The sequence below is a fragment of the Dipodomys spectabilis genome, unplaced genomic scaffold (assembly GCF_019054845.1).
Source record: "Dipodomys spectabilis isolate Male_0828 unplaced genomic scaffold, ASM1905484v1 ptg000207l, whole genome shotgun sequence".
Taxonomy (NCBI): Eukaryota; Metazoa; Chordata; class Mammalia; order Rodentia; family Heteromyidae; genus Dipodomys; species Dipodomys spectabilis.
The window spans coordinates 11,254,095-11,373,824 of NW_024870884.1; the positions used below are offsets into that span (position 1 = coordinate 11,254,095).

The 119,730-nt window shown below is 46.3% G+C and overlaps 2 protein-coding genes across 4 annotated transcripts in view; both read right to left on the reverse strand.

Moving 5' to 3' along the window:
- Positions 1-2,573, reverse strand: part of Npffr1 (neuropeptide FF receptor 1) — a 13,147-nt gene extending 10,574 nt beyond the window's left edge. Inside the window, exons 1-2 of the mRNA XM_042696302.1 lie at positions 2,562-2,573; positions 2,116-2,263 (exon numbers count right to left, since the gene is read on the reverse strand). Coding sequence (XP_042552236.1) covers positions 2,116-2,263; positions 2,562-2,573 — 160 coding nt within the window. The remainder of the gene's footprint in view (positions 1-2,115; positions 2,264-2,561) is intronic.
- A 29,451-nt stretch (positions 2,574-32,024) lies between these two features.
- Positions 32,025-103,508, reverse strand: Lrrc20 (leucine rich repeat containing 20). 3 transcript variants are annotated; one of them, XM_042696404.1, is made up of 5 exons: positions 103,433-103,508; positions 98,088-98,232; positions 65,102-65,251; positions 52,521-52,688; positions 32,025-32,882 (listed from the first exon to the last, which is right to left on the reverse strand). In XM_042696404.1, the coding sequence occupies exons 2-5, from the start codon at positions 98,167-98,169 to the stop codon at positions 32,728-32,730; spliced, it is 555 nt and encodes a 184-aa protein (XP_042552338.1). In that variant the 5' UTR covers positions 98,170-98,232; positions 103,433-103,508; the 3' UTR covers positions 32,025-32,727. The 3 variants fall into 3 exon arrangements, with proteins under 3 accessions (XP_042552338.1, XP_042552340.1, XP_042552339.1); XM_042696406.1 differs by lacking the exon at positions 98,088-98,232 and having other exon boundaries at positions 103,433-103,492; XM_042696405.1 differs by lacking the exons at positions 98,088-98,232; positions 103,433-103,508 and adding an exon at positions 76,216-76,267.
- Between the last annotated feature and the right edge of the window lie 16,222 nt (positions 103,509-119,730).

The following is a 119,730-nucleotide window of genomic DNA, read 5'->3' on the forward strand; positions in this document are numbered from 1 at the left end:
GCTGTCTCACAAACTCCCCTCCTGACTTCCTCTGGGACTGGATGTGGCCCATTCCAGGGGACGGTGGATTCTCTGGGGAGCCTTTTCTTCTGTTTCACTCAGGGCTTAGCCACTGACTGGGAGAACCACTAGAGGCTTAGGACCTGGGGGCTGAAGACACTCAGAGAGCTGGGAGGAAGAGAGGGACCAATGAGTTGGCACCATCGGGGCTTCTAGGACCAGCAGGAGCCACAACAGATGCCCTGGCATCTTTGGTAATAGGGCATCGGTAGTCATCTGGCTATTTCCTGCTGGACAGGGGCACCGTGGGGCTGTATGCCCGTTGTCTAGTATGCCAGAGGGGTAGTTGGCAGGCGAGTGTACGGGTGGAGAAGAAGCTGATTAACTGTTCCTCTGGTCATTTCTTGGATGTGGCTCTGGATGAATCTTTTTCCTCTAGCTAGATGGAGGGCCCTTGTAAGGGCCACCAATTCAGCCTCTTGAGATATTGTTCCCTCAGGGAAGCGCTGGGCCTCTACCATCTCCCCTTGGCTGGAGACAATATCATAGGAGGCCTGTCTTTTTCCCTGTGAATCCATGCCCTTACTTTTAAGGTGATTAATAATGAGCAACAGACTCTGGACAGTTTTACCAAGATGGGAAATTGAGATTGAGCAGGGAAAGAGGAGAGGTCTTTCTGATGGATAAGAACAGGCTGATTGATGGTGCGTTGCCACCACAGGGTAGGAGGTGTCCCATACAATGGGATCCACCAAATCAGGGGAAAGGAAAAGGGAGGAGGAGGAGGAGGGGGAGGGGGAGGGGGAGGGGGAGGGGGAGGGGGAGGGGGGGAGGAGGAGGAGGAGGAGGAGGAGGAGGAAGAAGATGACATGGGCTCATTGGGGGAAGAAACTAATAACAGAGGGGCTGCCAGGGCCAAATTAGGGGGTATCCAGGTCAAAGTGGCATGTAACTTAACAAGTAGGTCTCACCCCATACGGGGAGTAGGACAGGAAGGCATAACCAGGAAGGAATGGAAAAATGGCCTGTCATGGATTAGGTGCTAGGAGGTAAGTTGGTGCAGGAGTGAAGCTAGAGATGATGGGGTAGGAGCCAACTCACCTCACCCTTCAGTGCACCAATCCTGACTGTATATCATAGCCAAGTTAATTTCATACCAGCTTTACCCATAAGCTCCATTTTTAATACTCATACTATTTGCTACATACACTTTCTGAGGTTTATCTTCTTTCCTTTGGAACAAACATTTTCAAACGCTTTCTTATAGGAAACCATTTTTTTTTTCAATTCCTTTCCCAAGACTTTCTTTACTATCCTCTTTACAATTCCTTGATCTTCTTTGTGGCTAGACTTTATTTTATTTTATTTTTTGGTCTGGTTGTGGGGCCTGAACTCTGGGCCTGAGCACTGTCCCTCAGCTCTTCAGCTCAAAGCTAGTGCCCTACCACTTGAGCCACAGTGCCACTTCCGGTTTTTTTCTTTTTGCTTATGTGGTGCTGAGGAATCGAACCCAGGGCCTCAGGCATGCAAGGCAAGCGCTCTACCACAGAGCCAACTACCCAGCCCCGTGGCTAGACTTTAAAACTTCACATTTTCCCTTGGACTTGTGGAACTGGGTTGTCTCAGAATTGCCTCAAGGCACCGCTTGGGTGGAGAAGTTCGCTAGATTTTAAAGCTAAGGGTGGGGCTAGGTCTCATTCCTCTTAGAACCTCCATTGTATATCATGCATGTAAGAGGGCCCGTTGCTAGTGGCTGGGAGGGAAGTCCATCAGCTCCCATAACCAAGACCTGGGAAGGAATTAAGGGGCCCGAGTAGGAAGGGAAGACCAAATAGGTAACCCCTGTATCGTCCAAAAAGGAAACGGCCTTACCCACTACCTGGATCCGTTATCCTAGGCTCCAGGGTGATTGGGGTTGGCGAAGCAGGGCTTCCTCAGTCTTCAGCAGCCAGACCTGAAGGCGGCAAGTCAGGGGAGGGAAGAACTGTACCTCCATGGCTAGGCCCAGAGGGGCATTCGGTCTTCCAGTGTCCCCTTTGATTGCACAGCAGACATGGTTTCTGGGGAGGACGGGTCTTGGGGCATTTCCTTGCTCAGTGCTCCTCCTGGCCACACTTGAAGCAGGGTCCAGGTAGTTGGCACTTTTCTCCAGAGTGTCATAGAAGGCCTTAGGGCAGCAACCAAAGCTTGGGTTGGTAGGCCACCTTTTGGCAAGAGTGGGCTTCACTATCAGCCTTTTCCTATTCCTCACGGGCATGGCAAACTTTAAAGGCCATATTCACCAGGTCACGGATAGGGGTTTGAGGGCCATCCTCTAACTTTTTAAGTTTTTCTTTATGTCTGTGGTAGAGAAATAAAATCAGAGGCCAAAAAGCTTGCCCCAGCCGGAGAGGTGGGGTCCAAATGGGTGTACTTAGTCAGGGCCTTAGTAAGTCTAGCTAGGAAGGCAGCAGGGTTCTCATCCCGAAGTTGAGTAATTTCCCACAGTTTGCCAAAGTTAATAACCTAATGGGAGGCTGCCTGTAATCCAGCCAAAAGCCACTGAATCATCTTATCTCTACACAAGCGGCCATCGTGACTCTCAGCTGTGTCTATCTGGTATTGGCAATGAGGGTCCTGTCTGGGGACTGCCTCAGTTTCCACAGGCATGGTTGTATCTGTAAGGAGGATCTCATCCCCAGGAGCCTGGGCAGCCTGATAGACTTGCTCACGTTCCTCCGTAGTGAGGGTGGAGGAGAGTACAACATGGAGGTCATGCCAGGTGAGACCTTAGACCCTCAGCTCAGTGGGGTCAGACAGCGCGTAGGGCGGTGGACGTGCCACAGGTGGGAAGGCTAACTGAGAGTGGAGAGGGTCAGGAGAGGAAGGGGGGAGCTTTTGGAGGGATCCTACTGCATGAGCAAGATTTGAGATATGGGGTGGGAGGGATAGAAGGAGGGATGGGAGTATAAGTAGAAGAATCCCTGGACGTAAGCAATTTCAGCCCACTTTTAATGTCAGCTCACAGAAATTGAGGAGATCAGTTAGTATATTGAAATTGAAAGTCCCATTTTTCAGGCCAGCACTACTGGTTATTGAGCTGGTATATAGGCCATTCCCAGTTACAGAGGAAGATTAAGATCAGGTCTTAGGCCTAGAGATTTGAGATTAAGCCAATAAGCAACCTAGAGGAGTATATGGGTCTGATTTGGAATTTTGGTTTCCCATGGTGCCCAGGCAGCCTGGGGTAAAACTAAGGCTGAAGAAGGCATCCCTGTCTTAGCCAAAGAGTTACCAAATAAAAACGGAGGTGACAGAGAAGACCAGGTGTCCCTTGATTGTTCTCAGCACCTAGACCAAAGACCAGAGGGAGACTCAGACACGAGCTCGTGATTTTATGGAAACGGAACAGAAGGGGCCGAGTTCCAGAGAGCAAGCCAGGACACCCTGGGAGGGTAGGTGGGGACTCACCCAATCCAAATGTGGTTGGATGTGCAGAAGGCTGAGGTCCTGGTCTGATGGGGAGGCGGGTGAGAGAGAGAGAGGGGTAGAGGTAGAGGCCTCGGCTGGGTTTATACAGATAACCAATAATATCCCAAGCCACTAGGTGGTCATCCATGGGATATGCACCTCTTAGGGAGGCAAAGGCCACAAGGTCTTTTCAGGTGGCTGTTTACCCCAAAGTAAGCTGGGTGGGCTCTGTGCTCCGATGGAGGAGGCCTCCGGAAAGGAGGGAGGAGAAAGGCCAAGAAGGGGCAATGCCCGTTGGTCGCCCTACCGCCTTCCTGGGTTCTGCACCAGATGTAAGGTTTTAGGTGAGGAAAGGACATGCAGGAGAAGGTAAAGGTGAAGGAAGAAAGGTTTATTGGGGTACGCTCCCGGGCTAACTCCCTGGTCTGGATCAGAGAGGTTGCACAGAGTCGGGTTGTAGCAGGGTTTATATGGCTGGGGATAGCAGGAACTTTCAGCATGTAACTTGTTTTGCGAGTTTGAGCAGTTTTGGGCTGGTACCCGCGAAGAATGATTGGGACAGGTGGCGAATAAGGAGGTGGCTTTTCTTGGTTGCCTCTGCCCTCCAGCGGCCTGTCACTCACAAGTTCAAAGCCTGCCTGAGCTACATAGCTTGGATTATTTCAAAAATTACAAGAAGAAGAAAGAGGAGGAAGAGGAGGAGGGGGAGGGGAGGGGGGAGATACCAGGCTTTACCATATGGTAGCTGTGTCTAACCTTAGAGTTCTTCTGGTCTCCAGAAAGCAAATTTCCTGGTTGTTTCACAAGTTATTAAATTGTTTTAAGTGAAGATCCAATTGAGATTTCTCTCTTTATCATTTGTTTCTATGTGACAACACTTAGTAGCATGCCACCGTGACATGGCAGGTGGATGGCTCTTCTGCGAGTTTCCCTTGGGATCTCTCTTAGGGCTGCAGCCACGTCCCTGCTGTGACTGGCGATTAGTATTGGCTGGTAGCTGGGGTGTCACAGTTCTCCACATCTTCTCCTCCCCCAGGAAGCTAGATGGGACTTCTTCAGGTAAGTTGCTCTTCAGGTTCCAAGAAAGCTAATAAGCTTCCTTCTGCCACATTTTTATTAACCAAACTCTGTCTCCAGGACAGCCCAGATTCAAGTCAGTGGAGAAATGGCTTTCATCTCTTGATAGGAAGAACAGCAACATGATCTGGCCATGGATGTGTGGCTTATTGAAGGTCTTCATTGAGCCAGGTACTTGTGGCTCACATCTGTAATCCTAGCTACTAAGGAGGCTGAGGTCTGAGGAACTTGGTTCACAGCGAGTCCAGGCAGGAAACTCTATGAGTCTTTTATCTCCAATTAACCACCAAGAAGCTGGATGCAGAGCTGTGACTAAAGTGGTAGAGCATTAGCCTTGAATAAAAGAAGGCCAGGCTCTGAGCCCTAGTACCAGTACAGACACACACACACACACACACACACATACACACACAGACCTTTATTATAATTAATATAATCTGCCACCTCGTCCATATTGCATTTGGTTGATGTGGTTTTTTTGTTTTTTTTTTTTCCGGTCAGTCATGGGGTCTGAACTCTGGGCCTAGGTGCTGTCCCTCAGCTCTTCAGCTCAAGGCTAGCGCTCTACCACTTGAGCCACAGTGCCACTTCCTTGATGTGGTTCTTGAGTCTTTTAGTTTACAGGTCCCCCTCTGTCTTTCCGCCCCCTCCCACCTACTATTTATTTATCATGAACACTGCATTATTTGTCTGGAGAGTTTCCTGCAGACTGGATTTTTTTTTTTTTTTTTTTGCCAGTCATCATGGGATTTGAACTTTGGGCCTGAGTACTGTCCCTGAGTTCTTCAGCTCAAGGCAAGTGTTCTACCACTTGAGCCACAGCACCACTTCCAGTTTTCTAGTTTTTAATTGGAGAGAGGAGTCTCATGAACTTTCCTTCCCTGGGCCAGTTTTGATCCTCAGATCTCAGCCTCCTGAGTAGCTAGGATTATGGGCGTGAGTCACCTGGGGTTGGCCAGACTAGATTTTACTGGTTGCTCACGATGGTCTTGGGGTCTTGTGTTTCCTGTAATTAGCTGACCAATGGAAAGGCTTCATCACTAGATTGTGTCTGGGGCCCTGGTTCTCAGGGGCCTCAGGTAGTGCTGTCTGATTCTCCACCATCAAGTTCCCCAGCAACTTTTCACTTAATATTTTCAGCAGCCACTGATAAGCATTGCTTACACCCCTAATTGCAATTTACATATAATCCACAATCTATCATGGCCTCCAGCACTCTATGTGGTCTGATCTCTGTTGACATGTCCTGGTCTCATACAGTGTCTCTCTTCCTATCTCTTTCTTTTTGCTGTTGTTAGGGCTTGAAGTTAGGGCCTTGCTCTCTCACTTGGCTTTTCCACTCCAGGCCAGCACTCAACCATTTGGGCCACAGCTTCACTTCTGGCTTTTATTTGGTGGTTAATTGGAGATAAAAGTCTATTAGACTTTCCTGCCCTGGCTGATTTGATTCATGATTCTTAGATTTCAGCCTGAATAGCTAGGATTTCAGAAGTGAGCCATTGACACTTGGCATAACTTTCCCGTGCCCATGATGCTCTGTCCACATTCTCTTGGCTTCAACACACTCTGCTTTTCCTAACCCCAGGGCTCTTCTTTTGGCTGTGAGTTTAAACGTTGCCTTCTCAGAAAAGGCCAACTTGACTACTCTAAATAAGTGTCCCATAATTGTCTGTCCAAGTGTCCTGTGGACATTCTTCAATCCGTCAATATTTTGTTTTCAGGATGACTATTCCCCCCTACCCCCAACCCCCACCCCGTGCTTAAGAGTTAGCTCCTGGAGAGCAGGGATCTCCCTTGTCATCTTGTCATTGCCTGCCTCAATGAATTATGATTCAATACACAGTCAATGAATTAATATTTGTAGGAAGCAGGAAAGGAAGGAAGGATGGATTCTGATGCCAGGTGACACCAGGGTCCTGCACAAAGCATCTGTGTTCTCCAGGCCCTTCTAGAAAGAACCCCCAGGAAAGCCATCACTTATCACAAAGTCTGGTGGGAGGGCTCCCGGGGCAGCTTGCTTTGCTGATCCTCAAAATCAACACTGAATGAATCCCCACAATTGGGGGAACTGTGGCTGTGGAGAGATAGGGAAATTGCCAGAACCTTTTAGGCTGCATGCCAGCCCATCTGCTTCCCCTGATGGCTTCCCTTGGCCCTCAAGCAGCTCATTCTCCTTGGCCTGTGTCTCTGATGTCTCACTGAGCCTGGACAGTCATCTCTTGACTTAACTCAGTATCCCACAATGCACACTGGTCATTTATTATTTATTTTTGAGACAAAAGCCTAGGTTGGCCTAAGCTAGCTTGGAACTCACAATTCTCCTGCTTATGCCTACTAAAAGCTGGGATTACAGAGGTGCATCACAAGGAAAAACAACTCCTTCCTGTTCTTGGAAGCTTCCCGCTGGCACTCAACCCCACTTGACGGCCATGTCAGCAACCAGAGACTTCATTAACACCTTGGACTCGTTCTTTCTGGGACCTGCCCAGTACCCTTGTGGTTATAGCCTGTGAAATTTGTTCTTACGCAGAACTCAACTAATCCATTTTCCTTACTGAAGGAGCTCTGGAAGTCTTAGGATAGCTGTCTCCAGGGCTCTCTGATGAGCTCAGAGACTGTGCTGTGGATCACTGAGAGCCGGGGCTAGAGAGAAGTTGGGATTCAGCAGTTCTCAAGATGTGGTTCCCCAACCTGCAGCATCAGCATTACATAGAACTTGTTAGAAATGCTCAGGCTTTGGAAAATGGAAACTGTGGAGGTTGAGACCTGGTTATCTCTTTGGGATCTTAAAGCATTGGCTGAGATTGTAACTCAGTGCCAAAGTACTTGTCTAGTATGTGCAAGACCAAGTGTTTGGCCCCCCAGAATTGGAATCCACTCCCTCTTTTTAAAGAACCCTCCAGAAGATTCTGTTGTACTCTCCAATGTGAGAGCCTCATGGCTGAAGGACTTGGAACTTTCTGGTAGGGAAAGCACACACCAGGAAGTCCCAGCCCTCCTTCCTGGTTCCTGGCCTCTTGTGATATAATAGGTATATGGAAATTGCTTTTGTTGAAAGGCCCTCAATCCTCCTTTGGGCCTACAGAAGTCCAAAGGGAAACTAAAAGCAGGTGCAAAGCTTGGCATTTCTGTCTCCATTTTTGTTTTGGTTTTATGTTTTGGTGCTTGTCCTAGGGCTTGAACTCAGAGCCTGTGCGCTGTTGCTGAGCATTTTTGCTCAAGGCTAGCACTCTATTACTTAAGCTATAGCTCCACTTCCAGCTTTTTGGTGGGTAATTGGAGATAAGACTCTCACTGACTTTGCTGCTTAGGCTAACTGTGAACTGAGAGCCTCAGATCTCAGATGCCCAAGTAGCTAGGATTACAGGTGTGAGCCATTGGCTCCTGGCTCTGTCTCTGTTTCGTATATGACTTTGCTCTGAACCCTCCTCTCTGCAGTTATATTGCAGTCATTTGGAGATACAGGAAGGACAGGACTGGCCACAGACTGACCAGTAGCATCTTGTGAGAGGAGTAAGAACTGCTGCCCCCAGGCAAAGCCTTGTTTATTATGACCAGGTGCTCTCTGACCATCCAGATGATAAGGAGACCACACTGTGACCAGGACTGTTTGTCTTACTTTGTACTGGTATTTGGGGCTTGAACTCAGAGCCTGGGCGCTGTCCCTCAGCTTTTTCACTCAAGGCTGGCTCTCTACCACTTGAGCCATAGCTCTACATCTGGCTTTTTGGTGGTTAATTGGAGATAAAAGTCTCATGGACTTTCCAGTCCAAGATAGCTTTGAACCACCATCCTCAGATCTCAGCCTCCTGAGTAGCACTAGAATTACAGGCATAAGCCACCAATGCCTTAATCCCCTATCTATATCCTGGATGCTTCCTTTCCCTCTTCTTGTGGTGTGTCCATACCATATAGTTAACCTCCTTTCTCTACCTTTCACTCTCTCTATTTGGCATATTGGGGTGAGGGTCCATAATGGACTTGTGGAACCTGGCGAGTTGAACCTCTGGCCTAGAGCTTCAAGCTACATGGGTTTCCATGGCTCATCTTTAAAGACAGAGAGACAGACAGACCAATATTTCCTGGCTCTGACCTGGAAAGGTCGTGTCACCTGTCTAGAAACCAGATTCTTTGTTGTTAGGGAATCATGCATGAGAAGAGTTTGGATGACATAGTACATAGGGGCTCAAAGCATTGAAGGTCTCTTCTGAGTGTATTAGGTGATGCAGTAAGTATAAGCATAACACTTGCATAACTCTTAGTTTGGGCCTTCCTGCTGGCTTGAGAGATGTGTGACAAGAAAGCAACTGACACAGTACCAGTTAGGGTATGCCTTGAATGCACCCACTCCCACTAATAACTGTACCAATGCTGCCACCTGCTGGTTTGTTCTGGAGATCTTTGGTCAATCATTCCACAGGATGCACTGGAAAACACCACAGCATAAAACAGAGCAGGACAAATGGCTAAATAACCACAAAAAACAAAAATTTCAAGTTCGTGGGTAATATGACAAATGATATTTCAGAAGAACCTTTTCTTTTTGGGGGGGAGGGTCCGGTCGTGGGGCCTGAACTCTGGGCCTGGGCGCTGTCCCTCAGCTCTTCAGCTCAAGGCTAGCCCTCTACCACTTGAGCCACAGCGCCACTTCCAGCTTTTTTCTTTTTGCTTATGTGGTGCTGAGGAATTGAACCCAGGGCCTCATGCATGCAAGGCAAGTACTCTACCACTGAGCCACCTTCCCAGCCCCAGAAGAACCTTTTCATCAGTCAGATTGGTAAAGAGAAAGAGTGCTGAGGAGGGCCGGATTGTGGCTGGGCACTGCAGCAGGAACACCGATCAGTGAGCTCTGCAGCAGGCAACCAGCCAGAAAACACCTAACTAGGGACCTCCTAGATCCACCATCACACTTCAGAGGTTTATCCTAATAAATAGTATGGGGCCCATGGCCTATGGAAAACATAGGCTATAGGTCACAATGATTATAAAACAATATACACATGCATTATCATAATAAAACGTGGGTTCATATTAACCGTCCACAAGAGTGGTGTTTTCCTAATTGATTTTCTTAAGAATTTTCAATTAGCATAATCAGTTATCCCAGGAAGGATTCATTGTGACATTTACACATGTGTACAATGTATCCTGATCCACCCTACTCCCTCTCTCTCTCTCCTTTACCCACCTCCCCTTCTAAAACAATGTCTACAGGTTTCACTGTCCTAATTCCATATACACAACTAATCTATGTTAACCATATCCACCTTCATTTACCAGCTCTGTTTGCCTTCCTCCCTTCCCCAATACTCTCCCCCAACAGGATTTGTTTTGTTTGTTTTTTTATGAAGCGGCAGTATCAGCAAGCTCAGCCTGCTGGCTCAGCTGACGCTCTACCATTTGAGCTAGATCTCCAGCCTTGCTTTTTGCTAATGTTGGAAGTAGAATCTCATGGACTTTTCTGCTCATTCTGGCTTCTAATGTTGTCCTTCAGATCTCAGCTTCTTTAGTTTCTAGGGTTCCAGACATGAATCATCAGTGTCCAGTTTGATATCTGTGTCTATATATCTGTATCTATATCGATATCTATATCTATGGTGCTGTCCCTTAGCTTTTTTTATTTTTTTATTTATTTTATTTTATTTTTTTGGGTCCAGTCGTGGGGCCTGAACTCTGGGCCTGGGCGCTGTCCCTCAGCTCTTCAGATCAAGGCTAGCACTCTACCACTTGAGCCACAGCGCCACTTCTGGCTTTTTTCTTATGTGGTGCTGAGGAATCGAACCCAGGGCCTCGAGCATGCAAGGCAAGTGCTCTACCACTGAGCCACCTTCCCAGCCCCCCCTTAGCTTTTTTTAGTTCAAGGCTGTTGTTCTACCTCTTGAGCCACAACTTCATTTCAGGCTTTTTTTTCTGCCTAATTGGAGATAGTAGTCTTATGGACTTTCCCTCACGGGCTGGCTTTGAACTATGATCCTCAGATATCAACCTCCTGAGTACCTAGGAATACAGGAGTGATCCATCAACATTTGGTATTTGTTGGCTTTTAAAAAGATTTAAAAAAATTAGAGCAGCTGGGCACCATTGGATTATGCCTGTAATCCCATCAACTCAGAAGGCACCAGAGTTAAACTGTATGAACCTACAGCAACACACCATTACCTTCAAGTTCATACATGCATTGGTGTGCATGCTCACAAGAGTGTCTGTTGTATATCTTATGGGTTTGAACAGAACAGTTTCTGCTCTAAAAATCCTCTGTGCACTGTCTTCATGTCTCACTCTCCTGGCAACAGGAATCTTTTTACAATTTCCATAGCTGTGGGCTTTTTTTGCAGGATGTCATAACCTGAAATCGTATAGCCTTTGCTGATGATCTCCTTTCACTCAGTAATAAGCATTGAAGGTTCCTCATTTCTTTTCACTGCTTGATGGCTCATTACTTTTAAAATACGAAATAATATTCCATTGTCTGGGTGTTCTGTGGCTTTTTCATTCTCACATCTACTGGCTTCCAAGTTTTGGCAATTATGTTCAGAGAGCTCCTTTAAATGGTATGTCAGATTTTTTTTAAAAACATGAATTGTATGATAAGGGTATGTGGAAGGTTTTTCTTGTTGCTTTGTGTTTTGGGGCTTTAACTCAAGGCCTTGTGCGCGCTCTCTCTCTCTCTCTCTCTCTCTGTCTCTCTAGGTCACAGACTGGGACTCAAACTCAATACTACCACCTTCAGCCACTGGCTAGCACTCTACCAACTGAGCCATGGCCTCCAACCCTAAAGGGCCTCCAACCCTAAAAAGGCTTGCTTGGCTTTTTCCACTCAAAGCTGTGTCACTTGAGCCAAATCTCCACTTCTGACTTCATTGAAGGTAAGAGTCTCAGTCTCATGGATTTGTCTTACCTCGTAGGCTTAGAAACTCAATCCTCAGTTCTCAGTCTCTTGAGTAGCTAGGATTTACCGGCATGAGCCGCTGGTGTCTAGCTATGTGTAGACTTTTATAAAAAACTACTACAGAATTGCCTTCCAAAGTGACAGTGCCGTTTTGTATTCCCACCATCAAGGAAGGAGATCATTCTTATGGTATGTAGTAGCACCTCCTGGTCATTGTAATGTGTAATTCCCTGATGACATTCCCTGATGGACACTTTTCCTAGGCTTACTTGCATCTGTATATCTTCTTTCGTGAGCTATCTGATCTGATTCTTTGTCTATTTTTAATCATGCAATTCATTTTTTCTTCATTGTGTTTTAAGTATATTTTAGAGAAGTTGTTTGCATATTTTCAATAAGTAGTACTTTATCAGATTTGAATTTATTTTAGAATTATTTCTTTCATTTTTCAGTTTCTTCTCATTCTCCCTACAGTAGCTAGGGACACTTTCTTTCAGCTTTTTCATTCATGGCCAGTGTTCTACATTTGAGACACAATTCTACTTCTAGCTTTTAGTGTTAATTGGAGAAATGAATCTCATGGACTTTCCTGCCTGAGCTGGCTTCAAACCTTGATCCTTAGATCTCAGCCTCCTGAGTAGCTAGAATTATAGGAATGAGCCACCAACAACTGGCTCAATAATTTCTTTCATGGGTCATACTGTTGGCATCATCTTTAAAAGGGCTTGGCCAAGATCTAGATTTTCTCCTATCTTATCTTCTTGGAGTTTTTTTTGTTTGTTTGTTTGAGACAGGGTCTCCCTATGTTTATAGCCTAGGTTGGCCTTTAATAGAACTTCTTGTGCCTAAGCCTTCCAAGTGCTGCGATCATAGGCATGTACCACCATGACTGGCTCCTAAAATGATCTTTTCTGGACAGAGTAGGTGGTACTGTGGTTTGAACTTACTCTTGCTAGGCAGGTATTCTATTGCTGAGCCATGCCTTCAGCTTTCTCAAATAATTTTTCTTTTCTTTTCTAACTTGCATTTAACTTCTCAAATTAGATACATGAGATAAAATACTGACTCTGTCAGAAGCTGTCAAATCCTGGCTGATATCCAAATCACCTAGATTTTAACAATGCACACTCTGCTCCTCCTGTTCCCCAAATGAATCAGAATCTCCAAAGGGTGGTTTGGGGGCACTAGTGTTCTTTTAAAAAGCTCCTCTGATAAGTTCCATATGGAACTGGATTTGAGAACCACCAAATTGTGTAGTCTCTGCCCTTAAGGGCCAAGATTTAATGGGGCTTAATGTTTGGGGCTTGCCAAACTCTTTGAGACTGATGAATTTTAATGCATTTCACAGGCTTTCTCTTGATACAGCATGAAATAGTCCCTGTCTGGAGGGAAGCTGTGGTTTTTGAGAGCAAAGGCTCTTTTTCCCAATGCGTGACCCATACTCTTATGGAACAGGTGAGCACTGAGGACATGGCTCACTTTGTATCCTGTGCCCAGCATAGCAACATTTTTCCTTGGAGACCTAGCCTTCTTCCCTGCATGCATGTTTCAAAAACTGTCCATGCAGAGTTTGCACCCATCCCTGGCCAAAGAACAGCCGATAAGATCTATTAGCTTTGGATTTGACTCTGAGTCCTAGTAATCCCTCCGTTCTTCCCTTCTACTAGACGACTACCATCCCTTTCTAGTAGATTCCCATTGTTGGTCAGTTAGCCAGACCACATTTCTGGTGCTTGTAACCCCAGTGTCCTGGCCAATACAATGGGATTCAAATAAAGCATCCCGAACCTCCCAGAGTCTGCAGACTCTTATATTCAGAATATCAGTAAGTATAGGCATGAACCACCAGCACCTGGCAGAATGGTCGATTTGAGGTGATATTGCCTCCCCAACGCACTTCCAGCTTTGTAAAGTTGATACCGTGAGTACTGTGTGTATCATCTAATCCTTGACCAAATGGCAAGAAGCAAGGCCAAAGCTATTTGGGTAATCTGAGAATAGACAAAAACACCTCACCCCTCAGGAATCCATTCTTCCATGCAATTTATTTCCCAACCACACATCACTAGCCAGAGTCTCAGCCTCTCTGAGTTGCTTATGTTTGTGTGTGTGTGTGTGTGTGTGTGTGTGTGTGTGTGTGTGTGTGTGTGTGTGTGTGGAGAGGCTTGGACAGATTTGTTCATTGGATGAGGAAATGACTCATGACAACAAGCAGTGCTATATCTTTTGGTCATTTCCATTTCAAAAGGAGTCAGACCTTCAATCAGAAAATGCAAAGCTCTTGACCAAATTTGAGTTCCTAATGAGAGCAGCAAAAGGCTTTGGAGAAGGGGAGACTGAGTGGGATTCTTTTTATGTTTATATTTTTAGAAGACTTCATGGAAATTAGCCATGTTATCTGTGCCTGGGTTTGTAAACTCAGCTTTGCGCTGTTGCTAAGCACTCAATGATTGAGCCTAAGAACTGATCCTGTCTCTCCTCAACTCACCGCTGTCCACTGGATATGGCTCCAGTGAGAACTGCATCAGTCTGTTCTCAGTTTCCCCAGCAGCAGCTGACATCACTCCCGTTTCCCACTCAGCCAGACCACAAGGTGACAAAGTCACCGGGAAAAACCTGTTTGGCTGGACCCCACAAGGCTATACCCTGGAATATCCCTAGAATCTGGGCTACTTGTGCAGAAAGAGCCAATGGAACGTCCAGAGCTAGTTCAAGGCAAGCTGTATATGAAGGGGTGGGCTTCACTCTGTGTGTGTGTGTGTGTGTGTGTGCGTGTGCGTGAGTCTCTGTGTGTATATATTTGTTCAAATCCTGGGGACTTGAACTCAGGGCCTGGGCCCTGTGCATTAGCTTTTTCATTCAAGGTTGGTGCTCTATCATTTGAACCACAGTTCTACTTCTGGATTTTTTTTTTGGTGGTTAATTGGAAATAAGAATCTTGTGGACGGGCTGGGAAGGTGGCTCAATGGTAGAATGCTTGCCTTGCATGCATGAGGCCCTGGGTTCGATTCCTCAGCACCACATAAGCAGAAAAAGCTGGAAATGGCTCTGTGGCTTAAGTGATAGAGCACTAGCCTTGAGCTGAAGAGCTGCGGGACAGCACCTAGGCCCAGAGTTCAGGCCCCACGACCGGACCCCCTACCCCCCCCCCAAAAAAAAAGAATCTTGTGGCCATTCCTGTCTGAGTTGGCTTTAAACTGTGATCTTCATATCTCAGCCTCCTACACAGCTGGAGATTACAGGTGTGAGCCACTGGCATCTGGCTGGATTTCAGTTTTATCATCTAAGTGGGGACGATGCTGTCTCCTTGTAACCTGGCTGGGCAGCTCGAGGGCAGTGAACTGCTTTGTGGAAAAGAATAAGGCACATGGTCCCTGACAGCTGCATTTTCAAGGGATACAAAAAAGCAGATGATGGAGTGGGCCCTTGTAGCTTGCTCCTGTCTCTGTTTCTCTCTCCATGAAATCCTTCCCTTGCATGGGCCCTTCTTCACAAGAATGCTCACCTCCAACCAATGTGGGCATCCATCCTCTAGCTCAAGTTCTCAGGCTGGGTAGACAGTTGTGGAGGTTGCCAGGGGGCCCCCAGAAAGCCAGCTGGGCCTGGGCTTGGGGAATGGATCAGATCTGCTGACTAATCCCATAGCCTATACCACACTATGGCTGGTGGAGAAGGTAAATAGGAGGGGGAAAGGGATCACTGCCCAGCTAGCTGTAGCAACTTAGCTGGAATTCAACAGGCTGCCTGTCTCTTCCTAGGGGTTAGGAGAAGACTTTGGGCCCTCAGATACCTTCCAGATTATATTTTTGGTCCCGTCATCCAAGAACTCTCTTTCTGACCCAAGTCATTAGTCAAATCTGTCAGGCCTGTGGGTTCAAGGAAGCTGGGAGCTGAGTTGTTCCTGATGAGGGACTGAATTATCTTACTGCAACATGTCCCCTGTAGTCTTAGGTCTTCTTCTCACAGACATAGAACCAGAGCAAGCCCCGGCCCCAGCATCACCCTCCTGTCCCTTGTCTCTGTCCCATGCTGCCATCCCAGGACACAGGCCCAGCTACTGGTCAGTCTCCCCAGTAAGCTTTTCTAAGAACATAAGCCATCAATCTTCCATTGCAAATTGATGCCATTGATTTTCTGGAACTTCAGGGTTCTAGCTTTCATGTGCATTTACATCTCATCGTCTTAGTTCCAATTAAACTTTCCAGTTGGTAGAGATAACACCCTGTGGGGGTTTTGGCTCCTGGTCACAGATTTGATAAGCATGTGTGCTATTTTCCCTGTTAGGAACTCTGAGATTGCTATCAAGGCTTTAATAACTCCCCCCATTCTGCATTGTTTACCCTCCGATATTCTTGCCAGGGATTTCTATCAATTGTCAGAGGTTTCATGAGATTTTTTTTTTTTTTGCAATATCCTGCTGAACTGATGTAAGTCATCATTTCACCTCTCAAAAACCAGACTGAAAGAAGAAATTTTGCAAGTTCAGCACGACTCAATGAGCATTATATGATTGTCTTTCTTTTGGAATTTTTTTTTGTTTGCTTGTTTGTTTTGAAGTGCTAGGGATTGAACCCACAACTTGAGGCATGTCTGGTAAAGTGTTCTACCACTGAGCTACATCCCCAGCCCTGAACATCCCTTGTTGTTGCTGTTACGTTTGTGTGTTATAAAGCATTTCTGAGCAGAGGGGGCAGGGGGAGAGAAAGAGAAAGAGAGAGAACAAGAGCATGTGTGTGTGTGTGTGTGTGAGAGAGAGAGAGAGAGAGAGAGAAAGAAAGAGAGAGGGAGAGAACATCACTGAAATTTCACACTCAGCTATAACTCAGGTGAATGATGTGTTTGGAAGGTTTTGCACCACATTTTCTTGGCTCAAATATTTCAGCAGAGGTACATGCCTTTTGTACTGCCCACAGACCCATCCTACCTACTCCTAGAGGGGGCTCTGCTTTGCTTTCTTTGAAGCCACAACTAGTCGCAATCCAAACTGTAGGAGCAGAGTCACCTTCAACCAGCAGTGAGGGGCAAACAGCAGGCAGTGCCCCATCCTCTGTGGGGCAAATCACCCATGTACTCTGCAATTTTCTCAGAGGATTTCTAGTGGGTTGCAACCTTCAAATGCCCATAACTAAAACTAGCTCATTAATGCACCTGTTTTCTGTCTTCTTTTGTTTTTAATAGGTATGTGTGTGTGTGTGTGTCTGTATCTGTGTCTGTGTGTTAGTGCTAGGGTTTGAATTTAGGGCTTAGACACTGTCCCTTAGGTTTTTCACTCAAGGTTGGCATACTACCACTTGAGCCGTACCTCCAGTCTAGCCTTTTCCAGCATTGGAGATGGAATCTTATAGGCCTTTTCTGACTGGATGGAAGTCATGATACTCCAGATTTCAGCCTCCTGAGTAGCTAAGATTATAGGCATAAGCCACTGGTGCCTAGTTAAACCCATTTTTGTTTTAATTATTTGCATAATATGTTCATAGTACAAACTCACATAACAATCTGTTCACAATAGGCAGTAATCACACTGCCATGTCAACAAATAAAATTCTAAGCAGAGTCTTTAGTGTAGGTCACCACAGGCATGCCTCATCTTTCATTTAATGTATTTAATTTATAGACATTTAGATGGTCTCTGGTTCTGCATAGCCACCAGCCTGCTCATGCACACATCCTATTAGGTGTCAGGACAGCCCTCTTTGGAAGAATTGTGGATTGTGTCATTGCTTTGTTGTCTCCCAAGTGTTCACTTTGTGTTCCCTAATTTCCTCTGGAATTTTAGTAGAGGTCAATATCAACCTTTGCAGTTTAGAGGCTTTTAGAAAAATATCACCTATTTTCTCTTTTTTAAAGAAAAATTAAGATATTTGCCCATTTTCGGGCTTTTGGGTACTTTTTTTTTTTACATTCTCTGTAATTTCTGACAGTGTTTACATGCACTGGTGCCTCCGGCTCCCTGAATTGTCACTTGTCTGGTTTTTGAGAGGTGAGCTCTTTACAGGTGGCTCAATGCTTTTTTCTCATCACACCCGGGTAGTGATTTCCTCTTTATGCTCTTTAGCTCATAATTTGAAATGAAATTGCCTGTACCCTGCTCTGCCTGCCCCAAAGCCCTAAGTCCTGAACAGATTTTTGTTTTTGGTCTTTACTTAGTCTTTGAAAGCTCTTTGCTCTGCCTTTGCCAATCCCCCCCAGCTTTTGCTCACTCCATGCTTCATTAATGTTATTCTTACAAATCCCACCAATCTTTCAGCTTCATGTGGGGCCATATATGCCTTGCATCTCTAGTATATGTGTTCTTCAAACACTTGCTTTCTGGAAAACTCCAAGTGCAATCCTTCAAGGTTTTCCATACCCTTCGTTAGTTCTCTACATCAAGGTTTGCAATCATTGGAATTTCAGTTTTATGAGTCTTTGTAGTAGCCTTCTCTTACTAGCATGGATTTGTACAATATCTTGTCTTCTTTTAGGCTCACTGTTACCCTGTAAATGTAAGTTCTGTCGATCAACAGATGGGTGACAGAAAGATTTAGGCACCATCTCAGAGACATCCAAGAAGCCAACAGATTAACACTCACTCCTCTAGTTTCTTAGCTTAAATATAGTTTCCATTGTCTGCTTGAGAGAAGGATCTGACTCTTCCCACACCCTCCACATACTTGGTAAAATAGGAGCAAGCAAGCAAGCAAGCATTGCCTTACACCATTGTCTCTTCCTGTCCCAAGGCTAAGAAATCTCCCTCTCTGTTTCCAGAGACAGAATTCCTGTCTGCGTGGAAGCATCTTCTCCTGTCTCCTCTGTGAGGTCTCCATCTCCTCCTCTTCCCCACCCTGTGTGCAGGCTAAGTTGGCCACAGTGTCTCTACAGCCAGTAGCTAAGCTGTCCCCACTTGAGTCCAGACCAGCCTCTGCTCAGACAGAGATGTGTTCAGACATAGAGATACCCCCTCCATCTGTCAGTGTGTCTCTCTCACACAAGACACAGAGGCACCCCAGATTTGTCTCTTTTTCCCTCTCTTAGTGTCTCTGTCACACGCATGCATACATGCACTCACACATACATGCATACACACACACTGTGTGTGTATGTGTGTGTGTGTGTGTGTGTGTGTGTGTGTGTGATCCAGCTCCTGGTTCTAGACAACCACGGTGTCTAGTCCTATTGCCCCTTTCCTCTCCTTCGACCCCCTGCTCTTGAGTCAGTCCCCCACCCCCAGCCCTGGGGTCACTCACCCTCCATATCTCCCACTTCTGCTTGTCCTGGTACAGTCTCCGGTGGAGGGAGGCAGCAGACACCTTTGGTGGGCAGGGGCACAGGGGCGTCTCCAGGCCTCGCTCGGTCAGCCCTGCGCCCCTGCCTGTGCTGTCTGCGGGGTTAGGGACCGGGCGGAGGCGGGCAAGGGGCGCTTGCAGGTCCCAGGCCCCGCGGGCTCCAGCCGGCTCCCCAGGGGTCCAGGCTGAAGCTCCCGTACAGCTCAGCGGTCCTCCGGACTCTGCCGCCCGCCCGCAGCCCCACGCCTGCGGGGCTGGAGGGAAGAGGGAGGGGGCTTGCGCGGCGCTGTCGCCATAGCACCGGATACACCTGTGCCGGCCGAGGGAGGGCGCCCTGGCTCGCGTCCCCCCCAACCCTCCCCCCAGAACTCCGTGCCCACCCAGCAGCCCCGCGAAGTCCCGGCCACGACACACCCATCGCCCACAGCAGCCCTGACAGACGCGCCCTGCCAGGGCACCCACATCCCAGCCTCTGTCCCAACTCTCCGCTCTTTATTCCACCCCAGCCTGAACCCTACCCCCCACCCCCCACCAGCCACCCTGATGTCCAGGGCGCTGATCCTCCTGGAAGGAGATGAGAAGTAGGACTTCACAGGAGGACCACCAGGAAGGAGCTTGGAGGGAGCTCCTGTGCTTTCCCAGAAGAGGGGACAAGATGTCCAGTAGATGACCCACCGGCTTTGGAATTAGCCAGCCCATGCACTCCGCAGTTTACCCTCACTGCGCCGGACTCCGTTTCTGCAGTAGTGACTTTGAGGAGCATAAAATGAGGATGGCAAAGTATCTTCCCTGCACATGCTCGATGCTTACTAATAGGATTGGGGCCACTAATAGGATTGGGAACCTCCGTACCCTCTCGCCAATTCCAGCCCCAATCAGACAACCAATAGACAGCACTGAAGATTGGGGGTGGGGGTGGGGGCTTGAACTCAGAGCCTGGGGCTGTCCCTTAGCTTATTTGCTCAAGACTGGTGCTCTAACATTTGATCCACACCTCCATTCCTAGCTTGTGTGGTATATAGTTAATTGGAGATAAGCATCTCACAGGCTTTAATGCCCAAGCTGGTTTTGAATTTTGCTCCTCACATCGGAACCTCCTGAGTAGCTAGGATTACAGGTATGAGCCACCAGAGCCCTGCAAGCACTGCAGATTTTCATCATCTGAAAGAAGATCCCAGGTTCTAGACAGAAGAAAGGGAATATTCTGTTCCTTCCTTTCTTTGGAGTGCTAGAGTTTGTTCCCTTCTGAAACTTCTTATATCTCTGTGGACTAGCGGTCTTCAATCCTGGCTCATACATTAAAATCATTTGAGGTGGGGAATTGGTGTTTCAAATACAATAAGCATTGCTTACACTGGAGCAGGTCAATTTCATCTCACTTGATCCAATGGGATCTGTACCCATGGCTGGTGGAGGCACCTGACCTTCCTGGTTGGTTTTCTCTTCTTCCTTTTTATTTTTTAAACTCCTTTCAAAATTCTACCTTGTGTGGACCAAGTAGAGACTTATTGCTGCAATCTTTCACCATTCCCCCCTCCCCTTGGGGTCCTGGCTTCATAGAACTCACGGTCAGCTGTGGGAGATAAAAGAGTGAATGAGTGCTGGCCTTGCCATCTCCCCTATCCCAGCTACACTTCCTAAATCTTGAACATGACATCACCCCCCCAACTTACAGCCCCCTTTGGGCTGCCAGGTGTCTACTCGTTTAAACCTGCATGCTTCTAGGTTCCTTAAAAACTGCTCATGGCCACGTGTTGCCCACTTCTCCAATCCCATTGCATCCAATCCCACTGCATCTCACTCCAGAACTGGACATGCTCCTCACTGACAATCTGGTACTCCTCTTGGCCTCTGCTATGCCTTAGTGTGAGCTCTACACTCTGACTGGTGACCATCTATCCCTTTTACTGCCTATCAGCCTGTGTCCCGTGCCACACTCAGCTCTCTGCTCCCTGTGTCTAGAACAACTTACCTAAAAGCTGTGTGTGAGTGTGTGTGTGTGTGTGTGTGTGTGAGTGAGAGAGAGAGAGAGAGAGAGAGAGAACACAGCACATGTACATGTGTGTGCCTGTTCTGGGGCTGGAACTCAGGGCCTGAATGCTGTCCCTATAGCTTCTTTAGCTCAAGGCTAACACTCTACCACTTGAGCCACAGCTCTACTTCTGGGTTTTTTTGTTTTGTAGTTCAGTGAAGATAATGGTCTCATCACTTGCCTGCCCAGGTTGGCTTTGAACCACAATACTCAGGTCTCAGCCTCCTGAGTAGTTAGGATTACAAGCATGAGTCATCAGTTCAGCTACCAAGGACATTTTAATACCCTCTCTACCTGTACTCATGTCTCATCCTTACCAATAAATCAGTAAGTTTGGGGTGGGATTCAGATCAGTAGTGTGTGAAGATCCTGGGGGCTTCCAATGTACAACAGAGTTGAAAACCACTCAGCCTCATTCTAGTAGCAGTTATCTTCCTGTGCCTGCCATTCTAGTTGGTGTGTGATCTTCTTCCTTTGGAGTAATGCTTTTGGGTAGTAATGCCTTTGGCTTAACAGTAGAAATGCATTTAAGCTCTGCTGACAAATTGAAGATCAAAGATTCCTGCCTTCTCAGAACTTTCCAGCACTCACTGCCTGCCTTTGATATCCTCACAGATATCAAAGTGTGTGTGTGTGTGTGTGTGTGTGTGTGTGTGTGTGTGTGTGTGTGTGTATGTGTGTATACCATTACTGGGGCATGAACTCAGGCCTGGGCACTGTCCCTTAGCTTTTTCACTCAAGCTAATGCTCTATCACCTGAGTCACAGCTTCACTTTTTGGTGGTAGTTAATTGGAGATCAGTCTTTCAGATTTTCCTGCCCTGGCTGGTTTCAGATCTTGATCCTCAGATCTTTGCCCCCTGAGTAGCTAGGATTTGAGATGTGACCCGCTGGCACCCTGCCAATATGTCAATTTTGAAAAAAGCACCCTCTAGAACAGAGCCTGTCTTCTCAGCCACCACAGTGACTACCTCACACAGCAGCCTCGCTGGATGCCACTGGTGTCAATGGAACACTCAAGGCCTGGGCTGGCTTCACACATGAACTCTTCTCTAAGTGCATTTGGAAGCAGGTTCTGAGATACCCAGGAGAAGGGTTGTCATGAAGCCAAAGCGTGCCCCAAGGAGAAGCTCCCCTGTGGTAGGGATGTCAGGTATTGCCCTGGCTGGAAATGCACATGGGCCTTCGGGGAAAGAAAGTCATTGGGGTAGCTGCCATTTTGAAAAGGCTCAGAATCCCCAGGGAAAGGGGTCTCAGGGTGGTGGAAATGTGGCCCGTTGCTGGCATATGATGAGCATATTTGATGGGCATATTTTGATGGGGATGGGGGGGGTGGGAGTGGTGACTATCCTTCCCAAAAGCCAGGAACCACTCCTCTTCTCCGAAGCCAGGCTCTGAGGAGCCCTTCAAAATGTTTTTTTTTTTTTTTTTTAAATGCTTATTAGTAGCCAGGTGCTGGTGGCTCATTCCTATAATCCTAGCTACTCAGGAGGATGAGGTCTGAGGATCATGGTTCGAAGCCAGCCTAGAAAGTAAAATCCATGAGACTCTTATCTCTAATTAAGCACCAAAAAATCCAGAAGCGGAGCTGTGGCTCAAGTGGTAGAGTGATAACCTTGTGCAAAAGAGCTCAGGGACAGCACCCAGGCCCTGAGTTCAAGCCCCTGACTCCAAAAAATGAAATCTTATTAGTGAGTTCTCCCCAAGGAAGCAACTATGCATCATTAACTGCATTTATAAGTGACAAGACGGGTTCTGATGGCTGACTCACTCCAACTTCACATGGAGGGGAAGAGGCCAAGAGCACCAAGTTGGTGCTGCAGGTCTCAGCAGGCTGCAGGAAGGACCTGGCACCTGCTAGGAGCCAGAAACCTGGGCATTCATCTGGGCTCTGCTACTAACTTCCTGCCTACTCTTGGGCCAGCCATTCTGCTTGCTTTCTGGAACATTCCTCCAGGAACGTGGTGTCCCCATCTCTGAAGTGGGATTTCTTTGAACTGGAATAACTTTCTCACTCGGACAGTTTACCTTCTCCCCACAGTCTAACTGTGTGGAGTCTGAGGAAGGACCATCGGACAAGCTGAGAAGACTTGTTCTCAGGCCTGGGTTTGTGCTCAGTCCAGTGAAGTTATCTGTTAGCTGTGGATTTCTTGGCAGGAGAAAAGATATTCCCACCACTGCTTATTTATTGCTTGTTAAAGCATAGATTTTGGAATCTAGATTTCTTTTTTGAAGGGGTTAGTGATTGAATCCAAGGCCTCATAAATACTAGGTACATTCTCTACTACTGAGCTTCCTCAAGATTCTACCTTGTTTTCTTTTTAAAAATTAAATTATGGCTGGGAAGGTGGCTCAGTGGTAGAATGCTTGCCTTGCATGCATGAGGCCCTGGGATCAATTCCTCAGCACCACATAAGCAGAAAAAGCCTGAAGTGGTGCTATGGCTCAAGTGGTAGAGTACTAGCCTTGAGCTGAAGAGTTGAGGGACAGCGCCCAGGCCCAGAATTCAGGACCCACAACCAGAAAAAAAAATTAATTTACTTAAATTTACTTTTGGTAGCATGGGATTTGAATTTTTGGCCTTACATTTCCTAGTCAGGCATTTTATCCCTTGAGCCACACTTCCAGTCCCCTCTCCCCCAATATGGACTTTACTATTTTTTAAAAGAATCCTTTTGAACACTACAAACTACAAAGTAAAAGGAGATTGCTAGAAACCTAGTGAATACATTTTACCTGCATGAAAAAAACGATCAAAATCACTTATTTAATAAATTTGCCCAATCACCAGTTATCAGTTATGACAATCTTCTTAAGGTTACTGTATCCTCATTCAAATGCTATTACATGTTATCTCTTCAAGATGGACTTAATGGGGCTGGGAATGTGGCTTAGTGTGCTTGCCTAGCATACATGAAGCCCTGGGTTCAATTCCTCAGTACCACATAAACAGAAAAAGCCAGAGGTGGCACTTGGGCACAAGTGATAGAGTGCTAGCTTTGAGCAAAAGAAACTCAAGGACAGCACCCAGGCCCCAAGTTCATGCCCCAGAACTGGCAAAACAAAAACAGAAACAACAAAAAAAGATAAACTTTACCAAATTTATTGGCTAATAAGAATGTCAGCCTTTTCTTTTATCAATTAAAAAACTCCCAAAATATCAAGGGGTGACATGGATCAAGATGCATTGTACTCATAAACTGATTTTGAATGCAAACTACTTTGTACAACTTACTTAAAGATAATAAAAGTGCAGGGCACCGGTGGCTCATGCCTGTAATCCTAGCCAGCCCGGGCAGGAAAGTCCGTGAGACTCTTTATCTCCAATAAACCATAGAAAACTGGAAGTGGCACCATGGCTCAAGTGGTAGAGCGCTAGCCTTGAGCTGAAGAGCACAGGGACAGAGGCCAAGACCAGAGTTCAAGCACCACGACTGACAAAAAAAAAAGATAATAAAAGAATAATTAAAAAGCACTTTCCAAAATATTCATTTTTAACATGTCCTTTCATCCCAGAAAAAAGGGGCTACATTTTCTCCCTATTGACCAAATACACAGATAAATAACAACAAGAAAGATAAAAATAAAAAGGCAGCCATTAAAATAAATACATTAGAAATATTTGGCTTATGACAATTAAAAAAATGGCAAATAAGGTATGTTACTAGCCACAGGCTTGAATGTTCTTCATTTGTAGCATAGCCTTTGGGTGCTGTTGCGGCTAATTATCTCTAAGTACAAAGAGTCTCATCCAACCCCTCTACTTTGTCTTCAGGACTTCTTTCTCAGTTCCAACAAGGATTATAATAAGACTGCAGGCAGAGAGCCATGCCTGACCCAAAACAGCAATCTCATAAAGGTGAAATTTCAGGCAATGAGACCAAAGAACAGGGTTTCTATGGGTAATAACTCACTCTCTCTTGGGCTCTGTATATTGGTTCTGAGATACTCCTCTTAGGAAAAGCCCCAGACACAGCTGGGTGCAGGTGTCTCTAATTCTAGCTGAGACCTGAGGATCACAGTTCAAAGCCATCCCGAGAAGGAAAGCCAATGAGACTCTATCTCCAATTAACCAGCAAAAAAGCTAGAAATGGAGCTGTGGCTCAAAGAGCAGAGTACCAGCCTTGAGCAAAAAAGCTAAGGGACACCCTGAAATACCAGCACAATTAAGAGAAATAAAAAAAGAAGCAGCCTATGTTTTGTGAGGGTCTGGGGAATGTCAAGGCATGAAGGATTTCCTATTGATTTTCAATCTTGTTCAGCTAGTCAATGACAGACATTGTGTACCTATGATGTTCCGGGCATTGCTCAGAGCTGGGCACACAGCCGAAACCAAAACAGATAAAGAAGCTGGTGAGAGTCTGAAGACAATAAACAATAGATAAAATAGGAATTAAGTATAGTTGATGAAAGTATTGTGAATAAAAGAAAAGCTGAGCAGGCTAAAAGGAAGATACAGGTAGCATAGGCTAGTTAGGGTAAGCCTTGATTTGAGCAGACATGATTGGGCGGGGCAGGGGGGCGGTGGGATTGGCCATGAGAATATAGGGTGGAAGAACAGCATGCAAAGGCCCTGAGACACGCATGGGGAGGGAGGGGGAAGAGAACAGCTGGGAGCCAGCATGTCTTGTGTATACTGAAAGAAACCAGTGAAGTCACAGAGGGCAGATAACACCATGCTTGGAAGACCATCATGGGGCCTCAACATTACCCTACAGGGAACGGATCCGAAGCTGATGAGTGACTGGTGACCTAGAACTCTGCGTGCTTATGTGGAGGGTTCACAGGAATGTGTCCAGGAGCACAGCTGTTGGCTTTATTTCCTGTCTGGTCCACTGGCTCAGATCCCTAGGGAAGATGATGCCCTAACTTAGGTGCTCCCCATCTTCTGCAAGGAAGTGCACACACCTAGACTCACACCAGGCTGCAGCTGGCTCCTGGTCAAGGCCTTGAATACCTCATTATCCAGCCTTGTTAGTTGTCCTCAGAGGCCTGAAACAGAGTGTTGTTTAACCACGCACATGGGATGAGCAGAAAGCTGTCAGTTTCTCATTTTTATGAATTAAATGTTCCATCCGCTTTTGGATATGCTCCAAGGATGTGTGCCATACAGCTCTGCAGTACCACTAGAAAGGCAAAAGACTTGTCTGAAGGCAGAAGGTTTTGCCCACAGTGGCAGCATTAAGCAGCGGTGAGAAGAAGTTCTCAGGGGGTGTGAAGTGGGCACAATATTGAGGTATTCACCTGCATCATGTGTTGTTAGCTGGCATGAAATAATAACAAGGCATACAGTCTAATGATTAGACACCTGTTTGATTTCTTATTTCTTTGTTAAGTGATTCTTTCATTTGGTGGTCTGTACAGGGATAGGTTCCCTGATGGATTTGCTCCCTTGTTGCTTTAATTAGAAATAAAAGGGCTTTTCTGACAAAGACTCCTTTTGCCACAGTTCAAAGCCATCCTGGGCACAAAGAATCCCTCTAAAACTCCATCTCCCAGCTAACCAGCCCAGAGCCAGGCTGGAGGCATGGCTCAAGACTCACCTCTAAGTGTCCAGCCGAAGGCTGAAAGTGGCACTGTGACTCTTAAGTGGTAGAGCACTAGCCTTGAGCAGAAGTGCTCAGGGACAGTGCCCAGGCCTTGAGTCCAAACCCGGTAAATGCCAACTGGGACAAGCTATCCCAGCAATGGATGCTGAGACACTCACCAGAACAAAGTCAGTCCTGACCATGGAAAACCATGGACAGGAGTAAGAGGAGATGACATCCTAAATGGAGTCACTTTACGCTCCCTCTTTCCAAATTAATCAGAGCCGGGAGATAAAGAGAAATAGTTGCTTACCCACCTAATGTCCATACCTGTCTACCTTCTAACTGGACAGAAAGTTACAGTCTTGCCTTTGTTACCTGCTATTTGTATTTATAGCAGCCTCTGACTGGTACTCTCAACCAATCCATGATAATCTCCCCTACCCAGTTGCCCAAAAGACCCTAGACACCCCCTTTTCTGTCTTCCTGCCTCAAGTCCAGTTATTCCTCCTTCCCTGTAGGGGGTGGCAACTGGGCTTATACTCCAAGTGGAATGTTTCTGGCCCATGGCCAATGTGTGTTCTCCTATGTCATTCATGTTAACTGACCTTGTCACCTTGGCAGCTTTTTGCCTGATCTTTCCAAAAGTCTCTTTCAACAGGATAACATCCCCCGCCCAGGATAGCACCTGGGAACAAGTCAAGGCCATCCTGTTCCTACAGGCAACCGAAGACATCACTTACACTGCCCTGCCTTGCCCAGTGCAGACCAAGACCCTAAAGACCCCAGCTCCAGGATTCCTTGATGCCTCCAGTCCAGCAGGAAGTAGCCAAAAGAGCCCAAGACACCCATTGGCTGTGGTACCTTTAAATATCTCTGTTACCTCCTCAGGTTACTGTGATCCGAAAGCAGGAAAAGCCTTATTCCCCTCCTCCAGGATGCCGGGAGGCAGGTACCATGCTATGTCTCCAATCCGAGACAGAAAAGGCAATTTCAGGCCTTTGATAGCCCCTTCTGGGAATCAATCCCTCCATGGTACATCCCTTCATATCCTTCTCTTGGGATGCTAACAACAGCCTTAACAGCAATTTTGCCTTTTATTAATTGTGTCTCGCATTTTAGATAACTGTTGTCATGGAAAAAGGAGGTCCTTTACCAACCAAACTGTCAAGCAGATGCTTCTTGGATGGTACCTGGCTGAGCAATGAAGCAGGGACCCCTGACTATTTCGCCCCTTTACAGCAGGAAGTAGCTCCAGAAGAAACAACCTCCACCCATACCCCCGGGCTTGGTACTCCCAATTTTTTATTAAACAACAGAGCAGGGGAATGTAAGCATTATGCCCATCTTTGGTCCTCAGCCCCACCCAGACCTGAGCTCCTCCTTGTCCTGGAGTTCCCGCCATATAGCTGGCTTCTCCCTCTCTCTACCCAGACCCACCTGAGCTCCCACTTACCTCACTTCTTACTTCTGCGAGACCCTGCTGTTACCTAGATAGTGGAGGGTGCCATGTGCTCCTTCTCTGGGGGAAGTATGGCTCCTCTAATAAACCTTGTAATAATCTTTCTCCTGTGCCCTGCCTGCCTCTGTGTGGTCTCCTGAGATGGATGTGATGGATCCTTTCACTTATGACATGTCCCTTTTCTTAGGAATAGGTGGTCCAGACTCTGGCCTCCCTGGCACAGACACCAGTCAGCATACAGGTTGAACTCAGCATCCCAGAGCCATGCTCTTCTCCAGGCCTTCCTCCTTTGGTCTTGGCGTCTCTCCCAGCGCTCTATAGAGGCCTCTGAGATGGCTGCCAATTCACCCTGCCAAGAACTCCCTGCTCCCCTGGCTGGATTTCTGAGAAAGGACCTACACCTTCTAAAGAGCGGCTTCAAAGTATTCTGCTCAATACAGTATGCTGGGGGAAATTTATCATGAGAAACTGGTAGTCACTCTCAGCTTTGTGTCTGCATTAGCTCCGTCAGTTCTTCAACTCCTTCAATTAGCTGCACAATTCCAGGAAACTCATACACACAAGTCAGATGTAAAGAACTATCGCTTATCCCAGGAATTTCCAGAATCACTTAAAGGAACATTAAACTACTTAACGCTCTGTGTGTATGTGTGTGTGTGTGTGTGTGTGTGTGTGTGCACGTGCATGAGCATATGTGCCAGCACTAGAGCTTGAACTCAAGGCCTGGACACTGTCCTTTTTAATTTTTTTTTTGTCTGTCATGGGGCTTGAACTCTGGACCTGGGTGCTGTCCCTGAGCTCTTCAGCTCAAGGCTAGTGTTCTATCACTTGAGCCACAGCACCACTTCTGGTCTCCTGGTGATTAATTGGAGATAAGAGTCTCATGGACTTTCCTGCATGGGCTGGCTTTGAACCATGGTCCTCAGATCTCAGCATCCTGAGTAGCTAGGATTACAGGCATGAGCCACCAGCCCCCCACCCTCTTTAAAAAAAAAAATTAAGTAGCTGTACAAAGGGTTTCAGTTCTATAAGTTAGGTTATGATTATAATGCATCTTGATCAATGTGACCCCCTTCCATGTTTTCCCCCATTTTCCCTCCCATCCCCTACCCTGTTACATAGCTCAAATATTTACATAATGTGCATTGAATATAATGATTGTATTTACTCACTCTTCCTCCCTCCATTCCTATGCAAACCCCTACCACCATCTCTTATGTTGTTTTGCTCAAGGTTGGCACTATACCACTTGAGCCACATCTCCACTTCTGGCTTTTTGGTGGTTAATTGGAGATAAGTCTCTGACTTGTCTGCTGGGATGGCTTCAAACTGTGATCCTCAGGTCTCAGCCTCCTGAGTAGCTAGGATTACAGGCAAGAGCCACTGGTGCCCAGGTCTCCTAAATGCTTAGTAGCACAGAGAGACGTTCTATCCCAAGACTCTGAACCTTTACCTTGAAATGCCCCTCCACGGTCTCCACCTATCCTAACCTAGGCCATGATCTTTACCAAATCCTGACCCAGACTTCTTCCCTTGCCATGAAAAGCCCTGCCTAAAGTGAGTGCCAAAGTTTCATTCCCTCCTACGCCATCTCAGATACCCTAGGAGGAAACTGCAGTGGACTCCCCAAAGGTAGGCAGAGTAGGACAGGCCTTTGTGCAGGTGAACTGGATTTGGCAGACTTGGCCTCTTGACCTTTGGTATAAGGGGCTGATCCCTAGGGGACAGCTGATCTTGAGTAGTGACTATGAACTCCAGAAAGGCCCTTGGGATCTCCTGGTATAGCCTCTGTACTTTACAGATGGACAAGGCCTGCAAGGGGAAAGGGGGGGGGGAAGCTAGCTAGGATTACCACAGGGGATAAAATGAGCTAACATCTATAATGTGTTTAGACATTGCCTGGTACCCACTGAGCTCAGGCCTCTCGTGGAATCTGAACTGTTATTGAGGACAAACTCAAGTGGGCTTCTCAGAGTTACAGAATAAAATGCAAACTTCACCTTGAACTTAGAACATTTAGAGCTCAGAAATGGAGTGTTCAGATTCTGAACCAGGCCCACATTGGCCTGAACGTCTGACTCCACAATTCTGAGGCAGGTTGAGGATTTCTAACACCTCCCTGGTGCTGTTGTGGTCCACAGCCCCTCTTTGAGGACCATAGGCTCAGAGGAACAAATAACAAGTAGGGGAAATGGTGGCGCCAACCGTGGCAATGGGGCTGGCAGGTCTCTCCATCCCTCCCCAGGGCCCATGGGCTTCCCCCAGGGCCAACACTGGCTGTTCTGCAGCAGCAGCCTGTGGACCATTTTGCTGCACCTGGGCCCACCTGAGACTGTTCTGTGTATTAGCTTGGTCTAGCTGCCTTTACTTTGTGCTGCCCACAGAGGGGGCAGTTCCTCTTTGCAGGTGTGCAGGTATCAGGCTCCTGGAGGGCTGTAAGATAAATCAAACACCAACCAGGGATATGAGCCAACACAATCTTTATTGCAAACTGAAGCTTTTGGCTCAATCACACTGGGAGCTTGGATTTGGGGGTTTTTCCGGTTGCCCAAGCTTGCTCAGAGAAGCCAGGGCACACAGTGTAAGCTGAGCAGAAAACAGCTTCTAGAACAATCCCCTCAAAGGGCCTGAGGAGAGGACCTGGGGATGTAGGCACATGGGAACAAACCGGAGTTAGGGTCAGAAGGCCAGGCACCGCATCTCCTGGTGACCATGACTATTCCCACTGCTGGGACTGTGTAGCATTCTGGAAAGATCTAAGAGGCCAAGGGTTTCCCAGGGCTGGTTAGGAGGAGGTGGGGAGAGCTGGGAGAGCTTTCCTCTTACCCTCCCAGGACATGTGACAGTTATACCTGTAAAGTGATTAGTTATTTGGGGATCTTGTGAAAAATGCAGATTCTGACTCAGAAAACCTGTGTGTGTGTTCGGGTGTGTGTGTACGGAGTGGGGCTGAGCCTCTGCATTTTTATTTTCATTATTCTATTTTTGAGATAAGGTCTCACTAAATTGCCAAGTTGGCCTCAAACTCTTGACCTCCTGCCTCCGGCTCCAGAGAGCTGGGACCACAGATGTGCAGCACCATACTGGGCCAAGGCTGCATTTCTCACCAGCCTCTGTGCAATCTGGACAATCCTCATCCCGAGGACATGAGGGTGGGGGTGGGGGTGGGATGGGCATACCAGCCTAGACTGCAATTCAGCCTTCTCTTGTCGCAATTATCCACAGCTATTCTCAGTAGCCCTGGGGATGTCCTGACGTCTTCCCTTGGAAACTTTTCCCCCAGTGTTTGGCAGACCAGGTCTTGGGATAGTAGGTACAAGCTGAATAGGACTCTCTGGGACTCAGTGATCAGGGCTGGGTCTTTGGTCTAACCTGTGAGCTCCTGGGCCAGGGAAGGGATGTGGAGGACATTCTGAATTGGGATTCCTGCTCTGAATGGTGGAAGCAGCCTAGCTCTGCCCACATCCTGGAGTGTCAGGAGCCTCCACAGAACTAGACAAAAGCTCTAGGCCAGCGGGAGTCTGCGGCAGCAGAACCCACTGCTTGCACAGGGGAGGTGTGGGAGGCAGAGTCCTAGGGGGCCAGGGCTTCTCTAAAGCAGAGGCTGGTTTTTGTTTGTTTTTATGTTTTACCCAGAACAAGAGCTCAGCCTTCTCCTGGTGGAGGGCCAGCCATTCCTGCTTGCCTGGAACTGTGCTGTCATTAGCAATGAGAGTCCCATGGGAAACCTCTCAGTCCTAGGCTGAATAATCATCCCTAGAATCTGGGTAGAGGGCCTCCAAATGGTCAGATGATTGGGGTTTGGTGGTGGCCTCCAAGCTGGCTCATCACTTATCTGGTGATCTGTGGTGCCTTTGTTCCCAGGGGCTAGATCGAATAGCCAGGCCACTGTTGGAGGAAGGCTGAAGTGAGGGTGGTCGGACCAGAACCACAGACATAGGTAGCTTTGTTGTCTCTGGACCAGTCTGCTGTGGCTCAGGGGGCGATGACCAGGCAGACCCTGGTCATTCATAGGGAGGGGTGAGGCACCCAGAATTCTTTACCCTGCTGCCGCCTTCCTCTTCTTCCTCTTCTCCTCCTCCTCCTTCTTTTTTTGTCTATCATGGGGCTTGAACTCAGGGCCTGGGCACTATCCCTGAGCCTTTATTTTCCTCAAGGATATCACTCTACCACTTTAAGCCATAGCACCACTTCTGGTTTTTTGATGGTTAATTGGAGATAAGGTTCTCACAGATTTTCCTGCCTGGGCTGGCTTTGAACCATGATCCTCAGATCTCAGCCTCCCAAGGAGCTAGGATTACAGGTGTGAGCCAGCCTGGTGCCCAGCCCCATGGATTTCTTAATCATGAGGAAGTTACAGAGCAGCCTTGATTTGCTCCCCAGTGTCTCATCCTGCAGCTCCCAAGCTTCTTCATAACTATTTTCGACCAGCTGTAGGGCCATGCCACACCCTCCACAGCATCCAGAGGAATCCTGATTCTGGTTCCTGCCAGTCCTGGATATGGCCAAGACCAGGGCACTGTGAAGAGCTTCATCCAGCTCAGTTCTCAGGAAGCAATAAATAGGTGTCTTCTCAGCACTAGGAATAAGACCTCTAACACGAAGAGATCCCTTCCACCCCCAGAAGTTCAGCAGGGCTCATCTGCAGGCTCAGGGCGGGTGTCTGAGAATGTGGAGGAAAATCCTCCCAGGGTCTCAAAACAGGCAAAGGCTCCCCATCACCATTGTTCCTCTAAGTAACAAGACTCAGGGAGGGCAGGAATTCTACCCAAGTTTGCACAGCAGCTATGAATGCCTAGAGCTTAGGCTCAGGTGGGCCCTGGCCTCCTCCCTCTGGGCATCCCAGGCTGCCTACAGCACTAAGCTAGCTATCCTGGCCTGGCTGCGCCCCTCACTCTGCGCTGGTCAGCCCACCCATCCCCACTCCCCCAAGTTTGCCCTCCTATGGGCCTCTGGGTCTCCCTCCTCTCAGGGTGCCAGGCCAGTGGCCTCTGTCCCTTGCTGGGTGGGCACGAGGCGGGTGGTCTACGGTGGAGGGGCCCGAGCGCCTTCTGGAGACAGGAGCATGTCAAATTTGATGAGGGGTGGGGCGATCACGCGCACCTCGGCATTCAGTGGGTTGAAGCGGAGGTTGATGGTGCGCAGGGCAGGCATGGCGGCCAGCTTCTCCACTGGCACATCTGTGGGAACAGAAGGGAGAGGTTAGAGGGGTGGGCACACAAAGAAGGGCAATGGGGCATGCACATGCCATGGTACAAGCGCTCAGCTCTAGCTACAGGTACAGTGGTAGGGGCTATCAGGAGCCCTCCAGGATATCTGCAGCTACTTGGAGGTAAGAGCTTCTATGAACAAGAACCAGTTGTGGGCTGGGAAGGTGGCTTAGTGGTAGAGTGCTTGCCTAGACTGCATAAAGCCCTGGGTTCAATTCCTCAGTACCACCTACACAGAAAAAGCCAGAAGTGGCTCAAAGTAGAGTGCTAGCCTTGAGCAAAAGAAGCTCAGGGACAGGTTCCAGGCCCTGAGGCCAAGCACCATGACTGATTAAAAAAACAAAACAAAACAAAAAAAGTTGCTTCAAAAAGTTAAAATATAGACGGCGCCCAGGCCCAGAGTTCAAGCCCCATGACCGACAAAAAAAAAAAAAAGTTAAAATATAGGATTGCTGGGGCTGGGAAGGTGGCTCAGCGGTAGAGTGCTTGTCTTGCATGCATGAGGCCCTGGTTTGATTCCTCAGCACCACACAAGCAGAAAAAGCCAGAAGTGGCATTCAGCCTTGAGCTGAAGAGCTGGGGGACAGCGCCCAGGCCCAGAGTTCAGGCCCTAAAACTGACATATATACACATATATACACACCTATATATACATATGTGTGTGTGTCTATATACACATATGTATATATGATTGCCATGGGAGGCAGCACATGGACCCCTAGTAGAATGGGAAGAATGAAAGATAGGTACTTAAATGTTGGTACAGGAAAGCTCACAACAGAACAATTCACAACAGCCAAGTGTCCATCAGTATACACATGGAATATTATTTACCTGTGAGAAGAAATTAAGTTTTTTCTGGTCTTAGGGCTTGAACTGAGGGCCTGGGCACTTCCTTGCGCATTTTTTTGCTTAAGGCTAGCACTCTACCACTTTGAACCACAGCACTGTTTCCTGTTTGTTTTTTGTTTGGTCTTGTGGTTTTTTTTTTTTTTTTTGTGGTTAATTGGAGATAAGAGTTTCACAGGCTTTCCTGCCTGGGTTAGCTTTGAACCACAATCCTCAGATCTCAGCCTCCTGAGACGCTAGGATTATAGGCATGAACCACCAGGACCAGGCAGGAATGAAATTCTGATACATATTTTGACATAGATGAACCCAGACAACACTGTTAATGAGAGGGGAGGAACCAAAGGACAAATACTGTATTATTCCCTTTCTAAGGCATGTAGAATAATGATGTTCATGGAGACAGACGGTAGAATTGGAGTCATAAGGGACTTGGGGAAAGGGCACTGAGGCATTATTGCTTAATAGTTAGAGTGCCTAAGTGCAGAAACCTTTTAGAAATGGATGGTGTCCATGGGAGTACAACACTGTAAGTGTCACTAATGCTACTGAGTAGTGAAATGGTGAAAATAGCCAGGGATAGTAAGGCATGCCTGTAATCCCAGCACTTGAGAAGCGGAGGCAGGAGAATGGTGAGTTTGAGGACAGCTTGGGCTACACCGGGAGTTCCAGGTCAACATCAGTAACATAGTGAGTCTCGGTTTCAATCAATACATAAAATGGCAAAATTTGTTATGTATAATGTCACAATTTTAAACAATAATGTCCTATGTCAAAACCCACTGACATGCCAGACACCAGTGGCTCACGCCTCTAATCCTAGCTAATCAGGAGGCTGAGATCTGAGGATCATGGCTCAAAGCCAGACGGGGCAGAAAAGTCTCCATGAACTCTTATCTCCAATTAACCACTCAAAAACTGGAAGTGGAGTTATGGTTCAAAGTGGTAGATCACTAGCCTTGAGCAAAAAGAGCTCAGGGACAGTGTGCAGGCTGATTTCAAACCCTATGACTGACAAACAAAAAAACAAAAAAAACCCAACACTGACTGTGTACTTCTAACCTATGAAATAAGTGACAAGTGAATTGCACAGCTATAAAAACACAAAGTGCATTATGCTCATAAAGGGAAGAATATTCTTGCCGCGAGAGAAAAGGGTGCATTTGCTCATAGGTGTAATTCTTAATGACTTTGGCGCCATTCTCCATCTTGCCCTGTCTTTCTGCCCCCTGTGAGCTCCTAAAGAGGGAGACGTGACTGTCTTGGCCCCACCTAGGGCAGAAATGTGACCTCATTAAGACTCTTCACGGGCCTCCCTCCCTCCTGTGTCATTGCTCTGCGAGAGTCTCTGGTCTGGGACTTTCCAGGTTAGATCAATGCAGATCATCACCCGCAATGGAATGTTCTCTAGAAGCAAAGCCATTTATCTCCAGCTCCAGCTCTGCTCTCCAACCTCCAATGTGTAGAAATGGGACATCTAGTTTCAAATCATCATCCACTGGATTGATATGAAGATAGCAGGGCATGCCTCAAAGATCACCTAGAAAGCCACTTTGCAGCAAATGCAGTTAACAGTGGATCTCCTAATACCAGTAGGCTGTTATAAGTGAAGAGCCAGAGCACATCATCTGGATCTGGGGCTGAAGCCCTAGCGCTACTACTTTCTGGCATCATCCCTTCCTACCACTGTGACAGAGAGCCTTCCTTTTGTGTTATGATGAGATCAGGAGTATGTGTCTTTCTCAGGATACCACACCAGGGGGCAAAAGGTCCATCCCTTCTCATTCTTTTTTGAGCCATGCTTTTGGCCCTTTTTGCTATCATCATCATCATCATCATCATCATCATCATCATCATCATCATCATCATGATTATTGTGTGTATGCACACAGCGTGTGCCAATCCTGGAGCTTGAATTCAGGGCCTGGGCCTGGTCCCTCAGCTTTTTTGCTAAAGGTTGGAGCTCTACCACGTTTGGCTTCTTGGTGGCTAATTGGAGATAAGAGTCTCATGGACTTTCTTGTCTGAGCTGGCAGATCTCAGCCTCCTAAATAGTTAGGATTCTAGGCATGAGACTTCAGGTCCTGGCATCATTATTTTTCAAACAGGGTCTCAAATTTATGGCCCAGATCGGCTTGGACCACAATCTTCCTATGGATACTTCCCACATAGCTAGGATGACAGATGCACACCACGCTTCACTTTTCATTGACTGGATGGGAGAACTCTCAAATTTTTTGACTAGCCTTGAATTGTGATCCTCCCAAACTCCCCTTCTCAAGTACCTAGGATTATAAGCATGAATCACCACACTGATTACAAAGCCATCTTGAATGTTAATTTTGATCATCCGGTCAGTGTGGCATTCTGTTTCCCCACTACATAATTACTATTGGTTTTTCCTTCCTTTGCAATTAGCAAGAGATCCATGGGGACATATTTCAAGAAGCATGCAAACATCAGTCGCCTAGCCAACATTTCACATCCCTTGCCCCTAGGTTTAGCAGACACAGAGGGTTCTCACTCATTTGATCTTCACAAACTAATGATCTTCTAATACCAGCCAGCTCTCAGCATGTCTAAGTAAACCATAGCCTGCTCTCTGTTCTTATGAACCAGTTTATTACTAACATGGACCCCCATGGGTCTAGTGATTTGTAGGTCTTTATTGTATTTGATTAATTTGGTGCTCATGTTATTCCGGATTTGGCCAGTGGGAGCCCCTTGAAATGGTTCCTTGGATGGCACCCAGGGCCTTGAACACACTAGGCAAGTACTCTACTACCAAGCTCTACCTGCCCCTGTCCCCCCACCCCCACCCCCCAGTAGCCCAGTCCTTCCCAGGGCTGCTGACATACTCCCAGCATTTTGAGACATGCTTCCTTAATTTCTGGAGATTCATCACAAGCCTTCCCTGCTCAGTCCTAGAGTCATCCACATCTGGGAAGAATTCTGAGTCCTTTTCATGGCAAAGGGCTTTAGTGCCCACTAACAAGAGTGCTACTAAGGCACATTGTATAGTCCATGCATAGAGCCCATGTATAGCTCACCCACCGGCTAATATTGCTGCCATGTGCTCCATGCCATGACCCTGGTGCACTCACCTCTCTGCTCTGCCAATAATGGATAGCTAGGTGGCCTAATCTGTCCTTAAGGGCTGCTGTGAAAATGTCTTTGGATACACATAAGGAGTGGGATCAATTGCTCCTTCAAAGGATGTGTGTGTGCATATGGTAAACCACTGCTTTTCTGAACTCCAGCCAGCTTTCTTAAGCCTCTAGTCTCCCTGTCCCTGCATGAACTTACTAGCCTCAGCTTTTTTTGGGGGGGAGGTGGGGGAAAGGGGAGTGTTGGAAGATAGTGCTTGTGTTAGAATGGGTTCCCAATTCACAGGAAGAACACTGGCTACAGGAAAGACAGTGGTTTTCACTAGATGTCTGGCAAGTGGGTTAAGAGAAGGACAGGAGTAAGCCCTGGAAGAGGTGCTGAGGAGGGGCTAGTTCTAGAGACTGGGAAGGCTAAGGTAGGAAGGAGACAGGCTGTTCCCAGAACTCAGAACACAGGGCTATGTGGGGTAGACCTACCCCAGGGAACAGAGAAAAAAGCTGAGTGATTAGCGTTCATTAACACCACCCACCTCCTTCAGATGCAAATGTGGATGACACACTTGCCAGCAGCCTGGCCTGGCTTCTCCCGGTTGCCTGTGGTAGTTGTAGGCTCTCTTCTTTCAAGGTGGCTCCCACTTTCCCTACCACTAATGAAAGAGGAGAGAAGGGCTTATTGCTAAGCTGGGTGTCAGTGGCTTGCTCTTGCTTGTAATCCTAGCTGTGAAGGAGGCTGAGAGTTGAGGATAGTAATTCAAAACCAGCCTGGATAGTAAAGCACATGAGATTCTTAACTCCAATTAACCAGAAAAAAAATTGAAAGTGGAGCTGTGGCTTAAGTGGTAGAGAGCCAGCCATGAGAGAAAAAGCTCAGGCCTGAGTTCAAGCCCCAATACTGGCACGCGCGCGCGCGCGCGCGCGCGCGCACACACACACACACACACACACACACACACACACACTCTCTCTCTCTCTCTCTCTCTCTCTCTCTCTCTCTCTCTCTCCTTGGACTATGCTTTCCCTGACCAGGTGTGTGTGGGATCCACTCTGTCTTTCATCATCCTTTGCAACTGCATTTTAAGCAATGAAATCATTTCATGGGCGTCAACTTCCATGGAACACACAAGTAAACCAAGGCTCAAGGCCTTGCCTAAAGGATCCAGAAAAGGAGGAAGATTCTGGGCCTTGCTCTACAGAGTTCCTTATGATGACCTATTTTGTACATAAGGAAACCATTGTCACCAAGCCAGTGAGTGGTACAGGCTGGGCAGTCCTGATCCCGAAGCCTAAGTGTTTCATCCCTCACTCAGAGAGTCAAGGCCAAGGCCAAGACCAGAACCCAGTCTCCCTGCTCTGACCTTCAGTCTCTTAAGGGTTGTCAAGACATCCTTTTTTCAGGCTGAGAATGTGGCTTAGTGGTAGAGTGCTTGTCTGGCATGCATGAAACCCTGGGTTCAATTCCTCAGTACCACATAAACAGAATAAGCCAGAAGTGGCACTGTGGCTCAAGTGGTAGAACGCTAGCCTTGAAGAAAAGCTCAGGGACAGTGCCCAAGCCTTGAGTTCAAGCCCCAGGACTGGCAAAAAAAAAAAAAGAGAAAGAGACATCCATTTTTCAGGGATGGAGGAACAACTTTTGTTAATCTATCTCTCCTGCCACTGAAGGTTATTAGTGATGCCTCAGTTTCTCCAGAGAGGGTTATATTGGAAGCTAAGGACCCTTCCCATGCTAGACTCCACGGCTTCTCTGTTCCTCAGCCAGGTTGGTCTACAGCCTGCACAGCAGCCAGGGATTTCCCTGGAATGCCATTGTCCTGGGTCTTCAGAACATGACACAAATATCAGCTTTAGCCCAGCCCTGCACCTCCAGGCCTGGTTCTCAGCCTCTCCAAAGTCTACGACACCTCTGAACCACTCTGCGAAAGGCTGTCCTCAGTCTCCACAGGTGCAGAGCAAGAGTGGGCTGGATCTTTTTCACTCAATTTATCTGTTAGAAGGCATCCAGGCAGCTAGATCAGAGGTAGGTCACCAGAGTGAGTCAAAGCTGGAAGAATTGGCCAATCAGAGCAGATAAACTAGCCAGTGATAAGCCCAAGAGGTTGGCTGGGAATTTCTAGATAAACGCTTCAGGAATTTAATTTATCCTCCCAGCACAGAGAGAGAGAAAGCTGAACAGTGGAGGATATAAAACACCTGCATTTTGTGGACAAAGAAACCAAGGGTAAAGGTATCAAATAAGCCTTAGCCATGTTAGCCCACCAGTAGCACAGGTAACAGAAGCTAGCTTATTGGCCTTTGGCACACCTGAAGAGGAAAGGAGCCTCCATTTTTCCTTCCATACTGTGGGCCACTCCTCATCCCCAACCACCAGAGTCCTGCTGTTCCTCAAATCTCAGCTGAGAAGCCACCTCATGTTGCATACTGCGACGGACCAGCTCGGCCGGAGCACTGGGACCGACGGGACAGGGATCTCGGGATAGGTGGGCATACTTTACCTTGGTCCCCCTCTATTTACTTCTGTGCAGGTACTGACAGGCTTGAACTCAGAGCCTGAGCATTTTTACCACTTAAGACTGGTGCTCTACCTCTTGAACCACAGCTCTACTTCCAGCTTATTGCTAGTTAATTGGAGTTAAAGTCTCTCTGACTTTCCTGTCTAAGCTGGCTTCAAATCACAGTCCTCAGATCTCAGCCTTCTAAGTAGCTAGGATTACAGGCATGACCCAATGACACCTGGCTTTCCTCCAAACTTTCTTAACTCACATGCCATAGCTTTCTTGGTAACCTGTGTGTTCACACCTGTAAGTGTGATCTCTGGCCAGTGCCCAACAGGCTCAGTAGCTGTTGGATGAATAAATGAGTGAATGAATAAATGAGTAATTCTTAGACCAGAAGTCCCTTCTGGCTTAAACTCATCCTGACCTGGGTACATAACCACCTCCTTCCCCGCTCACCATCACTACCTTATCAAGTCTATAACCACAGCTGCATTTATGAGTTGGAATCCCTAGCTGGCGAGATGGATCACATTTGTAATTCCAGTTACTGGAGAGTCAGAGATTGGGAAGAATGAAGTTCAAGGCTGGCTATGGGCAAAAAGGCAAAATTTGCCAGGCATGTGTGGTGGTGTGTGCTTGTCACCTGAGCTATACAGTAAAGCACAAATATAGGAGGATCATGGTCAAAACTAGCTCAGACAGAAACATGAGATCCTATCCCCAAAATAACTCAAGCAAAAACGGCTAGAGTTATGGCTCAAGTAGTAGAGTACTTGCCTAGAAAGCATGAGGACTTGAATTCAAACCCTAGTACAGTTTTAAAAAAGCAAAAACAAGAGAACAAAGCAATACCAAAATGAGTTAGAATCCATCTCCAGCCCAATCTATTCTATGCACATTTGCCAAACAGGGCCAAGTCTCTGTGAACCAAAATTATGACAATTTAGAGAAAGGAAGAAAAATATTGATGAGCAAAAATAAAATCCCCGTATCTCAACACCTGGAATTAGTGGCTGCTAACGTATTAGCAAATGGCCTCCTAGACGCCATGCTGGAATATACTTGTCCTCCAGATGGATTTTAATCATCTTTCAGATTACAAATCAGTGACAGTTTTCTGGTATGGATGAGCCACTCAGACTCCTGCTTCTGCTGTTGGACTGACAGCTTGTCTCCAACTTACTTCTTACTGTTTCTGATAATGACAGGCTAAGTCCAACAAGCTCTGAGTTATTTCCTTCATTTTTGGCCAACAACTGTAGAATGAAGGATATGAGGTAGATTCTACAATCCTTTTTGAAGCCAGAGTGACTTCCCTTAAATCTCCCAACATTCCCAAGTACACAAAAGGGACTTCTTTTTGCAAACCCTCATGTCCTAGGTGAGAACTAATGTCAAAGACTCAGTAGCTCTTGGCAGGGAAGAAAGCCAGGACAAATGAAACAGCTACCTGCCTACCTGGCCCTCCTCCCAGCTCAGACAGGAGCTCCCTGGCTTCCTACCTAGCCATACCCTGGGAGGCTTAGAGTAATTAACTGTAGCAGAGTTCTTGATATTCATAAAAATCACTTCCTGAGGCCAGCTTGACTTCATTGCGTTAACCATTAGCATTATTGACTGGTCAACTTGCTTTATGCCAGCTGAGAAGCAGAAAAAGTAAATAAGATCACTCTGGAGAACTGTTATGCATCCCTATGACTCCATGGTCCCAAAGGACCCCAGGTGGAGGTGAGTCCAGGGAAGTGAAGGACTGGTGAGCTCCATGCACACAAGCAACCCAACAGAGAAGAGAGAGGGTTAGCGACAGCTAAGATCAAGGACATCTTGCTGAAAGCTGGGGGTGTGCTCAAGTGGCAGAACATTTACAAAGGAAGAACAACATACTAAACACACACACACACACACACACACACACACACACACACACACACACAAAGCAGGCCAACTATGGGAAGCTGGTGAGGAGGGAGAGGTGCCTGGGATAGGTATGCATTTGGGTCACACTCACACATTTTCCTTAGACCATGCTCACAGCTGGATGGAGCTAAGTGGGCACTAAACCTCTCCCAACTACACAAAGCCTTGAACATCTCTGTGGGAACAAGGCAGGAAGCCAACAGAAATAGAACAGCCCTTACCCCCTACCATTTGAGCTACAGCTCCACCTGCAGCTTTTTGCTTGCTAATTGGAGCTAAGAGTCTTATGGAGCTGGTTTTGAACGTCAATCCTCGGGATCCTAGCCTCTTGAGTAGCTAGGTGTGAGCCTCCATGGAGGGCTGAGCGGGAACAGAGTGTCCAAGTGCACTGATGGAGAGACTACAGCCACAGACTGAGGCTCTCAACTTGGCTCAACCATTCAGGGTAGTACTATCTCCGACAGGGCCTGAGCATTCATCAATCTCTGTCTTGTAAGATTAGATCTTGCTCTTTAGCCCAAGCTTGCTTCAAACTCTCAATTTTGTGTCAGCCTCCCAAGTGCTGTAATTACAATTGTGAACCACCACACTTGGCTCTTAATCTCTCATCTTTAAAACAGCCTTCTGCCTCTTGGTCTGTCAGTGGGGCCACAGTGACATGGAGAAGACCACAAGATGCTATCCAAGCAGGATAGTTACTAAGGTGCAGAATGTGGTAGGCAACCCTGTGCAGAGGATGAGAAACCAGGAACATTTTAAGAATCCACAGTGAGCCTAAAACATATGCACGTTTGTGTGTCTGTGTGCTGGCCCTGGGACTTGAACTCAGGGCCTGGGCGGTGTCCCTGAGCTTTTGTACTCAAGGTTAGCATTTTACCACTTGACCCACAGTGCTACTTCCAGCTCTTTTGGTGGTTAATTGGAGATAAGAATCATGCCAGGCACCGGTGACTCATGCCTGTAATCCTAGCCACTCAGGAGGTTGAGATCTGAGGATCACAGTTTAAAGCCAGCCCAGGCTATAAACTACTAGAAAACTGGAGGTGGCACTGTGGCTCAAGTGGCAGAGTGCTTGCCTTGAGCTGAAGAGCTGAGGAACAGTGCCCAGGCCCAAAGTTCAAGCCCCATGACCAACCAAAAAAGAAAAAAAAGAATCTCATGGACTTTCCAGCTCAGTCTGGCTTTAAACCTCGATTCTCAGATTTCAGATTCCAGAGTAGCTAGGATTACAGGCATGAGCCACCAGCACCCAGGTACAAAAACATTTTATATCCTTGAATTTAGGAGCTTCCAGGGGAGAGAGAAAAGCAAAGGAGAAAAGACGAGTTTCCATTCCTTCCTCCTTACCCTAGTTGGGACAGCAAAGTCAGGCTAAGAGACATAGAAGACAATCATCGGCCACACCTCTCTATTCTGGGTCTGACATGCAATCAGAGTCTACTCACAACATTTCTCTTAATAACATTGTCTTCTTGTGGCTCTGGAGATAACTTGATGAGTAGCTCAATTTACCAGGCCCATGCCTAGCAGTTATCAGCCTCCTTGGAGCCCTTCCTCCTCCCACTGCAGCCTTGCTCTCCACCACTGGAAGCTCTTACTTAGATGCTCTGGAAAGGGCCTCAGGGATAATGACAATTTCCCTGTCATTGTGGCTCAATTGCCTGTCTTGTCTAACTTCCAAGTGCATGAACAGAAGGTGACAGGCTGTGGTCAGGTACTGAGGGCTCCTTTCTAAATCCTTCTCTATCAGGGGCAATTAATGTAATTAAAACCAACTGTGTTAACCTTTCTGGGCATTACCTGGTAAGACCCCCTTCCAATTGGAAAAATGAAACAAAATTCAGGATAACCCACTGGGTGGGACCTGCCCTGAAGTTATGAAATAAGCTAAATGGGAGGCATGCTGGAGATGAGGATACAGGCTAATGGAAAGGATGTCTGCAATGCCAGGGAGCTGAGGAAGGGGCAAGGAAGTGGGGTAGGTCTAGTCTATGGTATGCCAGCATGTGTCCAACAATCTACTCTTGCATTTGTAGCATTTGTACACTTTTAATTTTCATAGTGTATATCCTCTCACCAGGCTGATTTCAAACAACCACCCTAAGGGTCCTCCCAAACATAGCACCCTGCCCCGACTATGTTGAATAACACATCGGACCAGACTGCAGGCTCCTGGGAGAGGGAACTACAGCTTGGTCATCTCCCCACCAACACTGGGATTCTTTTACATAAACCTGCACTTTTAAGACTGGCCTGGTGTTTCACTCTCTGGGGGCTGTCAGTTGCATTTGGCTTTCTGACATTCCTGCTGGAAATGCCAGTGAGCCAGCCATGCTAAGGGAAACTATGAAAGGGAGGTTCATGGGCCTGGGTTGGCAAAGCAGCAAGCCCAGGGACATGTCAGACAGTCAGCTGGAGGGAAGATGCAAATGCAGAGAGCTGTGCCCTCCAGCCAACTTCTTCTTCTGGTCCCAAGTTTGTTATACTCTTCCCAAAGGCACTGGAGGATGGGGATGGGTATAGCTCCTCAGGGAGCTAGAATGAGGTTTTAGCAGTACACATTTATATCCATCTCCCCTCCATGCTTGGTTCATGTGTGCTTCTAAGCAGAGATGAGACTCCATGCTTGGAGCAGAAGAATGCTCCAAGACGCTTCTGTCTCACTTGCACAAAGAAATCATTTGGAGAGTTCTTGAAGGTCATGAATTTGGAGTCTATTAGATATTCTGATTTAATGGGCATGGGATGTAGTCTGGACTCAGAGGTGTAGAAGCTTGCTGGTTAATGTGATCAGGCAGCTAGTTTGCACACCTCTGTGAGGATTAATGAAAGAAGCTGGGGAAGTACTGGCAGGGAGCATTCCCACACAGGAAGCCATCTTCCTGTGTGGGATGAGCCATCAGGACGAGGCTGATTGCCTGTGGGATCTGTTTCATTACCTTGAATTGTCTCTCCATTCCAAGCAGGAGCGTCTTCCCTCCCACCCACCATTCTACCCCTCTGTCATAACTTCCCTATGGCTGGGGTTCTGCAACTATGTGCTAACTTTTCTCTCCCTGTCCAGTCTCCACCTCCTGAAACCAAACCAAAATGCTGTCCTGTAAAGCTGGGGCTTTACAGGAGACTGCTTGGCTTAGAATCCTGGTTCAAACCCAGATGGTGTGCTCTTGGCCAAGTTCCTTAACTTTCCCTGTGCTTCAAGGTTTCAATGAGAATTAAGCCACAGCATCCTTGAGAAGAGCTGGGGTAAAGTGGGTGGTCACTAAAGACATTACTATAACCCACCATGCAAGAGTCTCTCTTCATATCTCAGCTTGGGACCTGGCACAAAGTGGACACTCACATAAATCCATGTCCATGCCTCTACAAGCTTCTTATGCCCTGGATAAAGGCTTGATCATCAGGACCATCGAGTGTTCTCCAGCACTTTAGACAGAGCCAGGGATAGAACTGGCCAATGAACACAGCGTGGAAGCTTTTGGTTGTGTTTTAATCCAGTGTCAACGAATTCCTTGCTGTTCACCTGTGTGCTGCCCACAGAACACCAACAGTATTCTGGAGTCCTGGTTTATCAAGGCTTCACCACACAGTAGCCAGCACAGAGGACGCCATTTGGACAGAGATGAAATGTGTGGGAAGTCTGCTTAGATGTCCTGTGTGCAGACATGTGTGAGTAGAGGCTGCAAACAGAAGCTGATCTCATCTGGAGTCCAGGAGTCACCACTTATTTGCATCAATCGATATTGAAGTCTGTTTGTTTACTTTCAAACCTGTCCCCCCACCAGGACTGCACAGCAGGTGGGCAAGCCCTGCACCATCTGCTTAATCGCTTTCCAAAGGCTGGCAGGCAGGAACTCTGCCTGCACCAATTACTTAATGAGCTCTAGAGTACTAGAAGAAGAGTGTGACACAGAGGGCACCAGGCTGCCACCACCTTGGAGGGTAAGCCATCCTTCCCAAGGGATCAAATCCTGACCAAGCTTGAAGGTTGCTTTGATTACCACCTCTTCTCAGATACTAAATGGCCATCTCAAATCCCTTGGTGAGGAAGAAAGGGAGTAGGGGAGAGGAAGAGGAAGGTTCTGCCATGCTAGCACCTACTGTCAGTTCCCTGCAGCCGGCCTGCCAGTTTGTACAGCCGAATTGTTACTTCTGAGTCTTTCCAAGTTATCTCAAGATCACCGACTGACCTTGGGTGACTCACCGAGGTCTTGCTCAACTCTCACAGTCCATGATTACATTCTTACTTGCCCTCATCTCGCCTGCCCTTGGTCTCCTAACAGCCACCACCAGCTAAGCAGAGAGCTCCTTGCTCATCAGCGCTGCTCTAAGTTCCACATAGATAAACCCTCTCAGAGGAGGAAATGGAAAAGATGAGAGACAAAACAAATTGCTGGAAAGAGAAATCCACTGACTTCCCTGAGCCCTTGCCATTAGGGGTAGCTCCTCAGTCTTGCAGTGGAGGAGGGTATGAGGCTCACTTCAGACTGTCAGGGCCCCACCCAAAACCGTGACACACAAACCACCCCCTGACACCCACAAGGCAGCCTTGAAGATCTTAGGCTCCACAGCTGCCCTTGCCCTTCAGTTCTTCACCTTTCTGATTACTGGAGGAATGAATTTCTCTGGAGAGTTTCACTAATGGCGTTCTGGCAATAATTGTTGGCAGCCTGGCCTTTAGTGATTTTTGGAAATACCCTTTCCCCCTAGATACCCAGGAGGATTATTGCTTCCCCTAATCCATGAGCCCGATGGGTGAAGCCTAATGGGGGAAGGTGCTTTGTAATGAGGAGGCACCACAGTGAGACAGATACTTCTAATTATCTACACAGCCAGGACTTAAAGAGGCCTCTCCAACGTACACTCTAAAAGTGCAAAGGTCTTGCTCAGCAATACCAGTCCACAAAGAGGAGCTTTACACTTTATAAAATGCTGTGGCTAGTCATAGTGGCATACATTTGTAATCCCAGCACCCAGGAGGAGAGGCAAGAGGATTATGAGTGTGAGGTCAGCCTAGGTGACACAGCGAGATCCTGTAGAAATAAAACAAAATAATAAAAGCCGAGTATTCATCAGTGCCATCGGTCCTCTAAAGGGCTGTGAGGATACAGATACAGACTATCCTTTCTAGTTTTGGATGTGGAAACTGAGTCACTGTCTTCAATTAAATGACCTTGAACAGGTGGTCAGTAGTGAAGCTGAGAACTAGATATAGATCTTCAGCTTCCATTGATTCTACCATCCTTAAAGTGCGAAGCAGGAAGCTTATCAATGTCAATTATCTCCTTGGCAGAAATGGCTTGGTCCCTGTCTGTGAGCTGCATGGGGCTAAGTGATCTGGAATGGTAAAGAATATGCTTCAAGGTGTGTGCATAGGGCAGGAGGAGGGGAAAAGGACTCCTAAGGGCCAGGCAGAGTGCCACAGTTCCATTGGGGCTGCCAGAAGTAGAAGCAGCATCTTCTGCCTCATGGGTCCTGAGTGCTAGCCTCTAGGTAAGTCACCCAACAAACTGGAGGGCAAGGAGTGAGAATGAGGCTGCTCATGGCCAGGATTGGGGTGCTCACAGCTGTATGTGGCTAGTACTAGAGTGTACCAAGTGATAGGAGAGATGGCAGAAGGTGATCACAGACTCCCAAGACACCAGCCCTGAGTCTGGGGATGCAATCAGTTTCTCTGTTCTGCAGACAAGGCAATGGAGGCTTGCAGAGATATGGTGGCCTGCTTGTGTCTGCAATGTGCCTAGGACTTCAGACTTGTGCCTTTTCTGCCATTAGACACTGAGAAGCAAAGGAAAGGAAGGAGGCTGCGCAGGAGGTGACTATGGACGATGGTCAGGGTTGAGTGGAGAGGACCTAGATAAGCCATGGGGAGAGAAGAGTACACTGACTTCTATTTTTTAAAATCACCTTGGGAGGTAGCGGGTGAATGATCTCCCTTCCTGTGCTAACCAGAAGAACAGGCAGGTGCACTTGGGGCATACACTGAGAAGTTCCCCTGTCCCTTCAGGGTTCAAGGTGCCTTGTGCACCAAGGCCACACAGTGTGACTGATGTCTCCCAGACAGCATAGCTTCCCTCCGTGCCCTGTGAGAGACTCTGGACCTGGGCTATAGGAAAGCCTACTCCCACGCCACCTAGAACTTAATGGGGCAAACAATTGTCAGGGGACCTTAGTAAGCATGTGACATCCATCTTTTGCTGTAGCCACAGAAATTCTGATTTAGGAAGTATGAGAAAAGGGCCAGGAAGCTGCACTTTGAATAGGTGGTCTTGGGTATGGGCTCTGAAGAGCATGGCCAGGAAATTCTTCAAGTGGAAGGAGTTGTGCTTGGGAGAATGGTGAGACCAGGACCCGTAGATGGTACCTGCTGCTTAGGAGAGGGTCCTGCCTTGACGCTTCCCAGCTACACAGTTCACCTGGGATCTTTTCAGCTGTACATCCCGATTTGGAAGGCAGGAAGTAGAAGTTGAAGTTCTGAGTTTCTACCAAGCTCTCAGGGGATGAAACTGGGAAGTGAGAGCCCAGGAGAGGTTCTTCAGCAAGCATCACAATTACCTGAAGAGGGAGGCAGCTAGTTAAAGCAGACCTTTGTCCTCCACCTGGTTTCTGGATTGAGTAGGTCTGGGATAGGAACTGAGAAAGGGCATGATTCAACTTCTACTGATCCTAGGACCCCACATAGTGGCTGGGATAGTGAGAAATGAATAGCACAGGGACAGAATGGAACAAATGAAGCCTGAAGCATCCCTACAGAATACAGGGCCTCTCTCTCTCTCTCTCTCTCTCTCTCTCTCTCTCTCGTGTGTGTGTGTGTGTGTGTGTGTGTGTGTGTGTGTGTGTGTGTGTGTGTGTTGGTCCTGGAGTTGAGTTCTATGTGTGTCAGCCTAGGTACTGTCCCTGAGCTTTTCCATTCAAGTTATCATTTGAACTACAACTCCACTTCTGGATTTTTGGTGGTTAACTGGAGATAAACAGATCATGCACTTTCTTGTCTGGGCTGGCTTCAAACTGAGATCCATAGATCTCAGTCTCTTGAGTAGCTAGGATTATAGGCATTAGCTACTGCTGCCCACCAGTCTCTTAACTGCAGTTGCTTTGTTTGATAAAAGCACTTGTTCTTTGTTCTCTCCAAAGGAGTGTGAGGCAGAGTGGGGAAAAACCAGGGAATTTAGAGTTACAGGAAGTTAGAATTCTAGCTTAATTGAAATAGTCTCTTGCTTGGCAAATAAAATATTCTAAATCCGTGATTTCCTCCTCACCCCCACATGTTCTGGCACTGAATTGCTATGTAGCAGCAAGTTAGGAGAAATTCATGATGCTGCCATGCCCACCTTCAAGTCACGTGGCAGCTACTGGGGTGAGAGAGCTAACTCCTTCATCTTCCTAAGACTCGGAACGCGGGGCCCATCATGGACCCACATCACTGCTCTTGGTCACACTAGTGCCTTACCTTCTCACAAGTCCTCCCTGGATCCTCCTGGGAGCCCCATCCCTCAAGGACATATGGCAAGGACACCTGGACAGCTGTGTGCTCTCTTCCTGTGGGCCATGGTTCCTCCCCTGCTGCTGACCATTTCCTATCTGGTGGCCTCATGCTTGCTCTCACTAATACCTGCAAGCAACTCAAGACCAGGATAGACAGTTCTTTCATTCAATCTCTGCAGACTCCCCACCTCTCCAGAGACCAAGTCTCCCCAAGCACTCTTGTCCATAAATACTTGAAAGCTTCCATATAGAGTTGATGCCCTGTATCCCTATGTTCTGCATAAAAAAACATTTGTATCTATACTGAGCATGTACAGTCATTATTCCCTAAGCAATGCAATAAAGCAACCATTTATATGCATTGCAATGTGTTAAATATCATAAATTTAAAGTAAATGATGGTTATATAATACGATGATTATATAAATACTTCTATCTTAGATAAGGAAACTTTAACCTATACAGGTTTTGGTAACCCCAAGGGTCCCAGAACCAATCTTCCATGAATACTAAGAGACAACTGTACCCTTTTCTGGCTTGGAAAATATAGACACCATCTCATATCTCAGCAGCAACTTGTAAATGACTGCTTCCTGAACAAATGGTCTAAGCTACAACCCCTCCTTCTTTGGAATGCTCATAGCAAACAAGTGCCTCACAGGCCAGTGCCTCACGACCCAGGAGGCTTCCCACCTGGGTGGGAAGATTAGGAGGCTAGATGGATGAAGCTCCTGACCTGCTCCACTACTGTTCATCTGAACTGGGCCTAAGATTTGGCCACAGGCAGAGGGAGTAGTAAGATCTGAGGAAGGACTTCCAGATCAACAACACAGGTTATTTGGGGATGAAAGCGAATGAGGAGGGAAGGAGATTGTATGGTATGGAAGTATGGGCTGGGGCAGATAGGAGGCAGGCATCTAAATTGACTGAGAGCAGACACAAGATCTCTGTGGAACAATTTGGTATTTTTTTAACTATGCCCAACAGCAAGAAATACAATTTTCTGTCATGACCTACCCCCGCCCCAGAAAATATATATGCATATATGTATACCTGTGCATGCGTATAGTAAAACTGAAATTAAAAGTTACACAATAGTAATTACCATGTTACATGTGACAGGGCTGACATTTTTTATTCTACTGAAAATTACTGGTCTCAGTCTAATAATTTGTCATTACAGTTCCCTACTGGCTCATGACCTGTGACAGAAATAACTGCCTCACTGGGTCTTGGGTATGTTCCAGGCATCCAGGCTGTGGAATTCTGCTCTACCATTCTCTCAAGCAACAGAGTGCCTGCTGTGTGCCTGTGGGAGCTGGTGTATCCACAGAGGAGAGAGCAGAGAAGAGTGACATATACAGACCAGAGGGCTGACTGTACAAGATGGTGGCAACCAGGGCAGCTGCATGCTGCAGAGATCCATCATGTGAGGACATTCAGCCACCAGGACAAACATTGCCGCTTCCAGGGCTGAACTTTGAAAAGCAGACAGCTCCCAGCCTGACTGCCCCATTAAGGTCCCTGTCCCTCTCTCCTCCAAGAATGGAGCCCTTGGCTCATTCTCTTCCCCTTGGAATAGTCTAGAAGGGGGAGGAAGATCAAGTGACAGGAGGATGGGGAACAACAAGATGACCAGGTTGATCTTGGCAGCGTTCAGATGCTGTGAGCCTCCGGGTTTTTCTGGAGCCAGGCCAGAGCATCTTTGTGGAGGTTTCTTAGGACAGATGTCCTTCTAATGTGTTTGGGGCCTTTGTTTCAGAGCCATTTGTTCTCTACTTACTGAGCTAAAGGTCTAAGGTAACTCATGTATCTCTGAGATAGTTCTCATTTAAAATTTGTTTTATTTTCCCAGCACCCACTGAGGGTTCTGAAGGGGAAAGATAAACCCCTTGGAAGGCATCCAAAGCTCCTACTACTGTTATTCCAACGAGATCCTTCAGGGAATCAGCTACAACTTGAGAAAAGCAAAAGCTATTTCCACAGTGAAGAACATGCAGCTGGAGGCTCTCACCTCCTCCAACAAAGAGCCATGACAAATGGGGGCAGGGAGATGGGGGACAGTGGAGAGGAGGCTGGGAAGGTACTACTAGGGTTTGGGAGTGTTAAAGCTCCCAAGTAGCAAGAATGGATCAGGGAGAGAAAGAAGTAGGCAGGGCAATGGCTGCCCTTCCACATTTCCCCTCCCTCACACTGGGGAGTGAAAAATGACCCAAGACTCCTGCAGTGGGATGGCTCCCTGGGAACAGTAAGGCACCTGCTGCTTAGGGAAAAATAGAGGCCTCTACTGGACAGGGGTAATTCTCCTATTCTCCTGCCCCAGGATCTTCATATCCCCCAACCTGGCCCACGCTGGGCTATGCCACAGGCTGAATTGGAAACAGCCTAGTCACTGCTGTATCTCTTGCCTGGCCAGCTGTGCAATAAGCACTTGGCCTTGAATTTCTCTTCAGTTTCTAGGTCAGTCAAGTAGGGGTGATCACCCTGCAGATGCAATGTTGGTAAGCTGTAAGATGATCCACGTGTAACAAGTTATTACTGTCACTGTAGAAAGGCAGAGGCATGTGACTGTGGAGCTTCCGCTGCAGGGGTGCTGCTGTGAGATATTATCTCTTGTGGGGAAAGACGCATGGCCCACCTTGCCTCCCAGAGACCAGTCAAGAAAACCCCATGACAGATATGAGGTTGAGACTTTGGAATTATGTGTTTTCCTCTTGGCACTTCTACAGTTTCTCTGCAACCTGATGCTCTCTCCTAAAGTCTTAAGACCGGAGTTTACTCATCCAAACAGACCTGGGACAGCTATCATGGACAGTTCCCACCTCCCACCCAGCCAGGGTCTGCCTGCTGTGGGGCTCAGAGATGGGCTCATCACAGCATGAGACAGCCATTCCTATTAGGCAGTCCAAAACAGCCCCCCCCCACTCCCCTCCCCCCAAAAATAAAACCCCTTGCTTTTAGTCAAACGACATAATGACTATAAAGGGACTTAAAAAAATAAGAACAAAATTGAAAAAGATTAGAAGTAATAGCAGTAGCATTAGAATAAGCATTAAAGTTAGAAGCTCAGTGAGGTGAAATGCGGCCAGGCCAGCTGCAGGAGCAAGATAGAGAGATGAGGACCCAGAGACACCCAGCGAGTGTTCAGCTTCCTCTGGGAAGATGAGACTGCCGGCTGAAGAGGACACTCAGTTCTTCAAAGTCTTGATGAAGCAGATATGGAAGTGCTGCCAGAGAAGGGAGGGTCTTCCTCCAACCTCAGCAGACCCCAGCTCCCTGGGGCTGTAGTTTGGAGAGGATACATATGGGATTCTTGGTCTGCCCCCACCCACCCACCCACCCACCCACCCGTGGTAGGACCACAAGAGGCTGGGAGAGGGTATGCTTACACCAGAGAGAGGGTACGTTTACACCAGGAGCCACACAGAAGGTATTGTGGCATGTCTGCCCCGTGGCCCATGCTCATCCACATGGAGGCCTCTATGAAGGCAGGGGACTCGGGTAGGAATCAATGTTGAAAGGGTTACAGTTTAAGCATCTCAGAGATAGCCTAGGCTGACACATAGAGACCCAGAGAGGGATAGCTTGTGGTCCACAGTAGCTCAGCTCTTTCAGGAGCTCTGATCATCAACCTGCAGGATCACACAGTGGCTACCTTCTTAGGAGTCCCTCTCCTGACTGTAAAAGCGGAACCTCAAAGTTTCAGGCCCTGCAGAGTCTCATGCAACAGCAGCCCCAGACTGAGCTGGACTCACCCACAATTTCATTCTCCTCTAGGTTAATAGTCTCCAGTGCTGGCAGGGTGGTCAGCTGCTCAGGGAAGTCTTGGAACTGGTTCCGGGACAGATCAATAGACTTGAGGTGTTGCAGGCTGCTGACCTCATTGGGGAGACGATGTAGGAAGTTCCCTTCCAGGCGGAGTTCTGACACATGGAAGAAAGGAAAGAGAGATGAATGGGAAGGGGGACTGCTCAGAAGGGCATCAAGGAAATCCCAGACCTCCTCTCCCCTACAGGAAGTACTCTCAAGTAACTGATTCCATGTGTGTTCTACAGGAGGGTAATGTGCCCACGGCTGCCATGGCCTGCCACCATCTTTCCAGCAGTGATTGGTTTCTTTTGTGTTAGAATGAAGATTTTCCTGACAGAAGTCTGAGACTAGTAGGAGTCAGGATTCTGAGATGGGCAGTCTACCTAAGAGATACCCAGTTTTCAAGTCTTTCCCTGATCCAGGGTTCCGGGGGGCAGCCAAGTTCTTCCGTGTGTCATGTGTCCTTATTCTCTGCTTAGTCTTCACTGACCAGACATGGATGGATCCCTGCCCTAGAGAAGCTGCTCCAAAAGCTGACTAGCAACCTAATCAAGGGCCTGTGCATGAAGAGGTTGGGCCAGACAGTGACCAGAGACTTTAGCATAAAGGCTAAAGCTGAAATGCTGACAGAGAGGCTGAGCAGCCCCTGGGGGACCTATGTGAGGGGGAGAACCAAGATCAACAGGTGGGAAGCATAAAGCAGGGGCTGAAGGGGAGAATGGGGAATCCTGTTGCTTGGTGCCAGGCCCAACCTGCCATCTCCACCTGTTTACTCAATCACTTAGCCTAGTTAGGTCTCAGTTTCCTCATTCGAGCAGAAGGCTGATAAGTCCTGCCTCACAGGACCACTGAGGATTGACTGAGTCTGTTAACACAGATAAAAGCACCAGGAGAGAAGTAAGAGGGGGTCCTAGCTCCCATTCATATGTGACCATCCTGTGAGCCCCTCCTCTGTCTGATTCAAAGGAAACAGAGGATCAGGAATGTCATATGACCTGAAGAACATCTTCCCCCTCTTCTCTGGAGGCCCAGCTTTGTGAGCAGATGACTAGTGCAGCCATACAAGATCTCATGCTCAGAAGGGGCCTACCCTTGTGGTGGAATGTTCTGTAAGGCCTTCTCCAAAGTCTTCATCATTTTACCTTTGAATCTTTGTTCAGTAAGTATAACTAGGGTGGTAGAGTCTGAGCTCAAACACAACCCTGCCTTCCTGGTCCCTCTGGGGTGAGCTGTCAGTAGCTCCTGCTCCCTGGGGGGAGGCCCTGGATTTGCTTGGTGTCCTTTAGTTCCTATTCTGTGACTGATACAACCTCTACCCTTAACAGAGAGTCCAAGTCAGGCTCTGTGTTGTCAGGAGATCAAGGTGGGAACTGTTCCTAACCTCTGGCCCAGAATCCTTAGTATGCCAGTATCCATCAGTATGTCTGGTAGGCGGCCAGCTAGAGGCTAAGTTTTGACAAGTGTAAGCTCCCACCCTCCTGAAGCCTGTCCTAGCACCTACTGTGTTAAAAGACTCTTGGAGTTATCTGGCTGCTATGGGATAGGCCAGGGCAAAGCAGTTGGAAAAGAACAGAAAACAGCTACTGCCAGGCCCAAGAATGCTTGTGTGAGAGAGGAGGCCTTGCATTAGGGGAGGCCCTGGGCATTTGTGAGCCTGTGTTGTCTCTGTTCCTCCTTCCAACCTTTCCTAGCAAGGCTGGAATTCTTTCTGGCTCACTCAAAACACCTCCAGGAACCAGGCACATAATACAAGTTGTATAATTTCCTGATCTCATATGTGAGCTAAATGCTCTGATAATGGCACATAAAGCTAGTACACACAAAGCTAGTAACACAAAGTTGAATGGTATAATTTGCTCTTAGTCTCCATTTTTTTCTATTGACAATGACATTAAGTAACCAAGCGCAGAGTTGGCAAAAGAAAGGAGGCAGCTTTCCATTCACTTTAAGGTACTTCCCTCAACTGGCAATTTCTTTTACAACTACTTAAAGATAATAAAAAAGTTTTAATTTTTTTAAAGTCTTGTACTTCACATGGGGGGAGGGAGGGTGTTAAGCCATTATAATGCTAGCCCCACCCCTCCCTCAGGGCTCTGTACTATTGTACAGCTCCAGAAGGTGACCTTGGGTTGAGGGAGATGCTCTTAAGTCCCAACAGCCCACCAAGGTTTGATTGTACACACCTATACTACCAGCATTCAGGAGGGCAAAGCAGGAAAATCCAAGTTTAAGGCCAGCTTGGGTAACACAGAGAGTTCCAAGCCACCTGGGTGGGCCTACACAAGGAGACCCTGTCTCCAAACAAACAAACAAACAAAACCCTCCAACAGGCTCAGACCTGTAATCCTAGCAACTCAGGAGGATGAGATCTGAGGATCAAGGTTCAAAGCCAGCCTGGGGAAGATAGTCCATGAGACTCTTAACTCTAATTAACCACCAGAAAACTGGAAGTGGAGCTATGGCTCAAAGTGGTAGAGTGCTGGCCTTGAGCGGAAAAAGCCCTGGGACAGTATCCAGGCCCTGAGTTCAAGCCTCAAAACATACAACCAATCAATCAATCAAGATAAACAATTTGAAAAATACCAAGCCAGGCTCCAGCTATTTGGAACCATGATCCTTAGATCTCAGCTTCCTGACTTAGCTAGGATTACGGGGGTGAGCCACCAGCAACTGACTTTACTGTATCATTACTGAAATGTTAGCCCATCTAAAAGAAAAATTCTTCCAGCTGGTTTCTGTCTCCTCCCCCCTACAGTACTCATTTCCAACTATTTCCCAACTGCTGACCTCCTCCCATGAGAACACTGTCTGCATGAATATGGGGCTTTCAGAAAAGTACTCACAACACTGCCCAGAATAGTAAGCACTCAGTCAATACGAAGGCCTCAGAGACCTTGTCAGGCAACCTGCCCTGGCCGAACTAGCTCTCAGGCTAGCAGCATCCCTGGAAAAGGGAGCCTCACTTCCCTGGAAGGTTCTGATTGATGCTCATGGCAAGAACTTTCATCTATCTAATCAAGGAAGGTTAAAACCAAGAGGTAGGCTCTATCTGATACCCTGGAGGTGAAAAAATGAGGCCCACCACCCATCTTAGTAGCTCTCAACATCCTTCATACTCAAGATAGCATGCTTGGGGTCATATTTGGAGCTGAGTGAAAGACAATGATGTCTGTGAGAGGCACAGACTGCTTTCTGAGAACTCCCGTGGACTTGTACCTAGGGGCACTGCTTGCTGCTAATGTCCATGTCAGAAAGCACTGTGTGTTGCTTCTGCCTGGCTCCAAAGTCCTAGAGACAGAGACTAGATCAAAGGGCTTTTGACTGGTCCCACTGCTACCTGTGTCCGCCCACAAGACACAACCCCATCTGGTGCTCACATATCATGAGGGCTCAACTGAGTGCCCTAGGAAAAGACTTTGGGTCTGGGCAGGGAGGGGCATTGGTGTCTACTGGTTTTCCCAGGATCCCTTGCTGCCCCTTGCTTCTCACTCCAACCAGGTCACTGCCTGCTTCTACTACAGAGACCAAGACCTGTGGTCAGGAAGCCCTAAGCTGGAGAAAAGAGCAGCTTCCCAAGAAAAGTAGACTGGAGCCAAAGGAACAGTGGGCAGGAACTGAGGGATAAATGGCCGAAGAACCTGGGCAGCAGTGCTGATATCATCCTGAAGTTCTTTGTGGACCCTAAGCACTCAGCACAGGACCTAGCATAGGGCATGCTGATAGAAGAGAGCACATATTTCTTGAATAAATGAACAAGCAGATGGAGGACCATTAGATGGTTACAGGCTGACTTGACCTGAATTCCCTACTCTCCCTGCTATTCCCAGGTCCGCACAAGACTAGCCCTGCAGTGGGGTAGTGTAGAGGTAGGGAGAGCTCTACAACCATCAGCTGAAGGAGGAGCTTCCTCTATAAGTCTAGGCTCAGACCTTCCCTCTGTCCAGAAACAGTGGGGTTCAGAACACAGTGGCTAGCCTCTGTGTGATCGTGTCAAGCTGCCAGATAAAATGCAGGACATGTCAGGCATGGTGGCTGGATGATAAAATTCCTCTGCTTTCTTCCTACTCTCTTCTGCCAGAGTTCACCATTGCACTCAGATGCTGAGTGCATCATGTATTGCCTATTCAAAAACAAACAAGATGGACTTCCAAATGAAGCGGTGGAACGTGGCAAGTGTGATCGAAACACAAACATCATTCAGAGACAGCAACAAATGGAGTGGAAAGACGGGCTATGAGGGGCCATGAAGCATTCTAAACTGTAGAGCAGAGCAAAGGAGACTTGCTGGAAGAGCAAGGGAGAGGACTGCAGTCCTCTGTCACAGAGCTCAGGCCCTGGAGGGTACAGACATAAAATTGATTCAGTCACAGGTCTGCCCTCTCCCCTTGTGTACTGATGGGCAGAGGAGCTTGTTGGAGCCAGCTGTCTTCCAGGAGGGAGGAGGTGTCCCCTGCTTCCAGGGCAAGAACACCTATCCAGGCTCCCTCCAACAGCTCTCCTGGGGGACTGGAGTTGTTCCTTCTAGTTCTGAGTTGGTTGATCTCTCTAGCAGATGTTCTGCTCTATGTAGCGGCCTTAAAATGCATAGGCTCTCACCTCCATAATTGTATCTCTGATTTTAGCCTAAGGATGTGGAGGCCTGTGAGACTGGGTTCCTTAACCTCTGCTAGGGAGGATGACCCTGCTGATAAGTGTGCACACAGAAGTCCTGACAGGCCTTTGCTCCACTGAGGTCATCCAGGTAACCTCAGGGGCCAGAAATCCTTCAGAGCTGATGGCAACATCACATGCGAGGAGCCACAACACCATCACTGCCTCTGTATCAGAAGGGTCAGCAATAGGGGAGCGGCTCATTTTGCACAACTTAAAGGAGTTGGACCCTCCAAGACTCCTCCATTCCAGGGATGGAAGATGTGAGGGAACAGAAAACATGGTCCCCAGCAGTAGATCTGATAGCTCAACTACAACCAAGACATCAGAAGCTGATTTCCAGGTCTGCCAGGATTCCATGGCACATTTCTGAACCGTCTTTGGTTCATGAGGAGAAGTAAACTCAGAGGACTGAAGCCACGTGGGAAGTGGGGCAGAACAATGCTCTGTGACTTCATCCTCTAGTGCATTGGGGTCCATGACCTTTCCAAGGATGCCTCCATTGGTCCTTAGCTTTGGAGATTTATCATGCCCAAGGTACCCCCTTCCTTATTCTTCCTTCCCAGAGCACTAGGAAGCAGGCCCTCCCAGGGCACTGTCCACATTATCTATGATCCTTCCCAGGATCCTTCCCAGGACAGAGGCAACTAGGAATGGAGAGAGTAGCCCTCTCTCCTTCACCCTTTGCCTGTCTGCCTGTCTGTGTGAATGCCCTCTGTCCATGTCATCCTCAGACACCACATTCAGGGTGCTCAGAGCAGAAGGCTGCTCACCCAGGGGCTTATACAGGAAATGATGCTATGTTCTCTCTGGTATACCCTGTGCCTTGTCAGGGGGAGTAACAAAGCTCTCTTCCCACCTGTCATGTTGGCTGAGGTAATAAGGAAAACTGTCAGCTTTATTTTTTTGTGTGTGGCAGTAATCAAAGAGCCCTGTGGTGAGGACACAGGGCTGCCTGGGGAGCTGGGGAGGCCTCATAAACAGGCTCTGTGGGGTATCCATTGTGAGACCCCAGGCTCTGAAGAGATGAGGCACTTGTTCCCTACCAGAGAGCAATCCAAGAACCCAAGCTTGGGAAAAACATTAGAAAGAGACAAAAAAGCCTGTCAATGATGGGGAAAAAAAAAAACCAAAACAATAAAAAATGAACTACAATCCAGGTGCTGGTGGCTCATGCATGTAATCCTAGCTACTCAGGAGCCTGAGATCTGAAGATTGTGGTTCAAAGCCAGCCCAGGCAGGAACGTCCATGAGACTCTTATCTCTAATTAATCACCAGAAAAATGGAAGTGGTGCTGTGGCTCAAGTGGTAGAGCACTTGCCTTGAGCTGAAGAGCTTGGGGACAGCACCCAGGCCCAGAGTTCAAGAACCAAGACTGACCCCTCACCACCTCTAAAAAAAGAACTAAAGTCCAAGACAATGTCTCAGCTCCACACTGCTTGATAGATAGGTGATTATCCCTTACCTAGTGCCTAATCAAGAGTTATCTCTGACAGGCCAGGCTCCATTGGATCTGGTTTTCTCCAGCTTCATGGCCCTTCATGCAGCAAGCCTCCACAGACAGCCTGGTCTGACTGACCAGAATAGCACAAGACCCCCTGCCCATCCTTGTCCACAATGATGCACCCTGTAGCAGTCCCACTGCTGGCCCAGGGGACATATGATCTGCTGAGCAGGATCTTGGGACTTGGATGAAGATAAAGCCTGAGGCTTAGCCTTCAAGGTCCCTCTATCTTCTTCACCTTCCTACCTTCATGCCTCAACTTCCCATGCTTCTGCTGTGTGGATGCCTCTCAGCTTTTCCATGGGCCTATTCCAACCATCCTCCCAGGGTCTTTCCACATTGTTTCCATGCTGGCAGAGATGACTCCTTGGTCAGGCCCTGCCAACACAGCTATATCTCTGCTCTGTGACATTCATTCCTGTTCCATCTTTCCAATAGTTTCCCCAAACACACTTTTTATCTTCTAAAAGATGCTTCAGAAATTATCCCTTTATCTGGCAAACACCTACTCATCTATCAATTCCTGCTTTAAGCAATTTCCTCTGGAAGCATTTTGATTTTCCCCACTCACCAGAACAGAATTGATTTCCACCTCCTAGTCATCCATGCACTCTTGAGTTGATGGCCACCACCCACCCCTCACATTATCATGTGGCTGTGTCTGCTCAGATGCCTGTCTACCCTGCCAGGCGGCCCCACATCTATTTCAGTATTCTTGTTCCCAAATGATATGGGTGCGTGAGGGATAAACAGTTGCCACGGAGCCAGATAGCTGTGCGCCCGGTGAATTGGAGCATTCATTCTGTCACTCGCCTGGGCAACCCCTCACCCTCTACTGGACCAGGACAAGGATCCATGGGACTGAGAATGGCAGGGGTGGGAGAGCTTGAATGTCTTGACAATGGTTCCATCAAAACAGAACTTTTTACTCTGAAGCTACTGCAAGAGAGTAGAAGTGACATTAGAACTTACAGTTACAGGCAGGAACTTCTTGAATAGAGTCCCAGGGGTGCAATAGATAAGAGAGAGACTCGACAAGTAGTATAACATTAAAATAAGAATTTTCTGCACAGTGAAGGACATAGTTACTAAACTAGAAAGACAGCCAGCCAATTGGGAAAAGATCTTTACCAGCAATATATCAGACAAAGGCCTAATATCCAATATATACAAAGAACTCAAGAAACTAACTCCTCCCAAACTTAATACACCAATTACTAAATGGGAAAGGGAGCCAAGAAGACACTTCTCAGAAGAAGAGGTAAGAATGGCAAAGAAACACATGAGGACATGCTCATCATCTCAGCCATAAAGGAAATGCAAATCAAAATAACCCTGAGATACCATCTTACCCCAGTTAGATTGGCTGACATTTTGAATTCTAACAACAACAAATACTGGCAGGCAGGGATGTGAGGGAAAAGGAACCTTACTGCACTGCTGGTGGAATGTAAACTAGTCCAACTACTCTGGAAAGCAGTCTGGAAGTTCCTCAAAAAACTATATCCCTACAACCTAGCCATACCACTCCTTGGCATCTACCCTGGGCATCATGAGCCAGGAAATGATAAGGACAGTTGCACATTCATGTTCATTGCTACCCTATTCACAACAGCCAAGATAAGGAAACAATCCAGATGCTGCGCAATGGATCCAAAAATGTTGTCTTTATATACAATAGAATTTTACACAGCCATTAGAAAGAATAAAATAATGTCATTTTCAGGGAAATGGATGGAACTAGACAAATCATGTTAAAGAGAGCAGAAAGACAAACAGCACGTGTTCTTCTTGATATATATGCAAGTTAGATCTACAATGTACTGGGATATGACAAAGCACACAGTATTCTAGATATCCACATACAGAGAGACCAAAAGATAGTCTTAGGAGATAATCACAATGGTGAATTACCTAAGCACTTCTTCATATGCATATAAAATTATATATATATAGAAACAAACTCCAAAGATATAGAAACAAATGACTTTTTTCTTAATTTGTTTTTCTCCTTATGTTGACTCTGTATTTCTGGTATTTCTGACATTGCAGAGGGTGGGGAGAAGGTTCAGAATCAGAGGAAAAAGTGTGGAAAATGCAGCAATGGAGCACACTGGCGGCACTGGACATTGATGAAAGTGAACTATGCAACTCATTGGTGGAGATGGGAGGAAGGGAATGAGGGAACAAATGGCACTATGCAAAAGGAAATGTACTTATTACCTGACCTATGTAAAAGTAACCCCTCTAAAACAATAAAGTAAATTAGAAAAAAGTGATGCTATTTCTATTAAAAATAGAATTTTTTGTCTACAACCTGCAGCTAGCATCTGCTCAGTATCCTAACCCATTATCTATAGCACCAGCCCAAGATATGGGACAGCTGCAATTATTAACTGTAGGAAGTCAGATTGTTACTTGTAGCAACAATGCAAAAGGCCAATCAATAACCCTGTAACAACTGGTCCTGAATGTCAGGACTCAATAATTTAGAGCTTCCTTGATTTGTGTCTCCTCTTCCAATGAGGAACCAGAGACACAGACACAGACACACACACACACACACACACACACACACACACACACACACACACACACACACACACATACACCCTACCCAGTCACTTGAGTTCAAGACTCAATAATTTAGAGCTTCCTTGATTTGTGTCTCCTCTTCCAATGAGGAACCAGAGAACACACACACACACACACACACACACACACACACACACACACACACACACACACACACACTACCTAGTCACTTGAGTTCAGGACTCAATAATTTAGAGCTTCCCTGATTTGTGTCTCCTCTTCCAATGAGGAACCAGAGACACAGACACAGACACAGACACAGACACAGACACACACACACACACACACACACACACACACACACACACACACACACACACACACACACACACACACACACACACCTACCCAGTCACTTGAGTTACCAGCTTCTAGTTAGATACCTGCAGCTGCCCCATGTCAGCAGCCAGAGAACAAATGGGACCAGATCCTCCTGCTGTTCCACTGTGAAGCTAACCCACTGCTCTGCCCACCTTTGAGTTTCCACCAAAAGCAAGGCGTAGGTCTGGCTGCCTGTTTTACAGCAAGCCCAGAGTGTATCCACTTGTCCTACCTGAGTAGAAGCAGGGAGACAGGGACAAAAGAGCCACTTTCCACAGATGGATTCTATCTAGACTCTCCCTTCTCAGCTTTTGCTTCTTTCTTTCCATAAACTTGTTGAGGGACAAAGGGGATGAAATAAATAAAGATGCCCCAAGCCTGACCAGCCACGAATCCTGGGTCTCCGCTGGGGGCAGGCAGATTGTCCTCTCCCTGGTACTGAGGTAATCCCCCTCCACCAAGAACCCAGAAGAAGACACAATGCTCCTCGCCATGCCTCCTCCACACACACAAACGTGGACTTTGGTGCTGAAAGAGACTTGAGCCGAGGGCCAGATGGGGAATCAGCTCCAGCTCACCCCGTCCCTGGCCACATAGCCCTCAATACGCTGTGTGAAATCCAATTAGCAGTGGGCCAGCCTTTCTTTGCAGGCAGGGCTCTGCACTGAGGAGGCGTTCGAACGGCACCCAATAGGCTTCTGACCCAAAGGGCATCATCCTAAACACTTCTCTGCAGCTGAGCCCCATGCTGCTGGTGAGGGCTCCTCTCCCCCCCGCCCCACTCTGTGTATGAGACACTTATGGCCCCACTGTCAAGTCCTCTGAAAGCTTTTCTTTTCCCTCCCTCCTTCTCTTTTCCTCCTTTCCTCCCTCCCTCTCTCTCTCCTCTCCTCCCACCTACTTCCTTCCTTCCCTCCCTCCCTCCTTCTCTCTTTCCCTCTCTCCTTCCCTACTTCTCTCCTTGTCTCCCTCCTCCTCTTTCTTCTTGCCCCCTTCCCCACAGCCTCCACCTCTGCCACTACCACTACCACTCTCAGGAAGCATCCATTCCTCTGCCCAGGAGTCTTCTGGCACATAGTCCCCATCAGTACCTTACCCAGGCTCCAGAGGTGAGGATGTATTTATCATGCAAACCTGGGCTACTGCAAGGAGACAGACACCCTGGCTTATTCACCTCCTAGGTTTTCCTACCTCCAGACACTGGTCTGGAAAATACCAGGTGCTCAGAGGACTGGACTTGAGAAGAATACACTTGACCTCTTATCTAACCCCAAAGGAAATCCCTGTCTGACTGCCCTTCCTGGGGGTGCCCATGCCTTCTCAACTTTTCTTTTTTTTGGGGGGGGGGGTTCCGGTCGTGGGGCCTGAACTCTGGGCCTGGGCGCTGTCCCTCAGCTCTTCAGCTCAAGGCTAGCACTCTACCACTTGAGCCACAGCGCCACTGCCGGCTTTTTTCTTTTTTGCTTATGTGGTGCTGAGGAATCGAACCCAGGGCCTCATGCATGCAAGGCAAATGCTCTATCACTGAGCCACCTTCCCAGCCCCTTCTCAACTTTTCTAGAGTGGAAATATCTACCTAAGTTTGCTAGATTCCGTACTAGAGGACACTTGAACTAATATAGGCAGCCTGAGAAAAGCATCTCTGACCTGGGCAGTGGATAACCTGGGTCCCAGTCCTAGGTGTCCTGTTGGGTTGCCCTGGACCAGCCCTCTTTCCATGGTCCTCCTTCTCTATCCCAGAAGTGGAATGGTAGAGGCAATGCTAATATTTCAGGAGATTGTCACAATTAGTATTGGTGGGCTAAATCTACCTTAAAAACGTTCCATTGGCCTTTGGATTTTGTAGTACTTAAAATTCACAAAAAAATGCTTATTTCCCATATCTACTAAATAGTTAAACAGTGGGTGACACAGGCCCGTTGTCTCTCATGGCACACTGGCTAAAGCTGAACAAGGCTAAGTTGCCACAGTCCCCACCACTTTCTATTGCTCTACCCCCAACCAGAATCCCTCATTAGTTGCACAGTCATATCCTAGGCATTAATGTTTATAACCCCTGAACTGTGGTTCTCAATCTTGGCAGCCAGCGCCTTAGAATGGCTCATTCTGGGGGTACAACCAAAATTAATGTGTTTTTAGAAAAGCTCCTCAATTGATTCTGATTTCAGCTAGGGACAAGTAGTTGAGGAAAGCAAGCAGAGAAAAGCAGGCCCAGGCACCAGGGATGGCTCCTGGGAAATGGACCCGCAGTCATCAGAACTTTTCACTTTATAGGTATGAAGGCAACGAGCATTGTGAGCCTTCCCAGAAGCGACCCTCCCCTTCCTCTGTACGATTCTCTGTGAACCTTGCTGGTAGCCTTTCCAGGACCTCCTGACCCCCTTCTGAGCCATTTTGCACAAGCTTCTTCCTATTGGAAGTAGCGGGACTAGGTTTGTCCATTGCCTTCTGGGCATGCCTCCTCAAGGAAGCCTGCCAAGCTTAAAATCTGCTGCGTGAGATAGACTTGCCCTAGCTGCTCCTGTGCCACTGGCAATTTTAAACCCTACTCATGCCTTAGCAGCCAGGGAACCCTCAAAGGCAGAGACTACCTTTCCTAGGCTCCTCCTGCTCTCTCCCATCCCCCTGCCCTATCATTCTACAAACACACAAGTGACTGGGTTGTAGCATCTTGGCACAGGTGGCAGGAAGGAGCGTTGCCTTCAGAGAAAGGAGTGGGTGCCATGGTGTCAGCATCAGGCTTAGCCATCCAAAAGAGCCATTTCCGAAGCTCTGCAATGCCCACCACTGGCTTCCTGCCCATCTGCCTCCTGGCACCACATCTGTGTGCTCTGTGTGCCCAGAAAGAAAATGCCAACTGGCATCATTCACTCCTAAGCTGGGAATGCAGCATGGTGAACAATGCTGCACGGGGTATGTAAAGTCCCTCATTCAAGTCTACCAAGAATCATTATTGCCGGGCCTCAGGGCCTAAATGCCCTCCTGCTGGTCTGTTCAAAACAGAAGAATCAGGGCTGGGAAGTTGGCTCAGTGGTAGAGCGCTTGCCTTGCATGCTTGAGGCCCTGGGTTCAATTCCTCAGCACCACATAAGCAGAAAAAGAAAAAAGCCAAAGTGGCGCTGTAGCTCAAGTGGTAGAGCACTAGCCTTGAGCTGAAGAGCTGAGGGACAGCACTCAGGCCCAGAGTTCAGGCCCCACGACCAGAACCCCTTCCCCCCCCAAAAAAACAGAAGAATCAATGGAAGACCGGCACCCTTAGCCCTCACTCAGTCTGATTCACAACCAGCTGGAGTTTGATGTTGACTCAGGTCTACTTCAGAGTTGACCCCTGGGAATGACTTTGTAGGTTGGCTTGACCTAGGACTGGCTTTGGTAATGTCCCTCATACAGAGTGAGAGCCTGGAGGACAAGGGTTTGCCACTCCCTGTGGGCCTGAACTGTTGACCAGGACCTACCTCTGAGCTGACTGAACGTGGTCATGAACTTGCTGGTGAGGGACTTGAGCTCATTGTTCGCCAGTGTGATGAGGTGGATTTGGTCAGAGACATTCCGCAGGACCTTGTAGATGCCAATGGGGAAGGAAACCAGCTTGCACTCTGCCAGGTCTGCAGCCAAAGGACAAACACAGATCAGAGTTATCAGCCACAGCTGCTGAAGAAACTGCCCAGACCCACAGGGACCCAACACATCTCTCCTCCTGCCTGTCTCATTCCTGACTTTAGAACCTGCCCTTTTTCTCCCAGAAGGCCCCTGTCAGCAGCATCTAGTACTTTCTTTTTTTTCTGGGGTCCAGTTGTGGGGCCTGAACTATGAGTCTGGGCACTGTCCCTCAGCTCTTCAGCTCAAGGCTAGCACGCTACCACTTGAGCCACAGCGCCACTTTCGGCTTTTTTCTTTTTGCTTATGTGGTGCTAAGGAATCGAACCCAGGGCCTCAGGCATGCAAGGCAAGCGCTCTACCACTGAGCCACCTTCCCAGCCCACATCTAGTACTTTCTGTTACTACTGCTTGCTAGCAGTTGGTCATGGGGCCTGAACTCTGGGCCTGGGCACTGTCCCTCAGCTCTTCAGCTCAAGACTAGCACTCTACCACTTGAGCCACAGCGCCACTTCCAGCTTTTTCTGCTTATTTGGTGCTAAGGAATTGAACCTAGGGCCTCATGCATGCAAGGCAAGCAGTCTACCACTGAGCAAAAACCTTGAGCAAAAAAGCTCAGGGACAGTGACCAGGCCCTGAGTTCAAGCCCCAGAAATGGCAAAAAAGAAGGAGGAGGACGATGAGGAGGGTGAGGAGGACGAGGAGGACGAGGAAAGAAGAGGGGAAGGAGAAGGAGAGGAGAAGGGAAGGAAGGAAAGAATGGAAGAAAGAAAGAAAAAGAAAAAAGAAAGTAAGAAGGAAGGAAGCAAGCAAGCAAGCAAGCAAGCAAGAAAGAAAGACGAAAGGATGGAAAGAAGGAAAGAAAGAGTACAATGCACCCAGGCCCGTCACACAGCTGCCAGGCTCCAAAGAAGCAGCCAGGAAGCTTCTATGCATAATTTCCTGGTGGCTCCTCAGTGATTGAACAGTGACTGTGTGACCCCTGAGACCACTCCCCCATATGCACCCAGGAGAGTGTAGACACAGACCCACACATACAACCACTTTACATGATGCAGTGTTATGCATAATAAAGTAGAACAAGTCAAATGTCCATCAATGGTCCATCAATGAGAAATGGACCAACTACATATGATATGTCAAAAAAATAAATAAATAAATAAATAAACTCAGGCATAAAAAGGAAATGCCAAAGTGTGCTAGAATATGATGGATATAAAAACATGATGCCAAGTCAAACCTGTCACAAAAGCCACACGTTATATTGCTCCCCCTTTTTTTGTTGGTTGTGTGGCTTGAACTCAGGGCCTGGGCTCTGTCCCTGAGCCTCTTTGTGCTGATGGCTAATGTGGCTCCCTTTATAATAAATGCCAGATGAGGCAAGTCCACAGGGACAGGAAGTATATTAGTGGTAGCACAGAGATAGAAGGGAAGAGATGATAGGGGCGGTGACTATGGGGTTGGGGGCTCTTTACAGGGAAAATAAAATGCTCTTAAATTGGATATTGGTGATGATTGCACAACCTTATGAATACTGTATAACAAAGCCAAGGAATGGTACATTGTTGTTATTTTTTTTTAACTTTACCATTTGATCCATGTGTCAACATAGTATACTTTAAATGGATGAATTATATGGCAAGTGAGTTACTCTCCATGATGATGACATAGGGGAGCACGTGTGTATGTATTTAAGGTAGCACCCAAACACCAAAATCTCAGAGCTCAGAAATTAGACTGCCTAGCTTATCCTCTAGGTTTCCTCATCTGTAAAATTAGACTATTATCCTATGCCTGCAGGGTTGTCATGGAAACGATCATAAAATGATGGCTCACAGACCACCTGGAAGCTAAGTGGGCAGAGGGCCATCTCTGTTGTCTCCTCCCCTCCCACTGTGCTGTCAATCTCCTCTCTGCTCTATCCACCTCCTCCTTGCCTCTAGACCAGCACCCGTCCCACATCTTCCTGAAGCATGCTGGGGAAATGATCATCTCCTGATCCTGGTCCCCAGGAGATCTCATTACTCTGCCAACATCACCCCATCTAGCTCAGCAAGACCCTTTTCTCTAGAAAGGAGAAATCCAAGCCTCTGAACCTTTGCAGATGGCTCTAAAACAACTATGTAAACTTCCATAACATTCGCATTATACACCAGAATAAGCCAGGTGCCAGTGGCTCACACCTGTAATCCTAGCTACTCAGGAGGCATCTGAGGATCGTGGTTCAAAGCCAGGCTGGGCAAGAAAGTCTGTGAGGCTCTTATGTCCAATTAACCAGAAGTAGCACTGTGGCTCAAAGTGGAAGAGTGCTAGCCTTGAGCCAAAAATCTCAGGGATAGCCCCCAGGTCCTGAGTTCAAGTTCCCATGACCAACAACAACAACAAAAAAATTTTTTAAAGAAAAACAAAGGCATGGATTTAAAAGGCCCTATTCCTAACAGCAACAATAATACAGAGTATACAGAAATGGTCATAATTAAAACTTTTCTCCTTCAACTGCCCTATGGAATTTCTACTCTTGCTTTAAGTCCCAGTTCAAATGTCATCTCCTCTTTGAAGCTGTCTCTGACTACCCTAAGCAATTACTGCCCCAGCCACTGTGTCTCATCATGAGAACTCTTCATCCTGCACTGTATCAACCACTCCTTTTGTGGTCTGTTTTCCCACTAATCTAGAAATATACTACCAAACCCTACCCTCCCCCCAAACAAAACAAAACAAACAGTGCCTAATATTCAACATAGGTGGCCTTGCTGAGCTGGTCCGAGAAAAGGAAAAGGACAGACAGACAAAGGGCAAAGGTCCAGATGACTAAGAGTCTATGAACTTCTCTGCCAGGTAGCCTGTCAAGAAGTATGATCAGTGCCTCTCGGTCCAGGGCTGCAAATAACTATAGTCCTGCTGTTTGTTATTCAGTGTCAGGGCCACCAGCCTGTATTAGCAAGTGAGGTCAGCAGAAGAGAGGTCAAGTTCCAAGTAGGAACAGATAAGAGAACAAGCTTCAGAAGAGACCAAGAACTGAACTGAAAGTTTACCAGCACTTCAGACTGAGACTCTGGGGTAAGCTAGGGATTCTAGGAAGAGCAATATTCAAACAATGAACTCCTTAATGCTTTGTGCCAGATGCACAAAGGACTAGAAAGAGTTTTCACAGAGTCCTTTGGTTAGGAGCAGGCAAATTTCATTATATAGGTCAGAAGCAACATCAAGGATACTGCAGTTTTCCTTAAAACAAGATGTATCTAAAGGATATCTTCATGGGCACCAGTGGCTCACACCTGTAACCCTAGCTACTTAAGAAGCTTAAGATCTAGGATCATGGTTCAAAACCACCCAGGCAGGAATGTCTGTGAAACTCATACCCAATTAGCCAGCAAAAGAGCCAGAAGTAGAACTATGGCTCAAGTGGTAGTGTACCACACATGAGTGAAAAAGCTGAGGGACAGTACTCAAGTCCTAAATCCAAGCCCCATTACTAGCTCAACATGCGCACACACACACACACACACGTCTTTAGTTTTCAACATCCCTGAGTAGGTCTTGAAAATTCTAGCCAATGAAAGAAAAAGCACAGACATCTGGTACAGGCCCCCAATATTATTATGTGCATATAAAGTGAATACACCAGCTCAGAAATGCAGACCAGTCATGTGGAAAGCCACAAGCATTAAAAAGTGACCAGCAAAGCAATCAAAATAGACTGTCAATTCATAACAGCAATAAAATAAAGTTTTTAAAGAACTTGTTCCAAGTCTTTCCATTTTCTAACAAATGGGGCAATGTCATTCTTAAGTGAAGTAAGCCAGGCCCAAAGAAACATAGGTCCCATGGTTTCCCTTATTTGCAATAACTAATACATGTGTAGGACAAGTAGAAAAGGCCAAAAGCTATGTACATATAACCATATAAAATGATGTTCAGTGAAATGAACCCCAAGATAGGGAAATAAATATCTTTTTTTCTTTCTTGCTATTGTTTCTAACATATTTATAATGTACCCTGTGATTTTTTTGTTGCTTTGTATGTTCCTCCCCCATGGTATAACCCCTGTCTTCACTGTATTTGATGTCGGTGCCCTGCATCCTGTATATACACTTCTCTAATTTGGGGAGAGGAAGGGAAAAAACAAAATGCTTAAATAAGGATGCTGGTTGACCCATTGTAACAATGAGATGTACAAAACACTATGTTGAAAATGAAAGCCGGGCGCTGGTGGCTCACGCCTGTAATCCTAGCTACTCAGGAGGCTGAGATCTGAGGATCACGGTTCAAAGCCAGCCCGGGCAGGAGAGACCATGAGACTCCTATCTCCAATAAACCACCAGAAAACCGGAAGTGGCGCTGTAGCTCTAGTGGTAGAGCGCTCGCCTTGAGCTGAAGAGCTGAGGGACAGAGCCCAGGCCCAGAGTTCAAGCCCCACGACCGACAAAAAAAAAAAAAAAAGAAAATGAACTTTACAACTTGGGCGGGGCGGGGCGGGGGGGGGGGGGGGGGGGGGCCGGGAGGGTGTTGTAGTTGTGGAGGTGGGAGGGAAGGGATGGTAGGGGGAAAACAAAGGAGGAGACAACAATGCTCAATAGGAATATTTGTTAACTTGCTCATGTAACTGTAACCCCTCTGTACAGCATTTTTACAATAAAAAAGTATAAAAAAGAACCTGTTCCAAATAACAGCAATAATATAAAATAGACAATCATAATAGAAAATGTATCTAACCATATGACCATGAAGAAAAGTTCAGAAGCCTTTTTTGTTATGCTTTTTTATTTTTAGAACCAGTACTGAGGCTTGAATTTGGAAGCTTGTGCTCTTGTCTAACCTTTTTTATTCAAGGCTGGAGCTCTACACTTGAGTCTTCATTTCCAAGTGTTGGGTTTTTTGTTCATTTGTTTGTTTGTTTGCTAGTTAATTGGAGATAAGAATCTTGCAGGATTTTTCTGCCTGGCTGGCTTTGAACTTAAGCTGTTCAGATCTCAGCTTCCTGAGTAGTTAAGGATTACAAGTATAGGCCACCAAAGAATGGCTTAATACATGTGGTTTTGTCCAAGTGAAATTTAAAATAAAAGAGAGAAAAAGCAAAGAGATTTCAGAACAAAACATTTAAAATCCTATATGCATATAAAGCACCTAAACTAACAAGTCCCACGCTTTTGTCAGCTGTTTAAATCACTGTGTGATCTGCTGAGTAGTTCTATATCCTTAATTTTGCGAAAATACAGTATGAATCCAAAAGAGCAAATGGTATCCCAAAAGCAAGGTTGAAAATATTGTGCTTAATTTAAGAGAAAAAGTGAAAAGTTTTAAATTGCCGAAAAGCAGAACTTCTTTAGTGGAAGTCAGTGGTCTTGTGGGAAAAATGAACTCAAGTATCTACAGTGAACTCCATGTGTCCTGAGCATATATAGGTTTTCCTCAATGACAGTCCTTTGAACCACATTACCAATGGATATCAAGGGTATATTGTTAATACATTATTATATAATGACATATTAACCAATGCTAAATTAAGGAATGACTCATCAACTAAATGTCTGAATTGGAAAAACAAAAAGGACTCAACCTAAGAATAAAAATCAATTCGAGATAGATTTTATACTTTATATATTTTATTGAAATACAACCAAACAAAATCAGAATAACAGAAGCTCTTAACTGAGGGTATTTTTCCAATCTATGTGCCATAGAACAATCATTAAAAAACAGACCCAAACTGTATAAAAATATGAAACACTAGACACTTAAGAAATCAAAACAGACTATGTGCCAGTGGCTTATATCTATAATCCTAGTTATTCCGGGCTCTAAGGATTGAGGTTCAAAACCAGCCTAGGCAGGAAAGTCTGTGAGATTTTTTTTTTTTTGGTCGGTTTTGGGGCCTGAACTCTAGGCCTGGGCGCTGTCCCTCAGCTTTTCAGCTCAAGGCTAGTGCTCTACCACTTGAGCCACAGCATCACTTCCGGCTTTTTCTACTTATGTGATGAATCAAACCTAGGGCCTCATGCATGCAAAGCAAGCACATAAATAAAACTTCTTTTATTATTAAATAAGGATTTAAAAATAATCTACAAATAGAATAAAAACTGTTTTTATTATTGAAGATATTAAATTAAAAAAAATTAAGACCAATTAGAAAATCCTCTTTGCTATTATGATCAGGATTGGCATCCTATACTTTAATTGGAAATGCTGCAAGAGAAGCTCTTAGGCAGGGAGCAGGTAATGTTGACAACCAGTAATGCTGACAACTAAAATGAAAAGAGCAACTCACTGGCCCTTATGGGATTTGCAAAGTGGTGGGCAATTATTTTTCCCTGCATTTTCATTAGCCTCAATTATATGTACAATATGGCTTCCGTTTGATATGTCCACATATGCATACAGTGTACCTTGATGAGACTCACCCCCTCTATCACTCTCCCTCCCTTTTTCTGCTTACGTGGTGCTGAGGAATCGAACCTAGGGCCTCATGCATGCAAAGCAAGCACTCTACCACTGAGCCACCTTCCCAGCCGCAGTCTGTGAGATTTTTATCTCCAAGTAACCACCAAAAAGCTAGAAGTAGAGCTGTGGCTCAATTGGTAAAATGTCAGCTACCAATTTTAGTCTTAATTAAAAAGCTAAAAGGTAGTACCCAGATCCTGAGTGACTCAAAATCCTGAGTAGAGGTACAGAGAAAAAAAATTAAAAAGCTAAAAGGTAGTACCCAGATCCTGAGTGACTCAAAATCCTGAGTAGAGGTACAGAGAAAAAAAATTGGTAAACAGGGGCTGGGAAGGTGGCCCAGTGGTAGAATGCTTGCCTTGCATGCATGAGGCCCTGGATTCGATTCCTCAGCACCACATAAGCAAAAAGAAAAAAAGCCGAAAGTAGCGCTGTGGCTCAAGTGATAGAGCGCTAGCCTTGAGCTGAAGAGCTGAGGGACAGCGCCCAGGCCCAGAGTTCAGGCCCCATGACCGGACCCCAAAAAAAAAACAAAAAACAAAAAACTGGTAAACAGAATTAGAAGACATGATTCAAGTGGTAGATTACTTACCTAGCAAGCCCAAGGCCCTGAGTTCAATTCCTATTACTACCAGAAATATAAATAAAACTTCTTTTATTATTAAATAAGGATTTAAAAACAATCTACAAATAGAATAAAAAACTGTTTTTATTATTGAAGATATTATTAAATTTTAAAAATTAAGACCAATTAGAAAATCCTCTTTGCTATTATGATCAGGATTGGCACCCTATACTTTAATTGGAAATGCTCAAGAGGAGCTCTTAGGCAGGGAGCAGGTAATGTTGACAACCAGTAATGTTGACAACTAAAATGAAAAGAGCAACTCACTGGCCCTTATGGGATTTGCAAAGTGGTGGGCAATTATTTTTCTCTGCATTTTCATTAGCCTCAATTATATGTACAATATGGCTTCCGTTTGATATGTCCACATATGCATACAGTGTACCTTGATGAGACTCACCCCCTCTATCACTCTCCCTCCCTGCTTCCCAATCTGCAATTCTTGATAAAACTAAGGAAAAAAAAAGAAAATCAAATCTTCTCTTATTTTGTATGAGCATTGCAAAAATGGAAAATTCAACAGATAGTAAAATCTATTCAACATTTTTGAAATTTGCAATGCTTTCACTAATGAGACTGATCATATCTTATTCCATAGTGAATTGACTATTTTTATGTGCCCTATGGAAAATCCAGCTCATGTCTCTGGTTATTTTTCTAGCTGTTTATCACTGAAAGGCTGGTAAAGTTCCTTAACAGAGCCCAGGACCATGAACTGAAATCTTTGAAGCCAGAAGCCAAAATAAGTCCTTCCTCCCCTACCTTGTTCAGGCTACACAAAGTGTGACTAATATAGTAGACATGTCCACAGACAACAAAAGGACTGGGTTTCAAGCTTGGTAATTAATATCAGGTCATACTGGCTCCTTTCTCAGGACTAGACAGCAGCTAGACCCCACATGTCTTTCCCCAGAAACTTGAGCAATTATAATTATTGCCAAAGGCCAACGAGAATGGCCTTAAGTCTCCAATTAGAACAGTATTTCATGTTCATAAAGAAACCTGTTAGCAGAATGCACAGATCCTTTATGAAAGCTATCACATAATTAATTCTAATGAATAACTGATGAAAATTAACCTTTGGGAAGAACCAAGTTAGAATAAACAAAATCCAGGAAGGAAGCAAATCTTTTATATGAAAGTAAGAAGACTGAGCTGAGCTTGCCCTAGGGCTTAGAGAGACAAAACTCTGACCCTGCCAGTCCTTGTTAAGAAGTAGGATTGGCACAGTGAAACCAACAGAGAATAGTCTCAGGAGAAAAGCACCAAATTGTACTACCTAAGCACTTCTTCATTTGTATATAAAATAATATGCATACTGAAAAGAACTCCAAAGATAAGGAAACAAAAGATCTCTTCTTAATTTGTCCTATTGTTTTTAGATGACTCTGATTCTTTACCTCAAATATGGTGTATCCATGTGTACATCTAAGGGAAGGTGGGTGCAGAGCACAGAATCTGAGGGGGTCCATCAGCTGCACTGGACATTGATGAAAGTGAACTAAGCAACTCAAGGGCAGTGACGGAAGGAAGGAAATGAGAGAGAAAGAGGGAACAGCTGAAACTAAGCAAAAGGAAAGAAAGGTACATATTACCCGATTTGTAAAAAATAGTTTTATTGTTAAAGGTCATAGAGTTCATAAGCAGTACACATTAAGATAATGATGACTAGCACTGTGAAGATCAAAAGGTGTTTGTGGCTTACCTGGGACAGTCAGCTGCTGGGGAGGGAAGAATGGATTATCACATTTCTGGTGTGCAGATAGATCTCCCATGGTTGACAATGAAACACTACAAACTTCAGTTTCCATGGAGTTTGAGGAGGACTTGAGTTGAAAGGGCAAATGTAAGAAATATCCAGGTATACCAGGAGTTTGCATTTGTCTCTTACTGCAGAGCTCAAGAGCCTCTTATGCCTTTGGCTACATCACTAGCCAATCATCTCCAGAGACCTGGTACTTGCCATTCTGGACTCCAGACAGTGCTGTTCAGACTTGGCCTTGCACTGGACGTGCCTGAAGAGGTGTGCAGACCTCTAAGAACTAGTCTTATCGCAGAGATGCATATTCAGTTAGTGGGGGCTGGGATTTGGAAGTCAGGCTTTTGAAAAGCTGCTTTGATTATTCTAATAGGCTAATGGGGTAGAGCTACTCTAATGTGGTAGAGGGCTTACCTAGCAAACTCAAGGCCCTGATTTCAAACCCCAGTACTGCCAAAATGTGAGCATCTTATATTCACGGAATACAAAGTGCCCAAGCACTTTATATACTCTCACAACCACCCCACCAGCAGTAGAGAACAAAGAGCAGAACCATTCTGTTCCTCCACACTATTTTACCACTGTGGAAACTCAGCCAGAACAGGCAAATGGAGGAGCTGGAGCCAGGATAGAGGTTGAGGGCCGCAGAGAGCTCTCACCCAGGGGCTTGATCTCACAAAAAGAGATTTTTCTGGAACATGAAAATGAAAACCAGATCTAGGCCCACTGGGATGAGTCAGGGCCCACTTTGCCAGATGAAATGACAGCACCTCCAGGAAGAAGCAAATACTAGAGACTCAGAGCATATATCCAATGGGAGAGTCAGACTTCTAGTCTCTGAAATGCTACTTAGTCTGCAGAGCAGGGACATGCTGACAGAATTTAGGCAGGCAATAAACTGCCTCATTGCTCAGGCATCACCCAGCACTGTGGCCCACAACTCTTAGCAGAAGTGCCTAACCCAGCATTCACCCTGTAGCTGTCAAAGGCCCACAGAGCAGCAGGAGCCCCATCCTCTTGACTGGTCCTCTCTCCATTCTCTTCTTTCTCCTTTCCCTCCCTGTCCCCTTTCCTAAGACCTCTGTTCTCAGGCCTTTGGGCCCTGTTTTGGTGTTTAATTTCTGATCTCTACAGCAGTGTTTCCCTCTTGTTCCCTATGCAGTGCCACCTATAAAGGGACCAGCACAGGAGGAAGTGCTCAGTGAGCACTGCAAAAGTCTAGAAAGTTCTAGCACAACACAGTAGCAAGAAGGTCAGCAAGAGAGACAGGCAGAGGCTACTTCTGGAAGGGTCATTTCTGGGATGCAAGACCATTGTCTGTGAGTTTAGGGTGGGGGGTTCACTTTCTACTTCATGAGTACCTGAGTCACATGGAATTTTTAGATCAGGTGCTGTGACCTTTTTTGTTTTTGTGACTTTTTATAAACACCCTCAGTTTAAAGTAAATGACATCCCTAACATCTAGCTGTTCTTGCTAACAAAGCTGAGTCTACAGAGACTTGGTCCAATAGGAATGGAGGGCCAAGCTCCAGTAGCTATGGAGCATGGTGGCTATGCCCTTAAGATTCACTACATATTTGAATCCTGAATCTCATAGGTACTTTATCATCAACCTATGTGAGACCCCAACCTGGCAAGCTAATGAGGTAGCCACAGTGTCTTTGCTTTGAGGTGGAGACTGGGACCTGGGTTCCCGACTCAGGCATCACACATCCAATCAGGGCACATGCTACTGACCCAAGGCACAGACTTAAGAAGGAAGATCTCAGGTCCAAACCAAGGCTTTTCTGGGGCCAGTTTTCTAGTTGTGGGACCATGAGTAAGTTAACCCCGCTCAGGGTCTTCTTCAGTACAGTGAGGAGGGGATTTCACCCAAAACCAGCATGTGAATCTTCACAACTTCATCCTTCACAACAGCCTGAAAGTGGAAACAACCCAAATGCCCACCAATGGGAGAATGGATAAACAAAATATGATCTATCCATACACTGGAATACTATTCATCCATAAGAAGGGATGAAATTAAGCCAGGTACAGTGGCTCATGTTTATAATTCCATCTTCTTGGGAGGTGGTGATTCAGGAGGTTTGAGGCCAGCCTGGGAAAAAAGTTATTGCCCCCTTTTGTAATCAATAAAGCTAGCATACCTATTATCTCAGCTATGCAGGCAAACTAAATAGGGGTTCACAATCCAGGCTAAAAAATGTGAGGTTAAAATGTGAGCTACTATTTTAAAAGCAACTAAAGCAAAGAGAGGTGGGGGGGGGGGGGGTGGCACGGAGGCTCAAGTGGTAAGATACCTGCCTAACAAGCACAAAGCCCTGAGCTCAACTCCAGAACTGGGAGAGGAAGGAAGGAAAGAAGGAAGGAAGGAAGGAAGGAAGGAAAGGAGGAAGGGAGAGAGGGAGGGGAGGGAGGGAAGAAATGAAATTCTGACAAAGGCTATAATGTAAATGAACCTTCAGGGTGCTAAGTAAAAAAAATAAGTCAGGAAAGGACAAATGTTTCATGATTCTATTTATATTCAATGTCCAGACGAGGGAGGCAGTCTACAGAGTCAAAAAGCAGACCTATGTTGGCCAGGGGTGGAGGAGGGCAGGGGAATAAATAGAGGTATGGGACTGACTGTGACTATGAGGAAACAAAGGCTGTTTCATAAGTGAAGGAAATGCTGTAGAATTAGAGAGTTGTGGTGGCTGCACAACCTTGGGGATATACTAAAGGCGTAAAATGAATGTCTGCACAGTGTCTGGCAGACAGTTACATTGGGTAAACAGGAGCTGCTGCTATGAGGATTCAAAGATATTACTTTGGAAACAAGTTCTCACTATGTAGTCCAATTTGGATACAAACTTTCCGTCTCAGGTCCCTACTACCCAAGGGCCAGGATTATAGGTTTGCATGCACTATCATGCTCAGCGGCAAAGATAATTAATTTTTGTTGAGAATCTATTACAGCTCTAGCTCCTTTGCTCTAAGAAAGAAAAGGACTCCTAGCCCTGCACTTATTCTAACAATTTCACAAGAAGCCAGCCACATGTGCTGTCACCATATGTGAGGCTTTCAGAGAAAAGCAATCCCTGTTTATTCCTGGCAAACCAGTCAGCCATAGTAAGAAGAAACCAAGCTGGGAGCCAGTGGCTCATGGCTGTAATTCTAGCTTCTCAGGAGGCTGAGATCTGAGGTTCATGGTTCAAAGCCAGCCTGGGCAGGAAAGTCCAACAGACTCTTATCTCCAATTAACCACCAGAAAACAGGAAGTGGCACTGTGGCTCAAATGGTAGAGCACTCACATTGAACGAAAGAGCTCAAGGACAGCACCCAGATCCAGAGTTCAAGCCCCACAACCAACACACACACACACACACACACACACACACACACACACACACACACGAAGAAGGAGGAGGAAGAGAAGGAGGAAGAGGAAGAAGAAGAAAACACACCAATATGGTAATTTAAAACAAAAATGAACTCTACATAGAGTACAACCAAATGCCAGTAACTGATTTGAGATAGTTATCTGATTTAATGTAATCAGTGACTCATTGCAAATACATTGTTGTGAAAAGGAGTCAAAACAACCCCAGTGATGATGACAGTACTGTCACTGAGAGCTCTGAGGAATGTCAGTTGGTCCCAGAGGAAGCCATGAAGGTCAACCTGGGCCTTTGGAGGCCTGCATGGGTCTTCTGTTAGGATCATCACAATCAGCATTCTCACCCCCATGAGTCTTGACAACCACCACCAGCAAGGGAGGGGGCTGATATCCATCCTCTTCTGCAGATAAAGAAACTAAGGTCCAGGGAAGTTAAGACTTTGCTCACAGTAAGTAAGGAAAGGGTGGAACTTGACTTCCTCTTGAAGATCTTGCCCTATAGAATGGGGAGCCAGATTCTAATCTGCTGCTGCCCTTCATGCTTCAAGTGACCTTGGACAGGTCACTTTCATGGCCTCAATTTCTAGGTACATAAGATACTCATGTCAGCCGGGCACTGGTGGCTCATGCCTGTAATCCCAGTTACTCAGGGGGCTGAGATCTGAGGATCACAGTTCAAAGCCAGCCTGGGTAAGAAAGTCTGTGAGACTCTTATCATCAATTAAGCATCAGTAAACCAGAAGTGGCACTGTGGCTCAAAGTAGTAGAGTGCCACCCTTGAGCAAAAAAGCTCAAGGACAGGCTGAGTTCAAGCACGATGACAGACAAAATTTTAAAATAATAATAATAAAAGATGTCCATGTCCTTATTGCATATTTACCAGCTCTGTCAGGGCCCCTCCATCCTGTGATATCTTACATATCCCTACGTGAACATAGCAGTTCATAACATAAAGCAGTTATTTATGCATTTGTCTCTCATCTTGTCTTTTTCGGGGTAGGAACTGGGTCCCCCATGGTGGGTGGCATATTGAAGATGGCACAAGAGGTTGATTACACAAGAGGCCAATAGAATCAAGTTCAGATTCCCACACAAGCATTGCTGGCTGAGAGAATCGAGGCAAATCTTTGCAACTCAGAGCCCAATTTCTCCTTCTTTGATATAAAATAAATAAATAGTCACATCTCTCCAGAGCTGTTGAACAAATCAGACACACTCATTCATTCCATAATTATTTCCAGGGTACCCACATCTATCCTTGCCCGACAATGGATGGAAAGCTGGATGGAGGCCCAGTCTGGGAAGAGCTTACATTCTAGTATTATGGGGAAAAAGGCAGTAAACAGAGATGTGAACACAGAGAGAAAATGTCTAGCAAGGAAACAAAACAGCATCCTAGGACAGCAGGTGATAATGGAGGTGGAGAGGAAGCATTTTCCACAGAAAGCAGCATTTAGCTAAGGCAAGAAAAAAAGGAGCAAGATACATAAAGATCTGGGCAAAAGAGGGCTCAGGCAGGAATAACAGCCAGTACAAAAGCCTAATAGGACACCTGCTAGGACTCAGTAATTACCTCCCCTTCCCAGTGTGTCCTCCTCCGCAGGGCGGTGCGCAGAGATAGCACATAACGAGTAAATGTTTGCCAAGAAGAATTTGACAAAGTAAGTAATCTTAGGGATAAATAAGAACATGACAAAAAAAATATACATTTTAGAAACTATTCAGACAAGACACGACTGACAACAATTAGAAGGATCTTAAATTCATCCTCATCTTTGACGATAATGACCTTTTGCTACACCTAGCTCCAGGAACTGACTGTAATTTCCTGAACTTAGTGATCAAGAGCTCACCCCAAGTGGGCAGTTGCCACATTTGCAGCTCAGATTTTGCTAGGGGCTGCACTGGAGAATGCCTGACTTTGCTGGGTCCCTCCAATGTGTACCTCTGTCACAAGCAGTCTAATCAGTCTTAGCCACTTTGGTATTTCTGAAAGGATTTAGTTTCAATAAACTCCTCAGCCTGGTTAATTTGCTTACCCTAAAGCTAACAGCTACATGCTTGAGCCGTCTTTTAAAGTTTCCAAATTATCTATTTGGTTATTTCTCTAAAGTAGGGCATTTCTATTCTTCTGCAAACATACTTTTCGAAGCTGCAGAATTACCCATGCAGTTGCAAAGATATTTTCCCCTTTTAAAAAATATTGCTCCAAGCCAGGTGTTGATGGTTCACGACTATAATCCTAGCTACTCACGGGGCTGAGATCTGAGGATCACAGTTCAAAGTCAGTCCAAGAAGGAAAGCCTATGAGATTCTTATCTCCAATTAACCAACAAAAAAACAGAAATGGAGCTGTGGCTTGTAAGGACCCTTCACAACCATCCCAGGGGACTGCGTGGAGGCAAGCAAGCACAGAAGAAAGATTATTATAAGGTTTATTAAAGGGGCCATATCTTCTGGGAGAGGAAACACATGGTGTGTGCCCCTATCCAAGTGGCAGGTAGTTCTGGGGCCCATAGTGAGGTAGATGCATGCAGAAGTAGGTCTGGGTGGAGAGAGGGAGTAGCCAGCTGTATGGCAGGAACTCTAGGACAGGGAGGAGCTCAGGTCTGGGTGGAGCTGTGGACCAGAGGTGGGGATAATGTTAACATGGCTAAGTGGTATGGCACTAGGCTTGAGCGAGAAAGATAAGGGATAGCACCAAGGCCCTGAGCTCAGTACTGGCACAAACAAGTAAATACTGCTCCAGTATACCAGGGTCAGGCAGGGCTCTTCTGCAGAAATCTCCAATTCCAGCTGTCTTGAAGCATGTTGTACGGGGACCCCCAACTTATCCTAATCCCATTATCCACCACCAAGGGCCCATGCTTCCCCAGATAACCAGGTGCTCACTTGGCCCTCTGCCCTCTTCATGAGTCTCTGCCCACCAGCTTTACCTCCTGAAGATGCCACTTGGCATCTGACACCTATCAAGTTATCATCCTAAACCTGGCTAGGTCACGTCATTCTCTTGATCAAAAGCCACCTGAGATTCCTGTCACCAAGCCAGATCAGGGATAGCAGTGACAGCTCACACACTCATTTAACTTAACTAAATTCAGAGGTTGCCCATGTGTCTTTAATAGGAACTTATTTCCTTACAGCACGAGTTTGCTATGCACAAAACAGCACCTCCTAACCATCCAAACAACAGTCTCTGCAAGGTTGAGCATGTGGGCTGTGCTCTTGTGTGCTTTGTACAAATCCCCTCCCAACCCTTTCTTATCAGTATGGCCCTATGGGGAAGTTTGCTTTGCCCTTCTGTGTCTCAATTTCCACCCTATAATATGGGTTAACTACAGTTACCTCTAAGAGCTAATGATGATTAATTAACTCAGGAAATGTGTTGTACATGAAGCAATAAGGCACTTGAGGGATTGTAAGCTCTTTCCTTCACAGGTCATTTTGATTCTGTGTGAAAAAAAAAATTTTTTTTGGTCAGTTATGCAGCTTGAACTCGGGGCCTGGGCACTGTCCTTGAGCTTTTTCACTCAAGGCAAGCACTCTACCACTTTGAGCCATGGCACCACTTCTAGTTTTCTGATGGTTAACTGGAGATAAGAATTTCACAGACTTGGGCTGGGAAGGTGGCTCAGTGGTAGAGTGCTTGCCTTGCATGCATGAGGCCCTGGGTTCGATTACTCAGTACCACATAAGCAGCAAAAAGAAAAAAGCCGGAAGTGGTGCTGTAGCTCAAGTGGTAGAGCACTAGCCTTGAGCTGAAGAGCTGAGGGACAGAGCCCAGGCCCAGAGTTCAGGCCCCACAACAGGATCCCCACTCTCCCCCCCCCCCAAAAAAAAAAAAGAGTTTCACGGACTTTCCTGCCCTGGCTGATTTTGAACCACAATCCTCAGATCTCAGCCTCTTAAATAGCTAGGATTACAGGAGAGCTTCTGTGTGAGATTTTTTGTGGGGGTGGTTGGTCACGGGGCTTGAACTCTGGGCTTGGACGCTGTCCCTGCACTCTTCAGCTCAAGGTGAGCACTCTACCGCTTGAGCCACAGCGCCACTTCTGGTTTTCTAGTGGTTTATTGGAGATAAGAGTCTCATGGACTTTTCTGCCCGGGCTGGCTTTGAACCATGATCCTCAGATCTCAGCCTCCTAAGTAGCTAGGATTACAGGCGTGAGCCACCAGCACCCGGCCTGTGAGATCTTTACCCATATTCTCTCTTTCAACTCTAACTCCTGTGTAGAGTCAACCTCTGCTTTACCTTTGGCTTAACTCCTGCTACCCTATCCTTCCCCATAGGAGCTACTCCCTTCCCACCTGCAGGATGCCAGACCTTTACCCTCACAGATTCCTTCACCTAGGATCCTCTTTCCCCCATGCCCACATCCTACACCTGGTTCACTTAAAGGCTCAGCTGAATTGCCACCTCTTCTAGGCAAAGCCCCCAGCATGATGCTTCACCAGCATCCTGTGTGTTCAGCACCAGAGAATGCAAGCAGATGAACCCCTTCCGGCTGCCTGTCAAGTCTTGTGAGTATGGTGTACAGTCACAGGACTTTCCCATCAGCCAGGCCAGCTAGGAACCTGCCTCTAGGGCTGTGTCTCCCCTACAAATCACTGCTCCATCTGAATTTCAGTGTCCTTGCTGTGGAGAGATACGCTCAACCCCCTCTGTGGGGCTTCCCTGGTCACAACTCAGAACCATCTCCACAGCAGAAGGTCCAAAAGGGGGAAGAAAGAAGACTGGGTGGTTCATATGGGATGAGGAGATTCACTCAATCATCACTGTGACTGGTATTCTGAGTCCTCCCCTGGGGGAGCATGGTGAACAGGACACATAAGGCATGAGCTGTCTAGGTTTGGGGTCAGCCCCTGTCCCCCCATGACCTCTGCTCTTATCCTTTCTCCCTCTGGAAGTCAGAGATCCACAGAGGAGCTGGACTGGAGTGGGTAGGGATTTTGGCCATTGAGACTTTAAAGCTCTAGAAGGGTCTAGGGAAGCCCAAGGAGGAGACCTGGGCAATATCTGCATGGCTTTGGGTGTGGTCTCTCCCTCCACTGCTAGGAGTGGAACAAGTCCTAGGACCCCAACCAACCAATCTCAGCCCTAGCAATTTCCGAGGGAGCCAGCTTGACCCCAACAAGGCATCACAACTGCTCCTCTGGTTCCACAAGACACTGTTCTGTAGGAGGAAGGGACTGGGAGACCAGAGGACAGGGCAGGGGAGGCCTGGCTTCTCCCAATCTACCCTTCTATGCCTCCTGGTCTCTGGCCCAAAAATTACTGTTGCTTTTCAATGAGACACGTACACGTTTTAAATATCCTCCCAAGTGGGAATGACAGTGGAAATCTGTTCTCCCTCCATCCCAGAAACTGCTTCCAATCCCCATCACTGAGCTGCTCCTGTTCCCTCCACAGTCCTCCTATGCCTTATGCTGTGGTGTCCAGAGAGGCCCCCACAGAGCTCCACAAACAACCTGGGCACAAAAAGGCAATGCTAGCCCAGTCACAATGGGCAGCATTTGCCAGAACCCTACCTGGCTCTCTCCTCACCTCCCAGCAGGCACTGTCTGCCAGTGTCTAGACAGGACTCACTGTACCTCCCTTTCTAAGCATTTGCTGCTCTCAAAAGTAGCTCAGAAGCAGCCAGAATCCTGCAGATACCCAGGGAAGCTGACACTAACCATACACCTTTAAGACAAGCGGGCAATCAAGCCCAGATCCTGTATTTCTGCTGGCTGCTGCACAGAATCAATTTGCCTTCAGCGAAGCTGCCTTGCTCCTTGAACTCTAGTGATTTTTTTCCCCCTCAAGTTGGTTATTTGCATCTGAGTAATCACCTCACACCCCCACTTGGGACTCAGCTACACTTCCTTTCTCTGTGCTGGCATTCATCTTACCAGGCACAGCCCCTGACCCCTGCACAAATGTTTACTGACCGCCTCTGCAGCCATGGCCAGCCCACGCTCTCCAACTCCAAGGGCCAAAGAGAATGTGCATATATCCAAAGGTGTAGGGAACAGCCCTGTGTGAGCAGAAAAGAGACTAAGCCACAGAGATGTAGAGATATTCCCAAAGTTACCCAGCAAGGCTGTGTCTGAGCTGAGACTCAAGTCCACACCCATGGACATCTGTGACAGGGCGCTTCCTGTCACCACACAGCCCTCTCCTGACATGGGTATGAAGAGCCACAAGGGCTCCAGGATGCACAGAGCAAGGCCTGGGTAGCCTTGAATGTCCATGAATAGCAGTGTAGGTCAACTCACTGGCATATGTGCACTCGATGAGAAACTACACAACCGTGAAAAGGTCAAACTGTGGTATAACCAACCACTGGAAGAGTCTTAGAAGCATAAAGCTGAACAGCTGAATGTGGTGGTACACACTTGTAATCCCAGTCAAATCAGAAGGCAGAGATAGGAGAACAAGGTTCAAGGCCAGCCTGGGCAAAAGCTAGTGAAGACTAGGGTACAGCTCAAGTGGTAGAACACTTGCCTAGCAAACATAAGGCCTTGAGTTCAAACTCCATTAACACCAAAAGAGAAAGAGAAAGAAAGAAAAAAGAAAGAAGGGAAAGAAAGAAAGAAAGAATAAAACCAAACCAAGCAAAGTTATATTGTTTAAAGGTACACATACAGAAAGTACAACTAAAGAGAAGCAACAACTAGAGACAAATATATCCCAACAGTGAGAACTAGCTCTGAGGTGGGAGGGGCTTCTAGGGATTCTGATCATGGACTCTGAGAAGACTTGGAGAGTAGTTACATGTTCATTTGCTTTATAACTACACAAATTCTGTGTGTACATGTACATAATGATTGGGCTTGGATACCAGTGGTTCAGTCATACCTGTAATCCTAGCTATTCAGGAGGCTCAGATCTGAAGATCACAGTTCAAAGCTACCCTGAGCAGGAAAGTCCATAAAACTCTTATGTCCAATTAAACACCAAAAAGCTGGAAATGGAGCTGTGTCTCAAGTGATGGAACACTAGCCTTGAGCAAAAAAAAAAAAAAAAAAAAGCTCTAGGATGGTGCCTGACGCTCTGAGTTCAAGAGCAGTGTGTGTGTGCATGCACGCACACACACACACACACACACACACACACACACACTCACACACACAAATTGCAGGACTCAAGTTGCAGATTTTCTATTTATGTGATGGGAGTTCTCTCTAAAGAATAAACACCTAGCCACATGCAGGTTCATGCCTGCAATCCTAGCTACTCAGGAGGCTGAGATCTGAGGTTCAAATCCATTCCAGGCACGAAAGTCTATGATATTCTTATCTCCAATTAACCAGGAAACCAAAGTGAGCCACACTGTGGCTCAAAATGGAAGAGTGCTAACTGAACAAAAGAGCTCAGGGACAGTGCCCAAGCTCTGGGTTCAAGCCCTAAAATGGACCAAAAAAAAAAAAAAGCATGAACACTTAGGCTGAGCCTTAAAATATGGGAAGGGTGGTGGCTCACACTTGTAAACCTAACTATTTAGGAGTAGAGATCAGGAAGACTGAGGTTCAAAGTCAGCCCTGGCAAAACATTGCTTGAGACTCCCAAAACACAAATAAATCATGGAGGAAGAGAAGGGGAGAGGAAGGAGGGAAGAAGAGAGGGAAGGAGAGGTCTCCGGTCATCCATAGTTTTGTGGGATAAACTTGAGTTCTACCCTTAGAGCAAGCAGCCAACAGTGAGGATTTAACAGAGACAATGGCGGAAGGTCAGGGATGCTTCTTGCACTTGACAGATAAGAACTGGATCAATGACAGGCAGTTGAAGTAAATCCTCAACTCTAGCTTCCTCATTTCTGACCAGTGTCCTGGCTACAAACCTGAGCTTCCCTCTTCCTTTCAGCTCACAAAATCCACTCTCCTGAAAGTCTGCCCTGCAGAGCTAACTGACAGGCACCAACATGGCACACACCTCTTGGAGCTCTGCCCAAGGAGACATTTGGCAGTGTTTAGAAACAAATCTGATAGTCACCATTGCAGGGGAGGTGGGCAGGGCAGGGGTACTTACTCTGGTGAAGTAGATTAAGTGTTGTGTCTTCTATCTCCCCCTGCAATCTGGGTACTCCCTGAGCACATGGTCTTTGGGGTGGGTACATACAAGTGGCTGCTCAGTGTATATTGAAAAAGAGTATCCACCCAGACTTGGGGTCTGGTGCCTCTCTGCACCCACCTGCAGGAACAGCCCAGTCCTAGGTGGTGGCAACGGTGGCAAACGACTCCAGACTCATGGCAGGGCTCGGGCATCTCTGCACCAACCTGCATAAGTGGCCCAGCCCAGTCTGGGGCTGCAGCAGCAGCCAAGGTGAACGACGAGTCTAGACTCGCGGCCCGGCACCTCTCTGCCCCAGTCCATGGAAGCAGTGCAGCCCATCCCGGGGCAGCGGCGATCGCAGCAGTGACATCCAACAACCCCAGATTCGCGCGGCCCGCAGAAGTGGTCCAGCCCAGGGCAGCAGCGTTGAGAAACCCCAGACCTGTGGCAGCTGACCCGGACAGCATAAACAGTGACAAAGGCTGTGAAACACAGACCCAGCCAGCACCACCACCCAGCATAGCCCACGATCATCTCAACGAACTCAGAACACAGCAGTGACCAGCAAACTACAGCACACGAAAACAGCGATCTGCAACAGCACTGCTGGACAGCTCCTAATCAGGATAAATGTACCTCACAGGGAACACCCCTCCCTCACCTAACCCCACCCCCCTGCCATGGGAGACCGGCACTGGTGGTAACTACCCAGAACTTGACTTGGACCTACCACCTGGTCTACAGGTCCTAAGGAAGCTGGGAGCTGTGTAAGTGCACCAGCAACCAGCGGGCACACCCAGCCCACCAGGCTTGATCAAGAGCTCTCCTGGGAGAGAACACAAGCAGTTTAGGCTGCTGGTCCTTGACTAAAAACAGGAACTGCCTAGAATATCTAGTAAGCAGTTGAAGGAACCTGACCTGCATCCCAGGCAGGAACTCTAGCCATCTTAACTGCCTGCCCCTGACTGGTCAGGATCTGAGTGCACACCCCAGCAGAGGGCGGAGTGTGTTTGTCAACCACAAACTAACAGGAGTAAGCCCTACCTGAGTCAGAGCAGAGCAGCTGGAAAGCTGCCCCTCCCACAACAGAACCTCTAACCAGGTACTCTCAACCAGCCCAGCACTGAGAGCAAGCTACATCAATTGCTACATCCAGAACCAAGCAAAGGTAGCCACCTAGTGACTAAAACAATCAGAGCCTGGAATTGGTCTCCAACAATCCTGAAACCACATGCAAAAATCACAGCAAAAATCACAAGATTCATCAACAGCCAAGATAGTAAACCAGACTCAAAGGCCAGCAACCACACAGGAGAGAATGCTAGTGGAAGCGAAAAAGAAATGGAAGACAAGCGCTACATCCAAGAGATGATAGAGGCAACGACTCAAGAAATAGATCAGATATTTAAAGAACAAAGGAACAAGCTATCAAAAGAGACCCAGGCATTCAAATAAGAAATGCACTCAAAAATAGATGTAGTACACACCTTGCTAAAAGATTAGATTAATACTCTATGGAACAACATAGAAACTATAAATGGTTCAATTTCCTCCATGCAAACCACAATAGAAGCCACAGTTAATAGAGTGAATGAAATGGAAAATAGAATATCTGATACTGAAAAAAGTTAGAAATGGAAAAAAACACTCAAAATATGCCAAAGGGAAGTCCAAGAACAAGCAGACTGTGCCAAGAAATTTAACCTTAATATAATTGGGGTGGACAAAGGGGAAGAATACCAGAATAAAGGAATACAACACGTATTCAATAAGATCATCACCAAAAATTTCCCCAGTATTAAAAGAGAAAATCTTACCTACATAACAGAGGCCTACAGAACATCTAACAAGCAAGATCCCAGGAAGAACACTGCTAGGCACATTATAGTAAAAATGTTAGCTCTTAACAATAAAGAAACAATCTTGTGCACAGCAAAAGCAAAGAAGGAGCTATACTACAATGGGAAAAAATTAGAACCACTGCAGATCTCTCCACACAGACACTGAATGCAAGGAAAGCCTGGGAAAGCCCTGAGAACCAATAACTGCCAGCCCAAACTGTTATATCCAGCAAAGCTAGCATTCACATTTGAGAAACTAAAATTTTTAATAGTAAAGAAAAATAAAATGAATTCATGAACAATAAGCCAGCATTACAAAGAATATTAAGAGAGATATTACAATCCAAAGAAAGCAAAGAACAAGGATCCATACCAGATAGATATCGTTAAGAGACCAACTTAGTAAACACAGGAGGAAAGGAAAGAAAAACTTAGGAAAGTAGGAAAATGACAGGAAACACAATATACCCCTCCATAATAATTGTAAATATTAATGGACTCAATTCACCAATCAAAAGAAAAGGAACTGCAGATTGGATCAGAAAACAAAATCCATCAATTTGCTATCTTCAAAAGACCCACCTCACAACCAAAGATAAAAGCAAACTCTGAGTGAAAGGATGGAGGAAGATCTACCATGCAAATGCCCCCAGCAAGAAGGCAGCAGTTGCCATTCTGATATCTGATAAAATAAACTGTACATTAAAATCATTATAAAAAGACAAAGAAGGTCACTACATATTAATACAGGGAACAATCTAAGAAGAGGATATCACCATTGTCAATCTATATGCCCCAAACATTGGTGCACCCACATATGTTAAGCAAATACTCTCAGATTTACAGGAAAAGATGGATCCAAATACAATAATACTAGGACACTTTAATACTCCACTCTCACCAAAGGACAGGTCTACCAACCAAAGAACTGGCAAAGACGTCTCTGAATTAAATGACACCATATCTCAAGCAGACTTAACTGACATATACCGAGTTTTCCACCCAACAACAACCCAGTACACATTCTTCTCAGCAGCCCAGGAAACTTTCTAAAATACATCATAGCTTAGCTCATACAAGGAATTTAAGCAAATACAAGAGGATTGACATAATCCTCTGTATTCTATCTGACCAGAGTGGAATCAAACTAGTTCTTAATAACAAGGCATACAGTAGAAAAAACTCAAACATGGAAATTAAACAGCACACTGCTGAGCAACACATGAGTCACAGAAGAAATTAAAGAGTTCCTACAATTCAATGAAAATGAAAATGTATCACAAAGAAACCTATGGGACACAGCAAAGCAGTCCTGAGGGGCAAATTTATTGCCCTCAATGCACACATCAAGAAAACAGAGGCAAAGACACTAGGAAATGGAAAGCCCTTCCATGCTCTTGGATAGTATAATGAAAAAGGCAATACTGACAAAATTAATATACAAATTCAATGCAATTCCTATTAAAATCCCAATAACGTACATTTCTGAAATACAGAAAACAGTCCAAAAATTCATATGGAACAACAAAACACCTAGAATAGCCAAAACAATTCTAGGCAAAAAAGACAACACAGGAGGAATCTCAATGCCAGACTTCAAACTCTATTATAGACCCATAATAACAAAGACAGCATAGTACTGGCACAAAAACAGACCCGAAGACCAATGGAATAGATTTGAAGATCAAGAAATAAAATCACACACCTACAGTCTGCTGATATTTGACAAAGGAGCCAAAGACATACAGTGAAAGAAACACAGCCTCTTCAACTACTGGGAAAACTGGGCGGCCACATGCAGAAAACTAAAAGTGGACCCCAGCCATCACCATGCACCAAAAAAAAAAAAATTCTAGGGGGGAGGGGGGAGGCTGGGAAGGGAGGTGAAGGGTAAACAAAGGAGGAGGCTGCAATGCTTGGTAAGAAATGTACGCATTATCCTGCCCATGTAATTGTAACCCCTCTGTACAGTATGTTCACAAATAAAATAAAATAAAATTTAAAAAAATTTCCAGACTATACTCACAAGAGAAGGAAAACCTAGCAGAAATGGATGAATTTCTAGAGAAATACAAATTGCCCAAACTGAACCAAGAAGAAATAAATCACTTAACTATGCCAATAACCTACAATGAGATAGAGGATGCAATCAGAAGCCTTCCAACAAGGAAAAGCCCAGTACCAGATGGATTCACTATGGAATTCTAAGACCTTTAAACAGGTACTAATACCCATACTCCTCAAGCTCAAGAGAAATAGAAGCAGAGGGAGTAATCCCAAACTCATTCTATGAAACCAGTATCACACTCATCCCCAAACTAGGCAAAGACCCAACCAAAAAAAAGAACTACAGACCAGTCTCTTTGATGAACACAGACGCAAAGCTCCTCAATAAAATTCTAGCCAACAGAATCCAGAAACATATTTTAAAAAATCATACATTATGACCAAGTAGGCTTCATCCCAGAGATGCAGGGATGGTTTAACATATGTAAATCAATAACTGTAATCCATCACATCAACAGATCCAAGGTCAAGAACCACATGATTATCTCCATTGATGAGGAAAAGGTTTTTGATAAAATACAGCACCTTAAAACAATAAAAGCCATATACGACAGACCAATAGCCAATATTATACTTAATGGGGAAAAACTACAACCAATTCCCCTAAAAATAGGAACAGGGCAAGGATGCCACTCTCTCTACTCCTCTTCAATATATTTCTGGAATCCTTAGCCAGAGCAATAAGGCAAGAAAAAGACATTAAAGGTATCCATATAGTGGAGGAAGAAGTTAAACTATCTCTTTTTGCAGATGACATAATTTTATATCTTAACGATCCCAAAAGCTCCAGCCCCAAACTCTTAGAGCTTATAAACCACTTTGGCAAAGTAGCAGGATACAAAATTAACGCACAAAAATCAGTCGCCTTTCTGTACACCAACAATGTACAAGCAGAAAGGGAAATCAAGGAAACAACCCCATTCACAATAACCTCAAAAAAAAAAAAAGTATCTAGGAATTAACCTAACCAAAGATGTAAAGGGTCTATTTCATGACAACTATAAAAGCCTTAGAAAAGGAATCATAGAGGATACCAGGAAATGGAAAGACCTCCCATGTTCCTAGATAGGCAGAATTAATATAGTGAAAATAGCCATACTGCCCAAATTGATATACACATTTAATGCAATTCCCATTAAAACCCCAATGATGAAATCAACTTGAAGTTCAATAAAGCTTTTTCAAAACTCTTTCAAAAGCTCTTGCTCAGATTTATTGCTCAGAGATGGATAGCCACCACTTAAGCCATGATTCTAGTCTAGCATCTTGATAGTTCATTTGAAATGAAGTTTCACAGACTTTTCTGCTCAAGTTAGCTTCAAACCTCAATTGTCTGATCCTAATCACCCAAGTAGGTAGAAATATAGGCATGAGCCACGAGGCCCAGCTTAATTACAATATTTGTTGTTCCCTTAATTGGTCAATGAAGTTCTTAGGTCAGCACAAAGTTCATAGAAAGTTAGTCTTTCCTTTTATTTTTCTTTTCTTTCAAAAGGCAAGTAGATGAAGTCGTATTCTGTTTTTAAAATGAATTCCATGCATTCATTTATACTTTATAGTAAACTGCGTATTTTGTGCTATTAAATATTTTATTAGAAAAAAATAAAACCCCAATGATATACTTTACTGAAATAGAGAAAACAGTACATAAATTCATATGGAACAACAAAAGACCTAGAATAGCCAAAGCAATTCTGGGCAAAAGAAAGAATGCAGGAGGGATCACAATACTGGATTTCAAGCCATAATAACAAAGACAGCTTGGTACTGGCACAAAAAGAGACCCAAAGACCAATGGAACAGACTAGAGGACCCAGAAATAAAGCTGCATACGTACAGTCAGTTGATATTTGACAAAGAAGGCAAAGACATTCAGTGGAATAATCATAACCTCTCCAAATATTGGTGCTGGGAAAACTGGGTGGCCACATGCAGAAAAATGAAAGTGGACCCTAGGCTATCACCATGCACTAACATCAACTCAAAATGGATTAAAGACCTTAACATCAAACCTGATACTCTGAATCTACTGCAGGACAGAGTAGGAGAGACACTTGAACTAACAGGCACAGGCAGGAACTTCCTGAACAGAGTCTCAGGGTCACAACAAATTGAGAGACTCAACAAATGGGACTATCTTAAAATAAAAAGTTTCTGCACAGATAAAGAAATAGCAACCAAACTAGAAAGAAAGACAACTAATTGGGAAAAAATATTTACCAGCAATATATCAGACAAGGGCTTAAAATCCATTATATACAGGGAACTCAAGAAGCTAACCCTTCACAAATCTAACAAACCAATCATGAAATGGGGAAGGGAACTAAAGAGACATTTCTCAGAAGGAGAGATAGAAATGGCAAAGAAACACATGAGGAAATGGGAATGTATACCAATACAACCACTTTGGAAAGCAGTCCAGAGGTACCTCAGAAAGCTAAATATAGATCTCCCCTATGACCCAGCCATACCACTCCTAGGCATGTACCCTGAACAACAGGAACCAGTATACAAAGACACATGCACCTCCATGTTTATTGCAGCACTGTTCACAATAGCCAAGATTTGGAAAAAACCCAGATGCCCCACTACTGATGAGTGGATCCAAAACTGTAGTGCCTACATACAATGGAATATTATGCATCAACATTTGTCCATTAGAAAGGACAAAATAATGGCATTTCAGGGAAATGGATGGAACTATAGCAAATTATTTTGAGTGAGGTAAGCCAAGAACAAAGAGACAAATGGCACATGGTCTCCCTGATATGTGGATGCTAAACCCAAAATCCAAGAAGATATGACTAAGTAAACAGGACTCGAGAAACAAAGGACAGCCACTCATTTTGTTGTATCGTTACTAAATGACTCCATGTTCTTGACCATATATATGGTAGATATATGCACACAATGGAGGGAAGCCAGAAGGAGGAAACAGAACAAGTGGGAAATGGAACAATATACAACGAAGGAGCCCATCAGCTGCACTGGACATAGAAGGAAAAGATCTAAGCAGCCCAAAGACAGCGATGGGAAGGGAGAAATGAGAGGGAAAGAAGGAACAGCTTACACTAAGCAAAAGGAAAGAAATGTGAACATCACCTGATGTGGAAGAAATAATTTGTATTGTCCAAGCTCATAGAATTCATGAACTTTATAGACCATGAAAATGACCATTTGCCTTGAGAAGGGTAAAATGTGTTTGTGACTTTAACTCTCAATATTCCATAATACTGTGAAATTTATGTAATCACCTAATTTCCATTTTTAAAATAAAGTGAGAGAAGGGATGGGTTAGGAGTGATGGGGTCAATGTTGTCAGATACCTTGTATTCATATTCTGTTTTGTAGAATGGGAACTTCTTTGTACAAGTACTTAATAATAATAATGATAATAAAAATGTTAAAATGCTTTTTTTTAAAGCATCCAGTGGTAGCTTCTGATTGAGGGTTCTATAGTAAATACTTCCTGAGGACTCTTACTCAAAAAAAAAAAAAAAAGTACTATCAGAATCCTGCAGTGGCTGGGAAGGAGTAGGAACAAAGTGGATCTCAGGTTCCCAACACCACTAGACCAATGACAGATCGCCATCTGCTGGTAAATATGGGAGAAAAGCACTTGGCCAGTACGATGAGAAGGGGGGCCTGGTCTCACAGCCCTGGTCTCCCTGCTGGGTTATTTCAGTTTCCAGCTAGCTGCTTAGTCCTGGTCTTTCCTGCCTCCCCCACCCCCACCTAGTGGTGTGCCACATCCCAGTATTGCAGCCCATTTCTATTTGTTACCTCTATATACCCATGCAGAGGTCTGCCCAGCCCTCTGTAAGCACCAGGGGAAAGTATTTACAAAATGTTCTCAAAACTTGAGGCAGAGAAGGCTCATTTTAAAGTGCAAATCACCAGTCCCCTTCTGAGAGTTTGTAGATTCATTTTGTTTACCCACTACTTACATGATTCTGACAAGAAGAAATCTCTGTGCCCTTGAGATAGATACCTAGACAATACCCAAATTACCATCTATAAAGGAAAAATGAAGCTGAATGTTAATGGCTTATGCTTGTAATCCTAGCTCCTCAAGAGGCTGAGATTCAAAGGATTATAGTTCAAAGTCAAGGAGGCAGAAAAGCCCTTGAGATTCCATCTCCAATTAAGCAGCAAAAAGCCAATCTGGAGATAGCCACAAGCAAGCAAGCTCAAGTTCAAGTCCCAGTATCAGAAAAAAAATTTTTTTTTACTTTATTGTTTTAGAGGTGATATACAGCATGATTACCTTTACATACTTCAGGTAATAAGTACATTTTCTTCCATTTTGAATAGTACCATCTGTTCATTTATTCTCTCCCTCCCATCTCTGCCCACAAGTTGCCCGGTTCACTTTCATCAATGTCCAGAAGAAAAAAAAAATTTAATTAAACTTCAAATTAACAATATCTCTTCCTCAAAAGATGCTGTGAAGAGAATGAAAGACAAGGCAAAGGCTGGAAACCATAGTACAAAACACACGCCAGATAAAGAACCTTGGAATATATAAAGAGCCTTCTAAAGTTAATGAGAAAAAAGTGTACATAGACATTTTATCAAAGACAAATGGATGAAGCCTAGAAGGATTGGCTCATACCTATATTCCCCAGCTACCTAAGAGGATTGTTGTATTTCTATAAATACAGTTATCCATGAGGAACCGGTTCCAGGGTCACCCCACCCCCATCCCAAAGAACAAAATCCAGGCACACAGCAGTCTGTGTGTTTCTGCCTTGGAACGAACAGGGCACAGCAGTCTAACCCCACAGACCATTATAGAGAAGGGCAAGATCAGACTAAGACCCTGGGTTGGGGGGGGGTTCAGGACCCAAAGGAGTCAGTCCAGACCAGCCTGAGCTGGCACACAGAGGAAGTATTAACTTGAGGAGCCAGGAGGGGTCAGAAAGGAGGGTAAGATTTCAAGCCCTACGACCGACAAAAAAAAAAAGAAAAAGAAAAAGAAAGGAGGGTGAGCACTGCTCCTAAAAGTCTAGAAAACGATGCTGGTACTGGGAGGGGGGGGGAGCTGGGACAGGAGTGGCTTCCGTTCAAGCTGGGGGACTTCAGAGGGCCAGATGGAAAGGAGCCCACTTGCTGGGGGAGAAAGAAGCTGGAGTGGGAGGTTGTTCGGGCTGGGATCCACAGTTCGGGTTACAGGTTCAGGAGACAGAAGCTGGATCCAGCTGCAGCTTAGGCTCTGAGGTACCCGGAAGGCTGGAGGAATGAGGGTGTTGAGATGAGAACAGCCATAATTAGCTATTTCCAGCCTGTTTCCAGGACTCCCACGCACCTGCATCCCACCTGTATAAGACATAAGAGCTGCCTAGTACACCAGCTATTCTCTTCTTCTCAAGTTTTGACAGTAATACATTCATCACAACGCATTTCAAAAGTGCAGGTGATCATTTTCTGATTCCCTTTTGCATCTTGTTTTATTTTCTTCCATCTTCTCTTCTACATATACACATATGTTCTGCATAATCAGTACCTTACTGAATACACAGTTTAGGACCTTGTGTTTCCCAATGCATGTAACATGAGAATGTTGTCGATCTTTATCCAGGAGTACAGTGAAATGTTTCTCACCACTGTTATGGGCTACATAAATGACACTGTATAACGGTGTGAGAACTTATTTAAACTACTTTCTGCTTTCTGATGCTGTATGTTTAGTTGTTTCACATTGCTTGCTTTTTTTGTCGTTGTTGTTGGTCATGGGACTTGAACTCGGGGCCTAGGTACTGCCCCTGAGCTTTGTCACTCAAGGCTAGTGCTCTACCACTTTGAGCTACAGTGTAACTTCCATTTTTCTGCTGGTTTACTGGAGATAAGTGTCTCATGGACTTTCCTGCCTGGGTTGGCTTTGAATGGCGATCCTACTGCTTACTATTGTTATACAAGAATCATATTGATTACCTTCACTTATCTTTCAAGACCCAATTCAATTCCCACCTCCTCCAGGAAGCCTCCCAGGACTACTTCACCTGCTGTCTTACTGTCTCACAGGGGGTAGGCTGGTCTCAGGCCCAGGGCTCACCTACCTCCCTGGGATTTCCCCCACACTTTGTAAACAGCAAGTACTTAATATGTGCTGACTGCATACAGCCCAGACTGGATCCCATGCCCACACAGGCTGAAGTCCAGACTCTCCAGCACAGCCTTCCAACTGTGTCTCTCCCAATGCCTGGGATGGTGGTCTCCTCCCCTAGGGGGCTTCCCCAACTCCCCAGGTCAGAATTCAGTTCTCTCTCTCACTCTCCCAGGATCCCTCAGCCCCCACACAGCTGGATAAGATGAAGCTGCACACATCCTCCACCCTCTGACACTTTAAGTCAGAGAGGTCATGCAGAGACTTGTCAATCTGTTTTGCCCTATGCACTAGGAAGCAATGGGAAACAGCCAATGGAGACCTGTCTGTGACACCTGGCATGGTGTGTCCATGCTGTGAGGGCTGAGGCCCCACTTCCAGCCTTGGGGGATGAGGAAACATTAAAAACAATAGCTTCCAAACTGGGCTTCCATGGCTAACACCTAGCTACTCAGGAGGCTGAGATTTGAGGATCACAATTTGAAGCCAACCTGGGCAGAAAAGTCTGTGGGACTTTTATCTTCACTTAACTACCCAAAAAAAGCCAGAAGTGGAGCTGAAGCTGAAATGGTAGAGTGCTAGCCTTAAGCCAAAGAAGCTCAGGGACAGTACCCAGACCCTGATTTCATGCCCCCAAGAGAAGAATGAACACACACACACACACACACACACACACACACACACACACACTGCCATTTTCTGAGCTCACAGAATGCCAAGCACATGACAGATATCATTTTATCATCCAGATGAGGGAGATACAACATCCTTATTCATAGATGAAGAAATTGATGCTTAATAGGTGAGCCTCAGCAATCTGACAGGGTACCAGATTGACAACTCAGGCCCCTAGCACACAAAGGCTGGCTTGTTGGATGCAATATTAGTGATGGAGAACTTTGAACATGGGCAGCATATTAGTGATGAGTGCAAATATCCAGACATTTTAATGGGGGCCCAGAACCAACAGCTCACCAGGGTTAAGACTTGTTCAGAGACTCAGCTCCCAAGTCTACAGAGAACAAGTTAGAGCTCTGGTAGAGGAGACACCGTATATACTTTGGCTCAGTTCAACAACCCACCCTGCCATGTGCTAACACAGTTCCTAACTAGCCTTAGTGAGGACTAGAAGGGGACAGCATGGGAGCAGTAAAAGACCACAGGGTCCATGCCCTCTTGAAAGGCTCTACAGAGGAAGGAAGGGTGAATGGGGTAAGGCTGGGGACTTCCTGGAAGAGGCAGTGTCCATCCTAAAGATTGAATATCCCTCCACATCCTGGGCCACCACCCCTTGGCCCAAGTCTACATTCTAGACACATTTAATGAGTCACGGCTCAGAAAAATACTCTACCTTCCTAGTCTGGGTCTTTGCTCAGCAGTAACCACCACAGAAATGCTCTTCTGTCAGCTGCAGAGATGCAGACACACAGCCCCAGGAAGTTTACTCACCTATAAACTTCTACTCTATAGCCGAAGCCTGTCTGTCTGTAACAATAGGCGATCATCCAAGACAGTACTCTGCTCTAGTCCCCTGGGTGCCCACACATGCCTGTGACTCCATAGTGGTGGAGCATATGCTCCAGTGGGATGGACAGACAGACATGGACACACACACACACACCACCACCACCACCACCACCACACTCGTGCCCACCAAACATACACAGGTAATTTGCACTGTATCTTCAGCTGTCCTTCGTCATGAACATCTACTGATGTTGGAGGCAGTGGTGCACCCCTGTAATCCTAGAGCTACTCTAGAGGCTGAGAGGTGATGATTGCGATCTGAAGCCAGCCCACGCGCTCAAGTGAGACTCTTATCTCTAATTAACTACCAAAAAGCTGGAAGTGGAGCTGTGGCTCAAGTTGTAGAAGTTCAGCCTTGAGAGCAAAAGCTAATGAAGAGAACCCTGGAGATCCCGAGTTTAAGCCCTAGCACAGGCATAAAGTACAATCAAATAAAAGTAAAATTTGCCTAATTCAACTCAACAGGATGGTCTACTTAAATGCTTGGAGTGTGGGAGTAACTCACAAGCTAAAATGCTACAATCAATGCAAAATAAAAGACACAACTCAAGTGAAATATGGAATGCAAGGAGGCCTCCCGAAAGGACTAAACCCCCAAACACTCACTTATCTGTTGCCCCTCCCTCTTGTCCTCATCTGAAGAAAGAATAGCCATGCCTGTCATCAGTCACCATGGAAGGGCTGTGACAAGCCATGCCTGTCATCAGTCACCATAGAAGGGCTGTGACAATCCAATAAGGTGACACAACACAGGTTACAGTGACAATCCAATAAGGTGACACAACACAGGGGCATGGAATTTGTGCATGGGGCAACCAGCTGGTGCCACCCTGCTATTTCAGTTAGTCCAAGGGATCCATCACTCAGACCCCATAGTAAGAACTATGTCTTCTGTGGGAACCCAGACCACACACAACTGCCACAAGCACAGCCCATGTCCCATCAAACCCTCGCCCTCACGGTCAGGGCACACCTCACCTGGGCCCCTTCATCTCTTCCCGAGTCACTTCTAAGCTGACTTCACAAACCATCCCAGGGCAGTGGAAAAACCAGGCCTCACTCACCCAGGGTGTCAGAGCCGCTCTCCACTGTTTCGTTGACCTTCCTTGCAACTCTGGCCACAGCCTCACCCATTTTCTTCAACATGCAGCCGTAGGTAACCTGCTCCCAGCCCCCAGGCCGGTCTGCTTCTCACAAAGAGGCCTGTGTCTGGGGAAAATGCAGGGCTATGAAGCACTCTCCTGCCAGCTGGAACCCCACCCTCCTCAGCATCCTCTTCCCCCAAGATCCAGGTGGCTAGGAAGCCCCAGGACAGGTCCAGGCCACCCACCTCTCTTGTGAGGCAGAGCCTAGGCCACAGTCAGAGTGGGCTTTGCAAAGGCTCATCGCGTATCAGGAGAAGACAGCTGGCCCCTCCTGCTTTTCTGGTAGGAAGTACACATGAGTATGACCTCACCAAACACAGGACCCAAGCCTGAACCTGTGGCCAGATAGGTGAGAACTCAGGTGTATACTGATCTGTGACTCAACAGGTAGGATGCTGGGAAGAAGGCGGGCCCAGCCAACTATAGAAGAAAGACACCTGCCCTCCACCCGCACTGTGCCCTATACTTGCACTTCCTCCAGCTCACCCCATTCCCATCTTCCAGGCTCCTCCTGCACAGCAGGAAGTGGGCACGCCAAGGCAAATGGAGCTCACAGTCTGCAGGTGGCTGGGCCCTCAGCATGAACTTCCTTCCCTTGGCCAGTCTGCAGGGAAGGTTACAGCACTAGCCTGTACACCTGATTATCAGCCTGATGCTGAGTTTATCTGCAAGCAGGGGGGAGGTGCTGGAAATGAGAGAAGGGAAATCTGATCACTAGGGGAGAGAGGGCTACAGAAAACAGCCAGAAGTCAGTGGTTCACACCTATAATCCTCTTCCAGAGGCTGAGATCTGAGGATTGAGGTTTGAAGCCAGCCTGGATAGGGAACTCGGTAAGACTTATCTACAATTCACCAAAACTCAGAAGTAGAGCTATGGTTCAAGTGGTAGAATATCAGCTTCGAGTAAAAAAGCTAAGGGACAGTGCCTAGGCACTGAGTGCAAGTCTTAGTACCAATACACACACACATACACACACACTATCATCTATCTATCTATCTATCTATCTATCTATCTATCTATCTATCTATCTATCTATCATCTATCTATCTGTCTATCTATCTATCATGTTAAAGACATAGGCATCATAAAATTATAAGCATGAGGACATAAAAGACATAAAAATGTTCCCAACTTTCCATTTAATACAGAGTGGGAAACTAAGACAGAAGGAGTAGCTAAGTGACCAAGACAAGGTTAAAGTGACTGAGTAGCAAAACCCAGGCCAGGCCAGGCCAGGTCCATGACCATCCTACCTGTAGCTCTCTATCTCCAATCCCAGCTCCAAAGGCAATTTGAGGAGCCCAGTGAACTAGCTCTACCCAAGGCCAGAGGCAAGTCTGGAAGGGCACAGAGCAGGGGGTGAGAACAATGCTCAGAGCTGACAGTAGATAGACACAATGCTCCTGGACTCAGCTGAACAAGCAGGACAGGTATGGCCAATCTACCTCTCCTCTCTCTGTTTCTCTCCAAGGGACTGACACATGGTGCACTGGTACAGGCCAAACGCCCAACTCTACTACTTAGTAACTAAGAAGCTTTGGTAGAGTTTCCCAACAATTGGGCCCAGTTTCTTCATCTGAGTAAGAAATGTGTCGATATTCATTTTCCTCAGGTAACACCACTGAGAAAATATATGGATCTGCCTAGATCAGAACCTAGGACACATATCCAACAAAGGCTACTTGAAGAAACAAAGCAGTATACATGCAGGTATGGCACCAGCAGCTAATCCCAGTTTCTTACTCATATGAACCTCAGCAAACAACTCAGTGAAACTCATCCTTAAGGAATGAGTAGAATTCCTGCTTCTCCACCTCCAGGAAGTCTCCCCAGACTGCCCCAGCCTTCAAGATTCTCTCCTCCCTCTGAGTTTCAGTAGCACTTAATGACTTAGGACAAGTCATTTAGGTTGTTTATGAGCTTTAAAACCACACACACAAATACACACACATACACACACACACACGCACACATACACACACGCACATGCACACTCATACACACATTATCTCACCTGGCTCTCTTTTACCCAGGCCAGATAACAAAATATACAGGCTCTGGTTGTATAGGGCTCAGGATAGAGTAAAGACTCCAGATGGAATAGAGAACAAACTTGGGATGACACGGGGCTGGAGTGAGTTCCAAAAAGCATCAACCGTTCCTTTTACTCCCAAGGCAGAGTCATTTTGTCAAAAATAACAAGAATTGCTGGGCACCAGTGACTCATGTCTGTAATCCTAGGCACTCAGAAGAGGCTGAGATCTGAATATCACTGTTCAAAGCCAGTCTAGACAAACAAATACTGAGGTAATTCTTTTTTTTGGGGGGGGAGGGGCGTCGGTAGTCGGGCTTGAGCACTGTCCCTGCACTCTTCAGCTCAAGGCAAGTACTCTAGGGCTTGAGTCACAGCACCACTTCCGGTTTTCTAGTGGTTTATTGGAGATAAGAGTCTCATTTCCTGCTCAGGCTGGCTTTGAACCCTGATCTGAGGTGATTCTTATCTTTGGAATTCTTATCTTTAACTGACCAACCAAATCCAGAACTGGAGGTGTGGCTCAAGTAGTAGAGTAACAGCCCAGAGTGGAAAAAAATCTGTGATAGTTTGAGACCAGGACTTCAAACTCTAGTAACAACAGCAAAAATAAATAAATGAAGAAGGAGGAGGAGGAGAGCAAGAGGAGGAGGAGGAAGAGGAGGAGGAGGAGGAAGAAGAGGAAGAGGAGAAGGAGGAAGACTTTAGTAATCAACCAGGAGCTCAGAAAGAAAGGCTAACGGAAGTGGGATAAAGAAACTTATTTTTCCTTTAAGCTGTAGACCTGCCTGGAACTTTCTGCAAAAGCCCCTGGGCTAGGCTGCCCTGGGATGTGAGGGGCCCCAGTGTCTACAAACAATTTGAGTCAATCAGAAATCATCATATGTCAGCACTGTTTGAACAATCAGGATACAAGGGTGGCCTTGCTGGAACCACAACTGAAACACAGGCCCCCATGGCAGCTTCACAGGCCAAGTTCTAGCCTCCAAGAGACACAAGAGAGTTGAGAGAATACTAAAGGGGAGAAACAGGAGCCATGATCCAGTCTTGGTCTTCATCTATGGACCCTCCAGCTAGATGGCACTAGTCCCAGGTATTGGAAAGGAGCCCTTTAGAGGGGCTGGGAAGGTGGCTCAGTGGTAGAGCACTTGCCTTGCATGCATGAGGCCCTGGGTTTGATTCCTCAGTACCACATAAGCAAAAAGAAAAAAAAAGCCGGAAGTGGCGCTGTGGCTCAAGTGGTAGAGTGTGGCTCAAGTGGTAGCCTTGAGCTGAAGAGCTGAGGGACAGCGCCCAGGCCCAGAGTTCAGGCCCCATGACCAGACCCCCCCAAAAAAAGGAGGCCTTAGAAATGTTCCAGGGGCCTGGTAAGGCTCAGTGGTAGAGTGCTTGCCTTGCATGCATGAGGCCCTGGGTTTTGATTCCTTAGCACCACATAAGCAGAAAAAGCTGGGAGTGGCGCTGTGGTTCAAGTGGTAGAGCACTAACCTTGAGCTAAAGAGCTGAGGGACAGGGCCCAAGCTGGGAGTACTTCCCTGTTCCATGGCCCCAGGGGAAGGAATAAGGTCCAAGAGCTGGACATCTGCTTCCCATAGGCCTATCCTCTGACTGGAGCAACTAATCCAAGTTTTGGAAAGTTTAGGTGTGTACAGCAGCCTCATTTGTAAAATGGAAATGCCACCATCAACTGGACTGTTGTGAAAAGTCACTTCAAGAAAGGCCCATCCAAAGTATTAAATGTACAATACAGACAGGAAGTTTGGATATAATAAACTGAAATACAGGAAAATTTAAAAAAAAAAGTTGCCCTAAGCCTGGCACTGGTGGCTCACACCTACAATCCTAGCTACTCAAGAGGCTGAGATCTGAGGACCAAAGGTCCAAGTGAACCCCAGGCAAAAACTCTGTAAAACTCTTTATCTCCAACTAACCAGCAAAATGCAGGATATGGAGCTGTGGTTCAAGTGGTACAGCATCAGCCTTGAGCAAACTACCTCAAGGGACAGATCAAAAAGGACAGTGCTTAGGCCCTGAGATCAAGCCTCCTAACAGGTGCATGGGTGCAGGAGAGCATGCACCCCCCTCCCATATTGCCCTGTTTGTGGGAGGTGCCAATACTGTCCTCCCTGTGTGTGTGTGAGAGGAGAGAGGAGGCAGCATTTAAACCAACTAGCCCGGTGACAAGCCCCTTACAAGTAAGAACTCTACCTTATCTGCGGTCCCAAGAGCTCTGCAAAGGAGCCTCTGCGACACCACGTCCGCACCAGCTGCTCCTATATTTAGTTTCTGGTGTGGTCAATTGGGAACTTTAGAGCCTGGCAGCCGCTCTGGCCAGCAACCGGAGCCTCCAGAGCCATGCGCGCCAGCTGCCCCCACTGCCGGCTCTAGCCTGGCCGATCCCAGGGTGAAGATGCGGGTGTGGGGGAGGAGAGGAGTGGAGGGCTTGCTCCCGACCCCAGTAGCCCCAAAGGCCCACTCGTGGCAGGACAGGGCTTGACCCACTTTCCCACCTCCAGGAAGAGAGACCGCTGGGGCGTGATCGGGACGCGACGGCGCCTGGTTTCTGCGCCATGGGGTTTGAGGAACCCCACGTGAGCTCTGCACCCCTGGACTGCGTCTCCCCTGACCTGTAAGGATGGCCAGGCCAGGATCCCCCGAGCACTGCACATCAGGCTCACCTCGATGCCTGCAGCGAGGGGCTCAATGTGGGACCCCCAGCTTGCCTGGCAGAAGCGGACGAGGCGAATAAAGCAAGCAGGTGGGGCCGTGGGTGGACGCGGAGGGCCGGGGACTGCTCTGCGGAGAGGCGCGCTGCGGGACAGGGACTACAGACCCCCCCCAATCCCCCTCCCCCCGCTCCTCTCGAGCGGAAGCAAACCCCGAAAAGTGTCACTCTGGGGACGAAATACACAGCAGCATCTCCCGGCAAGGGCGCCTCCCTCGGGAAACGGAAGCCCACCCAGGAGCGCTTCCTCCGGGCATCCCGGTACCCACTGCTCCCCTTCCCGGGCCATCGCGGTCCAGCCGCAGAGCGCAAGCCACACCGGAGACGCCACGGCCCCCTTCCCGCCACAGCTGGTGACGTGGGGGGGAGGGGACGCTGCAAATACCCGGACACTGCTCACCCTCTCCCCCACACACACACCCTGCAACGCTTGGCCTCGGACTATGTTTACTTTGCGGGGCTCGAAGCGTGTGGCCCGATCCCGGGAGGCTTTGGGCTCCACTTACAGCAGCAATGCCTCCCAGCGCCCCGCGCAGCGCAGTCACGCTCCCGCGGTCACCGGCGACGCCCCTTGCAAGTTCGGAGCTCCGCGGGGAGGAGCGTGCGAGGCCGCAGGGCCTGTGCGCACGACCTCTCGACCAATCGCTGCCTCAGGATGGACTCGGGGGCGGAGCTATCCCAGGCCCCGAACCGCGCGCACCAATCAGCGCGCGGGTCCTTACGCGCGCTCCCGAACGCAGGGAGGGACCGCTTTGTGTTCTGTTGTGAGTGCGCTTGCCGGGCGGGCGTGCAACCTCGGGTGTGCCGTGCACCCCAACATCCAGAGGACTGAGGTGCCGCCAAGGTTGGTTTTTCTCGAGTATTAGAGCAGAATTAACTGGATCAGGGGGTACTTTGGGGGAGAGAGAGAGAGAGAGAGAGGATGGAGCATTGGAAAACTTCTCATGTGGTGTCTTCGAGCGCCCATTCAGGTTCTGGCTGCATTGTTAATTCAGCTTTGGAAAGCCCCATGTTCTTTCCCGCCCGTTATCCGGAGTTAAAAGTGCTTAACTACTTCACGAGGTCGTTATAAGGATTAACCCAAGGAAGATTTAGAGAAATGCCAAGCCTACCCATGTCTGGGGCTCCCAGTGGTTCCTAGTTTGAACTCAGGGCCTCTGGCTTGCTAGACTGGCGCTCTACCACATGAGCCACGCCTCCAACACTACTTTTTACTGGTTATCTTGGAGATGGAGTCTCACAGACTTTTCTCCCAGAACTAGCTTTGAACCTTGATCCTCCAGATCTCAGCCTCCTTGAATAGTTAGGATTATAGTCATGAGCCACTTGAGCATGATTCATAGCTTTGTGTGTGTGTGTGTGTGTGTGTGTGTGTGTGTGTGTGTGTGTGTGTGTGTGTGTGTGTGTGTGTAGGTAGGTAGGTAGGTACTGGAACTTGAACTCAGGGCCTGGGCACTGTCCTTTAGCTTTTTCTCTGGAGGCTAGCCCTCCCACTTGAGCCACACCTCCACTTCTGGCTTTTTGGTGGCTAATTGTAGATAAGAGTCTCATGAAAGTTCCTGCTAGGCTGGCTCCAATTCTCAGATCTCAGCCTCCTGAGCTAATGAGGGGCCCTAGGCAGGACCCACCAAACAGCCTTTACAGGCAATATGGGAAGACAAAAGAGATGGGGCTCTCACTTCACCCAGTGGCAGTGATAAACATGCTAAATGCTCTGTTACACAGAAGCAAGCATTAAGTATGGGGAGTCTTGAAGGAAGTATATTTAATTCTGTCCTTGGGGTCTTAAGAAGTCTAAGGACCACATATTCTCTTGTGACTTGAGGTTATGGGTTGAATTGTGCCCCCCCCCCAAAAAAAAAGATAAGATACTAATTCCTGGGCTGGGAAGGTGGCTCAGTGGTAGAGCGCTTGCCTTGCATGCATGAGGCACTGGGTTCAATTCCTCAGCACCACATGAGCAGAAAAAAAAGCCAGAAGTGGCACTGTGGCTCAAGTGGTAGAGCGCTAGCCTTGAGCTGAAGAGCTGAGGGACAGCGCCCAGGCCCAGAGTTCAGGCCCCACGACCGGGTCCAAAAAAAAAAAAAAAATACTAATTCCTAGTACCTCTGAATGTGACCTTATTTAGACATGGGGTCATTGTAGATGTAATTAGTTAAGGTAAGGACAAACTGGAGCAGGGTGGGCTATTAATCCAGTATGATTGATACTCTTAGAAGAGAAGGGACCCATGGAGAGAACACCATGTAAATCTGATGGAGGCAAAGATAGCTTGATGTGCCTGCAAGCCAAGGAATGCCAGAAGATGATGAAAGGACCAGACTTTCTCCACATCCTTCAGAAAGGAACCGACCCTCTCAATATCAATTTCAGATGTTTAGCTTTCTGAATTATGAAATAATACATTTCTGTTGTTTTCATTACCCAACTGGACACAGCAGTGCCTGTCTGTAGACCCAGCTATTCAGGAGGCTGAGACAAGAAGATCATTTGAGCTTATGAGTTCAAGACCAGCCTGGGCAACATAGCTAGTTCCTAGTATAACAGGTCCTAAAACCTACTTCTACTAAAAAGCACTGACTCCTTAAGTGAGCCTACAAGTTAACTAAAAGCAGGAGAAAAGCCAGACATCTCAGCCTTCATTTTGAATCTGGCTCTTTCCTTTGTCTTAAGACTTAGGTTCAGACTCTGGTTTAATTCATATAATCACATTACTCACTCAGATGTCCATGTAAAAGCAACACCTAACCAATCACCCCCTTCAGTGCTTCCACTATCAGCCTCTACAATGTCCTCTTCCAAAATCCCCCAAAGACACCTGGAAGTCTCCACTCATTGTCCCAAACCTGCAGTATCCATTGATTCTGGGAACATCAGAGACTCCTAGATAGATCACCCCAAGAAGAGATGACACCCACCCCCCAACTCAGAGCACTTATCTCCTGAGAGCTAGACTGTCCCCATCAAGCGACACTTTGAAGATTACTTAACCCTGCATACCTCTCACCCTCTGCTTCAATTCTTTCTCTATTTTTTTTTTTTTTTTTGGGGGAGGGGGTCCGGTCGTGGGCCTGAACTCTGGGCCTGGGTGCTGTCCCTCAGCTCTTCAGCTCAAGGCTAGCGCTCTACCACTTGAGCCACAATGCCACTTCCGGCTTTTTTTCTGCTTATGTGGTACTGAGGAATTGAACCCAGTGCCTCATGCATGCAAGGCAAGCGCTTTACCACTGAGCCACCTTCCCAGCCCCTTCTTTATTTAAACTGAAAGCTAGCCAGATGTCAGTGGCTCATGCCTGTAATCCTAGCTACTCAGGAGACTGAGACCTGAGGATCATGATTCGAAGCCAGCCGGGCAGGAAAGTCTGTGAGACTCTTATCTCCAATTAACCACTAGAAAACTGGACATGGTGTTGTGTTTCAAGGTGGCACTATCCTTAAGCAAAAGAGCTAAGAGACAGCACCCAGGCCCTGAGTTCAAGGCTGATGACTGACAAAAAACAAAAACCCCTAAAGTTCATGAGCTCAAATGCTTACATTTCCCTCTTCCCAACAGAGCTGTGTTGATTAAACCCTTTCCTGTCCCTGAGCTCTCTTGCTCAAGGCTAGTGTTCTACCACTTTGAGCTACAGCTCTACTTATAGCTGTCTAGTGGTTAATTAGAGGAGAGTCTCATGGACTTTCCTGCCTTGGTTGGCTTTGAAAGGTGATCCTCAGATATCAGGCTCTGATTAGCTAAGATTACAGGCATGAGCCACCAGTGCCTGGCTTTTGCTGTTGCTGCTGCTTTCTTCATCTCCTCCCCCTCCCCCTCTTCCTCCTCCTCCTCCTCCTCCTCCTCCTCCTCCTCCTCCTCCTCCTCCTCCTCCTCCTCCTCCTCCTTCTTCTTGTCCTGGGGCTTGAACCTCAGGGCCTGGGTTCTATCCCTGAGCCTCTTTGTGTTCAAGGCTAGCGCTCTACCATTTGAGCCACAGTGCCACTCCTGGCTTTTTCTGTTTATGTTGTACTGAGGAATTGAACTCAGGACTTCATGCATGCTAAGCAAGCACTCTACCACTAAGTCACATTCTCAGCCCTTGCTCTTTTTTTAAATGGTACTGGGGTTGAACCTAGGGCCTCATGCTTACTAGATAGGTACTCTACTACTGTGCTATGCATCCAGCCCTTTTTTACTTTTAGTTATTTTTTCTGATACAGTTTCAGGAAGACATTTTCTTGGTGAAAAATCTTATCCAGCTCCAACCATCTCCCCAGAAGAGATCCAGAGCTTCCTTGGACACTGGCACTTAAGGGCATGGCACAAGTCTGGTAACCAAAGTCAAAGTCACATACCCTTCATCCACAGAGACTCATATACTTTGCCAAGGCTCAAAAACAGCCCTTCTTGCCGGGTGCTGATGGCTCACGCCTGTAATCCTAGCTACTTAGGAGGCTGAGATCTGAGGATCACAGTTCCAAGCCAGCCCGGGCAGGAAAGTCCATGAGACTCTTATCTACAATAAACCACTAGAAAACCAGAAGTAGCGCTGCGGCTCAAGTGGTAGAGCGCTCCCCTTGAGCTGAAGAGCACAAGGACAGCGCCCAAGCCCAGAGTTCAAGCGTCACGACCAACCAAAAAAAAAAAACAAAACAAAACAAAAAACAGCCCTTCTTGATACTTGAAAGCCTTGTGGACTAACTGCAAATAGAAAATCTCTTGTGGAATTACAGAGCTGTTGTACAGCTGTTTCCTGGCCAGCACATCCCTCACTGAGCAGATAAATTCTAAATTCTCCTGGTAACCATGGAAGGCACTATTCTATAAACAGAGCCCTAATTCCACTCTATAACTAAAGAACAATGGCCCGTCACAGAATTTCTAGAAACAAACTCAAGACCTGTTAGAGGTTGATTAGTATTCTCTATCATTACAAAAACAAAACCTATGCTAGGCACCGGTGGCTCATGCCTGTAATCCTAACTACTCAGGAGGCTAAGATCTGAAGATCGTGGTTCAAGGCCAGCCCAGGCAGGAAAGTCCGTGAGACTCATCTCCAATAACCCACTAGAAAACCGGAAGTGGCACTGTGGCTCAAGCGGTAGAGTGCTTGCCTTGAGCTGAAGAGTGCAGGGACAGCATCCAAGCCAAGGGTTCAAGCCCCACTACCGACCCCCCCCCCCAAAAAGAACAGATTTTAGCCAGGCATGGTGACACTATACTTGTAATCCCAGCTAATCAGGAGACTGAGGCAGTAACGCTGTGAGCTCAAGGTAGGCCTGGGCAACATCGTGAGACCCCATTTCAAAAAACTAGATGTTGAAGTTCTACTCCTTACTACCTCAGCATGTGATCTCATTTGGAGAGTTCACAATGGTAATCAAGTTTAAAGTGAAGTCCTTAAGGTGGGCCAAGACAATATGGCTATGTCTTTATAAAAAAAAAAAGGGACATTTACATACAGACAAATATACTCACAGAGAAGACAATATGAAGTGACACAGAGAGAAAATATCTAAAACAGATCTTTCCTTCAGTCCTCAGGAAGAAACAGCCTTTGACACCTTGATTTTGGATTTCTCGCCTCCAGAACTAAAAGACAATAAGGCAATGAACTACAAACCCACCTGTTTTGTGCTCCCTCCCTCCCTCCCTCCTTCCCTCTCTCCCTCTCTCTCTCCCTCTCTCCCTCCCTTCCTTCCTTCCTTCCATCCATCCATCCTTCCTTCCTTTCTTCCTTCCTTCCTTCCTTCCTTCCTTCCATCCATCCTTCCTTCCTTTCTTCCTTCCTTCCTTCCTTCCTTCCTTCCTTCCTTCCTTCCTTCCTTCCTTCCTTCCTTCCTTCTTTCCTTCCTTCCTTCCCCCCACCCCTCTCTCTCCTTCTTTTCTGATGGCACTGGGGCTTGAACTCAAGGCCTGAGAATGCTGTCCCTTAACTTTTTTACTCAAAGCTGGCACTCTACAACTTGAGCCACACCTCCACTTTTGACTTTTTTTTTCTGGTTAATTGACTATAATAGTCTCATGGACTTTTCTGCCTGAGCTGGCTTCAAACCTTGGTTTTCATATCTTAGCTTCCTGAGTAGCTAGGATATGAGCCATCCCAGCTTGTTGCGTTTTCAACAGCAGCCCTAGCAAATGGATACAAGGCCATCTACTCTTCCTTCCTTGTTCTATTCTCTTCACATGAGCCTGTACTTCACACTTCTTATGGGGAAAGAGCATCTGAATGGAAGCAAAATTTGATGTCTCATGGACATGTGTGGTCAAGAACCCCCCTCCCATCATCCTCTACTTCCCCATATCTCCCACTTGGATGTACCTCTCTTTGCTGAGTCACCAACAGCCAGGGATTCTTAAACTGTTGTCCTCAGACATAAGGGCAAGTCCCCCAGTGCACCTTCCAGAAAGTTAAGCCTGGTGACAAGTGTCTACAACCAGGTACTATAAGATTTGAAAAAGGGATTCAGAGGGGCTGGGAAGGTGGCTCAGTGGTAGAGCACTTGCCTTGCATGCCTGAGGCCCTGGGTTCAATTCCTCAGCACCACATAAGCAAAAAGAAAAAAGCCGGAAGTGGCGCTGTGGCTCAAGTGGTAGAGTGCTAGCCTTGAGCTGAAGAGCTGAGGGACAGCACGCAGGCCCAGAGTTCAGGCCCCACGACCGGACCCCCTCTCCTAAAAAAAAAGAAAAAAGAAAAAGGGATTCAGAATCCTCAGGACACTTGCATTCTACTATGGGAAGTATGATTCACACTAGTGAAGTAAAAAAGCATTTCTCAAGCCCCAGGCTTTGCAAGCCACTTTCTTGATTTTTCTGTTGTCTGAGCGCCCCCTAGTGGTGAGCTTGAGGACTCATGTGGTGAGGGGGTGTAGGGCGGGTGGTTTACAGCTTGCAAATCTTCAGCATGTTCTACAAATCAGGGACAGTGCCTAGGCCCTGAGTTCAAGCCCCACAACTGACAAAAAGAAAAAAACAAAGAGGCAGAGGCAGGACAATCAGGAGTTCAAGCAGGCCTGGGCTACATATCAAAGGCCTGTCCCAATATAAGTAAACAAACAAATAAAATAACAGGAATAAATGTCACTAATTTCTGCAAATAACTCGTGTGACAAAGCCTACACTGGGAACCCTTTGTTCCTTAAGGAGTCTGGCAAGTGTTAGGGGGGATAAGAAAGACACCTTAATTGATTCAAAATGATTGATATTTGTGAAGCCCTAAATTGGATCTCCAGCATGGAAAGGAAAAAAGTAAGGCAGAGGGAGGGAAGGAAGGATGGAAGGAAGGAAGGGAGGGAGGGACGGAGGGAGGGAGGGAAAGAGGATTTGTGAAGGCTCTAGACAGGAGATAAGAATAAGGTAGAAAATTCTGGGCTGGGAAGGTGGCTCAGTGGTAGAGCGCTTGCCTTGCATGCATGAGACCCTGGGTTCGATCCCTCAACACCATATAAGAAAAAAGAAAAAAGCCAGAAGTGGCGCTGTGGCTCAAGTGGTGGAGCGCTGACCTTGAGCTGAAGAGCTGAGAGACAGCGACCAGGCCCAGAATTCAGGCCCCACAACTGGACCAAAAAAAGAAAGAAAGAAAGAGAAAGAAAGAAAGAAAATTCTATATGGCATAATGGCATGAACAGGTTGTTCTTATTTCATGGGGACTGGTGACAATTTTATGTTGGGGCGTCATCTGGCGTGCCATCACTTGAGAGCCATCTCCATGGGGAAGGTGCATTGCTGCACAAGCCAAGTGGCCCCAAGGCTGATTGAAGGCCTCTGGTACTGGCAGTGGTGTTGCAGGTGGGGGATCTGGGAAAGGAGTGTGGATGGTGTAATCGGGAGCAGGGATTCCTTGTGTAAGACCTGTGAGTAATTGCAGAAACTGTTTATCTGTACAAGAAAAAGAGCTGTGAGGAACCTGGAAGACATTCCAGTGCAGAAGGGCTTTCTTGCATAATCACCCTCTTACACTGGAGGGCAGAGCTGAATCTACTTAAAGGAGTCCCTGGCCAGATCCATTTCAGTTTACTATAAGCACACATTTTCACCAATCTGACTTTCCCAATAAAGGTAACTACCTGGAGATGGGTTTCCCCACTCTGGAACAGCTCAATCTTCACCTGAGTGACAGTTTATTAATAATGTAGATGAACGGGCTGAGGTGGAGGTAGGACTCTAATCGCCATTTTCTAACATTGACTCCTGGGCTTGGTGGGGGTGTGATCCAGGCACACTTAAGTTGTGAAATATGTGCTGGTAAAGCTGACAAGCAGAGAGCATGTTTATGCAAGGCTCTGAGCTCAAACTGTACCACCAAATAATAGTAGTAGTAACTAAATAAAAAGCCTGACTTCTAGGCTGCAACTTAGATATATAGGAACAGGGGCTATTTGGAAATAGGACTCAAGAACGTGAATGTAGGGCTGGGAATGTGGCTCAGTGGTACAGTGCTTGCCTAGCATGCATGAAGCCCTGGGTTTGATTCCTCAGAACCATATACACAGAAAAAAGCCTGAAGGGGCGCTGTGGTTCAAGTGGTAGCATGCTAGCCTTGAGCCAAAGAAGCTCAGAGACAGTACCCTGGCCCTGAGTTCAAGCCCCATGACAGGCAAAAAAAAATAGAAAGAATGTGTGATAAGCTCAGGAAACTCAGAGCTTGGAACCCACTACCTTGGGGCAAAATGAAACAAAATGAACTCAAAGTCTTGAAACATGATGATGAAATTGTCTACAAAACCCATAGAGATGGTGCCTGTATTTCATGTCCATTTAATACAACATAGTTTATTATTGCTTACTTACAAGTTAGGTATAAAACAACCAGTTGTCCAACCACCTACATGAACTGAAAACATTGAGGTGTTTTTATAGGAGGATATACTTTGAGTTTGAAAGAAAACGTAGCTTCACGATAAAGAAAAGGAGTAGTGGAATCTAATTGTGAAATATGTGCTTGTAATGCTGCCAAGCAGATAGTGTGTTAGAGCCAAAACTTGTTATTTACAGAATCAGTGACTCATTCTTTCCTAGCTCAAATCACATGCTATTAAATATATGTTTGTGCCTATGGAAGAGGACTTTCATTGAAACTTCTGTGATTTTTTGGAAGCATTTTCTTGGATATTTCATCTTGTATAGCTTGAGTGACTAGCCCGTTGCTGAATTATTTAGGATGGGATGGCAAAGTGGCTTTTTTCTACCAGAGGCCTTACACTACTTATGCAATACACACATACACACACACACACATACACACACACACACACACACACACACACACACACATTTTGAACATGAGGAAACTAAGGCACAGAGAAGTAAAAACAACTGTCAAAGGTCACACAGCAGTCTGGAGATGTGGCTCAAGTGGCAGAGTACAAAACCCATAAGAGACAGCCATAGAAAGGGCTATTCTGAGAAAAACACAGTATCTGAACATCTGAAATGCCATAGTAAAGCCTTTTGGTGAATTAATCTGTGCTAAAAAGAAATGACTAATAGGAAAATAAAAGAGGCTCTGTTGGTGCCAGTCAGAGGGGGTGAGACTTCAGGGGCTTGAATGAGGATGGATGCAGTTAAAGTAGTTTGTATGCATGAAAATAGAATAATGGAACTTGTTGAAGTGGGTAAAGGAGAGTGGTAGGGAGGGTGAGGTGGATTGGGATATATTTATTCTTGTGTGGAAATTTGTACAAGACTCCATAACACTACATCTTGAATAAAGTCATTTGTTTCTCTCTCAGGAAACAAATAATCCAGAGGAGGTTGGTAGTCCTGCTTCAAAACCAAAACTGCCAGTTCCTTTGTCATCTTTAACACCATCTTGCCAGCTCTGGGCATAAGAGTGCAGGTGTAATTATACTGCTTCTAAGGTAGCAGGACCAGGACATGTCCCTTTGCCGTTAACAGATGGTTGCAGTCAGGTACCATAATTCATACTTGTAATCCTAGCTACTCAGAAGGCTGGGATCTGAGGATCAGGGCTCAAAGCCAGCTTGGACAAGAAAGTCCATGAGACTTCTATCTCCAATTAATACCAGAAAGCCAGAAGTGGAACTGTGAGTCAATTGGGTAAAAAAGCTAAGGGCAATGCCCAGGTCCTGAGTTCAAGCCTCAATACCAACACACACACACACACACACTAGAACAAAACAAAGTAAAACAGAACAAAACAAGATAAAAAAAAAACAAAAAACCCAGAAATAAACGGCACATATTACTTTTCATTTACACTCCAAAGTCCTCATTTAAGTCATATTGTCTATGGCTACCTAGTCATGTGCCTAGCCACAGCTTCCAGGTTTTTCAGAAGGTGAGTATGAATCCCAAGAAATAAATATTGTTTTTCATGTTCAGCCTACTGGACCTAAGGAAATATAATTTATAAATATAGAGCTTGTATCTCTATTCTTTTTTTTTTTTTTTTTCTTTTTTTTTTTGTCGGTCGTGGGGCTTGAACTCTGGGCCTGGGCGCTGTCCCTCAGCTCTTCAGCTCAAGGCGAGCGCTCTACCACTTGAGCTACAGCGCCACTTCCGGTTTTCTGGTGGTTTATTGGAGATAGGAGTCTCACGGTCTCTCCTGCCCGGGCTGGCTTTGAACCGCGATCCTCAGATCTCAGCCTCCTGAGTAGCTAGGATTACAGGCGTGAGCCACCAGCGCCCGGCCTTATCTCTATTCTAAGTATGGGCTCCCTGAAGGAAGGGCTGAGATCAACAACACTAAGGCATCTGTGATGTGGCACAGGGCTGGGAGTGCACATGCTTAGATGTTTCTGATTATTTGTTTAGATACAAATAGGGCAGGCAATCCTTAATTTGTCCAGCTTCAACACTCTGGTAGATCAGCCTTCCTTGTTTCTGTCTCATCAGGATATCAGCAGGTGATGTGTATGTGTTGTTAGTCCAATACCTACATCCTTCTTTCTTCTATCAATAGATCCCCATTTCATAGAGGGCAGTTGAATGCCAAATAAACTGTCATTTTCTCTATCTCTCTTGAAACTAGGGGAAAACATGTTGTGGCCTGGCAATTGTATTATTTTGTGACATCTGCTCCAACAGAGGACTACAGAGTAGTTATAGAGAAATATATTATTGTTAGGCTTTAAAGGCTAGAAGTCAGAACCTGAGGTGTCAGCAGGGCTGGTTCCTTCTGAGAGCTGTGAGAGAAAGATCCTTTCCAGGCCATCTGTAGATGGTCATCTCCTCCTGGTGCTTGTTACACATGATTTCCTTCACTGTACATCTGCCTCTGTGTCCACATATACCCTTTCTATGATGACCAGTCATAGTAGATTAGAATTCACTCTGATGCCTTCAGTTTAACTTGATCACTGCTGTCAAGATCTGTCTCTAAGATCCTGGGGTTGGGGGTTAAAAAGGCCGAGGTCAAGGTGCTGCTGATAGCTTCTTGGTGAGGGATCTCTTGCCAGCTGCTGGTACCTGTCGTCTGGGCGATCCTCAGATGGAGGACAGAACTCAGCAACTCCTAGCACCCCTATCAGACTAGATCTCTACCTTATGACCACATTTAACCCTAATTACCTCCATTTTCTCTCCATCTGCAAAGACATCTTGTATTAGGGCTTCAATATAAGAATTTTGATGAGACATCACTTAGTTCTTAGCGTTTCATGTATTCACCTTTATATCTATACTTATGTAGCATTTCATGGGCCTTTCGGGTATTTGAGGGTTATTGTTGTTTGTTTTAATAGGGTCTCAACATTGCCCACTCTGATTTCAAACTCCTAGATTCAAGTGATTCTACTACCTCAGCTTCCTGAGTAGCTGGGATTATAGGTTTATGCCCTATACTTGGCTAATGGATCTAATTAACCCAGAAAACTAGATTTCCCTCCTCTTAACTGTACCCCTTCCATCTCCTCTTGTTCCCTTTATCCTTCTCAGCTGCCTTCCTTCCTCCTTTCCTTCCCCTCTCCTCCCCGCCCCCTCTGCTTTTTTTGTTGGTTGTTCTTATTGTTGTTATGATTGCTTGAGATCAAACCCAGCACCTCAGACATGGTAGCCAAAGGCTCTTCCACTGAGCTACTCCCCAGTCCCAGCTTGCTGAGACAGAGGGTGGGGGAAGAGAGAGAGAATCAGAGACAGGTAGGAAGACAGATAGATTGACTAGTTTGAGAATTCTGCAAGATGTTTAATCACTGTATTCTGTTACTTTTGCTATGTTCTATTGGATTGGAAAAAGTCTCAGGTCCCAGTCTCAGGTCCCATTTACACTCAAGTTGTGACACCAGGAATGGGGATCATGAAAGCCTTATTACCCAACAACCAGGCAAATGGAATCACGTGCATAAAGGTCTTGGGAAGTAGGGGAGCAGGGCCCATTGGAAGGACAGAAGTAAAGAAAGCAAGAGGGAGAAGGGTAGGAGATGTAGCCAGACTACGTAGAGCCCTACGACATATTCTAAGAGGCATGAGGAGCTATGGAGGACTATGGTGACACAACCCAAAACTCACAGGCTGTCACTACTACCCAGAGCCTGAGACCAATCCAGCGGAGATGGGTAAATAACCCCATTCAAACTCATAGGAAGACTGGATTGCAAGGCAGATAGGACTTATGGCTCGATAGTCTAGGTTTGTCCCTTGACCTGGAGGTTGGGGCCACATTAGGGGCTGAGTAAAAACTTCAGGATGAATTGGATAGATACTGGAAAGCCACATAGCTTATTCAGACCCGACATAGAGAAACAGATCTGTAATCAAGTCAGTCTTTTACCCTGAGCCCAACCACATCCACTCAGTCACCACAACAAGATTCCCTGGAGAATCCTGGGCTCCACCCAACACAGGGCAGAAGCTCCCAGTTACAGAATCTCTTGTCTCAACTTGGCAAGTTCTGCCCTTGGCTCCAGGTTCAGTACACAGTGTACTTGGCCCTTGGGCTGTGGCCAGCCCAGGGCTGGCACATGGTTCAGTATATTATGACTGTATTTCATTTCAAAAGTGCTCTATCACCCAGTGCGGAAGAAATACTGTATTGCAAAGCTCATAGAACTCACAAATGTTATAGACCACGATAGACAATTTGCCCCAGGAAAGTTAGAATGTGTTTGTGACTTTAACTAAGCATCACTATCCCACAATACTGTGAAATTTGGGAAATTATGTAATCACTTAATCACAATAAAGAATTTGGCAAAAAAAAAAAAAAAAAAGGTGCTCTCTTTTGGTTGAACTTAAACTCTCAAATCCAGCACATCCATACCCCCCAGATGTAGTGAGGCCTTAAGTATGTTGCTCTCTCTGAAATTGCCTTCACCCTGCAAACTGGGAGTATAGAATGAAAGTTGGACCCATGAAGGGTCTATTATCAAGTTACAGAAGAAAGGCAGAAATGGCAGGTGCTGAATTATAGGAGTAAACAGGCAGATAGAAACTGGTTTGTTTTGGTAGAGAACTTGAAGTAACTTTGAACAAGCTATACCTACAATAACCGAGAAAGAAAACTCATTACCTGACAGACCCTCTCTGTTCAGACTCCTGGCTGTCTTGCCTCTGGCACTTTCCTAGATCCAGTTTGGTGCCTAGTCATCCTCCCTACCAGCCAAACTTTGGCTTGCCTGACATTTAATCCTCAGAATGGCCTCTAAAGGACTTCTTCCTCCTGCTTTTCAGACAACCTGTGCTCGGTGAACTGTTCCTAACAACTATGAGAGGCCAGAGACATTTCTACAGATACAACAGGTCAGTTTGGGCAAGCTAGCTTCTCTGGGGCTGCTTCCTTATCAGTAAAGTATGGCAGGCAGATGATTATTAGAGATGAAAGCTCTCAAGGCATCAAGCATAACACCTGCCCTTTTTAGATGCTTAGAAATGCTATCAGGTAGCCAGGAGCCAGTGGCTCACAGTTGTAATCCTAGCTACTCAAGAGACTGAAATCAGAGGATCAGGGTTCAAAGCTAGTGGAGGTGTGTCTCAATGGTAAAATGCCAGCCTTGAGAGAAAAATGCTAAGTGAGAGTGTGAAGCCCTGAGTTCAAGCCCAGTATGATAATAATAATAATAATAATATCTGCTATTTCTACTACATGCACAATACAGCTTGTCTCTTTGGTTTCAGGAGTTTAGGAAATGGATTATGAAGTATAATCCCAATGAGTTTAGCATATTTGGTAATCAAGAGTGGGTGGCCAAAGGACAGGTCACACTCTAGGAGTACAGAAAGTGTACAGGACTACCAGACAGAAACACAAATTCTTGTTTCAGCCCCATCAGATGCCACCTGTAAGACCTTGGAGAAGTCAATTATCTTTTTGGAGCGTTTCTTAATCTGTAAAATGTAGATAAAACTAACCAGCAGCCTGCTTCTGTCACTGGGCTGTGGCTAGTCCCCAGAAGGGTTGTGAGAGTGTTCTGTGTATTGGAAAATGGTTATCCAGTTTCAAGGGAGGGCTATTCTTGTGATTCAGATCTAGTGTGGGGGTAGCTGTGCACAGCTGAGTGCAGCCCCCTGCAGCCAGAGGGGGTAGGGGGGCAGGTGAGAGCAGGGAGTTAGAGGGAATAAGTGGGGTGGGGGAGGGGGAGGGAACCAAATGCTGGAGTATAGGAAAGTTATCTCCAGGTTAGGGACACCAAGGCCACCTCCTTTTGCTTCCCCCCCAAGGGAGGGTTGAACCCAGGACCTAGCATATATAGGTAAGCACTCTTTCCCTGAAGTAGGTCCCTATTCTGATCACTTCAATTTTTTTTTAAAAACTAATTGTATTAATAATATGTATTGTGTATGTTGGTCTTGGGCTTGAACTCTGGGTACTATCTCTGAGCTTTCTTGCTCAAGGCTAGTACTCTGCCAATTGAGCCATAGCTCTACTTTCAGCATTTTTGTAGTATTTTATTGGAGATGAGTCTCACAGGTTTTCCTGCCTAGGTTGGCTTCAAACCATGATCCTCAGATCTCAGCCTCCTGAGTAACTAATGTAATAGATGTGAGCCACCCTGATCTGCTTAATTTTTTTTCAGGGCCTGGGCACTGTCCTTGAGCCTCTTTGTGATCAAGGCTAGCACTCTACCACTTGATCCATAGTACCACTTCCAGCTTTTCCTGAGTGGTTTATTGGAGATAAGAATATCATGGACTTTTCTGCCTGGGCTGGCTTCAAACTATGATCTTCAGATCTCAGCCTACTAAGTAGCTAAGATTACAGGCATGAGCCACTGGTGCCTGGCTGACCTGCTTAATTATATTAATGAAAAATTTTAAACCCTAAGACAGGATTGCCCATATGTAATATATTTTGAGGTCCTGTAAAGAAGGCATGGTAACTCCTACCCTGAATGGTGGATGGGGTATTAGGGATAAAATCTCTGGAAGGCATTGGGCACAGCACCAGCCTTGAAGCTTGCAAATGCTATTTGTTAGTATCACCTTCTCATTACAACACAGTCTACCTCTTCATTTTGGTGAATAACGTGCTGTCTCTTCTATTGCTATCCTAATAAGGATATAGGTAGGAATCTAGAGGGTCACAAGTACTCAGAGGCTATGAAGATAATACCTAACATATACATTCAGAGCTAGAAGAGGCCCTCCTGAGCTCTCATGGTAGGCTCTAGAGAAGGGGAGAGTTATGTTTTTTTCTTATGGTATATCCATAAGTGAAATACTAATTAGCCATAAAAAGGAACACACTACTGCTACAAGCAACACATTATGGAATTAAAAGGCTAGGTACAGAAATAGTACCTACAGGGCCTGGGAATGTGGCTTAGTGAGAGAGTGCTTGCCTAGCATACATGAAGCCCTGGGTTAGATTCCTCAGTACCACATAAACAGAAAAAGCCAGAAGGGGCATTGTAGCTCAAGTGGTAGAACACTAGCCTTCAGCACAAAAAGGCTCAGGGACAGAGCCCAGGCCCTGACTTCAAGCCCTAGGATGGAAAAAAATTGTACATACAGTGTGATTCCATTTATATAAAAATTTAGAACAGATGAAATAGTATGATAGAAAGAAGAATATTGGAGCTAGGACCTGTGGCTCATACCTATAATCTCAGCTACTCAGGAGGCTGAGACCTGTATAGATTATGATTCAACATCAGCCTGGGCAGAACAGTCCAAGAGACTCTATCTCCAATTAACTAGCAAAATGTCAGACTGAAGGTATGGCTCAAGTGATAAAGGACCAGCCATGAACAAGAAAACGGAATGCTGCAGCTACTAACAAGATAAATGAAAGGCAGATGATGTCCCTTCACCCCAAGACTTGGAATTACTACTCTGGTTCAGCTTTCTTTCATTTCACTTTGCTTCAGACCATTTCTAGTCCTGCCATCTATGTTTAACTTTTCTACCATCTTCCTCCTTTGCACTGGCATTCTGTTCCCAGAATGCTAGAAATCTATAATTATAGACAGATCAAAGAAGGCTACATTTTGTAAACCATACACATCATAAGCTCTCCACAACTGTAAACAGCATTGTGCCTTTCCTTTCCACTAGAAATGTCTCTCTTTTGACACATCAGAAGCCTCAGAGTCTTTCAGGGTTACGGTCAATTCTTTAGGTCCTCAATTCTGGGGGCTCCAGAGTGCAGGATAGGCTGAGGATTCTTCTTTCTGAACTCTGGGGCTCTTACCATGAAATCAGTACCATGTCATATCCTGGCTAGGACCTGTGCTCTATGTTTCCTTACCTATGTCAAGTACCTGTTTGACCTTCTCTACAATAATCACAGTTGGGTTAAATTCTCAATACCCGTTAGGCTCAGTTTCACCATTTGTAGCACAGAAATGGTGGCAGCTTTATTGGGCCTATCCATAATTCTCTTGATCCTGTCTTGAGCCTATTGTGGGAACTTAGCACAGCAGTTCTCAAAAG

What these genes read in the sequence shown, in the direction of transcription:
- Lrrc20 (XM_042696404.1), bottom strand. Translation starts at nt 98,169, where the DNA reads ATGTTGAAGAAAATGGGTGAGGCTGTGGCCAGAGTTGCAAGGAAGGTC. An exon ending in CACGTTCAGTCAGCTCAGAG is followed by an intron (nt 52,689 to 65,101) that starts GTAGGTCCTGGT and finishes TCCATGTGTCAG; the next exon opens with AACTCCGCCTGGAAGGGAAC. An exon ending in AGAGGAGAATGAAATTGTGG is followed by an intron (nt 32,883 to 52,520) that starts GTGAGTCCAGCT and finishes CTGTTCCCACAG; the next exon opens with ATGTGCCAGTGGAGAAGCTG.